Below are 144,179 nucleotides of genomic sequence, written 5' to 3' on the forward strand. Positions count from 1 at the left end.
TGGAGACGAATCACACAACAACACAACAGCACTGACTGAAAGGCCCAGTACAGCTATATAGGGCGCTGATTAGAAAAGATGCATCAGCTGAGTAGGAGGCCCAAAAGCAATTAACCCTAGGAGTACTGGAAGAGAATAAATGAAAGTTCAGTGAGCAGGGAAAGCAGGACAATGCCCTCGCCTGCCAGACACAGAAGGAGAGGATTGTGCCTGAATAGTGCACCTAACACTTGGTCTCCGTTGAAGAGCAAGAGAGTGAAATCGTAGAAAAGTTTGATTCTATAAGTCAATGGTATGAAGAAAAAGCAGCTGTTTTATGATAAATTAGAGAAATTTAAAATGAGCCTTCAGCAGGAATTTGAAGATATTCGTGTGGAGCTTGAAACAGAAGATGTGTGAACAGTGGCTTATTGGGGAGAAAACAATGTCTGCTAAATATGCAGAAGAACGGCTTAACAATCAGGCGCACGGAAATACAAGACTGGATTAGCACCGAGACAGATGCTGAAATGAGAACTCTGTTACGAGAAAAGCTCAAGAGCATGTTCCAACAACTGCTAGAAGGAATTAAGACCCTGTTGGAGCATCTTAAAAATGAGATACAAGCAGTAAAGCATGCCAAATATGGCTTAAGTGACCTGGGCACTGCAGGTGAACAGTTTATGAAAACTGGAAAAGTCTTGAGGGAAGAAATTGCCTCTGAAACCGATAGTAAAGACATTAAGAAGGCGAAGGCTGAGCAACAGATGGAGGGTGAGCAATCCTCTGACGCACAAGAGACCAAAGAGAAGGCACAAGGTGAGGCTGCTGAAGCTAAGAAAGCCACTAATGAAGCAGAGACTGAAAAAGAGGCCTTAGAGATTGCAGGTGAAGAAAAACATGTAAAAAAAAAGTTGAAGAGAGTAGCAAAACAGGTTCTGTAAAGGCAGACTCCATACAAGGAAGTGAGCATGAGAAAGTTGAGGTGGCAGCTAGTAAAGTGCCAAAGTGCCAGTTAAACAGATAGACCACCGAGCCTGGAGTTTTGACCCCGGAGCAAAAGTTGTGATAAGATCTACAGCCTTTATCAGAGGGGGGAAGGGGGGAATGTAGAAGGGCAGTACAAAGAATGGCCTGTAGGGGGCTATAGACAGGCATTCTTGTACCTGGAATCAGAGAAAAAACCTGTGGGTGTGGCAGGAAGTAAGATAAAAGTAGCAGTTCCTGTCACACTCAGGGGGAGAGAGAGAGAGAGAGAGAATATTAGGAACTTGGAGCCTGAGGTCCGACATGGACCAGTCTAGATCTGTCACAAGGCCTGACAGAGGAGGAAGCCATCTAGATGTCGCAGGTGGGGGATAGTGATGGAGACCCTGTGGGTTGTGAACCCTTAGTTCATTGTTCCACAAGTGTTTGCTGTGTATGAAATAAAAGCTGGCAGCCACCAGAATTTGAAGTCATCCAGGTCTTGTGAGCCTTTATGTACATGGTGCCTACCATCCTGAATGGAAAAGATGGTGATCCAGTAAGCGAGTAACCCAGAGGTTGCCACACTATATAAACCATCCTACTAAATCTAAGTAGACAACTGAGCAAAAATCAAAAGCAGTATTTATTTCCATTTGTTACTACAGAGTGGGACCTCCTTTGGCCTTTTATGACATCAGATACTCACGTGGCATACTTTCTACCTACGTCTGATACATGTCAACCAGCATTTTCCTCCATTCAACTTGCAAATGTCTGCAAGTTCTCTCAAAGAAGATGCATCGGTCCATATACAGTGGTGCAAAGTGCATTGTCACTGGACAGTTGAGCAATGAAAGAATATTCTATGGAGTTACGAATCATGCTACTCTATCTTCACATCAGATGGATGTACCTGGGTGTGGAGGATGCCTGGGGAACACCTTTTGTAAATGCACAGGCAGGACTGGCTCTACGGTAAATGGGTCCCTGTGCAGAATGAGGACTCCTTCAGATGGACGTATGCGTAATTGTGCATGCTTTTTTTCTATGCACCTCCCTTAGACTTCTGTGTGGACCACAAAAATAGAGCATTGTGCGTCTTTTTCCGCGCATGCAAAAAGGTGACATGTGAACGAACCCATTGATATCAATGGGTTCTATTCTCTATGTATTGCATGTGCAAATACGTGTGCAAATAAGTCTGACAGTAGAAGCCCTAAATATTCGGCACCCCCCACTCCTCCTCCTGAAGTTTAGGTAAAGTTTGCATCCATTTTGATTTGCTTCTCCACAAATTTTTTGCCCAAAATTTTAGTACACTTTGGTAAAGCTGTTCCTGTAATGGATATAAAATATACTAAGTAGTCATACATCTGAATGGCAGACGTTGGTCGAGCTGCTGGTTTTGGTGGATCTTCCCTTCACTCTTCTCTGCATTTAGTTTTATTGAAAGCAAATGCCCCAGACAACAAAACTGAAACTGGGAAGGATGTGGTTTGCTTCACAGCTTTGCTGGGTTCTGGCATATATCATAACTTGAGAAGATATGAGCTACCATATAATGGTGTAGAACCCAAGAGTCATGGTTTGTCTCATAGAGAAGGAATGGTTTATGACAAAATAGAGGTCGTGTAGTGGATGTGAAGGAGTCTTGTGGTGCATAGTTGACTCCTGAGTAGTGGTTTAGCACATCCCAGCACTAGAGATGAGCGAGCGTACTCGGATAAGCACTACTCGCTCGAGTAATTGGCTTTATCCGAGTATCGCTGAGCTCGGGGCTAAAGTTTCGGGTGCCGGCACGGAGCGGGGAGCTGCAGGGGAGAGCGGGGAGGAACAGAGGTAAGATCTTTCTCTCCTTCTCTCCCGCCTGCTCTCCCCTGCTCCCCGCTGCGACTCACCTGTCAGCCGCAGCGGCACCCGAATCTTTAGCCCCGAGCACAGCGATAATCGGATAAAGCCAATTACTCGAGCGAGTAGTGCTTATCCGAGTACGCTCGCTCATCTCTACCCAGCACCAAAGATGCCCATACACAGTAGAACAATATTGGTGGACTAGGCTCCTATATACATTATTGTTGGTGGATCTAACCTTATGTTTATGGACTTCCTGACTGTTCTCCGACTTCAACCTGAGTTCCATAAATGTTTATGGAGAGGTTGGAGGACAAAAATGTCAAGCTTGTATGTCCATTTGTTAGGAAGTCATAGACTATCATCGTTTCAGCAGTTATTAGTATGAGCCAAAAAGGTGATATGTATGTAGAAGGGAAGCAGATACTTATTGCCATGACTCTATCAACAAGTATGTAACTACTACACTGCAGTAGATCAGGTTACATGGTTTTCCTAGGGGGCTTACTCTTTTTCTGCCATTATACAACAGCGCTATATGCTGGCTAAAGCCAGTACTGCATGAGGTGACACGTTGGATAGACTCCAACAGCAGAGAGGCTGCCAATATACAGTAAGAGAACCCAGACGGATGTTTTCCAGCATCGAACCCATACAGCCTTAAATCGTAATGTCTTCAGAGGTCAGACAGTGGATTGGAAAGCGTTAATAATCACCTGAATTTACGCAGCACATATCCTGCTGCACTTTATATAATTTGATACTATGGGTTCTGACCCCACTGGGGCTCACAATTCTTAAATTCACCTTTTAGATCTCATGCAGATGAGCGATTTTGAACACTGTTTTACGTGCAGAAAATCAGCCGCAGAAATGGCAACCAGTAAAACCTATTGGTCTCAATGGGTTCCCTCACATGCAGCGTTTTTGCGCCCACATTTCCGTTGGGAAAAAAAATATAGGTGACATGCTCTATTTATGTACATGCACCTGAGACCTCATAGGACTCTTTGAAGCGCGCTAATTCGCACTTGTCCCAAATGAAATTGCGCACTGAATGAAGCGATTTTGCAGCGTTACTCGATAACACTAAGGATTAATTAGGCTGGTCGTCCTATTAATTAGGCTGCCTCAGCTGTTCAAACATGGCTAATATGAACAGGCCGAGCAGCGCAAAAAATTATAGTAAAGGAGTGTGGTTACGCTCGCGAGAGGACATGATAGTGCTCCATTCAGAGCGCAATTATGTCACGCTCGTCTGCAAGAGGCCTCGGCTTGTTTTTGAAGAGTAGAAGGAAAACCATGCAAATAGGGAGAGAACATACAAATGTCATGTAGATGCTGTCCTTGGTCAGTTTTCCACCCCAGTCCTCAGCATTGCAACAGTGCTAACCACTGAGCAACCATGCTGCCAAATTATTGCTGGAAGGAGGCTGTAGGTTGGGTTTGCCTTATAGATCATCTTCCAGAAATGGTCTCCAATCATATTTATTTTAGCTTAGATACAACCCCCAAAACACCATTTTGAACTGCAATAGGTTCAAGGGTTGATATTGCTTAGCATTCTTGTTGCAATCTCATTACATATGCTTAAAAACATGAGAAGAATTCAAGAACGAAGCCACTAACAGTGATATGAACAAGGCCTAAGATACAATATAAATCTGGTACATATCCCTTTAAATCAGTATCACATTCAATAACAGAGACAAAAAAAGCTTAATATTCATCCGAATTCATTAAAAATAAATCAACATAGCTTCCCTTGTTTGAAACCAGATATTTCCCTTGGTTCTTGTAGATATAAGAATTTGTAACTTCCTTGTCAGAAATGCCCTTTTTTTCTTGCCATGAGGCAAGGTTGCCATATAAATGGCTTTCTTTAAATATCTGCTATGTCACATAGATTATACAATCCCCTGCAGAGTGCTGCATCAATCCTCATCCCAAATTACATTTTCAGAAAAATTGATTCCAACACATTTGCTCGTGAAAAAACAGAAGGCTAATACAAAACGGAAAATGTCAGACAGCAATAAAGTATAAAATGTGATGGGAGCTGGGTGTAAAACTAATAGCACATTCTTCGTAATAAAAACTGTGATCAGAAAAGGAAGTCAATTTAGTTATGTATCCTTCAGGTATATTAACTCCTTGCAGCCATATAACCAAACCAACACATCATCCTCTGTAGTGGGAAACATTCTGCAAAGCAAACACTAAATAAGCATTAATGCCAAATTAATTAGAACCTAATGAAACCAGTAAAGACTCCCCCACCCCCTCCCAACATTAGGCTTTCAGTACATGTCATGTTAAGGGCGCCCACCCACTGGCGTTTGCGATTTCCGTGCGTGAAAAACGCAGCGTTTTCGGCGCGTTTTCCGCGGCGGTTTTTGCGGCGTTTTCGCGGCATTTTCGCGGCTTTTTCGCGCCATTTCCATTGACATTCATGGGTGCATTACGAGAAAAATAAGGACACATATGCAACTGACAGTTCCTATGTTAAAAAACGCAACGGACCGAAAAAAAAAACGCCAGTGGACAGGAACACATTCAAAACTAATTGCTCTTGAGAAAAAACGCAAAACGCAAAGGAAAAAAAAACGCCAGTGGGTGGGCGCCCTAAGGCTGCATTCCCACGAACGCATATCGGCTCGGTGTGAAAACCGAGCCGATATACGTCCTCCTCATGCGCAGGGGGGGTGGGGGGGAGGATGGAAGAGCCAGAAGCAGGACCTAAATTCCCGCCCCCTCTCCGCCCCTCTGCACTATTTGCAATGAAAGAAGGTGGGACGGGGCGGGGCTAAGTTCCGTGAATTAGCCTCGCCCCGTCCCGCCTCTCCCCATTGCAAATAGTGCAGAGGGGCGGAGAGGAGGCGGAGAGGGGGCGGGAGCTCAGTTCCTGCTCCTGGCTCTTCCATCCTCCCCCCCTGCAGATGAGGAGGACGTATATCGGCTCGGCGTGAAAACCGAGCCGATATACGTTCGTGGGAATGCAGCCCAAGGCTAAAATAATGGATGTCTTTGTAACCTCTTAATGGTTCCCCAATGTATCAACCTGAGGCCTCGTTCACAGGGGGCGTAGTTTTGGTGCAGAGTAGACGCATGAAAACATTGTATCTATTAGAACCAATGGTTTACTATAGAAGCGTTCAGATGAAGGCATTTTAGACGTGCAAAAAACTTGCACCTTCAAAAGATAGGACGTATCAGCCCTCTATCCCCACCCCTTCTTTCCTTGCTATGGGGATTCCCTGTGAGAAGCCCTTTAGCCCTGCCATCTCTCTCTAGCCCCCATAGCAGGGAGAGAGAGCGGGGCTATGGGTTAATCCCTCATAGCCCTGCCCTCTCTCTCCCTGCTATGGAGAAATTGCAAAGCCCTGCGGGGCTTCATCTTTCTTTCTTCCTGGAGCCACTGCGCTTTTTTTAAGCAACACGCTGCTCCAGTAAGTACGTTATTTTCACACGCATGAAGCTCGGGTTTTCTGCGCATGAGAAATTGCCCATTCACGCGATTTCTAGTGCAGTATAGGCATAATTTTTTCACGCGCCTATACTGCGCTTAAACCACGCTTGCGTGAACGAGGCCTGAGGTTTACAACAATCAAACCCCATCCTAAGGCCTCTTTCACACGAGCCACACAATAAAATTGTAACCATCTCTGCTGAAAATCGCATGAATTAATGATTTTCCGTAAACAAGTCCCAAGCTTAATTAGTGTTTCCTCATCCATTCACGGGCCGGGTGCGACGTTTTGCCAAAAAAATGCGCTGCTGATCAGAATTCCCCCTAATTACTTTCTAATGACCTAACTAGAGGCACCTATCATCTTTTCCCAGCGCTGCACGCAGCTAAACTCCCTCTCTTTTTTCAGCTCCCATAGGAGCACATGAAGCCTGCTGCGTTTTTTGGTCCAAACATAGGTCAAGACCGGCATTTTTCGACGGCAGGAAATTTCGGTCGCTAAAATCAGTCGCTATTTTTTTGGGTTTGATATTTTTGCGCACCAAAAAAATAGTTTGTCTGAATGAATCCATAGGAAACCATTGATTCTGATGGTCACGATTTTATTGCGCAGCTAACTTAGCCATGCAAAAACATTCATGTGAATGAGGCCTAATGTTGCAAGGGAAAATTGGAGCAGTTGCTTAACCAATCAGATTGAAAATCTCATTGTTTAGTAGCCTTTTTGAAGCTTTGATTAGTTGATATGCGCAAGGGACATTTTCCCCTTGCTCCTGTTGCACCCACAAATCTCCCCCAGAAGGTTTTATTACCTATTTTTTCATACAGCTCTTACAAACATGCCTGATTCTGAGAATCACTTATGAAGGACAGAGAGTGCACACATTTTTGAGACAGATCTAGGCCACGGTCACACAGGGCGGATTCCCGATGGAAATGTCGCGGTTTGGCCGCAGCGAAAAACCGCAACATTTCCGCCCGGAGAACCGCAGCTTCAAAACCCGGCCCGGCCGCTCGCTCTTCCACTGTGGCCGGCACTCCCATAGAGGAGAACGCGGCCGCAGAGGGAAAAAAAAATGAACATGCTGCGGTCGGCAAATCCGCGCCGCAGTGGTGGTTTCTGCCGGATTAGCCGCAGTGGATTTGCCGTCCCATGTGGACGAGATTTCTGAGAGATCTTGTCCACATGGCTGGCTAATCCCGGGATAAGCGGCTGCATGCGGATTTGCCACGGCGAAATTCCGCAGCAAATCCACCCCATGTGAACCCAGCCTAAAGGAGTTGTCCTATGGAAAATATTGTTTCTACTTCAATAAAGCCCTTAGCTATAAACAATTTTTGTATTTACACTTAATAAAAATAACTCTATGCCGAGATATTCCAGCACCAATGTTAGAATAGTGCCACCCGCTCTTACTATTGCAGAGCCTTTCTGGGTCCAATCCACCTCAGTACATGTCCCAAATTAGATTTGCAGCAAATCACACGTATTGAAAGTTATGTGCTTTTGTTTTTTTCGCTCACACTCATAGATACGTTTCGTGTTTTCCACGAGCGGAGGAAAAATCACAACATACTCTGTTTTGCTGCGGATGACCTCCATTGAAGTCAATGGAGGCCATCTGACCCGCAGCCCATACGCAATTAACATTGTGTATGGGCCGCAGTTACCAGTGTCATCGCTCAGCAACAGCGAGGAAAATACAAATAGTGAAAAAAAAATCTGTACTGTGCATGACTGACGGCAAGCCGCCATGATCATCCGCAGTGCAAAAATGATAGACAGGCGGGATCACCGGACAGCTTCACAGCCAGAATCCGCTATGGGATCCCGCATGCGGAATCCGACCCGGTCGTGTGAGCCCGGCCTTACTCCTTTATGATGCATTCAATTACATATTTTGCATTACTTAGGTATTTTTGGAACACACCTTCTAAGTTGCCATTAAAAATGACGTCTATCAAAAATATTAGCATTTTTTTTTATTTCCAACTGTGCATAAATTATCGTAGCGTCATGAAGACCTTGTGTATATGATGAAGACAAGTGCTTATGTGTTTACATAATTATTTATTAAATGTCCTAATCAAATAAAGCGTTGGGAAATTGATTCATAATAGCTATGACCTTCACAGCATGTCAGTAATAACGGATGATATGTCAAAGTGCTGACTCCTAAAGTGAAATATAATTACAGTACATTGGGTTAATATTAAAAATTACACTGCCTGAATAGAACGGTGGATTATTTCATATTAGGGTTGAAGTAATCAAGCATAGCAATTTTGCAAAAAGGATGACATTATGAAATATTAATTGAAGGTCATTTCATAAGGATTGCCTATATTTTTTATAAATCGCTCATTATATACTACTCAGATAGCAATTTTTAAGGTGGTTCAATAAAAGAATGCAGCATTCGTAGAATAGTCAACATATAGGGCCATATATCTCTGTTGATTGAATCGTTAAAATATATGCATTGAAGTAGGAAACTTGGTTATTTTTTTCAAATAAGCACACGCAACACTTTCATGCAGCAATCGTGTGTGTATATATATATATATATATATATATATATATATATATATATATATATAAAAAAGGTAGAACACATGAAGGTGGCAAGAAGAAAGATAAAGGGTGGCTTCACACGAGCGTGTGCGTACATAGGTGTGTACAGTGTGCGCACCCCTGTACGCTCAAAAACACACGTGTATGCAGGTCCGTGCATTGTTTCCAATGGAGCTGTGGCTGCTGCTGGCGGCTCCATAGAAGACAATGGTCTGCCGACACCCCAAAATAGTTTTTCAGGGAAGAGCTTTATTGTCCGCCACTGCCGTGTCCCCCACGGGGATAAAGAACACATCTGCCGCATGCGGCAGATATTTTCTTCATCCCCGCGGGGAAAAAAAGAATTCCCTGCTGCACCTGCCACATCTGTGACAGATGTGGTAAAGGAATTCTAAGTCCCCGCAGGGATGAAGAACATATGTGCCTTATGCGGTAGATGCTTTCTTCCTCTCTGCTGGGAATAAAGAATTCCCTGCTTCACCTGTCACAGATGTGACAGATGCGGCAAAGGAATTCTAAATCCCCGCGGGGAATAAAATATTCTCTACTGCAGCTGTCACAGATGACAGCTGCGGTAGCGGATCCAGCTGAGGGCACCCAGTAATAGTTTTTCAGGGAAGGGCTTAAGGTATAAGTAGTGTAAATATTAGCCCTTCCCTAAAAAGCAAGGAAAAGTGGTGTTAAAAATAAGAAAAAAAACATACTCACCTTCCTTTAGCTGCCAGGGCTCAGCCGTCTTCTCTCTGCGCTGTCCCTCACTCTTCAATGCAGTTCTTTGAGCAGGCAATGATTTAAAATCCCCGCCTGCTGAAAGAGCTGCTTCTGATTGGCTGAGGCGCTCAGCCAATCACAGGCAGCTCTCGCCTGTCATTCATTCAGCGAGAGCTGCCTGTGATTGGCTGAGGTGCTCAGCCAATTCAGAAGCAGCTGTCTGTGATTGGCTGAGCACCTCAGCCAATCACAGGCAGCTTTTGTTGAATGGATGAATGATAGGCGAGAGCTGCCTGTGATTGGCTGAGCACCTCAGCCAATCAGAAGCAGCTCTTTCAGCAGGCGGGGATTTTAAATCATTGCCTGCTCAAAGAACTGCTTTGAAGAGTCAGGGACAGCGCAGAGAGGACGCGGCTGAGCCCCGGCAGCTGCAGGAAGGCAAGTATGTTTTTTTTCTTATTTTTAACACCACTTTTCCTTGCTTTTTAGGGAAGGGCTAATATTTAAAGCCGTTCGCTGAAAAACAATTACTGGGTACCGGCAGCTAGATCCCCTACCACAGTTGTCATTTGTGACAACTGCGGTAGGAAATTTTTTATTCCCCATGGGGATTTAGAATTCCTTTGCCGCATCTGTCACATCTGTGACAGGTGCAGCAGGGAATTCATTATTCCCAGCGGGGTGTGAAGAAAACATCTGCCGCATAATTATGGGGTGACGGCAGACCATTGTCTTCAATGGAGCCGCTGGCAGCAGCCGCCGCTCTGTTGAAGACAATGCATGCATTCCCTATGGTGCACACATGTCCTATCTTTGCAGGTGCATGCCTGTAAAGCACAGACATGTGAACACACCATAGGGAATGCATTGGTTCTAATAGACATGTGCTTTTGTGCGCGTGCAGGCACGCACAAAAACACGCTCGTGTGAAGCCACCCAGAAAATCAGTTCCTGTCACACCTAGGAGAAATAAAGCTGGCTGCTAGCCAGAGAGGTAGTGAGAGATGCCGTGTCAGAGCTGGGAGCCTGAGGTGCAGTCCAGACTTCTTCTAGGCTTGTTGCTAGTCTGAAACAGGAGGACGCCCTCTAGACACCCAGTGGGGTTAGTGATGGGGGTCCTGCAGGTCATGAATCCTGGACTTTGTGATATACTGGAGTGCTGTTTATGTTTTGCTGTGCTGTGTGGAATAAATACTGTCACGCGACAGATTTAAAAGAATTCCAAGTCTCCTCAGCCATTTTCTATACATGTAGTGACCAATTCTGGACCGAGAGGTTGGCGCTCCGCATGCGAGTGACCACACTTGCCACAATATGCAATTATATAATAAAGCCTACAGGCATTTTTTGCACCCTACTTTGACCCCTTTGCAGGACCTTTGGTGGATGATTTTGGTATCATTAAATTCGTTAGATGTTCACCACCACCGTAAAATCATAACATTTGAGCTTGATTGATTCAGTGAGGTGTCAGGCCAGCTTTTATGGGAGCTGCTGGCTGATTGCGAGCCAACAGATAGGGCAAGACCTATCTTTTCCAACCACGTGTAAAAGCGCCAGGCCAGAATCCGCAGCTTATGTGCTATCTTTTCCAGCCGGCTGATTTTATGCGCCAGAAAATTGCCCATCTGAACACATGCATTAGAATCAAATGCTTTAGACGGATGTGATTTTCAGCCGACGTTTTATTGCGGCAAAATAGCCACGATAAAACGTTTGTGTCAATAAAGCCGTTGCTTCAGTCACTAACCGCCGGCGCCATTGAAAACATGTGAAAACCCCTGGATGCGAGGCGTTTTCACATAGAAGCAGACTGGCATCCTTGCAGGGCTGAAGGAATTCTCCGGCGCAGCTGTCACAGCCCCGGCAGGGGATCGCAATGTTCTACCATTGTTTTCAATGGGGAGAGGAGAGAGAGATATACACTCAGCTTTGCTTCATGCAGCTATATACACTCAGCTCTACTACATGCAGCAATATGCACTCAGCTCTGCTACATGCAGGTATATACACTCAGCTGTGTTACACATAGCTACATACACACTCAGCTCTGCTACACATAGCTACTGTAGCAGGGTGAGAGAAGTCAGGGATGGAAAGTATGTGTCACAGAGGTTGCTCAACTCGGTGATGTAGGCCTCGCATCCTCTCTCCAGTACAGGTTTTCACCTGAGCCAGGGAACCAGGTGGAGCTCAGGCATCTGCTAGATATAAAAGGAGTCAGTCTGCCTGTCTGTGTCTTTCTGTCTGTGTCTGTGAGTCTGTGTCTGTGAGTCTGTGTCTGTGAGTCTGTGTCTGTGAGTCTGTGTCTGTGAGTCTGTGAGTCTGTGTCTGTGAGTCTGTGTCTGTGTGTCTGTGTCTGTGAGTCTGTGTCTGTGAGTCTGTGTCTGTGAGCTTCAGACATGTGCACTGTGGAAGACTAAGACAGGAGTTTGTCTTCCCAGGAGGCTGATGAGGTCCCTGCTACTACTGACTAGAGGAAGCTACTCACAAGTCTACCAAGAGGTTGCTACCAAGGAGGCTCCACTTCAAGCTGGTGAAAGCTGCCTGAAACAGAACTACCACTGTTATATTGCTTATTGCTATGGATAAAAAGGATCTTCAGATGTTCACAGTACTTACTGCATTGAACTTGAAGGACTTTTGATTTCTTTCACTTTTACTGGGAAACCAGCTGTTTATGTTATAACCTCTCGTGTGAATAAACAAACACGAACGGACTTTTGTTGTTGCCTGGTGTTTAAACCCCCTGGAGCGTTACACTACATATACACTCAGCTCTGCTACATTTAGATATATACACTTAGCTCTTCTACACTCAGGTAAATACATTCAGCTCTGCTGCACACTGGTATATACACTCAGCTCTGCTACACGCAAATATATACACTCACCTCTGCTACACGAAGGCAAAAATAAACTCAGCTCCATTACACGTAGCTACATATACACTCAGCTCTGCTACACGCAGATATATACACTCACCTCTGCTACACGAAGGTAAATAAACTCAACTCCATTACACGTAGCTACATATACACTCAGCTCTGCTACACGCAGATATATACACTCACCTCTGCTACACGAAGGTAAATAAACTCAGCTCCATTACACGTAGCTACATATACACTCAGCTCTGCTACACACAGGTATATACACTCAGCTCTGCTACACACAGGTATATACACTCAGCTCTGCTACACGCAGTTAAATACACTCAGCTCTGCTACACGCAGGTAAATACACTCAGCTCTGCTACATGCAGGTAAATACACTGAGCTCTGCTACATGCAGGTAAATACACTCAGCTCTGCTGCATGCAGGTAAATACACTCAGCTCTGCTGCATGCAGCATGCAGGTAAATACACTCAGCTCTGCTACACACACGTATATACTTAGCTCTGCTACACACACGTATATACTCAGCTCTGCTGCATGCAGGTATATACACTCAGCTCTGCTACACACTGCTGTATACACTTAGCTCTGCTATATGCAGGTATATACACTAAGGTCTGCTACACGCAGGTAAATACATTCAGCTCTGCTACACATAGCTACATATAGACTCAGCTCTGCTACACGCAGGTATATACACTCAGTTCTGCAACACACCGATAAGTACACTGATCTCTACTACATGAAGCTATATACACTCAGCTCTGCTACATGCAGCTATATAGAATTCAATTTAAACTCACCACCCTCATCCTTCATAAAGATTATTATATCTTCATTCAGCTCTGCTACACACAGGTATATAATGGTCTACAGCTCAGTGACTGTATTCTCTCTTTATAGTAGATCCAATCTGTAGAGGATACCAGAGATACAATATATTACTGCAGGATACACCGAATATACTGGGGGCTCCACAGTAACATATACTATACTAAGTGGTGTAATATACAGACATGTAATATACACTAATTGCTATGTTCCCAAAACGTGGAAGACCACGCCATGGACAGTGAACAGTTCAAGCTGAATCCTCGGCTTGTTCGTGAAACATTTACAACCATTGCTCAATCAGGAGGCTGGAATCGGCACACGTGACGGGGCGGAGCTACGCGATGATGCGTAGAAGGGGTGGAGCCAGAACGCCGCTGCTGCCGAACAGACCCGAAGGCAGAAGACCCTTCTGCGCAAGCGCATCTAATCGGGCGATTAGACGCTGAAGTTAGACGGAGCCATGGAGACGGGGACGCCAGCGCAGGGAAGGTAAGTGAATAACTTCTGTATGGCTCATATTTAATGCACGATGTATATTACAAAGTGCATTAATATGGCCATACAGAAGTGCTGAACCCCACTTGCTTTCGCGAGACAACCCCTTTAACACTCCCTCAGAGAAAAAAAATCAGAAGGCATAAGGTCCAAGGAACATGGAGACCAAAGAAGATGTTCGTTATCGTCATGATATGCATGGCCAATCCATCTGTTTGGCAGTCGCTTATTAAGCTCACATCTGATTTTGTTGTGAAAGGGGATGCCCCATCCTGCTGGAAGATAAATCTTGGGATTTCCTGTTCTATCTGTGGCAGAAGCCATATCTGTATCATGAATAGTGGAGGTAACACTTGGAATATCGGCGCTACTGTTAAGACCACCAGACTTGAAGGAAGATACAGTTCTTTATTGGGCTATGTGTTTCTGAGCCACTAATAGATAGTAATATACATTGTGGAGTTTAAATTGCTGGGAAGAGCAGGAAATGCCCGGTGTTTGATGTCATGAGATCTCTACCAATCACCATCTTTAGAATGATAAGAAAAAGATCTTCATAATAGTGCACAAACTGACAAATTAAAGCAGTAGAACCATGAAACCTTTACAGCAATATCGTTTTTTTCCCATTCTTTGCTTTATGTTACTAATTCGTTCTTTTAATTTATTTTGCGTAATTAATTAGCATTTCTTATTTTTCTTTTTCTCTTGGCTTGTGCCCCTCGTTTGCATTAATATTTGTTTATTTATCTTTTCATTTTTTCTGTTTTATTATTACAATTTTTTTAAGGAGTCATTTGTCATCAGAGGTCCTTTGTGTGACTGTTTTTCATCTAGTCCCCAACTACTCAGTATCTGCTCATTGGTGACAATCTGCCTACAATAGGTTCTACTGTTAAGATTTTATCTGCCAATTTGTACACTATGCTAAAGATCTTTTAATTAGTGTAAAGATTTTATTAATCTATTTTATCTATTATTCTACAGATTCTGATTTTTACTCTTGTGTATTTACCCATGATTAGTATCAGTTGAACATTTTTAATAATATTTTTCCCATATGTTCTAAATTTTAGTTTGTGTATTAATATTGTTTTATTCATTTGGCCACATGCTGTTCTTATATAGGTATTTCTCTTCTTCATTGTAATTGTCCTCCTGATGCTGCCGCCCGGTGATTGGTAGAGATCCCTGCGACATCAGATGCCAGGCATTTCCCACTCCTCCAAGATATTACTAATATTGGCTCAGAAACGTGTAGTCCTATAAAGAATTGTATCTATATATATCTAAAGACGAAAGCCCTCACTGACTGACTCACTGACTAACTCACTGACTAAGGCCGCCTGCAGACGAGCGGGTCGGATCCGGCAGCGAGAATTCTCGCCGCGGCACCCGACCCGAGAGCCTGCAGGGACGAGCGCGTACTCACCCGCGCCTGGCGGCCCCAGCTCTTACATGTGCCGGCTGCGGCGCAGCCGGTGCATGCGCAGACCGGAGCCGGCGGCCGGGTGAGTGCGAGCCCCGCACAAAAATAGGACATGCCGCGGTTTGTTTGCCGCGCGAGATTTCGCGCGGCCAAACCGCGGCCGTCTGCATAGGAGTGCGTATTGTAATGCACTCCTATGCAAACTTTCAGTGGTGGAAATCCCGCTGGAAAAACCGCCTCAGGATTTCCGCCCGTGTGCAGGCAGCCTCACTCACTGACTCACTCACTGACTCGCCAAAAGTTCTCCAACTTCCCGATGCCGTAGAAACATAAATTTTGGCACAAGCATAGATTATCTCCAAAATAGGAAAAGTAATTGGGTCCCAACTCGATTATTCAATTCTAGCGCAAAAGAATTAGCGTCGAAATTTAACGTACGGAATCTAAATCTCTCACTTCCCAATGTCATAGAAACTTAAAACTTGGCACGGGCATTGAATATGTCATAAATAGGAAAAGTTAATAGGTCCCAACATGATTATTCAATTCTATGCGCAAAAGAATTAGCGTCCAAATTTTACGTACGGAATGTAATTTTCTCACTTTCCGGTGTCATAGAAACGTGAAATTTGGCACGAGCATTGATTATGTCATAAATAGGAAAAGCTAATGGGTCCCAACTCGATTATTCAATTCTATGTGCAAAAGAATTAGCGTCAAAATTTTACGTACGGAATGTATTTTTCTCACTTTCCGGTGTCATAGAAACGTGAAATTTGGCACGAGCATTATGTCATAAATAGGAAAAGCTAATGGGTCCCAACTCGATTATTCAATTCTATGTGCAAAAGAATTAGCGTCAAAATTTTACGTACGGAATGTATTTTTCTCACTTTCCGGTGTCATAGAAACGTGAAATTTGGCACGAGCATTGATTATGTCATAAATAGGAAAAGCTAATAGGTCCCAACTCAATTATTCAATTCTATGTGCAAAAGAATTAGCGTCCAAATTTTACGTACGGAATGTAATTTTCTCACTTTCCAGTGTCATAGAAACGTGAAATTTGGCACGAGCATTGATTATGTCATAAATAGGAAAAGCTAATGGGTCCCAACTCGATTGTTCAATTCTATGCGCAAAAGAATTAGCGTCAAAATTTTACATACAGAATGTATTTTTCTCACTTTCCGGTGTCATAGAAACGTGAAATTTGGAACGAGCATTGATTATGTCATAAATAGGAAAAGCTAATGGGTCCCAACTCGATTATTCAATTCGATGCGCAAAAGAATTAGCGTCCAAATTTTATGTGCGGAATGTATTTTTCTCACTTTCCGGTGTCATAGAAACGTGAAATTTGGTACAGGCATTGATTATGTCATAAATAGGAAAAGTTAATGGGTCCCAACTCGATTATTCAATTTTAGCGCAAAAGAACTAGCGTCCAAATTTTACGTACGGAATCTAATTCTCTCACTTCTTGGTGTCATAGAAACATGAAATTTGGAACGAGCATTGATTATGTCATAAGTAGGAAAAGGTAATGGGTCCCAACTCGATTATTCAATTCTAAGCACCAAAGAATTAGCGTCCAAATTTTACGTATGAAATCTAATTCTTTCACTTCCTGATGTCATTTTATATAAAGGAAATGTCGCATGGTTACCTCCACATGGTGTTTCCTTGGTAACGTAGAGAAGTATGCAAAATGGTGAACATATGTTTTTCCGGTATCTCTAAAGTAACCACGACTTCATAAGATTTTCCATATAAACACCAGTACCAAATTAACTCGGGCGAAGACGGGTATATCAGCTAGTCTTCTTATAAGCCTGACTTCTTCAAAGCATCACCAATCTACCCCGTGTTATCTCAACTTTTCTTGGTCTGTACCGGTTATAAACCCTGTGATATTCTTCTACATACCCTCAGAAATCTGCATGATGGAAGCACTGTTTTTATTCTTTTTATAGTGATATCTGTAGTGTCCAGGTACCAAACCCAGGATTGTTTCCTCGTGAAAAAAGATGGGAACCATACACTTTGCTACAGGTTACAGCGCAAAACACATTTACCTTGAGTGAGAGACGCATACGCTCCATGTAGACAGGTGGGTTTTCCCTTCACCCCCCAGGATTCTGACATTACGTTTGTTGCCCGAAAAGTGGAAGGCAGCTTCATCACTAAACACTAAAAGATTCCATGAAACCAGCGCTTTCCATTAGCGTTTGCATATTTTTGGAGAAAGAAAATTGCTTTGCTTTATCGTCTGGTTTCAGGGCCGGTGACAATTGTAGTCGGTAGGGATAAAATCTAACAATCTTCCACACAGTCGCCTGCGGGACGTCCAATTCTCTACTTGAACTGAGGGTGGATTTCTGAGGACTTTCTGCGAAACTTGCATGGACACTAAGCATGCTTCCTCTCCATGTTAAGTGGTGGAAGGCCAGATGATTTTCACTTACAGATGCAACCTTTTTCCTTAAAATTAGATTACCACTTATGAATTCTGCACCCACTGGGTGGATTTAACATCGTTAAATTCAGTTCTAGATGCTAAATCCTGATACCCTGGACACATCATCAAGGCTGCACCGACTGGCCAATTTTTGAGGGCTTGCAGAATTTGCTCTACAGAGATGGCATTCAATCGCCAAGTTGAGGAGTTAGAGTAGCGTTTTTTGAACAGGCGATACAGTAAATGCTCTATCAGAAGGGCTTCTATTAGAACCAAAAAGTATATATGGACCAATGTTTTGCAGTTAAAGGTAATGGAAGGGGATGCTGGTAAAACTTGTTTTGTTACAATGTTCCACTCTAGGTGGATAGAGATGTGTTCATCCATTAGGAGATACTGGCCGAAATTGTTGATGGATCCCATTTTAGAAACATTTTGCCAGCCTCTCCCACCATTGTCTCATGGAGATGGACCATCTAGTTAAAAGCTATCTACCCTCTAAGGATTTACAGCAAAAATTATTTGGACCTAAGTGGGGTGTATAGCATGCTCAAATATTGGGAGAGCTGGCGAGTTAGTTGAATTCTCTGGGAAGAATTGTTTCAAAATCACATGGCATATTACTTGATTAACCAAAAAGGTTATATATTATGCAACATGTCCATACCCTAAGACCTATCTAGGTATGACTATCTGTGAATTAAATGTTCATATACGAGAACAGGTGTGTGATATTAAGCATGCATGACATTGTGATAACATTGATAAACTAAAGCCTATTCCATGTAAATTTAAACTGTTCCATTCTCATGATTCTACTAAAAGTGCAAGGTATTAATCATGTTGCTCTTGGAATACGCGGGGGCAATTTAAGCAGATGTCTTTTACAGAAATAGTCCAAATGGATTTGGAAGCTCTATATTACACATCCAATGAGTCACATGGCTTTACAACATTTCTTTGACTATTGGCACCTCTTATGTAATGGTTTTTTGTCATATTTTTGTATTATGTTTTCTTTTTATACTAATCATGTTTATTCCTTGGTTTATGGGGACCATTTGGTGTTTTTTGGATTCTTGGTCACAATTCCATCTTGGATAAGAAGATTGTGGATCTTTGTCGGGGACTTTTACCTGTTTTGATTTTTGTGAAAAATTTGCCTGGGGTGAAGATATTGGAATCATTTAATATGGGCATATATGTATGGAATTGGTTACACTCACAATTCAAGAGATTGATGGATTAGGGCTTTAGATTGAGTCAGGAATGTATAGTATTATTTAGTTGACTGCTACTTATATATATTTTCTTTTTGGGGGGAGATATACGTATGGTACTATTTAATTTGTTGATATACAGTATATACATACACACATACATACACACACGCACAAATATACTATAATATACTATGTGTATGAGTGTATGTGTACTGGAGTATAATAATTTGGGGGGAAAAATATAGTTTTTCACTTCCTGTCTGCTTTAAATATGCTTAATCAAGGTATATTGCAGTCATTTCACTTTGCACTTTTTCATGTGCTTTGGTTATGTCTTTATTTTTAGATCATTTTCACTTCTATATTTTGTGATTTTAGTGATTTCTGTCAATTATTCATCTATTCTTTATTTTATGCAATGTATGTCTCATTTATATATATATATATTTTTGTGTGTGTGTGTATTAGTGATTCGCTCACTCACTTTATTTTCGGGTAATATTTTGGCACAACCATTCTTTAGGTACTAAATTGGAAAAATAAAGGGGTCACAACTTGATTATTCAATGCTAGATGCAAAAGTAAGTGGCCCCCATGTAATGTAGCTAATCTAATTCTCTAACCTCCCAGTGTCGTACAAACCTTTGTTTAGGCCCTAAATACGAAAAGTAAAGGTGTCACAACTTGATTATTTAATTCTAAGTGAAAAAATAAGTGAGCCCCCCCATGTAATGTAACTAATAACACACATCTGTACTACGCAAATGTGAAATTTGGCATGACCATTCTTTAGGTCCTAAATAGGAAAAGTATAGGGGCTGCAACTTGATTATGCAATTCTTAGCAAGAAAGTTAATACCCCCTATGTAATGTACCTAATCTAATTCTCTAACTTCCCGCTGTTGTACAAACTTTGAAATTTGGCACAACCATTCTTTAGGTCCTAAATATTAAAAGTAAAGGGGTCACAAATTTAATATTCTAAGTGTGAAAAACTGTGTGAAAATCTACGATACATGAGATAGTTCTTTTCTCAGAAACAATGAAGCCTAGGGAAATTATTTGTATACTGAGGAGAATCTACCTCACCTCTATGTGTATATACTGAGGAGAATCTAACGCTTCTCTGTGTGTGTATACTATGGAAAATATAACTAACTTCTATGTGTATATACTGAGGAGAATCTGCCTCACCTCTGTGTGCATATACTGAGGAAACTCGAACGCTCCTCTCTGTGTATATACTGAGGAGAATCAACCTCACCTTCACAGTATATACACACAGAAGTGACGTAGATTCTCTTCAGTATATAGACACAGAGCTCAGTTAGATTCTCCTCAGTATATACACATAGAGGTGAGGTAGATTCTCTTCAGTGTATGCATACAGAGGTTAGTTATATTCTTCTTAGTATATACACACAGAGGAGCATTAGATTCTTCTCAGTATATACACATAGAGATGAGGTAGATTCTCCTGAGTATACAAATCATTTCCCTAGGCTTCATGGTTTCTGAGAGAAGAACTCTCTCATATATTGCAGATTTTCACAGTTTTTCATGCCTTGGAATTGAATATTGAAGTTGCAACCCTTTTAGTTTTCCTATTAGGATGTAATAAATGGTCGTGGTAAATTTCAGGTTTGTATGACACCAGGAAGTTATATAACATAGGGGTGAACTTACTTTTGCACTAAGCATTGAATAATCAAGTTGTCACCCCTTTACTTTTCCTATTTAGGACCTAAAGAATGTTTGTGCCAAATTTCAAGTTTGCACGACACCAAGTTACATAACATAGGGGTGCACTTACTATTGCATTGAATAACCGCATTGTGACCTCTATACTTTACCTATTTAGGACCTAAGGAATGGTCGTGCCAAATTTTAAGTTTGTATGACACTGGGAAGTCAGAGAATTAGATTAGGTAAATTACATAGGGGTTCGCTTACTTTTGTAATTAGCATTGAATAATTAAGTTGTGATCCCTTTAATTTTCCTATACAGGACCTAAAGAATGGTCATGCCAAATTTCACGTTTGTACAACAACGGGAAGTTAAAGAATTAGACTAAGTACATTCACAGAATCTGTAATGACTGTGGATGTAGAACCACTGTGGGAGGTAAGATACTGGATGTATGAACCCCATATACAGAGAAAAACTAGGGAAAGTATCTTGCCCTGAACTAATAACCACGAGAGGGAAACTCCTGCCTATAAGCGGAGCACTCGTTCCAATAAAGATGACCCCCCAGTCTTCTCCTAGGCGCTGACTGACCCTGACAGGACAGGACACCTATAAAACAAACAGAACAATACCGGGGCATACAGGAACAAAGGAGGTACAAGCTGACAAGGATAAGCAGAGAAGCAGACTCACAAGGATAACAGGCAGCTGGATACATGAACGGAGGACACAGAACACGAGCAGAAAGCAAGGTAGCAGGGAAACTGCCGAAGCAGCGGCTAAACATGGAGTTATGGAAACGAATCACACAACAACACTACAGAACTGACTGGCCTAGGGTGGCTATATAGGAAGATAATTAGAAAAGGTGCATCAGAGCAGAAGGCCCAGAAGCAATTAACCCTAGGAGTGCTGGAAGAGAATAAATGCAAGTTCAGTGAACAGGGAGAGCAGAACGACGCCCTAGCCTGCCAGACATAGAAGCAGAGGATTGTGTCTGAACAGTGCACTAACAGAATCATAGCATGGTAGAGTTACAAGGGACCTCCAGAGTCATCGGGTACAACCCCCTGCTTAGTCCAGGATTCACTAAATCATCCTAGTCAGATATTTGTCCAGCCTTTGTTTGACACATTACATAGGGGTACACTTACTTTTGCAATTAGCATTGAATAATCAAGTTTTGACCCCTTTACTTTTCCTATTTAGGACCTAAAGAATAGTCGTGCCAAATTCAAGTTTGTACGACCCCCCCCGGAAGTTACAAGACATAGGGGTGCACTTACTTTTGCACTTTGCATTGAATAATCAAGTTGTGACCCCCTTACTTTTCCTATTTGGTATCTAAAGAATGGTTGTGCGAAATTTCACGTTTGTACAACACCGGGAAGTTAGAGAATGAATGGCGAGTCAGTCAGTCAGTGAGGGCTTTCGCCTTCATATATATAGATATATACACACGCACGCGTAGATTCTTAAAACCAAGGCTTGTGGTTCTTGGTGCAAGAGTTCAACTTGGGGCTCTGCTCTCACAAGTACTCCTCATGGCTGCCGGTTGTAGTCTCTTTAGAACTTTTTCCTGCATTGTTGGACCCTTTCAAAGTCATTGTCCAAGATTAAAAAACATGGCTGTTCTCACCTAGAAATTGTCCATGGCTTGTATCTGGCATAGCAACTCGGCAGTACTTAAAGGGGTTGTCCTGCAAAATGAAGTAAAGTTAAACACTTCTGTATGGCCATATACATGCACTTTGTAATATACATCGTGCATTAAATATTGGCCATACAGAAGTTATATACTTACCCCTCTATGTTAGCGTCCCCGTCTCCATGGCGCCGACCGAATCCTTCTCCTGGCTGGATTAGAAGCGCTTGCGCAGTCTGCCTCTTCTGTCCCGTTGAAGGGGCCGCTCCAGCGTGCTCCCACCGCACAGCTGGTCTACGCATGCGCAGACGACCTGTGCGGCGCGAGCACGATGGAGCGGCCCCTTCAACGGGACAGAAGAGGCAGACTGCGGAAGCGCGTCTAATCCAGCCAGGAGAAGGATTCGGTCAGCACCATGGAGACAGGGACGCCAACACAGGGGGGTAAGTATATAACTTCTGTATGGCCAATATTTAATGCACGATGCATATTGCAAAGTGCATGTATATGGCCATACAGAAGTGTTTACTTTTACTTCATTTTGCGGGACAACCCCTTTAAGTGAATTGCATTACCACACAATCTGGCAAAGCGTTGTTTTTAGAAGAATGCAGCCATGTTTTTATCATACTGAACATCCCCTTTAAGGAACCCATTCATGCATTATTGCTTGACTCTATAAATATCAGGGATAGAAACTTGAAGACATATGTTTTGTTCTACTCCCCTTTCCCTCCCAAAAAATAATGAAATGCAAATTTTATAACATGACGGTCTTAGATATACATAATAATATAGCTCTATATAATACAGTTACTGTACAATATATTAGTCAGATACGAATTGCATATAGTGATAGCAGTAACAGTGCAGTGATTACAAGCGCCTTGTTTTTTCTTCTCTATTCAGTTCTCGATGGCCATTATGACTTCCAGACACAATTCAATCCTCCCCATTCTGCCAGTACTCCAAATGTACGAAAGTACTGGCAATAGAAGCACTTACAGTGCTGAGGTGTGGGCGTTGTGTAGTGCCAGGTGAAGAGGGCCTCCGCTGGTCAAGTGCAACGGCTGGGAAGGCGAGTGTGTAGAGGTTCTTTGGGTGCCATGTCTCAGGAAGCGCTAGGAAGAGGCTCTGCTTGCAGAGTGACATAGGCAGTGGCATGGCTAACTCATCACTACCTAGAGCTTCAGCCCATTGGTATGGCTAATGGTGAGTCTTGCTAATACAGACATACCCCAAGAGACTTTAATGGTAAATACTTATGCACATAAAACTTCTCTGGTTTGTTTGTATCACAGTAAAGAAATGTTTTAGACCTTTAAAGTGGTAGGCATGTTGCGTTAATGAAATGGTGCAAATTTAAGGGGCTACCCTAAATGCCTAAATTGTTGCCATCGTGAGGGGCAATGAGTTGTGCCAAAACAGTTATGTGCACAAAAATGTGCACCAAATTTTAGGACGGGAGAACTAAGCATATTCAAAAGGACACTGACTCATTGGCTAAGGCTCCCTAAATAAAAAAGGCAATTTTGAGCTACGTCAGAGCAAGAACAGAGACTGTGAGAGTGCGTGAGCTGGGCTGAGGAATGTTGAGGAGCCTCAGAGAGAGACTGGTCACAGTAGGCAAGTACTATGCTAGACAGAGAAAGGAGACTGCAGTGTGGCTGTGTTATGCCCAGGACTGCGGGAGACAAGGGAGCCTGGAGGACCAAGCTGTGTGGGTGTCCGAAGGAGTTGGGCAGTGCTGGCACTGGATTCTAGAGGAGGAAATCAGCTGAGCCACCAATAATAAATACAGCAATCAGCATAAGGGACACGCTGCTGTTGTCATTTAGTCTCGAGCCGTATGAGATTAAGCTCTCTGTGCATCGGACACGTGAGTGAGGCCGGCCTCAGTATATAACGTGTATGTACACTATTTGGGACTGTGTTTAGGTAGTTTACAAGCCTGTGATAAAGCTGAGAACAGAGCCGTAGCAGTACTAAGCTGAAAAAGACTAATTTAACTTTCCACGTTTTACAGCAGGACGGTTTCCATTTCTCTGAGTGGGTTAATCCACAAACTAAATTGGCTTATGCTTTAAAAAGAGTCATAAACAAGGACATAGTTGGAAGATATAGGAAACTGTGGCAAGGAGCATTATCATTATCACCGTGATTATATGTGGCAGTTGTACATTGTATAGTTACCATCTTATATCAGTGTGTTCAAACTGATGAATTACATAGCATTATCTGCCTTTAACGTTTATTTCTGCGATTCCAATAAATACTGTTTGCTTTCGCTGTTACATTTGCCGCACCGTATCCTCGTTTTGGCATCACCTTACCACCACCGCACCGCAAATACCCTTAAAATTAGTTTTAATTCCAGGTTGTAAAGCAACAAGGCTGGAAAAACACCAAGGGGTGAATACTTCTGCAAACCACTTAATGTGGGGTAAAAACAGGTGACAGTGTGCAATCTTCAGAGTCTGTAGAAGGAGGTTAGAGCCTATTGATCCCAAGGCCCTTTTGCATGGGACAACTGCCGGACGCTTAAATGCCCGACTGCTGCCCCAGTGATGATCGCTCCTGTGCTTTCGCTCAGAGAATGGAGGTGGAGCAGATCTGGAATTCTAGCTGTCTGCCTGCCTCCATTTACAGTAAACAGGTAGTTGTTTATAGTTGAATGACTGCCTGTTTAAACGGGCAGATATAGCGTGAGACCAACGATGATTTTACGGTCTGCATGAAAGATCTAATCAACCATTTATCGTTAATCGTTCTTTCACTACATAGCTTTACATGGCATGATTGTCGTGCAGAAAGGTCGATCTAACGCTGTGCAAAAGGGCCTTTAGACCACTGTGTGATGCCTTCACTTGAAACCTACCTTAGCATCATTGGATAAAACTTGGCACGTTGGAATTAGCAACAAATGCTTCACAGCTTTATTTTTGATGTGCAGTAATGCTTTGAATTAGCGATGGCAGCTATGCCAGATCCTGACAAGCCCAATTAGCTTATAATGTGATGAATCAGGTTTCTGCCAGAGTTCTGGCACTTTTGACAACAGGAATACTGCTACAGATTACACTACTCTCGCAATCAAAAACATCAGAACCCTTGACAGACACCTTTAAGGGGTTTTCTGGGACTTTAATACTGTTGGCCTATTCTTAGGGGGTCTAGTAATTTTATAAGGGATTGTCCAGAAGTGATTAGTCTGTTTAAAGTTGCTGTGCCAAGTTATAAAGTTATCCCCTATCCACAAGATAGAGAATAACTATATAGTCGGTGAGGGTACAACCGCTGGGACCCCCTGTGGCTCCAAGAGTCCCAAAGGTCCCTGCAAGAATGAAGGAGGTTGCACATGTGCATGGTAGCTTCATATATTTCAATAGGCGTGGCGGAAATTTACAAGTGCTCAGCAAACTCCCTTGCTCTCCTGAAATGAATGGAACAGCAGCGTGCAACTATTCGCTCCATTCATGCAGAGACCTTCGGCACCCCCATTCTTGGGATTGATGAGGTCCTGTGGATAGGGGATAACTTTATCACTTGGCACAAACTTTTAATATAGGAAGAAATGTAAGTATGAAGTAAGGAATCGGTGAAGTCTAAAACATTGTATATAAAGCTAATATAAATAAAGTATTATCCTGAAGGTAAAACCAAGAGTAGAGTATTTATCAATCTCCATGACCCAATGCAGCCTGCCTACCATGCACAGCTAATTAGATCTCTACACAAGAAAAGCATCCAGCTTTGACCAGTCTCCTCTGAGTCATAAAGCGCAGGAAAACAAACAAGAAATGTAAATGTGTAAACATTCTGGCCTTTTTAATCAGATCATTGGAGATATGAGTAGTTGGAAATCTTGCCTTCATTCTTTCACAAAGGTCATCTCTTTAGCTAAAGTGGGCAAACAACCAAAATGATAAAAGCGAAGTTTCCTCTGCAGCTTTGGTGAACTTGGCACATTACAGTGAAATTAATCGCCATGCATATAGCACTATGCAGGTCGCCTCAAGCACAATAACATTTTAATTGCGAATTTAATCCAACATTATGCAGATTTTGTGTATATAGTGCATAAAGGGAAACAGTGCCATCTGCTGCAAGCCAGACGACCTGCCGGAAAATCCTACATGTATACATTTCTGCATACACCTTGTGAAGGACACCATTTGATTATGGACAATCATGGACTGAGTAATATATATATTAGTAATGTTTGAATTAAACACTACGCCACAAGTACGAATCTAGGTGAAAGGTTGCAGAAGTTTTCATTAAGATAACTAGAGCCATGGAATGTACTAGATAAACCATGTGACCGTGTGGTTTTGGAGATAAGATGTTGAGATAAGATAAGAACTTTAAGAACATTTACTGCGTTGCTTGGAACTCTGTCAAGAAAGCCAGAATGTATCCAATGATCGCAATTTAATGTCTAAAGTAACGAATTACATGTTGGATTGAAAACCGTCCAATCATGTTGTGACACCCCAATGTATGGGGGCTATGAATAAAGCTGCCCGATTCTGGTCAGGTAGGAATATTTTGCTGAAGCCATATCTGTGTGGGATCTGTTATTATGTTCCTCCGTCATATGATGGCATTACACCTTGCTTTCCCTCTTGTGGTTTTTTGCCGCAACCCACCTTTATTTAATATACTGTACCTGTGGTCGGACAACCTATGTGTACAAACCTGGTCAAACAAAGGTATTAAATTAATCTCAGATGTTTTAAGTGAGAGCGGAGTAGCTATGGAAACATTTAAATCTCTTCAGATAGAATTTGGCATTGCAGACAAGGAATTCTTAACATACTCCCAAATTCGTGGCCTCTTCCGCCTCTTGGAAGCTATATTTACCATCTTACTTATATAGCTTTATATTCGATCCCCCCACCATACAAATTAAAACTAATAACTATCTACGAAATATTTTGCGGAAATGGAGACCAGGAACCAAATCCCCAGAAAAAAATACATTTTTTAAATTGGGAGAAAGAGCTGAGCCAATCTTTCCCAATAGAACAATGGAACATGGCACACCAATGGGCTCTCAAGGCATCTTCCAGTGCATCTCTCTTAGAGGTTCACAACAAAGTGGCCACAAGATGGTATAGAACCCCAATCAGGCTAGCTGACTTGTTTGCCGAGGTATCTGACAAATGTTGGAGAGATTGCGGAGATCGGGGCTCGCTCCTCCATATTTTTGGGGGATGCCCTAACATACAAATTATGTGGAAGGAATATCTTCTTTTACTCAATAATATCACAGGAGTGAACATACCACCCAAACCCGAATTAGCAATTCTACTGCTAGGAATAAACGACATCCCAAGGGAAGTCAGAAAATTGGTAGCACATGGTCTTCTCTCTATCAAACTTTTAATAGCTAGAAATTGGAAAACAAACCGTGTCCCCTCATTAACCGATCTGACCCAACTTCTCTCAGTACATTGTATCTACGAAAAAATATTTGCATGCAGAAACGACAGAGTTAGTCAATTTATGGAAATGTGGGAACCATGGATAGTTTACTCCCAATTAGATAACTTTACACCTCATCAAATAAACACAAATAATACAGAGGCACAAGATTAACAGTACGAGTGGTCGCTACAAGAAAATTCTTGGTTCAACTATATATTTGCTTGGCTAGAGTTCTGGATTAACACCCTGTCATTCTACACCCCACACACACACACCCTCCCCCCCCCCCCCCCATCCTTAGTTGTACCTTTTTTTTCATATGCTTCAGTTCATATGTAGATTTAAAGAAAAATCGTAAAACTGCAATCACATCTCTGTATAATTAAAGTTAATAGTTTATGATAGTCTAATTGTTGAATGCAAGAAATAACATGTAAGGAAGAGAAATTACCAGATTGTTATGTAATGATGTGCAAAATGTTAATAAAAATTTACTGAACATTAATATACTGTACCTGTGTCGACTATAGTACATACATAGAGACTAATATACTTAAATATTCACTTTCATTGTCACCATAGGTCCCTAATTTCCATAGAAAGCCATTTTTTTGTTTGTTTCGCCAAGACATCTATGGCCATTCAATGGTTTTCTTACAACTAACCAAGACACAAAAATACTAGATACTGCTAATTTAATTACCATAATTAGTTTAAGTACTGCAACATACTTTTCAACATATGTATATTGTCAGGTACATGTACATCATGGGACGGGTTGACTTCAGGCATTCTGACAATTAGTTATGTACTTGTGGTGTACACTGTGATGCGCCCACATGACCACACTAAATTTCCTTATAGGTCTGCAAAACACAAAATATAACAATCTTAAAGGCTTAACTTAAAATGGGTTTAGTAGAAAAGAAACAATTCTCAATATACTTAGAGAAAGCTATCTGCCTGCCGGGCGATTTTTTAAATTTATGGTTACATGTTACAAAATACTATAACAAAACCAGCTATACTTATCCGTCCTCAGACCCGGAGATCTATCGACCCTCGGGGTTGGAAGTGTTTCTAAGATGCCATCCTGGAGAACCTCAAGGAAAATTGCTGAATAACTCCATGTCAGCATGGGTTTATGAGAGATCGCTCCTGTCAAACCAACCTGATCAGCTTCTATGAGGAGGTGAGTTCTAGACTGCACCAGGGAGAGTCATTGGATCTTGTGTATCTGAACTTTTCCAAAAGCGTTTGATACTTTGTGTATAAAATGAGAATAAAAGAAAGCAAGAAGGAATACATAGCTTATCTGGGACACACAATTAAAGTCGTGCAATCTAAACATGCTGACTGAGCGTGAACTAGCTAAGGATGATGTCGCCAGCTCATTCACTTGGGCAAACAAGAATCATTTGATTCTCATTGTGTGTAAAAGAGGCATAAAAGGTGGCCATACAAATGAGATGTATATTGGCTAAACCCACTGATTGAGACTGGAACAGATAATCATCTAATGTGTATCAACTCTCCTCTAAAAGCAAATGTACTCAGGAGATAAGGATTGGATAGTAAAAGCCCCTTTACACGGAGCAATGATCCTTCAAAAATCGCTCAATGACAGTTTGAGTGACGGCTTTGAGTGATTATTTTGCATAAACTATTAAGTAGCTACTCACCGGTGGTGATGAAAGTGAGGGCAGCAGGTCGCAGGACAGGTGACCAAGGTTACCTGTTCGGATTGCCCTCAGGAGCTTCCGATCTATGGGGTGTCCATAGTTGAGGTTATTGGTCATATTGCCGGAGACCACACTGGAGAAACAACGTAAGTGTCTTGCTCTTTCTAACTCTTCGATCCAACAGTTCTTCGGCTTCTCCCACCAAAACAGGAACACAGGATGGAATCTTTTCGCAATAGGAATGCTGCTCCCCTCAACTCCACAGGATAGGGAATACTTTTATGATTGGTGGAGGACCCACCACTGAGACCCCCACTGATCCTGAGAACAAGGGTCTTATGTCCCCCTCTTCTTGTCACTGAAGGGTCGCTTCTCCTATCTGCATTGATGTTACAGTGAATGGAGTACTGACAGCACATACGCATCCACCACTCCATTCATTTCAATGGGACTGGTAGAAATCGACAAGCACTTTATACTCAGCCATCTCCAGCAATCCCATTGAAAGTCAATGAAGTAGCACTGCTCACGTGCGACTGTCGCTCCAATTAATCTTCTTCTCACTGAAGGGGCAGGCAGTAAATCCCCAGTGAGGACAAGAGGGGACATGGGATCCCCATTCTCAGGACTGGTGGGGTCAGTGGTGGCCACTTTCAACATCTAAAGGCCCATTTACACGTAACAATTATCGCTCAAAATTCATTCAAACAACTGAAAATGAGCAATAAGTGTTATATGTAAACGCGGGCATTGTGCACTTTTCATCTGAACGATGAGTTTAAGGTGAGCTTAAAATCTGTTCAGCCACAGAGAGATAAAGTGTCTCTCAATAGACCACATGCTGGGATCTCCACGGGAGCCAGGAGATTACATTGTAATTTGCCAGGAGACACAAGGAGAACAATGCAGATGTGCGCACAGCAGGGTGTATGTTTAATAACTGCTCCTGGAGGCCTTTTACATGCAAATGAAAATGATAAAGTGTTAATGGACATTAATGGCCATTAACACTTTATGCAGAAAGATCGCTAAAACTTTCAATTGTAAATGGGCCTTTTGTGAGCACTACATGTCAGTCAATCAGCACTCACCACGAGGAAGGAGCTTCCTACCAGTGCAGGAAGAGATAAGTAGTGCCTACATAGCACCGCTTATCTCTGTATAATCATTGTGTACTTACATCAGAATGTGATGTTTCTATAAATGTTATTTACAGTCACATCAACACAAAGTATCTTATTGTCTCATATTATAAAATAACTTTTTCCCCAAACAAACAACCCTGCACTAGTAATCTATGATTAAATGATTTATGCAGTGAACCATGGCAGAATTGTAGTGTTATATATCCAGAAGATAAGGATGAGCTGTGGTATTACTTACTGGAGATTTTAATCATCAGCTGAGAATGGTCAGCACTAAACAACACTTTAATTCTCTCTCTTTCAGCAGCCACTTTAAAGCTCCGGAAACTTTTGGCTTCGGTGTGACACAGATTGGTAGTGACAAGGATTGCTCTGTTTAATTTCAGTGTGAGAACCAAGAAGCAAGAATCTCTCAGTAATTTTAGTTTTGTTCCAGAAATCACTTAAAAACTTATTGAAAAGTATTAAAGGTGTCAGCACTAAGACCATTACATGCCAGCTAGAATAAAAGCCTTCTTTTCATAGGAAAGGACCTGTTGTCTAGTCACCATTTTCATCTGTGCCAACTATTCAGCTTGTCAATGGCCTTCCTTTAAGAGTTGCTGCATCTCATTGACTTGTATAAAATTACTTCCCTTCTGTTGGAAATAAAAACACAGAATAATGTTGGTTCTTTTGCTGCTTTTTAATTGCTCGGTTAATAAAACTATATAGACGCCTTCATTTCCATTGAGATGGCCGTATTAACTCACTGTGGTAAGTCAATGCCGAGTAGAAAGGAACTCAATGTGAAAGCTGAATGAAACGGATTGGAGACCCGGTAGAAGTAGTAACATGAAACCGGCCTTATTCAAGGTTATAAAATAACTGTGGGTAAAGGTAATAAATAGATGCTGAAGTATAAGAAACCAGAGGAAAGGTATGAGGTATGTGAGAATCTTGGTGGCCACAGATTCTTACATTTTGCTACAATTTTAAGGATGTGATGGTGATAAATAGGTCTCGGTGTCATCTTATGCCTTGGAAATAGACTGATAATACTGGTGCAATACTTTTACTGCAGCATAGAGGGTACTAAGGAGCACATAAACTGACGGTGAAATTAAAGGAGCTGGACCAAAGCTGGAGATGAACTGACCATTGGATGTCCACCTATCATTCACAGACCTCATAGAAAGCGCAACAAAATTCATATTTTTGGATTGGAGCATCTGTTCAATATAGTAAAGGTACCATTATCATCATCATCAAGTCCAACATCTGACAATACAATTAGTCTATACTGCCAAAATAAGGTGGCAGACTAATTTTAAAGATGGTCATAATAGTTTAGCATGCCTACAATCTGCCTTCACGCGATTTATATGGGGAGGAAGACACAGCCGCATCAGCTACCGAACCTTCTCAAAACCTAAATCCGCAGGAGGGGCAGGACTTCCAGAACTTAAAGGGGTTGTCCCGTGAAACAAAGTGGGGGTATACACTTCTGTATGGCCATATTAATGCACTTTGTAATGTACATTTTGCATTAATTATGAGCCATACAGAAGTTATTCACTTACCTGTTCCGTTGCTAGCGTCCTCGTCTCCATGGTGCTGTCTAATTTTCAGCGTCTAATCTCCAGATTAGACGCGCTTGCGCAGTCCGGTCTTCTTCTTTTCTGAATGGGGCCGCTCATGCCGGAGAGCGGCTCCTCGTAGCTCCGCCCCGTCACGTGCCGATTCCAGCCAATCAGGAGGCTGGAATCGGCAATGGAACGCACAGAAGCCCTGCGGTCCACCGAGAGTGAAGATCCCGGCGGCCATCTTCGCAAGGTAAGTATGAAGTCACCGGAGCGCGGGGATTCGGGTAAGTACTACCCAGTTTTTTTTTTTTATCCCTGCATCGGGTTTGTCTCGCGCCGAACGGGGGGGCTATTGAAAAAAAAAAAACCCGTTTCGGCGCGGGACAACCCCTTTAAGCTTTACCACATGGCCTCTCTCTTTAGACTGCTCGACTGGCACTTCCACGGAAAGTCTAAACATTAGATTAAACTTGAGACAGACATGTTGGAACTTCTTTAAAATCGCTGCCTTGGATTTCGCCCTCAGCCAGACCCCACAACAATGTTAAACATTCCCTCTTCGCCCCTATTTCTGCTCACCACATGGGATAAGATCACTGCAATTAACATCTAAACCAGAAAAAAAAGGCCCTCTAACTCCCCTCTTTCATAATCCTGATTTTCCCCCAGGCCTTGCGGCTGAGGGGCTCATGGGGTGGTCTGAGTTGGAAGACACTAGAATGCTCCTGATTTTGAAAAGAAATAGGCTACCCTTCTTCACTGAATTTAAAAACCTGCACCCAGAAGTCTCACGCTCATGGTTCTCATACATGCAACTTTCACACTCAACACTAACATATCCACCTCTGCATTTACAGCCCCGCTGAATCCATTTGAGACTCTACTCACTAAAAGGTGGTCTCCAATCAGATGCCTCTCACAAACATATAGCTGGTTGATCGAGGGTCTATCCACTCAGGATCCGTCTAATGAGCACATGGGAAACTGAGCTCGCTACAACCATAACACCAGAAGAGTGGAGCAAAGCATTTCTACTGTCCCACAAGCTGCCCGTGGCCTGTAAAGCCCAGGAGAAGAATTATAAGATAACGACAAGGTGGTATCGATGCCCGTAACTGCTCCATTGTATATATCGTATATATCCATCTATCTCACCAAGCTGCTGGAGATGCGGCTTGGACACTGGAACCATGCTACACGTGTGGTGGGACTTAGACCAGCAGTCCCCAAAATGTGCTTTGCGGAGCCCTTGGGGCTCCGCGAGCGACAGTCAGGGGCTCCAGCTGAGAGTCTCCGTGGTAGCAAACCTATGGTATGTGTGCCAACGACTGCTCACCACTGTAGTGATTACCAGATGGGGTGCTGCAGCTACCCTTTGGCAATCATGCAGCAACACTGACCCTGGTGCACACTTTGATGTCAGTGTGCACCCAGGATGCTCCTCCCCTGAGTCCTCTTTTCCTTATTTCCGCAGGACAGGATAAGGGAGGATACATTCTGGGCTCTCACACTGAGGTCACTGCGAGAGTCACTATGACTACTGAGGTCACTGTGAGAGTAACTATTACTACTGAGGCCACTGTGGGAGTCACTATTACTACTGAGGCAATTGTGGGAGTCACTATTACTACTGAGGCCATTGTGGGAGTCACTATTACTACTGAGGCCATTGTGGGAGTCACTATTACTACTGAGGCCACTGTTGGAGTCACTACTACTACTGAGGCCACTGTGGGAGTCACTACTACTACTACTGAGGCCACTGTGGGAGTCACTACTACTGAAGTCAATGTGGGAGTCACTACTACTACTGACGCCACTGTGAGGTCACTATTACTACTGAGGCTACTGTGGGAGTCACTATTGCTATTGAGGCCACTGTGGGAGTCACTATTACTACTGAGGGCCACTGTGGGAGTCACTATTACTACTGAGGGCCACTGTGGGGGTCACTTTTACTACTGAGGTCACTGCGGCAGTCACTATTACTACTGAGGTCACTGCGGGGGTCACTATTACTACTGAGGTCACTGTGGGGGTCACTATTACTACTGGGATCACCAATATAGGGGTCACTATAACTACCAGGGCCACCAATAAAGGGGGTCACTATTACTACACAGGGCAGATTTGCGACACAATTTACAGTAGCTGTAGCAGTAAAGTAAATGAGATTTTGAAAAGCTCAACCACACGCAGCTGAAAAAGTCTGCATAAAACTTGTGTGGATATTGACATGTGGTGCGGGAATTAATTCCACTGCATGTTAATTTTAAATATAATGTTTATCAATAGCCCACCCATCGCTCCTTTTTTTTTTAAACAGCCCTGTTCTTTGTATAACGACGAAGGTAAAAATCATGTTGTGGTAAGCCACGCCCCTGATCCCTCCCCTGACCACACCCTCTGTCCTGCTTTGGGGTGCCACAAGAAACTTTTGCTTCAAAAAGGGCTCTATTGCTGAAAAAGTTTGGGAATCTCTGAATTAGACCATTCTGTAGAATAGTGTTCTCCACCTGCACAAAAGTTACCAGACAATCTATTACAGCATCCCCTTGCTTTGCCCTGCTCTCCATCCTCCCAGGATCTATCTGGTCAGTAAAGAAGGATCTCTAAACTGTGCTGTTATCCCCAGATATTAGCCACAAGCACCCACTACCCTTGAATGGATCCAGGAATTAAATGAGATTGTGACAACGGAAGGGTTAAGGTCTGAGGATTCAGACTTCCTAGAGAAATTTGTCGCAATATGGAGCCCTTGGTTAGAGTTTCAAAATACAGCGGATTTTCAGGCCTTGTTAAACTAAGGCAGTGGGGATACCTCATGATACCTCCCAATTCCATTGTCTGATATGTATCTGTAATTTATTTATAATTTTTTTTCTTTTTTAATTATTTTTTTATTCCTTTCCCTCCCCCACTCTCTTCTCTTTCTCCTTCTTATTTAGAGTTCAATCTAGTTACCGTGTTTCCCCGAAAGTAGGTCCTACCCCGATAGTAAGACCTACCGGGTTTTCAGGGGAGGCTTGAAATATAAGGCCTCTCCCCAAAATAGGACCTACCCTACATGCCCCCCTACCCCCAAAAAAATCTATATTCACCTGGTCCCGATAGTCCCTAGCGGCGCTGCGGCAAACATCAGAGTCCTCCCCGTATGCCATTTCAGCTTTGCTGGTGATGGGGCTTTGAATACCTCCCCTCCAGGAAAGCAAGCGCTGTGATTGGGTAATCGAGCACCAGCAGCCAATGACAGCGGGCGCTCAATGAGCCAATGACAGCCACTCAGTGATGTCACTCAATTAGCCAATCACAGCGCTTGCTTTGCTGGAGGTGGGGTATTCAAATCCCCATCACCAGCAAAGCTGAAATGGCAGACGGGGAGGATTTTGAAGTGTACCACAGCGCCTCCGGGGATCATCTGGACACCACTGATCAGGTGAGTAAAATGCCCCCCCCCCCCCCCCCGCTTCCCCCAAAAATAAGGCACCGTGTCTCTTTTGGGGCAAAAAATAGCATAAGACAGTGTCTTATTTTCGGGGAAACACAGTATGTTAAGATCTGGAACTAAGAAAGCACCTCCTTTTAGGATGTTAACATGGTTGCTTAGTTATCTCTCTTATACTACAGTAGAACCGATCCATAGATCAAGCAGCGTGAAAGTTAAAACTGCTGATTTCATAAGTGTTGGGGGATCTCTCCATCCTATAACAATATAATGTAAAAATTTAATGAACTATAAATTCAAAAGGAGAAATGTATAATATATGTTTTGAAATTAGATAAGAAAAGGTTAGGGTGACCGTTTTCATACATTTTTAGGGTCCTGCGAGACCTTTGTGCTATTGCTTATTTTATAATATTCGCAAAATTTTAATAAAAACTGACTAAACATACCGTGTTTCCCCCAAAATAATGTCTTATATGAATTTTTGCCTAAAAAGAGGCACAGTGTCTTATTTTCAGTGGGGTTGGGGGGGGTCTTATAATACTCACCTATTAGCTGACGTTTGGGTGCCTCGCACTGGTCTCAATCATTGCTGCAGGCTACCGTGTTTGGTTAATTGAGCGTTGCGTCAGTCAATCACAGCAGGCGCTTGATTAATCAATAACAGCAGCCTACAGCAATGATTGAGACCAGTGCGATGATGTCATTCAATGAATGGCTGTGATTGGTTAATCAAGTGCCGACTCTGAGCAGCTGACACGGTGCTTGATTGACCAATCAGAGCATTAGTTTGCTTGAAGCAGGGTATTCAAGCCCCCCTACCAGGAAGAAATGCTCTGTCGGTGTTCAGGAAAACTTGGCAGCCAGCATGAGGTGCCCGAGCGCTACCTACTTAGTGAGTATTGTTTTTATTTCATGTAGTCTATCAAGGGCTTATTTTCGGGGGAGGGATTATATTTTAAGCTCCTCCCCCTTCAAAAAAACGGGGTAGGTCTTATTACCGGGGTAGCTCTTATTATCAGAGAAACATGGTAATCGTTTTACCAATGTCTTACTGATCACAACAGCAGATAAACCTAATTGCATAAAAAGGCACTGCAGATAATTGATACAAAAGCTTAGTGGTTACTGATAACTCTTAAAGGGTACAGTAGACAGAGTGGTTGCAATTCACCCCATGTGCAAAGGTGGCTTGTGGGTTACTGGTAACTGAAAGGTTAGGACTAGAGTTGAGCGAACATACTCTGCCGAGCTTGATGCTCGTTCGAGTATTAGCGTACTCGATGGTGCTCGTTACTTGAACAAGCATCAAGCCGTGTTCGACCCCGCCCCAGTTTTTGGCTCCTCCCCGCTGTGACGTGCCTGTTTTAGCCCCTCCCCGCCGTGACGCAGCGCGGTCAATGCCAAATTTTTTGTCTGGCAGGCAGGGGAGAGAGAGAAACAAACCAAGAAAAAAAAAAAGCTCGGCACCCGGCGTCCCACATACAAAAATGCTCGAGTCTCCCATTGTAGTCAATGGGGTTCGTTAGTCATGCACAGCTCTCGAATTTTACGAAAAGCTCGACTCGAATAAGGCGGATCCGGGCATTTGGGTGCTCACTCATTTCTATTTAGGACACTTGAACATTCTGGAACCCAACAGACATACAGCCTTTTATACCAATCAACTTAAGGTCTAATTTAGATGGCAATATTCCAGTCCGTATTTAGTGTCAGTATGCGTTTGCCAAAACCAGGAGTGGAAGTTACAGAAGCAAAAACCATAAGGGCGGCTTCACATGAGCATATCCGCAACTGCACATGCCTCAGCACAACGTATTTGCGCAATGAACAAGGTAGATTTACGTGCATATTAGCGCATAGTACTGTACTTTTTGCATATGCAGGAGATGTTCACATGCGCAGACGACGACCCCCTTCCCGCTCTGATTTAAAAAAGGCTATTTAGGCTAAAAAGGTCCAGATCTGTTTTTCACTGAATTTCGCATTTGCACTCTTATTTGCGCACCTCTTATAGACTTCTATGGGGGCCTTTGCTGTGCAATACGCAGAAATATAGAGCAGGTCCTATTTTTTTGTGCATGTACAAAATGTGTGCACTAAAACGGTTTGTGAAATAACCCATTGACTTCAATGGGTTCTATTCTCTGCGCATTGTGCTTGTATATTTTAGAAGCGCAAAAACGCGCACAAATACGGTTGTCTAAAGCCACATTCTAACCAAGGTCAGGGAGGGTAATCTCAGCTTTCCAAATCCCACTGTCAGGGACCCATCTCACCATCACTTCCTTATATCACCATGAGCCACCTCCCTCTGGACTGTCCCAACTAGGTCTCAATCTAGGCCTCAGTCACAACACCTCTTCATAGTCCCCACTCCTTAGACCACGCTCCAGACCTAAATAACCACGCCACTTTTGAGGTCTTTACTGCAATCTGACTTTCACTGTAGCTATTTATTAGTCCTCGAGAAGAGGGATGTTCCTGAGCTCAGAAACAGAACCTAGCTATACCATCTTCAGGTCTGAGCACACCCACACTCTTGTTTCCTACAAGTTATCCATACCCCGCTTGACTTCCACTACCATGATAGATTTTCCAGAGCTAACTACTCAAGCTTGATTATTCACTCAACCCTTACTGCTTTAGTGGTGCATTGCTAATGTACTGCAAACCCCCCATCGCCACTGCCAGACTTCCTGCCCTCAGGAATATAGATTTTAGGGTAACCTATCATTTTGTTTAAGTTGTTCTCATTGAGGACAGCATAAAGTAGTAACAGACACACAGATTTTAATGATCTGTCACTAATGTGGTTTTGCAGAATTTACATATTGGTTTTGCAGCATGCGGTCCGATCAGGATTATTCATCATCCCTTTCTAACCCCACCTACCCATCATGATTGACAGTTTTCTCCCTAAACCTTAGTTCCTTGCAGAGTCCACGGTTCCACTGCAACTCTTATACTATGTGTGCACACAACAATTGTCGGAGATTACTCTCTTGGCTCCAAAAGTTAGCACCATTGGCAGAGGAAGTTTTACACAAATCCTCGAAAGCTCAAGTGAGTTGGGGAGCTCGACTTGTTCCCTACCCTCCAGGGTGGTCACCAGGAGCTCCCAGAATCACAGCAGATACCTTCCTTATGTAGCAGTAATGGAGTTACAGCTCCAGCAATTCTTAGCCCCAATCTTTGAGGAGGTAGTATTTCACAGCAGAGCTCAGAAATCCCAGAACTTCAGCACCTTAGCTTGCCCAGCAATACAGCAGAGTTGACCCATAAGTCAGCAGCAGACAGAAGGCTTCAGAATCACAACCTGCCCACTTTTATATCCTCCCAGTAAAGTCTACCAGAACCTTCCAGCAGCTTCCTTTTTCTCAGGCCATAGATTAACGTTGCTCATTCGCTTCTATTTAAGAGTTTCTTTCTTCATGCATCCAAAACTGGTACTGTAGTCTCTCATATCTCAAAAGTAGCAGAGAAAATCTGACTCCCTGTTACAGGACAATGCAGGATTTCATGCAGGACCATACAGTATATATGCCAAAATACTGCAACTTACAATGAAGAGAGGGTGCCACCTGAGAGAAAGTACTCACTTCATGGACAGTACATCTTTGCATCAGCTCCTGTTAAGGCAAATGGGTCAGATGCTATGTGTTACATTGTAGAGATGCGTATAGTGTTATAATACAATACCATACAATTATTGTAGTGATGAAAACAGAGATAGCTGGGCAACCTCAGGACAATCAACACTGGAATGGTGGAGTATTTATAAGACGGATTTGTTGCTATGCCCAGAACCTCTGAGGACAGATTGATTACTAAATTAATGAAGCGACACATTGCAAACCATTTTAGTATACATTGAAACAATATGAAAATCAACAATATTTCTCATCTGCAGGAGGCACATGATAGACAGTATACCATATAGATGGCTCTCAACCACATAGTCAATGTGCCTATGTCATATGCAGTCTGGCTGATCACCTGTTAAACTTGTAGTTGTATCCCGGATCTATAAAGTGCACCCAACAATATACCAGCTAGTACATTGGGCTCTAAATTCTCTTGGATTGTCTTCAGCCTGTTACCTCCCACAGGCAAGGTCTGTGCAAGCTTACATGACGAGACATCTCTTAATTTCACATTCTTTCTGATCATTCAAAAATGTTACAACTTAACTGCAACAAAGTTAGGTCTCACCACTCTTACACAAAGGTTAACGCCCCCTGCTGGTGTTTTTTAGGATGAAGTGTCTGATCTATAGCTGGGAGATCCATTTTTTCTGCCTTAATTCCTTTTGTGTCTTGATCAGCACACAACCCAACCCACAGCCAACAATCAAACTGCTATTCTTCCCAACCCTTATCCCCTTAACAACCGCCTCTACGCCTCGTGGTGGAGGCCAGTAAAGGGCTCTATTCTGATGCAATTGCCTTTTTATGATGCTGCATCAGAAGCCCGGCACTGGTCTCCAATGCCAGGGCGAGCGGGTGCTCGGCTGTTGGATAAGAGCCTGGTATTTGCTCAAGTAGCAGGGACCAGATAGACCTCTGATCTCTGCTGTTTAACTCTTTATATGCCTCAGACAATGTAGTCAAAGGCTGACAAAAGGAAGGGGCTCCCTCTCTCATCCAGTAGACCCCCAAGATGTCATGGCTGAGTCTCGATGGGTTCCTATAGGCTATAAAAATAGCCTTCAGGTCTGCCAGTTACGGTGGCCTATGAGGCTCAGCCTACGGCTGAGCTTCATAGGCATTATAACACACTGCTATATTAAAGTATAGCAGTGTATTATAAGAATGATAAAAAATGTTGATATATAAGTACTCTAGTAGGTCAAAAATAAAAATTAAAAAAAGTAAAACAAAACAAACAACATCAAAATCCCAAATTTAGGCCTAATGCCCACGGCCGGATTTTAGCGGCAGAAATCTGTGGCGATTCACCACAGCTCTTAGGTTATGTTCAACTTAATAGCTCAATGTACACGCTGCAGAATTCCACCGCGGAATCCCTCAGCGTGAAATTACCCGCAGCATGTTCTATTTGCCGTGGGTATATGCGCGGACCGCTTCTATTGTAGTCAATGGAAGCTGCCCGTCACGCTATACTTCCGCTGTAGCACAGCGGAAGTATAGCGTGAATACGCGCCCCACACACCACTGGCGTCATATGACGCAGTCGGCGGGTAATGTGACACCACCGGCGCGTCATATGACACTGCCGGTGCATCATGTGCTGTACTGTGCATGCATGCCGGAGCGTCATGTGGGACTTCACGCAGCGGATCCAGAGGCAAGTATGGGGTCTTTGGGGGGGCACCGTGACGGACCGTGCTGCGGTATTCTGCTTGCGGAGCCCGTCACGGCCGTGTGCATAAGGCCTTACCCTTTTACTGTGCAGAAAAAAACTAACAAAAAAAAAAACTGGTATTCATAATAGCTCAAAGGAAAACAGTAAGTACATACTTTAACCTGCACTGTGCAAATCTCTTTTTTTGCCTGCCTCGACTTACAAAAAACGGAATAGAAAGTGATCAAAACGTTGTATGAATCAACAAATTATACCATTAAAAAGTAGCACTCATTCTGCAAAGAAAACCTACACAGCACTGTTGACAAAATAAGGGTGCATTCAGACGACCGTATATCGACCGGCCGATATACGGCATCTCTCTCTGCAGGGGGTGGAGGCTGGAAGAGTCGGGAGCAGTGCTCTGAGCTTCTGCCCCCTCTCTGCCTCCTTTCCACCCCCTCTCCACCCCTCTGCACTATTTGCAATGAGAGGATGCGGAATGGGGGCGGGCTAAGTTCCAGGAATTAGCTCCGCCCCGTCCCGCATCTCCTCATTGAAAATAGTGCATGGGGTGGAGAGGGGGCAGAGAGGGGGCAGGAGTTCAGAGCACTGCTCCTGGCTCTTCCAGTCTCCTCCCTCTGCAGAGAGAGACGCCGTATATTGGCTGGGCGTAAAAACCCAGCCGATATACGGTCGTCTGAATGCACCCTAAGGGCCCATTCAGACGAACGTGTTTTCGCGCGCATATACGCGCGCACAAAACTGCACTCCTATATAAAACTATGGAGTTTCTATGAAGTGTTCACATGGCCGTGTTTTTAGTGCGTGCGAACGCACGCAGCAACGAATAAAGGACATGCGTACCAGTTTGCTCCGTACTGCGCTGCTCTTAACATTGGCTCCTATGGGACACGCTGCACGCGAGTCCGCTCGTGTGAACGACCCAATAGACAGCAATGTAAATTTTATTTTTTTTATGCTAAAGCTAAATGCTTTTGTGTCTTACCCTTTGCATAAAGCACTCCATGTTGTGTTCCGGATGTGTTTGGTTGTAAACACCAATAAACGATGTGCAGCCTGTTATATAAAGGAAGAAACTTAGTAATCCAAAGTTCGCTGGGGCGCGAAAAATCGTGTGTGTCACAACTATCAATACTTAAAATACTGGCGCCGTGTATATTGGCTGGGATGCTGATACAGCTCAAGGTATGAAGCGCATCTACAGGCTCTCCATGCAGCCAACATCACATTTGCTAACACGCATATGTAAAGCACGGACCTTCGTTCACGCGCATTTTTGCGCGCATATTCAAACGCGCGCATTAGCGCATACGCTCGTCTGAACGGGCCCTTAGAAAGATGTTAGAGGTCTTTAAATGCAACAGTAAAAAGAATGTTTTTTTTTTTTTTTTCTAAAGTGTGAAAACGTTGCCGAAAAAAACGTATATAAATTTGGTATTGGTGTAATCGTACCGGCCTGTGGAATTAATGCAACATATTATTTATAGTGCACACTGAATGCTGTTAGAAATACAAATAAAAGAACATCCTGGAAATGCAGATTTTGTTAATCTTGCCTCTAGAAAAAAATAGAATAAAAGGCGATCCAATGCTATATAGTCCCAAAAATGGAATGAATGAAGAATAGAGTTCATCTCACAAAATACAAGCTCATATAGAGACCAGTCAAAGAAAAAAAATAAAAATACTATGGCTCTTGGACTGCAGCAACACAAAAGGAAATCTTTTGTTAAAAAAGTGTTTTTTTGTGTACAAAAAAACAGCAAAACATAAAAAACTGTATAATCTTTGTATTGCCAGAATTGTGCAGACCCAAACAATAATGTTATCACATTACTTCTTTTGCATGCTAAGCACCGTAAAAATGAAATCCAAAAATCAAAATTGCGCATCCCCCCCCCCCCCCAATTCCCCTTAAAAAAGGTTATATGGTACATTATATGTACCTACAAATGATGCCATTAAGAAATACAACTTGTCCCACAAAAAAGAAGCCCCCATATGGTTATGTCCAAAGAAAAAGTAAAAAGCTATGGCTCCTGGAATACGATGATGAAAAAAACCTGAAGAATGACTTGGTCTTTAAGGTGCAAACAGACTTCATCACTAAGGAGTTAAGTTATGGATGAAAGAGAGCCCTTCACACGGGGGAGAAAATCGTGTGAGATTTGTGTGTTGCGAGACGCATGAATGTGAACCCCATTCTTTTGAATGCAGTCCATGTTTTGCCAAGTTGAAAGGCAACAAGTTCGGATACGGCTTTAACCCCTTAAGGACATGGTCTATTTTGGTGTTGAGGACCAAACGATTTTTGGTATTTTTTCATCTCCATTTTTCAAAAGCCATAACTTTTTTATTTTTCCGTCGACGCGGCCGTATAAGGGCTTGTTTTTTGCGTGGCGAACTGTAGTTTTTATTGGTACTATTTTTGGTTACATAGACTACATTGTAAGACTTTTTTTTTTTTTTTTTATGATCGTAGGGAGAGAAAACGCATCAATTCTGCCACAGATTTTTTGAGGTTTTTTATAGCGTTAATTCAAAGTCCTATAACTTTTTTATTTTTCCATGGACAGAGCTCTGTCAGGGCTTATTTTTTTGCCAGACGAGCTGTAGTTTTTATTGGTACCATTTTGGGGTACACACGTTTTTTGATCACTTTTATTGCGTTTATTGGGAGGTAAAACGCTAAAAATTTGCATTTTGCCTCAGTTTTTTAGCATTTTTTTTAACGCTTTTTGCCGTGCAGGATAATAAGCACGTTCAATGTATTGTACGCGTTGTTACGGACGTGTCAATACCAAATATGGTGGGATTTTTAATTTTTAAATTTTTTTTATGCTAATATGAGAAAAAGCATAAAAAAATGTTTTTTTTTACATTTTTATACTTTATTTTGATCTTATTTTTACAACATCTGTGTCCCGCTGAGGGACTTTTACTGCAGCACTGCAGATCGCTACGATAAGGCATGGCAGGACTTCTCTCCTGTTGCCATAGCAACCAGCCAGGCTCTCGCGATGTTATCGCGAGAGCCGTCTGGAGTCACAGAGGTATGTGAACCCTTTCCCTGCTGCGATCTACTTAGGGAAGGGGTTAAAAGTGTGTGGGGGGGGCGCATCGCAGATGCCCCCTGCTGTCGCAGTGGGATGCTGGCTACTAGTGACAGCCGACTCCCGCTGTGCGATAGCACGTACCCTTATGTCATGTGGAGGGAAGGGGTTAGAGAAGGACAGATAGGCTGAGGCAACTTAATTTCATTAACAAGGTGATAATCGAACACAATTGTATAAAATAGGTGCTAATTAAACTAAGTTACATGAAATAGGTGACATGTCAAACAAGACTTACTTCAGACAATGGGGACGTTAGCACAGGATTACCCAGGCCCAACAGGTCTTTACTGAGAGGTCCATAGTCCAGACAAGGATAATCTAATTATACAGTCATTATAGTTTATATTCGTGGCTACGAAGACACAACATGGCGGGCTGCAAATAGCCACTTTTATACATTTTCACCACAGTCGTACACGAGTGATCTTTTTTCCCGGCATCACATCGCAGCATGTCCTATCTTTGGACGTTCCCTCGCATCGCATCCCCATTGTTTCCAATGGGGCTGGAAAAGCATCGCACGGCGCGCAATGCAAGACTGAAAACAATGGGAAACACTCCGTCTCGGCTATGAGCCGCAGGATCACTACTTGCCTGAAGTGATGCGGTTTTAACTCAAGAACGCCTCGCATCCATGAGGACATCCCACTTGCTCGTGTGAAATGAGCCTAAATAAGGTTGTGTAAACCCCAGGGAGCACGAATGCGAATGCGTGTTTATAGCCCCACAGACTGTACCGCGGCTTCACATGACTGTATTTGCGCATGTTTTTGACATCAATGGGATCATTCTCATGAAAAAGAAGGACCTGCTCTTTCTGCGTGTTGCACAGCCGATGCCCCCGTAGAAGTCTGTAGTGGAAACCCAATATTTCTATATTTTGGACTGTGGGCCTTTGGTAGTGGACATTTGTGAATTTAACATTCTGTATAACCAAATGTCATGTTTGCCTTCTGTTCTTACATTTACGCAATATGCAATACTTCCTCTTATGAAACTTCTGTTCTCAAAACGCTGACAAGATAATATATAGTATAAACACGTTACATTTTCCATCTGTTTTGCAACTTTGGAAGACAGTATAACTCAGACATAGATAACCGCAGTCTGAAACAGCTACCGCAATAATTACCCAAGCAATTTTACTGGAAACGTATGCAAATAACATGGGAGGTTTGTGCAATTTATAGTTCATGATGTAACAGCCAATCATATCGAAGGAACCACACGTGGCTCCAAGACAACCCACTCATTTCATCCACCACCTGATGGCCAATCACAGATGACCGGAGGATGGAAGAATTGCAAGATGCTTATCCAATAATTAAACAATACGTTGTATCTATGTAATCTTTGACCTGCCCAGATGGGCGGATATGTTAAACTCTTAAAATAGGCTACACGCCCAACATTAAAGGAGAATTGAGGAAGCTATGCATGCTGAACCTGAGTCAGTGTGGAAACTTCTTATGCGCATTATCAATTCAGAATTAATATGGAGGGGTGTAAACATTCCAAATTGAGTAAGCCGTGGTTCCACAAAGGAAAGCCACGACAAGTCTATGGGAGGTGCGCAAATCCGCATGGGGATACGTGAACCACTGAACAAACCCGAGAGGAAAAGAACCCATCCGGACCTCATTAGACTAAATGGCCTTTTAATCCTCAGGAGTGTGACGTGCGCACGTCTGCACTGGCCCTGTGTGCGCCAAAAGTACGGTACTATGTGCAGACGCACGTGCAAATGTACCTCATCAACCTCCCTCATAGTGCAAATACATTGCGCTGGGGGAGCATTTTTGCGCATGCGGTTTTGTGAAGCCGCCCTCAATGGGTGATTTTGGTGCATGAATAACGCCAAATTAGGACAGGCTATCATTTTTTGTTTTACGCGCAACATCAGTCTTCAAAAAAAAACAAAAAAAAAACGCACGTCTGAATACACCGATTTAATTCAACGGGTCCATACAAAATATGACTGAATGATGGCTCCTTCACACAAGCGAATGCACATTAGCGCACGCCTCAGCACCGCATTTTTGCAGAATACGTGACGGCGTATTTTACAAGGCAGAGTTTTTAGTTCACGGGACACGACCACGCACCCATATAAATGTCTATTTAGCCTAATGAGTTCCAGATGTGTTCAGAATTGCGCAGCGTATTGTGCATACCATTGTGTGTACATTTACGCACTCCCACAGACTTCTATGGGGCCTTTTAGTGTACTAAATAGGGATGAGCGAGTATACTCACTAAGGCACTACTCGTCCGAGTAATGTGCCTTAGCCGAGTATCTCCCTGCTCGTCCCTAAAGATTCGGGAGCCGCCGCAGCTGACAGGTGAGTTGCGGCGGGCAGTGGGGCAGAGCGCGCGGGAGAGAGGGAGAGATCTGCCCTCCGTTCCTCCCTGCTCTCCCCCGCAGCTCCCAGCCCCACGGCGGCACCCGAATCTTTAAGGCCGAGCAGGGAGATACTCGGCTAAGGCACATTACTTGAGCGAGTAGTGCCTTAGCGAGTATACTCGCTCATCCCTAGTACTAAAGCATTTTTTTCATGTACGCAAAAAAAAAAAAAACAAGCAGGAACCCATTCAAAACAATGTGTTCAATTCTTTGCATACTGCACGAGCAAGTAGGCCCATGTGAATGAGCTGGTCAGATAAAAGTACTAATGACCCAACAGGCCTGCACTTGTGTGTAAATATCTTGCTGCACTCGTCTACATCTATGCTTTACTTGATATCTACCAGTAGAGGCCGCACTTGCCGTGCAATCCCTCTCAGGTTACTGCGCATGTGCACACTATAACCCAGTGCTACCACTAGAGGCCACATTCAACGCCTCTCTTCGTCCCTCCACTGTCCTTACAGTGCGCCGGCTCCAGCACTAGATGTCGCTCTTCTCTTAACTCACCGTTGAGCTGCCGCTGACTGGTCTCTCTTGCCTTCAGAAGCGGCACTTTCTCCCAGAATCCCCCGGTGTTTCCGGGTCAGGGGTCGCCGCAGCGGTTACGTTTGTTTTGGGTGATGAGCGGCGGCCGCTGGATATCATGGCCAACCTGCCGCCCGGAGATCCCAAGCTGGTGTCGCTGATCGTCAACCACCTGAAGAGCCAGGGGCTGTTCGACCAGTTCCGCAGAGACTGCCTGGCTGATGTGGACACGAAGGTGAGGAGGGCGAGGGGTGTAGTGGGGGCTGCCTCCTCCCTGTAGTGCTCAGTGTCAGGAGGCTGTGCTACAGGCTAGGTGTTATTGGTGGGGGGTGTTATGCGGACCCTCCGCTGGCAGCACTGTCTTCAGCAGACCATTCCCAGGACTGCCCTAGTTTACAGCGTATGTTATTTCCTCGCGGTGCGGTTGAAACCCTAACATGGAGGAGATCAGCGGCTTACAGACGCTTCCGCAGCTGCTTATCCTTAGGGCGGCGAGTGTAATTCGCTTTGTGTCGTCGCGCTGCGTGTGCAATGACCGTGTGCCGCCGATCGCTGCGCACTATCTTGTGTGTAATACATATAAGCCAGAGCGTGCCGCCATCTTTAAGGCGCAGGTATTTTGCACAATATGTGTGATCACATGGGAGCTTATGGCGGATTCTGCGCAAAACCCACCTGCGGAATACGCCGTCACCACACGCCCTTGTAATGGAGGGCCTACTCACACGGCGGTGCGTCCCGCAAACCGCGCACAGACCTGTTATAGCCCGCGAGGCGGAGCTCGGACCGAAAAGAAACTGCATGTCCTGTTTTTACAGGTGAGAGTAAGGCGGATCTTACGGTAAAGCGCTACGTGTATAACGACTGCACAGTCGGAGGGCAGCGATTTCGCTCTGGTCACGATGGCGTATCTCACGCACGCCATCCTGCGCAGCCTGACTGGCTTGTTTTAATTTACCATTGAGTTGCTTAATGGCATTGTGTATAAACGGCGCACATACGTAATATAACTGCGTATGTACAGCGCTTATTACGCGCCCGTAGAGAACCATAGGCTCAATCGCGCTCAATACGTGGTATAATAGAAGCTGCGGCGCTCTTTTAAGCGTGTTATACGCGATTAATATTGGCAGGTGTGAGAAGATCGATGAAAATCAATGTAGCTTCACGGACGGCACTCACCGCGTATCGTGTGCGTGTATTACGCTGTGCGCCCGCCCTAAGACGTGATGCGGAGCGTCCGTGCAGATCGGACCGCTGTCCATAGAGTTGCATCTGAGGTTCTCAGAACGTCTCCAGCCTCGGGGGCCCTTATACACGTATCGCTCAGGCCCCCGCCATCAGGGAGAATCTGAGCGGTTGTCGATGAGCCGGTGAGCGCTTCACACTGAGCGACAGACGACAGTTCATTCGGTGTTCTGTTTGTGTGCCTAGGGGGCGCCTTCACACCGGTGATCGTGATATCGCTGTGGTTAAAAAAAAAAAAAAAAAAAAAATTTTAAATCGCAGTTTTGTTCCTGAGACGTTGGAGTGTCAGCGATGCCTTTTCTTGCAAAAATATCGCTGCCACTTGCGACTTTCTTGCAGGATTTTGCTGCGTTTTTTTTTATCATGAAAGTCAGTAAAACTTTCTAATGTTAAAAACACATCGCGCAAAATCGCAAGTTTGTGATTAAAAAGCGGGCTCCATAGGGAAGCACCTAATGCAAAAAGATAGGATGGGCCACCATTTTTTTCCCCCTCGCAACATTACATGAGCGAACACTTCGCAGATGTAAAGGAAACTGTTGAAAATCATTGGTTTCACAATTCTGCGATCTTATTCACTCTCGCATTGCGCAATTTTATCACTAGTGTGAAAGCACCCTAAAAACTGATCATCCGTGTAAACTAGCAGCTGTTCATCTATGAAGGCCTGTTTACTGGGAATGGAGGCGGGATGGACCGATCCCTGGCCGCTCCGCCTCCATTCACACAGCGATGATGGTTCCTGTGTAAGAGCGTAGGATTGATCATCGCTGGGACGAGCTGCTGGACATCTGCGCCCGACAGATCATCTCATGTTAAATGGCCCTTGGAGCAGGCTTTCCATAATGACCAATCCGCAGCACACACACCACATCAAAACAGAGTGTCTGCAGCAGACATCACGCCTTCAGATGGAGGGGGGGAAAAGTGCTGCAGGTCTGCCTCAAAGGCTGCTTCAAAACATCACTGCCAAAAGTCCACAGCGTGATCAGATCCTTATGCGATATCCGGACTGGGTAGTGTTTGCTGCGGACACTCCACAGCAGATGCGCAGCGCTAATTCCACATCTGGTGTGTATTTTGATGCAGAATTTGGGGAAGAATTCACCCTTTCCTTTGACATTTATTTCACAGCAGATAAAGTGTATCCTCGCCCTAGGATAGGATATCATAGTGATTGATGGTGTGGAGCGTATTCTTGCCATAGGATGTGATATCACACGCTGACTGATAGTGGTTGGGGGTCTTGTAGCCTATACACCACAAGTGTTTTCTGCAGGTATCTGTGTGCAACACTTCAACCTACAGGATTTGGAAAAAAACATTGTAGTGTAAAGGCTGACTTACACAACAATTCTCACTCCAAGCCGTCTTCTGAGTGATGATCGTTGTGTCTCACTGCACTGACATTGTGCAGTTTTTGTTATGCCGTCGCTCAGTGTTGTCTTTCAGCGTGCTGAAAGATCAGCGATCAGTTATCAGGAATTAACAGCGGGATACAGATACTATTGTTTCAGCTGTATCCCACTCCCTGATGACAGGCGGGGTATGCAGAACACAGCTGTCTAGCTGTGTTCTGCATCCACCACACTCAGAGTGCACAGCTGTATACCAGCTGAGCGCTTCGTGAACAGCTGGATGCTGAAGACAAGCGGTCCAGCTGTGTTCTGCATCCTCCACTCGGAGCGCTCTGCTGTATAACAGCCGGTCGCTCTGAGCAGGGAACAGTTGGATGCAGAAGACAAGCAGCCCCGCTTGTCTTCTGCATCCCCCTCTCGGAGCACAAAGTGATCGCTAAATGTTTGAGCGATCACCTTGCGCTGTAAACGCACACAACGATTATCGCTTTGCGTGTAAACCAGGCTTTAATTGACCGGTGTTAAGGATTTTACACCAGAGCTAGATGTGACATGAAGATCATGTGACGATGCATAAAACCAATGTCTGTGTTGTCCGGCATGCAGCCTCCTGCAGCACCATTGTCAGAAGAAATACAAACATGTTGGATTTTTGTTCATACGTGGCAAAAAAAATTGTAAGGCTGGGTTCACACAGGGCGGATTTGCTGCGGAAATCCACCCGTGGCCGCTAATCTCGGGATTAGCCAGCCATGTGGACGAGATTTCTCAGAAATCTCGTCCACATGGGGCGGCCAATCTGCTGCGGTTAATCCGCCCAAAGCTGCGGCGCGGCTTTGCCGACCGCAGCATGTCCATTCTTTTTTCATTCCGCTGCGGCTGCGCTCTCCTCTCCGGCTGCAGTGGAAGAGCGAGCGGCCGGGCCGCTTCAAAGTTGCCGCGGGTTTTTCCGCGGCGCTTCCCCCGGCGGAAATCTCGCGGTTTTTGCTGCGGCCAAACCGCGAGATTTCCGACGGGAATCCGCCCAGTGTGATCCCAGCCTAAATGTTTTTGGTCACACAACAGGTGAGAAAATCACACGTCCTGTACAAACGTCAAGATACAGAAAAGGGAAATCTAAACAGACAAAGATCACAGAAAGCAGCCATATGCTTACTGATGTACTAATACAAGAGGGCGGGTAGAGGCACTACATCCCTCAGCATGCAGACAGCCAGACTACTATATGAAGGAGCCACTGCACAGGTGAAGGTACTGATGTGCAGCCACAGGTGTGGTTCACCTGTGAGGATGCGGAGCAGCCGCTGGATTGAAATATGGCGTCACTAATAGGTGGTGCACTACATGTACTCTGTGGCCTGACACCCTGTATATGCTTTATCTATGTGCAGGGATAAGTACTAAGCAGCCGCCCCCTCTGTATAAGGAGGTGTGTGAGTGGCTGCACATCAGCACCTTCACCTGTGCGATGGCTCCTCCATATAGCAGTCTGGCTGCCTGCATATCAAGGCATGGGTTGTTTGTAACTGCGCTCTTGTAAGTATACGGCCGCTTTCTGGATTTATTTTCTTGTACATTTGCGTATATGCGTCGGGGCCCGTGCTGACCGAACAGGCGCACAAACGTTAGATTTCTGTGCCTGTTCACGCGTTTTTACAGCGCCAGCCGGTGCACATAGAGGCGCCTATGGCCATGTGAAAGAGCCCTAAGGCTGCCTGCACACGTGTGCGGAATCCGGCCATGGCAGCAGCGATCTCTGCGTGTACCTGCTTCTCTTTTTCTTCACCTGCACTGCGGATGGTCCGCACCGCTCGTCGTCGGACATGCACAGTACAGATTTTCTTTTGAAACTCTTGCAATGTCAATTGTGGACACGCTGCATGTCGGACGGCTTCCATTGCCTTCATTGGAAGTTGTCCACGCAGAATCCACACAAAAATGTAGCATGCTGAGATTTTTTTATTTTTGTTTCCTCTGCGAGTGGAAACTGCAATTGGTTTCTGCTCATGTGCAGGAAGAATCGCTTTTCCAGAGCATGCTAAGGGCGGTATTTGCTGCAGATCCAGAGGTAGATGCCCACTCTTGATTCCGAAATGCAAATCCGCCCGTGTGCAGCCGGCCTAAGGGTGCGTTCACACATCGCTACGCATTTTACACAGCTGAAAAAATCCACGCCAGAGTGATGAAATCGGTGCTGAAAATATCTGCACCAAAACCCATTTGTGTGGATTAGCTGTAGATTTCACCCCTTTGTTTAAATTTAAATGGAAGAGATGAAATCTGGCGATCTGCACCGAAATCAACAACAAAATCTGCACCAAATGGTTTGGGCTTTGGTGAAGATTTGCTGCCAGCTTCTTCCAGCACTGATCTCACCCCTTCAAATCAACAGGGTGAAAGCTGCAACGAGATCTGCGTCCCACCCACCTGTGACCCTCCTGGAGTGTGCTGCCGAATTGGCTCCGATTTCCCCTTTTGGAAAACGTATCCCATGTCTGTCCCCTCCTAGTTTTATTTCCCTGTGCAGTAAGTGACCACAACCACCCCCCATGCCGGTGAGCGGGAGCTCTGGTCACAGTACCCCTCAATACTTGGACTCTCCTAGCTATATATCTTAATAATATTATTAGTTTTTGTTTTTTTAAAAATGCACAAACATTTTTTTATCATAGTTTTGGTGCGATTTAAGGCGTGAAATCTGTTGCAGATTTGCAGCAAATCGGTGGCGTGTGAAGGGACACTTAAAGGGATTATCCAGGTGTTGCACCCCATATACATGGAAATTGTAGGGTTATTACAAGAGGAGGCAATCAGGGATTCTAGGCCCATCCGTACGAGAAGGAGCTGTATGTGGCCCTGAGCCCTTATATGTATATTGCATCATAGCGGCTCACACTGAATGGCGTTTCTTTTCCCTTGCAGCCTGCATACCAAAATCTGAGACAGCGTGTTGATAATTTTGTCTCCAACCACTTGGCGAACCACACGTGGAGTCCTCATCTGAACAAGAACCAGCTGAGGAATAACATCCGGCAGCAGGTGCTCAAGTAAGTAAGACGAGGGAGATCCCGTGTACACCGCCGCTGCTGTGATCACAGTAGATACTGATCTAAGGTCACGTTATAAAACCGTTTGTGTGATTCCGGTTGTTAACTTGGCCAAAACGGATAATTGTCCGTTATACCTCCATCACAAGTTAAGCTACCACTGCCGGCTCTCCGCTCCCCGCTGAACTTCACTTCCTAGAGGGGAGTAAAACGAGCCAACGCTGGGTCATGTTAGCGCCGCAGCTGAAGGGAGCTGGAGATTGGCTGCATCGGTCACATGGTCCTTTTGTTGGGGACATGCTTGCTGGCTCCCTGCACTGGGATGGGAAGACCAGCAGGGAAAGGAGAGCCGGCAGAGGAGCGTGGAAGGAGGAGTATGAGCGCTGTTATTTAACAACTACAGACTGAAGTTTTTGTACAACACGGTGTCCCCGAATAACACCTGTTAAAGGGAATCTGTCACCCGGAACATACTGCCCAAACTGCAGGCATCCTGTTGTAAAGCAGGAGGAGCGGATTGTATATAGTTTTATGGGGAAAGAGTCAGTAGAACTTATATTCTATTCATTTATATCTCTGAGCTGAACAGTCCAATGGGCGGAGCTATCAGAGATTGATGTACAGTCATACCCAGATAGCTGTCAATCACTGATGGCACCATCTGCTTCCAGCCCTGTCCACACTGACAGAAGACCGGGCGATCTAGAAACCGCATAGATATAAGATTGCTGGCAGTTCAGGTCCTACATGATTGTTAAATCAATTACAGAGGTATTCTGCCATTTCTGGCCTCTCTGTAGGATACATCATAAATATCTGCTAGGGTTCCCAGAGGTCTGAGAGCGCACATACCTGGTTGTTCTCCTACTTTTCTCAGTTGGCAGCCACTTTACAATGCTGGACAGGTCGCAGGACTCTTCTTCTCCCAATACCTGGTGGGAGCCCACCTATCGGACATTTCTGATGTATGTTATGCATGTGCCATGATCATCTAGAAGGACCGTGGCACACTATAGAGAACGGCGCCTCTTTAGCTCCCATTCATTAGGGAAATGTGAAGACCGGCCAAAGACTGATGGTAAGTATATAACCTCTTCCACAGGAGTGACCCAACGCTCTGCTCAGTATTACAAGCCTTTCCTTCTAGGTTTCAATTGGGGTCTCATTACATGGACATCTAGTTGAGTCCAGACATAACCTCATCTGGCTCCCATTGGTTTGCTTCCATTTCAATGATGTGAAGGTTCAAGATCTGATTAAGATTGTGGTTTTTGTCTCTACTTTACGCTAGGTCTGGGATGCTGGAGTCCGGTATTGACCGCATTATATCCCAGGTTGTGGACCCAAAAATAAATCACACCTTCAGACCTCAAGTGGAAAAAGTCGTACAAGAATTTTTGGCCACGCTAAACAACAAAGAAGATGCAAATGCAAATCATGAACAAGCAGAAGAAAAGTCGGAGGCGTCTGTGTCTGTCACCGGTACTGAGGTTTTACTTGTTTTACATCATGGTTGAATGTGATGTGGCTGCGTGTTGTTCCCGCAGTGACAATGTAAAATGGCGCAGGTGCAGTACATAAAATCTTGCATGGCTGTTAAATATATCAAATTCTGGAATCTATTAAGAGAAGCATAGAGTCTAGATCACGTGAGGTCATTATCCCCCTCTACTCTCCCTTAGGCTAAATTCATATGGGCAAGTGCAATATCGGGCTGGGAAGCGCTGCCCAATATTGTGCTTGCCAACATGTGTTTTTCACGACCATGCGAGGCGTTTTTCATTCAAAAATATCTCGCATTGCTTCTGTGAAGTTGTGATCCTCAGGCACATGTTTCACCCGTGTTACAGGATCGCAAGAATTTTCCATTGATTTCAATGGGAAACATTGCATCACACTCACATGCACATCGAACGGCATGCGGGTACTTTGCAATGTCTTTTAAGGTCCCATTGAAAACAATAGGTGAGGCGTTCCGAGCGACCGTCAAAAGATAGAACATGCTGCGATTTTTATCCTCGCAGCATCGCTGGCAGAGAAAAAGAATCGCTCAAGTAGAATAAGTCCAATCATTGGAATGCACAAGACTCACGTGAAATTTTTGCATGTGAATGTTGCGTTGGTCAGACCTCATCTGGAATACTGGGTCCAGTTCTGGGCACCCCAACTTAACCCATTTAGGACCGGGTACTGTAAATATACGGCGCCTGGTCCTGGGCTTTAAGCCCAGCCGTATGTAAAATTAAGGCAGGGATTAAAGCCTCCTGCTTCTGCAATCAATCAGAAACATGACAGATTGTCAGCTGTTAGTAACAGCTGATAACCTGGAGAAGAAGTCAGGAGAGGTTTTTAACCCTTTCTGCCTTCTCCTTTCCTGAGTACACAGTGCTCAATGAGCTCTGCGTACCAAAAGTGGTAATATAACTTCCACTACGGGAGCCGGGGGGTCATGTGACCGTCGGGATTCTCTGGCTGTTTAAGGCAGTGCAGAAGCTGTCAAAGTTCCAGCTTCCGCTTGTGTCTCGACCACTGCCGGGCGACAAGTACTTCCGTCCATGTCAGTGGTCGGCACGTGACTCCTGGTGCACGACGTGTCAATCCTACGTCAACCGCGTCTAACCGCCGGATTCAACGGCGAGTGCGCATGTGCGCTGGGAAAGGGGGACTTATACGCACTCGCCATGGACTCCACAGGTTAGATGCGGCCGGCGTAGGAGTGAAGTGTCACGTGCCGACCACTGACCCGGGCGGAAGTACTTGCCGCCCGGCAGTGGTCGAGGCAGTTGCGGAGCTAGAACTTTGCCAGCTTCTGCACTGCCTTGTACAGCCTGCAGGACGGACATCGGAAGACGAGGAGGTGTCTGGTGAACGGCCTGGTGAGGTACAGGTGAGTATACAATTTTTTTTTTTTGCTGACAGAACCCCTTTAAAAGCGGTCTACAAATATCTGAAGGGCTGTCACAGTGCAGCGGGATCAGCCCTATTCTCATTTGCACAAGGAAAGACTAGAAGCAATGGGATGAAACTGAAAGGGAGGAGACACAGATTAGATATTAGAAAACACTGACAGTGAGGGTGATCAAGGAGTGGAACAGGTTACCACGGGAGGTGGCGAGTTCTGCCTCAATGAAAGTGTTCAAACAAAGGCTGGACAAATATCTGTCTGGGATGATTTAATGATCCGGTACTGAGCAGGGGGTTGGACCTGATGACCCTGGGAGTCCCTTCCAACTCTACCATTCTATGCTGGGGCTAATAGAGGGAATCCCAAGTGGAGGGCTGTTTTTTGTTGTTTTTTTTACTTTGATATGCCAGACAGAGTATAGACATGAGTTATCCTGATTGGACAACCCTTTTCAGACTAAATCTACATTAACCCCTTCCCGCTCCAGGGCGTACGTTTATGTCCTGGCAGCAGGGTACTTCCCGCAAAAGGGCGTAAACGTACGTCCTGGGGATAGCGCGAGATCACTTATGATATCGCGCTATTTCACAGCGGCAGCCGGCTGTCAGTCATAGCTGGCCTCCCGCTACAACAGCGGGGGAGCATCGGAGATGCGCGCCCCGCTGTTAACCCATTCCCTGCCAGCGATTTATGTAGATCGCGGCATGGGAGGGGTTCGCTCCCTCTGTGAAGCTGCCGGGCTATCGCGATATAATTGCAGAGAGCCTGGCCTGTTGCTATGGCAACAGGACGCCAGACACTGGCATCCTGTATTGCAATAGCCTGCAATCGCTGTATAAGCGATATGGCATGGCAGTAGCCCTGCCATGCCTTATCACAGCGATCATCAGTGCAGTGTTGTAAGCCCCTCAGGGGGACAAAAATTGTGTGTGTGTGTGTGTGTGTGTGTGTGTGTGTGTGTAAGTAAAAAAAAATCCCTTTTTTAATGCTTTTTCTCATATTGGCATAAAAAAAGATTTAAAAAAAAATTAAAACCCCACATATTTAGTATAACGTTGCATACAATAAGTTGCACATGCTTTTGAATGTGCACGAAAAAAGCGTTAAAAAAAGGCTAAAAAACTGAGGTAAAATGCTAATTTTTAGCACCCAGCTTGCCTCCCTAAGAACACAATAAAAGTGATCAAAAAAGCCGTATGTACCCCAAAATGGTACCAATTAAAAACTACAGCTCGTCTCTCAAAAAATAAGCCCTCACAGAGCTCCGTACATAGAAAAATAAAAAAGTTACAGGACTTTGAATGCAACGATATAGAAAAAAACATTTCCAAAAAAAGGGTTTTTATTGCAGAAAAGTGGAAAAACCTTAAAAAAAATATAAGAATTTTGGTATCGTTCTAACCGTACCGACCCGCAGAAAAAATGGAATGTCTCATTTATGCTGCATGATTAACACTGTAAAAAAAATTAAAAAATCTATGGCAGAATTGATGTGTTTTCTCTTCCTGTTATCATAAAAAAGTTTTACAATATAGTCTATCTACCCAAAAATGGCACCATCAAAAACTACAGTTCGCCACGCAAAAAACAAGCCCTTATTCGGCCGCGTCGACGGGAAAGTAAAAAAGTTATGACTTTTGAAAACTAGAAGAAAATCCGCCAAAAATCGTTGCGTCCTTAAACCCAAAATAGGCCATGTCATTAAGGGGTTAATTGTAATTTGCTGGAGTCTGACCCTAATGGAAGGGAATAGTCCCCATTCACTTTGTTATAGGGTACATCCTGCCATGTGTTAAGGCAGCAGAAATGCAGTCCTAAGCTCCCGCTCACGACCTGAATGGTTGCGAGTTCAATCCCCGCGTAGTTCAGGTAGCGGCTCAAGGTTTACTCAGCCTTCCATCTTTCCGAGGTCGATAAAATGAGTACCCAGCTTGGTGGGGGGTAATAAATAAATTACCTGAAAGCGCTGCGGAATAAGTTGGCGCTCATACAAATAACAAGATTTATTATTTTAATCATGCTGTCTCTGACAGCTGACACTCGCCCACAACAGCCTATCACGGCTGTGAAGCCTTGAAATGCCTCTATAGGCACTCAGGGATTTCGCGTGCCCTCCTGTGATGAGATGATCAGGGGGTGTTCGGTTATCTCGACAGCCTAGGGGCTCCTGAAGGCCCCCGGGCCTGCTGTGCATTTTTGCCTAGTAAGACGGGCCTGTGGCCTGACTTTGTTGCATACCAAATTTGAACTACTGTATTATTGCAGCTTATGGTATAAGCGACCAGTCTATCGGAACTTGAAGCCCCCTATGGGAATTTTTAAAAAGAAGTAAAAAAGTGGAAAACAAAGTTTATAATTATAAAAAATAAAGGATACTATAAGTATGATATCGCTGCATACGTAAAAGTCCGATCTATCAAAATAACACATTCATCCCACACAGTAAATGTCTGGGGAAAAAAAAACACCCCATAATTGCGCTTAAAGACATACTAAATACTCGCTCCCCAATGGTACAGCACAAATAAAAGCACATCGGCATGGCGTCACCCTGAGACATGTCTTTCAGCAACAGGCTTCATCTGGGAGTCGGCTGAAGGCTGTTGCTGATCTGCATGTCTGGGTTGGTGTTGTCCGCTGGACTTTTGTCTCTTGTAAGACTTATCACTGCTTTTGATGACTTTACCTATATTAGTAAAAACTGTATTTTCGATGACCTTGTGGCTATCGGCAGTCGTTTCTTCTGTAACTTATATTTGGTTTGGTAACAGATTTATTGTTTGTCCTGTATGTGTTTGCAGTAGTTTATTCCCGTTAGAGGTTGTTCCATCTCGGCAGGTTATTCCCTCTTCACAGGATGAGGGCTCAATGATACTGGCGTATTTGGCCTGCGTATTTTGCACATATTTTTCACACGTAATGGGGATTTAAGAGATGCAGCAAATATTCGTGTTATGTACTGCATATTACACATGAAACCTTTTGCGTAATACGCAGCCCTCATATGCCAGTATGAGTGAGCCCTAAGGGAAAATCTGCTGATCGGTCGGCTTCCAACCTTGGGATCCCTACTGACTCAAAAATAAATATTGCCCTTGGTTCATTCTTAAAGGGGTTGTCCCGCGCCGAAACGGTTTTTTTTTTTTTTTTTTCAAACCCCCCCCCCCCCCGTTCGGCGCGAGACAACCCCGATGCAGGGGTTAAAAAAGAACACCGGAGAGTGCTTACCTGAATCCCCGCGCTCCGGTGACTTCTTACTTACCTGCTGAAGATGGCCGCCGGGATCTTCTCCCTCGGTGGACCGCAGGGCTTCTGTGCGGTCCATTGCCGATTCCAGCCTCCTGATTGGCTGGAATCGGCACGTGACGGGGCGGAGCTACACGGAGCCGGCATCCTGCACGAGCGGCCCCATTGAGAAAAGAAGAAGAAGACCCAGACTGCGCAAGCGCGGCTAATTTGGCCATTAGACGGCGAAAATTAGTCGGCTCCATGGAAACGAGGACGCTAGCATCGGAGCAGGTAAGTGAAAAACTTCTTATAACTTCTGTATGGCTCATAATTAATGCACAATGTACATTACAAAGTGCATTAATATGGCCATACAGAAGTGTATAGACCCACTTGCTGCCGCGGGACAACCCCTTTAAGTTTTGACAGTGATAGCCACACAGGTAGCAGAATTCAAGTGTTTTGCAATATCTGGCAGTCCCATTGAAATTGTTGTGATCTCTTGGATCAGTGAGGGTCCTAGCAGTCAGACCCCCACGAACAGCAGATTAAGCCCTTTTCTTGTCCGTGTTATTGGAATCGGTGTTGCTGCTCATGCAGTGATATTACCAAGACCTTTTAGGACCTTGGGCGCAGACTTCTAATCACTCTATTGGTGGCTATACTTATAGGGATGGGCTCACAGGCTCTCTTCAGACTATCAGGGTGCCCCTTCAGGAAGGAGGTACTTCGTGGAGAATCCTCCAGGCGCTGCTCTGGTTGCCCTTTGCCTGTCCTCAGGTCTTTTTTTCTCTTTCCTCCTGATCTCCATATTCTCTCTCGCTTTGCCTGAGACCTGTGGTACTACTTCTCACAGCAGCGAGGACTAGTACCACCAGCGCAGGATAGGGTAGCTAGCTCCTTTATTCTTGTGCCCCTTCTGCAGTGCCCATGGCTGCAAGTGAATTAGACCCTAGCACCATGTCTGACCCCAAGGCAGAATGCTCCAGTCTATCAAGGTCTTGCAGTAAATAGTGATTGTTTCATGCTGGATCAGGTCAGCCATGCTGGAGGCATACCGTGCAGAGGGCAGAGATTCTCCCTTCTGTGTTACTGCACATTCGACCTGGGCTGTGGGCGCATCTTGAGTATCGCGTAATGGCGCTTCCGCCCTTCAGATCAGCAAAGCTCCTGGACCTCTTTGCACACATTTACAAAATTTTCCGAGGTTCACACTTTTGCATCCTCGGACGCCTCTCTTGGTCGGTGCATTTTGCAGACAGCCATATAACTACCCGCTTGTCGTCTTACATATTTTTCCCACCAATGACACAGACAACAAAAGTAGATTTTTGTACTTGATGTAAAATCTTTTTGTCATCTTATTAATTGGGGGGGCGGCCCTCATCCAGTTTTTTTTAACTTTCTATTTTGGGATTTGTTTGCTATCTCCCTCCTAGTTGGAGTGTTTTCCCTGGAGTTGCGCACGATTCTCCGCTATTGCGGTTTAATTCCTAATGTTTTATAAGTTACACTACGCATCGTTTTTCGTATCCTACTCTGGTGCTCCTACTACTTACATACAAACTGATACGCCTGGCGCTTGTAGGAGCTAACCATTTTTTTGCTTAGTGTCCGCCTCCTAGTGGCAGTAGTTATACCCACGGCACAAGCTGCGTCCCCGAGTGAACATGACAAGAAAAAGATATGACGGTAAATACAAATATCTAATTTTTACAAGGGATTACTCCCAACAGCCATCCCAGGGCTGATCAGTCCTTTGCTTTTAAGGCCCATTTACACCCAACGATTATTGCTCAAAATTTGTTGGAACGACCGAAAATGAGTGATAATTGTTGCGTGTAGATGCTACCATCGTACATTTTCTGTCTGAACGATGATTTTAACCTAATAAGGACCAAGCACAGTAAATCTATGGCTCTTGGTCCTGGGCTTTAATCCCAGCCAATAGTAAAAATACTGCGGGGATTAAAGCCTCTGCTTGTGCAATCAATCAGAAGCAGAAGGGGTGGTCCGTTGTTAGCAATAGCTAAGAACCCTCAAGAAGAAGGCAGGAGGAGTTTTTAACCCTTTCTGCCTTTTTCTTTCTTTAGTACATAGCGCTCTATGTACTTGAAAGTGGAAGTGAATGGAGGGAGAGCGGTCCGGGGGGGCATATTAACAACTTCCTCTGCACTTCTGCCACAAACACCAATCAGGTTGCTCGAATTGTGAATCAGCCAACCCAAACAACTAATCCGGTTGCTGGAAGCCAACCCAAACAACCAATCAGGTTGTGATTGTGGCAGAAGTGCGGAGGAAGTGGTTAATATGCGTCCGGGGATCATTTGGGCCCACCTGTCTCCATTCACAGTAAACAGGCAGTCGTTCATAAATGAACTGCCTGTTTTAAAGTGCCTGTTAAACTCCTTCCCGCTATAGCACATACAGTTACGTCTTGCGGGGTCGGGGTATGTATTAAGAGAGATTGCTGGACCTCTTTATACAGCGCGGACGCCGGCTGTTTATTGCAGCTGGCACCTGCAAGCAATAGCTGCAATCAGCCGTGCGGCTGATTGGCGCTATTAACCCTTTCAATGCCGCTGCCAATTCTGACACGTATGGCACCCCCGCAATGAGATTGCAGGGTGCCGTGGGGGTGTCATGGCAGCTGGGGGCCTTCTGAATGGCCCCAGGACTGTCTTAGCTGACTGCCTATCAAGCTATGCCCACGGGGTGGCTTGATAGACTGCCTACCCGATAGCAGTATTATTTAATGCTGTGGCATTAAGTATTACTGCAGGAGCGATAAAAGCATAGCTAGCTAGTTGTTGTGCCCTGTGATACTTAAAAAAAACAAAACTCTGTTTTGACATATTTATAATAAAATCTAAATAATTTAATTTAAAAAAAAAAACATATTTGGTATTGCTGCGTCCGTAAAAGTCCAATCTATTAAAGTAATGCATTATTTATCCCGCACGGTGAATGTTGTCTAAAAAAATAAATAAATAAAGAACGCCAGAAATGCACTTTTTTGGTCACTCTGTCTCTCAGAAAAAAATGCATTAAAAAGCGATCGAAAAGTCATATGTATTCAAAAATGGTACTGAGACAGACTGCAGGCTATCCCGCAAAAAATAAGCCCCCACACAACTATGTTGAGGGAAAAATTTAAAAAGTTATTGTGCGCAGAAGATGGCGGCAGAAAATAATAAAAAAAAAATTAAATGTCTTTGAAAAACAATAAAAGTAGTACAGCAAAAAAAACTATACAAGTTTGGTATCGCAGTAATTGTACAGACCCAACTTGCAGTTTGTGCGCCATAGAAACAAGACGCACCGAAAGATGGCGGAATGACATTTGTTTTATTTTACTCCACTTAGAATTTTTTTTTAAGTTTTTCAGTACCTTATATGGTACATTAAATAGTACCTCTGAAAAATATAACTCGTCCCGCAAAAAACAAGCCCTCACACAGCGACGTCGATGGATAAATGAAGGAGTTACGATTTTTTTAAAAAGGGGGAGGAAAAAATGAAAATGCGGGGGGAGGGAGGCGTGTCATTAAGGAGTTAAACAGCAGCCCAATGATGATTTTATGGTCTGTATAAAAGATCCAGTCAGCGATTCTATTGCCGATCTGTCTTTCGCGGTGTGCGTTCGCACTGCAAACTATCGTGCAAACCACTCCATTTAACGATCAACTTGCACAATAGTGGTGCGGTGTAAACGCGGCTCACCTATAGTATGCGTATGTTAGAGAATATATTCCTCAAAGGGTCTTTATAACTGCGATGCTAGAGATGAGACATCGATAAGTAATATTATAGTTGATTTAAGTATTCCTATTATGTGGGCATAAGAGATTAGAGTGAAGAGAAGATGTTTATGCTAAATGATTCAGGGCGTTACGAGATATAAGGGCACAGAAGCTTATCTATACTAGACAGAGACTCGCAGCCTAAGCCAGTCGACCTCATAGAGTTATCAAACTTCTCAAGAGTGGGATGATATGATGCAGCAAATGACACGGCTATAAGACGACCACCCTGGTTTCTGATGGGAACATCTGTGGATAGATAAGCCGCACCCTCGCTATCTCACTAATGCTCTAGTTGGATAAGAACGTACTGTTTTTCTATTGGTTGTAATGAAGCCGCTCCCGGCAAACCCATGCTTACTGCTTGGTATAAATACCCGCTGCTTGATGCATCCTCTGACTACACCAACTGTGTATGATTGTCTTGATTTCCGCAGCAGCTCCTGAATACTCTTATTCCCGCTAATTTGGCACAAGCAAGATATGCCGGATATATCACAACTAGAGATGAGCGAGCATACTCGGTAAGGCGATATACTCGAGAGACAGCATCGCCTTTTTCGGGTACCTGCTGGCTCGTCCCTGAAGATTCGGGGGGGTCGGGGGTGGTGCAGGGCAGCGAGGAGGAGAGTGAGAAAGATCCCTCTCTCTCTCTCCCGATTTCCCCCCGCGGCCCCCCCCCCCCCCCCCCCCCCCCCCCCCCCCGAATCTTCAGGGACAAGCCAGCAGGTACCCGAAAAAGGCGATGCTGTCTCGACTATATCGCCTTACTGAGTATGCTCGCTCATCTCTTATCACAAGCGATAACTTGCTGATAATTGAGAGATCAGTGTACTAAAAAATCGCATGAAGTTGACTTAAAAGAATGGACAGTCTCAAGAATTGTAGGTCTGAAACTTCCCAAGACTGGGACTTGCCCATTAAAGAGTGTCTTCAATTTCTGTATCAAAGTTATCAGAATTTTTGGATTCAAAAAATTGTATTGTGCCTTTATGACTGTTTGTGTAATTTTTATTTATTTTTTTCCCATTCTCCTCCTAAGGTTCTGCATCTATGGTTGGACCCAGCACCAGTGTTGCTAACGATGCCATGTCCATTTTGGAAACCATAAGTTCCTTGAATCAAGAAGCCACGGCTGCCTGGGCCTTGTCTGAGAACTCGAACCATAAAAGTACGGACAAGGTACCCAGGAAGCCTCCTCCACCGCAGAGCACTGATGTGTTCATAGAAGAGGCACTGGAGAATGACAAACCCCCTCCTGAAATCTCCAGTGAAAGTGTGGAGCCACTCATCAATGTAGAAGATATAAATGACATTACACCTCCAGCTGAGGACATTAAGAATTCAGTCAATGAAGCAATTAGCTCCACGCAAAGCAAAGACACTCCAAATGACATTGATGAACAGAGACCGAAATCTGTGGAGAGAGTAGAGAAGAAAATCGAGGTCAGCGAGAAACCAGACCGGAAGGAGGAGAAGAAAGAAATTAGGACAGAGAAAAGAAACGAGCACGTGAAGAGGAGTGATGACACCGCAAGGCAGAAGGAAGAGAAGTCCGGGAAGGAGAAGGAAGGCGACGCGGAACCTGCTAAACACAGTAATGCTGAAAAGAGTAGCAGCAAGCAGAAGGCTGCTGACTTTATGAAGGAAGGTAGGAGCTACTCACCCCTCGCACTATTATACATTACATACAGGGAAAATCAGACAATGCCTCATCTATAGAGATGAGCGAGCGTACTCGGAAAAGCACTACTCGCTCGAGTAATTTGCTTTATCCGAGTATTGCTGTGCTCGTCCCTGAAGATTCGGGTGCCGCTGCGGCTGACAGGTGAGTCACAGCGGGGAGCAGGGGAGAGCGGGCGGGAGAGAGGGAGAGAAAGATCTTACCTCCGTTCCTCCCCGCTCTCCCCTGCAGCTCCCCGCTCTGTGCCGGCACCCGAATCTTCAGGGACGAGCACAGCGATACTCAGATAAAGCCAATTACTCGAGCGAGTAGTGCTTTTCCGAGTACGCTCGCTCATCTCTACTCATCTATTAATATGTGGGTCTTCATTTATGAATGTTGTAACCTGAATTAAGGTGGGCAGTACTGCCTTGTGCATGGATAAGTAAATTGCTTCAAAGATGATTCCCCTAATTCTTGCCTGCTTTTGTCTCCTAAGTCCAATTATGTTTGTGGTCACCCAAAAAAATCAGTGCTATTACCTACAATAGAGAGTTTTTACACTAAACTGTAGATTCACTAGTAGCAGTCGCTACAGTAGACGTAATGCAGAATCAAACAGGTGGGAACTTGAAGAGCCGTGAATAAGAGGTGATCAAGGCTCATGAGGAGCTGAAACTAGTCATCTGGACCTGTGATTTTTACATGCACAGATTACAATAAAAGGAGTTTTTATTCACGGCACTTCAAGTTCCCACCTGTTTGATTCTGCATTACGTATAAATACCACCGGATCGAGTGGTTAATGAAGTATGTGAGTATACTCCTATATGTGAAATATATGCTGCAAGCTGAAGTGGATAAGACGAGGTGAGACTTTTTTTGTCGCTACAGTAGACACTGCACTGATTGAAGTGTTTGCAGGAAATGCTGTGTTTGTTGTGCTTCCTGTAGCCATCACTAGATGGCGCTTTCTGTATACATAGACTCAATAACACCGTATGCAGTAAGAATCCTTTAGTGGCAGCAGCATGTTCTTTTTCAACCCATGATGTTATAGAGCAGGAGGAGCCGAGCAGATTAATATATAGTTTTATGGGGAAAGATTCAGTAGGACTTGTATTTTATTCATTTGCATCTATGCACATCCCGAGCTGAACAGTCCAATGGGCGGAGCTATCAGTGATTGACAGCTGTGTATGACTGTACATATAGAAATGGCCATCAATCACTGATGGGACCGCCCATTGGACTGTCCAGCTGAGAATGAGCAGGGATACAAATGAATAAAATACAAGTTCTACTAAAACTATATATCAATCTGCTCAGCTCCTCATGCTCTATAATACGTCTGCAGTTTAGACCGAATGTTCAAGCTTACAGACTCCCTTAAAAAAAAATGTAAGTGGGGTCAAAAGGCGAAAAAATGGGGGAATGTGGGTGACCAAGAAAAGGCCTGGAATTGGTTATATTAAATAGTTCAGCTATACCGATTGTGTTTATTTTTTTAATTCAGATTTTGTGTGTGTGTGTGGGGGGGGGGGGGGTTAAACTTGTAATCCTTTTTATCTATTTTCTATTTTAAAAAAAAAATAGTAAACCTTTTATTCCCATTTTTATTTAGTCCCATTATGAGACTTTAAATTGTGATCACTTGATGATTTGTACTATATGCTGCCATATTTCTGTATTGCAGTACATAGCACTTTGCGGTGTTTCTAATTAAAGGGGTTGTCTCGCGAAAGCAAGTGGGGTATACACTTCTGTATGGCCATACTAATGCACTTTGTAATATACATCGTGCATTAAATATGAGCCATACAGAAGTTATTCACTTACCTTCCCTGCGCTGGCGTCCCCGTCTCCATGGCTCCGTCTAACTTCAGCGTCTAATCGCCCGATTAGACGCGCTTGCGCAGAAGAGTCTTCTGCCTTCGGGTCTGTCCGGCAGCAGCGGCGTTCTGGCTCCGCCCCCTTCTACGCGGCATCGCGTAGCTCCGCCCCGTCACGTGTGCCGATTCCAGCCAATCAGGAGGCTGCTTAGATGCTGCTACTAAACAGTTAAACGGCTGAGATCTGAGCTATCGCGATTGTTGCCAGCCGTACTCTGCTGGCCCCGTCCGGGTTTGATGTGGTTCCGGCTCCCAAGGCCACACGATGTATATACACATATTGCAGTCATTAAGGTGTTAAAGAATTATAAATGCGGTGATTAAAGAGTCAAACAATCACCAATAAGATGTTTTTGCACTTTTCTATGGCTTTCTAAAGTTGGGTTAATGTTGGAGGCTGCAACTGCTTTTTTCAGCCTGTGGAAGGGTCAGCTTGTCTGCCTGTGCCTAACCCTGTACAAGCTGTCGTGACATACAGGATCCCTTCAGAGTCAGACTATCAGTGTGCTGCTCCTCGGACACTAAGGTTTGCAAAGGGAGCCGATCTATTGTCTTCCTATTCACTGCTTAGAGCCCTGCCTGTGGAAGGACGATGCAAAACCTATAACGGGCATTTCATTTAGAATTACCTCATGCCATAAGAAAATCAAGGAAGCAGAGAAAAGTAAATGGCTTAAGGCATAAGTGTGTGGAGTGTGACCAAGTAAACTAGGAGAAGAGCGGTGCGGATTATAGTCATGGACTGGGCACACCGAGCTCTTCGCATAGTTTTGGCTGCTTTCCAGCTTATTTTCCCTGGAGTAGAGTCCCATTTCAGGAATTTTGTTAATTAGCATAAGACTGCTGTACATTATTTTTAGACTATACACATGCTGTGTAATAGATCATTATTATCCTCTGTTAGCGACGGCCCGAGGAAAGGAATATGCCTTTGTTTCTATAAAAGGTCAGCTTAAGTCAGATGCATTGTTCTCCTTTTATAATGAGAGCTGCATGCCATGAACATAACCTTCCGTGTCAATCATCAAAATGAAGGGCTGCTGTGTATGTTGTGACGACGGACTGAAGGCGTACTTGGATGGCAGAACATCGGCATGCCCACCATGTCATACCATGGTTTTCCTTGATAAAATTGGCTATTTGCCGGGAGCGGGAATCAAGGCGATCAGTCAAATGCCCCTCTGGTTGTTATACTACAAACAAGCTGTTACTATCACTGCTCTTCATTACAAGTCTTCAGTTCATTTGTCATGTTTTACAGAATGTGCCTTACCCGATTCTGACGTCGATGCTTTTTCGGATGTGACGGTCAGCTCTGTGCACACCAGTGACTTATCCTCATTTGAAGAAGACAGCGATGAAGAAGATGCTGTGTCGGATAGTACAGAAGAGGGCGAAATTACTTCTGATGGTAAATTCCAAAGTTGGAAATGAGCATTAGCTGTCATCTACTTTGTTTGCTAGCTGTGAATTGGCGCTGCAAAACTTTGTTCGCTTGACCAAGCAGTAACTTCCATTATTCTAGTTTGTCTTCATTACTATATCATTTTTACAATTGAATGTGCAGCTTAAAAAGGTAGTCTAGGAAGTTTATTAAGAAAAAAAATGGCCGCCACCTGCAGCCTTTGACAAATGTGTCTTAGAATGTAACTAAGAAGGTTTGATGAGACCCAGGAGAAAGGGAAAAGGGAGCGAGCCATGGACAGGAGGCGAAGCCAAACACCTACCTCTTTGTTCCTGTCAGGCTATCGCACCTCTTACTACATTGGGTACATCTTGTGCCATCCCTGCGCCAAAAATAGGAATCTATGCCAGTTACGAGCTGGCGTAGATTTCGGTTATAATTTCCGCCAGTTTCAGGTGTGAATTATAGAAACTGCGACCAGGGCTGCGGAGTCGGTAGGCCAAACCTCTTCATTCCTTTATATATGACTCCATGTTTTTAAGTGATAATTATAGCAGTACATTCCTACTGACTCCGACTCCTCCAAAATTGGACTCTGACAACGACTCCGACTCCACAGCTCTGACTGTGGCGGGCCATGGGTGGCCATACCTTCACTAAGTCCTGCCGCATTCTTAAATCACTTTTTCAAAGTGGCGAGAAAAGGTAAAGTCGCTAATTGGGAAACAAATATGGCGTGTGCCGAAACTTGTGACTTGTAGACGCCAGGAAGCTTGCATTAGTTGTTCGCTATATTCCCTCCCTAGTTCACTAGCTGGAGGCATGGGGTATTACATGTAAACATTTTATTTTAGATGAAGAGGAGAAAGTAGATCCAGAGAATAAAGCCAAATCGTCTGGTGAACACGGGGAAACCAAGACAAAAGGCACCCGGCATGCCTATGTCCATAAGCCATTCCTGTACTCTAAGTACTACAGCGATTCAGATGATGAACTGACCGTAGAGCAGCGCCGGCAATCTGTGGTGAGTTTGCTTGTAGTGCATAGAATATGTACTTTTTATATGCTTTTTTAGGAGAGCTTGCATCATCATCAACTTTCCCACCCTTCCAGTAGTCCTTTTGGATATACACTTTAAATTTGTTCTTATCTTGTTGTAAACCATAAATGAATTTCTCTGTATATAACATCAGGTAAAGGAGTATGAGAGGCTGAACCTATTTCATAGTGTCATACTAAGCATTTTTATACAGTGGTCCCATAAACCATGTGATTCACGGACCTAGTGCTGAATGTGATCATGTGACCCCTGTATAGAATAGTTCTCACCATGTGCTACCATGTATGGATTGACCCCTGGCTGTAATATATACATGTAAACACTTGCCTGCGGGAGTGTAGGAACCTTAACCCCTTAAGGATGCGGCCTTTTTTTTCCTTCCATTTTTAAAAGCTCATAACTTTTTTTTTTTTTTTTTTTTTTATTTATCCATCAACGTAGCTGTCTGAGGCTTGTTTTTTGTGGGACCAGATGTATTTTTCAATAGTATTATTGCTTTATTTATTTGTCTCCGCTGCTCTGCTCCCTAGTGCTGTGCAAGGAGAAGCCATTCTGTGTTACAGACGGCTTCTCCTCTTCACAGCACCTTTTCCCCACTGGACCCGATGCACTGTCAGGGTCTCGATGCATGAGGTTGTGACATGTAGTACTGTACACCCGATGTACTGATACCCTGACAGTGCGTCGGGTCTGGCAGTGAATGGGCTCTGTGAAGGGGAGAAGGCGTCTGCAGCGCAGAATGGCTTCTCCTTACACAGCGCTGGGAAATAGAGCAGCGGAGGCAGGAGGATATTAAAAGTAGCGCTTAGAGACAGGTGATGGGGGCACAGATGCAATTATGTCTAAAAAACACTAAAATATAAAGTGAGCTTTGTTAATAAACGGTTATATGGAAACAGCTGTGCCTGCACTAGAGAGAACAAAAAAAGACCATACGCTTCGGACAAGGGGTGAATAGCTCCATAAATAAAGATAAAGAACCACCACTTCAGTCAATTTCTGAAAACGCACTGAAAAAAATGAGAACAATGCCAGAATATTCTTTACTATGGTTACTGTTTTTATTTACTGCAATTGTAAATGATTTGTTTCATCTGTCTGTCCTGTTACTATTTTAATGCATGATATTCTTGTAGGCCAAGGAGAAGGAAGAGAGGCTGTTAAGAAGACAGTTGAAGAGGGAGAGACTGGAAGAAAAACGAAAACAGAAGGCTTTAGAGAGGGGCAAGGCTTCAAAAATGAAGAATCATGGTAAACCACATCATATACACATTCATTAGAACAGATCAATATATTGTGTGTGTTATCGATGGAGTATATTAATACTCCCCTGTCTCTGGGCAGTTTTACTCATAGTACTGTATTTTTTCCAGCCACCCTTTGAAAACATTGAATAGGTTAATTGGCTTCCAATGAAATTGATAATCGTGTGATTTTGAGAAATTAGACTATGAGCCTCTAATGTGTTCACACATTACATATACAATGCAGATGCTCCCTCCGAACTTGCAGGCAGTAAATCCTCGGCATATTGATGATTAATAGAGATGAGAGAGTATACTCGCTAAGGCTAACTACTCGAGTGAGTAGTGCCTTATCCGAGTATCTCCCCGCTCGTCTCTAAAGATTTGGCTGCCGGCGTGAGTGACAGGTGAGTTGCAGTGGTGAGCAGAGGGGAGAGAGGGAGAGAGAGATCTCCCCTCCGTTCCTCCCCGCTCTCCCCCGCCGCCGGCCCCCGAATCTTTAGAGACGAGCGGGGAGATACTCGGCTAAGGCACTACTCGCTCGAGTAGTTAGCCTTAGCGAGTATGCTCGCTCATCTCTAATGATTAACCATTCAGTCGTTGACGACTGGGTCACCCTATGGATCGTCTCTCGCCATTTTCATCTATCAATTACAGTTTATTTTAACTGGCAAATAGTCATGCCAATGTCCGCCATGATTGTATCTAAACTTCTTCTTTGTGAACCACTGACAAATCCCAGATACATATCCTTCTCCAGTCTATTTGTTTGCATGATGTGTCCAAAATAATAAGGCTTTTGTTTTGAAATCTTCGTTTTAGGAATGTTTTTGGCCTGACATGATCTAGTACATCCTTGTTAGTGATTCTCGCTATCCTTGGGATCCAACAGGTTCTTCTCCAGCACCATAATTCAAAAGCATCTAACTCCTCCTGTCATCCTTTTTCAGTGTCCGGCTTTCACAAGCATAGGTTGCAATGGGAAGAAATAATTGAATTTACTAGGCAGCACTTGTTTTTGAAACTAATGTCTTTACTCTTCCAGATCTTGTCCATGCCTAGCCAAGGCACACGACTCAGTGCTATTCATCGTTTAATTTCTGAACTGTATTCTCCATTGTCATTTATCTTGGACCCTAGGAGTATCTAATCTGGTTCAGCATCAGTCTCTTCGTTGCCAATTTTGATGGTGGTTTTAGCATTTCCAGCAGTCGTCACGATCTTTGTCTTTTTGATGTTTAAGAAGAGCCCTTCTAGCTCACTTCATTAACTGTTCCAGATCATCTTGACTTTCTGCGAGAAGGGTGGTGGTATCAGCATATCGCTGATTGTTTATGTTCTGCCCTGCTATTTTCACACCAATTTCTGACTTGGCCAAACTGATTTTCTTCATAACTGCCTCAGTGTACATGTTGGAAAGAAATGGTGACAGAATGCACCGCTGGTAGACTTCTTCTTTTTTGATTTTGAACCAGTCTTTGTCCCTGATTGGTGTTCTGACTGTTGCTTGCTGATTGATACATAGTGATCTTATGAGCTCCAATATGATGTGTTGGGACACCCATTTGTTAAAGGCAAATCCAGAGCGTCTCATGGTCTAGACAATTGAAAGCCATGGTTCAGTCCATAAAATGGAGTTAGAGGTCTTTTTCGTATTCTCTTGCTTTCTCCATGATTAGTCTCAGGTTTGAGAAATGATCACGATTGCCTCTGCCTTTTTGAAAACCAGTTTGCTCATCAGACATTTCGGATTCCATGATCGCTGCTAATTGTTTCTGAATAATCTTCAGCATTACAGAAGCATTTAACTAATGTCACTGGGGGACGTCGGTACCGCCCGACGTGCACAGCTGCAAGGTGTGAGACCTGTGCCTTATCCTGACTTTATCCTGTACATCTCTGGCTTTTTTTTTGTGGTGACGGATGTCTGGGACTGCTCTCTGACCACTGTTGAGCCCCTTGGACTGGAGATGACTCCTAATCTGCCGTGATAGAGCTAGCTACACTTAGGAACTCCATTTACAGCTTCTGACTGTTGCTTGACTGGGCTCCAGGGGCAACACCCTGCACTTTCATTGTTTGTCCTCAGGCCTCATGGAGTGCCTTCATAACTGCCTTCCGAATCCTGTCCTGATCTAAAAGGCACAGCGGTAGGATCGATGCGAGCCCTATGGGTCCCACACATCAATCTTTCTCCTGATAGCGTTAAAGAATTTGCTAGAGAAGAACCACAGAGTGCCTCTGATCACTCGGCCTCTACTAGCCGTGAGGTCTTGGCCTCGAACCCTACAACTGGCCCCTCTGAACCAGCTCTAATGCTGAGACAAATGTCTGACCAGCTCCTCTCTATCTAGTACTCCGCTGCTGCCCTCACAGGCTAAATAGGGGATGTTAAAGTGGATGTTGGGCCCCGTGCGTCAAGGTCTCCAAACCGGAGAGATCGTGTGATCAAGCACTCACAGCCATGGTACGCAAACTAGTCTAGAAAACGGAAGCATAGCGGCAGAACAGGATGACTTGAAGATCCGCACCAGGTGAAATAATCTCTGCATCATTGGACTCCCAGAGAGGCAGAGGCTGGAGGACTTGGTCAAACAATGGTTACATGATCTGTTTCCTGAAGGCTTATATTATGGAGGGAGCTCACTGGGTCCCAATGTGGCCTCCTATTCCGGGGGCTTCCCCTCGAGACCTCTACTGGTATAGTTAATTAATTTCCGAGACAGGGATGTGGTCCTGCAAGCCACCCATCAACACGGGAGAATCTGCTATGACAGTTTTGCATTCTCTATTTTCCTGCAGACCTCCAAAAACAAAGGGCATCCTTCATTTCATCTCTTGTAGCTTGTAATTAACTCCAACTATCCTATTCCATGGCCTACTTTAATCTGGTTAATGGAACGATTACCTATATTCTCATTGCTATACCGTATGTGTAGTAGATACACATGTTGGAAATGCACGTTTACGCCACTACAGGTACGAGAGTGGTCCGTGGTGAAGAGATCTGCCACCTCTCAGATAATATCTAGTTTTAAATACCTTCATATTAATATCTCCAGAGATCCTGTTTATAGCAATGACATGATTATTGCCCCATTAGTTCCTTATCTGCAAACTAAATTTAATGTCTGGGATGCCCTTCCTCCAACGGGAGCGGGGAGAATTTAGTTAAAATTATACGTTTTCAAATTCCTGTATGGTCTAGAACACATAGATACTGTCGTGGTTACTTCAGAGGGACAAAGGAATAAAATATGTATACACATAGAAGAGCGTTAGATTCTCCTCAGACCGATGTGCCTCTGCAGAATTTGCCACCCCTTCCATTCTCCTCACTTTTTACCCTTAAAGGGAATACCCCTTTTTATTCAAATTTCACCCCAAACTGGGGGTTGCAGCGCTTTCTTAGCCTTAAAGGCAAGGTATGCTCCATAACTGCAGTCCATGGCCGCTTCCTTATGTACTTTACAGCCTTTCAGTATATGCACATAGAGGTCAGTTAGATTCTCCTTAGTATATACACATAGAGGTGAGGTAGATTCTCATTAGTATATACACATAGAGGTCAGTTATATTCTCCTGAGTATATGCACATAGAGGTCAGCTAAATTGTTCTCAGTGTATTCACATAGAGGTCAGTTGGATTGTTCTCGGTGTATACACACAAAGGTCAGTTACATTCTCCTTAGTATATACACATAGAGGTGAGGTAGAGTCTCCTCAGTATATGCACACAGAGGTCAGTTAGATTGTTGTGCCACATTTCACGTTTTTACAACCTCGGGAAGTTAGATAGGGATGCACTTAATTTTGCAATTGGCATTGAATAATCGAATTGTGATCCCTTTACTTTTCCTATTCAGGACCTAAAGAATGGTTGTGCCAAATTTCATGCTTGCATGACAGCCGGAAGTTACATTACATAGGGTGCACTTAGTTTTGTAATTAGCATTAAGTAATCGAGTTGTGCCAACTTTAGCTTTCCTATTTAGGACCTAAAGAATGCTTGTGCCAAACTTCATGTTTGTACGACACTGGGAAGTTAGAGAATTAGATTAGGTACATTTACATAGTCAAAATTTTTGCACTTGGCATTGAATAATCGAGTTGTGACCCCTTTTACTTTTCCTATTTAGGACCTAAAAAATGGTCGTGCCAAATTTCATTTGTGCAAGACATCGGGATGGTAGAGAATTAGTGGCCAGTCAGTCAGGGCTTTCGCCGATAGATAGGTCTCATCAACAGCAAATAAGCTTATTTAACCACTGTATATATCATGCATCAGTGTTATCTTACCCCAAGTAGACTTTTTAAAATGAAGAGTTCCCACTCCTCAATGTCATCGATGTCCTACACCTAACGCAAATTTTAGCTATCTACTGTGGGGTTGCCCTGCGATTCATTCTTTTTGGGTGGAGGTCACTGACCTCCTTTTAGTCTTTTAATGGGTATGACACTTCCACACATTCCAGAGGTCTGTTTGTTGGGATTTCTAGATGAAGAATAGTGGTAACAGTATGCTCACATTTTCCTTAATGAGGTACTATTTATGGTTTGTGAAGCTATTACAATAAGATGGATGGATAGGTGATCTCTTACACTCTCCCAGAGGTGCAATATGGTTAATACAATACTTTCCTATGAAAGAATTGTATGTAAGAATAGAAAGTGTCCTGATAAACTCCATAAAACATAGGATACATGGTGCAACCCCCAGCCATGACCCATATGCAGAATGCATTCCAGTACTTAACCCCTTAACAATCTGCCAATACGCGTTTTGACGGCCTGTATTGGCGGGCTATGTATGAAGAGAGATTGTGCACCGGTCTTCATCCATACATCGCGGGCGCCAGCTATTTCTTACAGCCGACGCCCTCCGGGAACATCTCCAATAAGCCGCACAGTCCATCAGAGCTGTTAACTATTTAAATGCCGCTGTCAATTCCCCAAATGATGTACGGGACTCGCGTACAGCCGTGCGGGTGTCATGGCAGCTGTGTGCCTTCTGAAAGGCCCCAAGGCTGTCATGGCAGAATGCCTATCAAGCCATGCCAATGGGGTGGCTTGATAGACTTCCTGCTCGATCGTTGTATGCTGTAATGCTATGGCATTACATCAAACGGCAGAAGCGATCAATGCATCGCAAGTTGTTGTCCCCTCTGGGGACTAAAAAATAACAGTGATAAAGGTTTACTAATTATTGGGGGAAAAAAGTAATAAAAGTTAAAAGGAAAAAAAAACAACTTTTGCCATATTTATAATAAAAGAATCTAAATAATGAAACAAAAATACATATTTGGTATCGCTGCATCCATAAAAGTCCAATCCATGAAAGTAACACATTATTTACCCTGCATGATGATCGTCATCAGAGAAAAAAAAAGCTTTTTTTGGCCACCCTGTCTCTAAGAAAAAATGCAATAAAAAGCGATCAAAAAGTCTTGTGTATTCCACAATGGTACCAAGGCAAACTACCAGACATCCAGCAAAAAATGAGCCCTCGCACAACTATGTCGACTGAAAAAAAGGAAAAGGCTATTGTGCACAGAAGATGGCGGCAGAATATGTAGATAAAATTAAATATCTTTGAAAATAAATACATATAGTACAGCGAAAAAAAAACTATATCAGTTTTTGGTATCCTGTCATTTTTTTGCTGCAGTTTGTGCAACGCAGAATCAAGACGCACCGAAATATGGAAGTGGAATCCCCCCCCATTTCTCTCCACTTCAAATTTTTAAAAAAGTTTTTCTGTACATTATATGGTACATTAAATAGTACCATTGAAAAATACAACTGCGTCAATGGATAAATAAAGGAGTTACAATTTATTAAAAGCGGAAGGAAAAAAAGCTTGGGGTTAATAGACTTATTACAGCTTCCCTGTACAGACTAGTCTATATCGATTTAAACTGCATGTTGTTGTTGTTTATTTGATTGTGATTGCTATGTTCTCTTGGATTCCTATACTTTTATGCTTCTCTACCAACCATTACATATGTAAACTCATCTGTATTATGTTTTATGCTGTAACGGTTTAAGGCTGGGCTTACACGAGCGTGTCGATATAGCGTATTCTGCACGGAATACACTATACCTGTCTCTCATAGACGGTCATGTTACCGTTACACAAATTGAAATACGCTCTCAAGAAAAATCGCAGCATGTTCTATCTTGGTGCTTATTACGCGCCCATACACGCCAAGATAAAACTAGTGTTTGACACTAGTTCAGTCACTACATAGTCAAGTTATTAGTAGGGTCAGAGAAGGAAAATGTCACTACTGTGACTAAATCAGAAGAACGTGGGTGAAAAAAAGCACAAAAGTGAAGGGAGGACAAGGGTGGGGGTGCTATCTGGTGTAGTAAGTATAATCGATGCAAAGTCTGATATCTGATGGTCTTACCTGGTAGAGTTGTGCCAGAATGTGCACTACATAGATATACCTCAAAGCCACAGATGTAATAGGTCAGATATGAAGAGACGCTGCAAGCCTGTGTTAGTCCACCGGAAGGCCTTTCCTACAGCTTAAATAAGGTATCGTATGACAGCAAGTAAGATGCGATTAAAACGTTTCGAAAACTTAAAACTACACTAGACGTTCAACCCTAAAATGGAAATTGGGTAATCCTCCTTCTTCCCTGGGATTGAAACGCGTAATTTTATGCTTTTCGTTTTAAAAAAATGAGTTTTAATCACAAACTAGTCTGCTGTCTTAATTGTCGGTACTTTGAGAAGTAGAGCCTATACTAGTTAGATCTCTTACTGCCGCATTACTGCATTCACTATTGTTAAAATTTCATACATATAAACGCTGCTCAAAAAATAAGCCGGAGCGGAAATTGTCTCATCGACACAGGTTCGATTCCTATTATCTGCCGCAGTCTTATCGCCATGGAAAAAAACTGCAACCAGTCATACTTTTATAGTGTTGGCCATCCAACTGAAAGGCATTTCATGTAATACGTGGACAAACGTGGGCCATGGGGTGGGAGCTGCTCTTACGGCCACTTGCCTTTTTTTGCATATAGATGAGGGATCAAGCTGGGGAACCCCTTATTTAACATTCATCTAAGTAGGGTATACAGTATGTGTAGGGTTTGTTGGAATAGGACAAAATCTTTTAAGATATTGCAAAGTGATATTAACGTTAAAGCTAAACATGTGAGATGTATGTTTTGTTTTTTTAACTGTAGGAGGAACAAGTGCTACTGACAAACCTTCCAAAGGACTTAAGCCAAAATCTAGCAGCATAAAGGAAGTGCTCAAAGAACAAATGTTTTTAGAAAAAAAAGTTGCACTGAGCAGAAAAAAGAAGTGCGAAATCCGGTATGAATTCTGTTCGTTATAGCTCGTTTTCTCTGTGAACATTGGTTTTCATTAAACCCTTCCGGGAAGCTTTGCGTTCTGTTAGAGAATCACATCATTAGTGCTTACCTGATAGTCATTCCTTGTAGGTCCATAACGTTTGATCGCTGCCTTGTGCTTTAAGTTCACAGATTCATTGGTGATTTCTTAGAATGTATTGTAGGGAGCCTGTTCTCCCATATATTAATGAATTGATATGTCCTGCACCAGTATAGGTTAAATAAATGAAAGATTTTATCTCTTAAAATCCCGTATATAGTCCACTTTAGTTTCCTGACTGACTATTGTGGCATTTAACCATTTCTCTTGGCTTTTCTAGAACGGATTCTGCTAGCAGTCTGAAGTTAAAAAGTGACCTTCACGATGAAGATTCAAGGGATACCCAAAAGTCTAATGAGGTAGGTAATTTGAAAGAAGGATGTGTTTAAGTATGTTTGTGCATAAACTGATGAAATCGTAGACAAAAGGGGCAAAATCTTAAAGGGGTCTTGTCATAAAGACAGCTTTTGTAAATAAAGCCAATCTGGCAATAAAGGGGTCTGGCTTCAGAAGCAGTCAAGACGTTCTCAGGGAAAGGGGCAGCCAGCTAGACGTGACCCCTACATCGCCGCTAGAAATATTACATCATTACAATTTAAAGTGTAACTCAAATTCCATTTTTTTTTTAAGAAAAAGCCATTATATGTGTGTTTTGAGGTCTCTTTCAGTTTCCCCCCACTGCAGGCTCAGTTTCTAATTACCAGTAGTAGAATGTGCAGACTATTGGATATGTTCTCCAGCACTGCACCGCGTCTCTCAGCCCACAATACTGTGTTTGCATTTAATACGTTTCCTGGGTCCCATGTGCTCCAAATTAAAATTTTAGGATTAATCCTCTGCTGTTCCAGCCTGACTGCAGGAATATGTTGGCGCTATATAAATGAAGATTATTCTTGCTCTTTGTCCCTCAGATGCAGCAACAGAGTGCTTCTTACATTTTGATTAGGACGTTATATGGAAAAATTTTGTCAGGGCTGCCTTTGGGGTACTTGTGGGAGGTAGTGAAAGGCTGGGTTCAAGCCTATAAAAATGTAGGGTATCCAAAAAAGGAAACTCTCCCAGGAGTTTATTGCAGGAAATGAATCCCGAAGTCCACAAATCAATTCTTATCAAAAAAGAATGTGAATACCCATTTTTTTTTTTTTAAGTTGCTTTATACAAATCTTCATTTGCTTCACGGCTTATTTACACGAGCGTATATCGGCCGCCGTTTTCACGGCCTGCCGATATGTGCTACCATCTCATGCGTTGGATTCCAATGCATAAGCTCACATGGACATATTTCCACGGCATAAAAGCGCCCAGCCAGCCAATCTAGTGCCGGGCACTTTTACACCGGCCAGGAATGATCCTGGAACTAGCTTTCTGGCCGGTATATGTAAGCCGCTGCATAGACTCCTATGGGAGCCTATGATAGCTGCCGGAGAAGGGAGGTGGGAGGGAGTTTAGCAGCGTGACTGCTGAACGCTCACCCCCTTCCCTCCTCTCCGCCCCTTGCTGGCTGTTTGCAATAGGAGGGGCAGGGACGGAGCTAACTGCTAAGCTCCTGCCCCATCCCACCCCCTCCCATTGCTGGCTGCTGACAAGGGGCGGAGAAGAGGCGGGAGCTTAGCACACTAGCTGCTGCCCCGTCCTGCCTCCTCCCATTGCTGAGAGTTGGGAAGGGAAGAGGGAGACAGCTTAGCAGAGCTAAACGATCTCCCCCCGCCCAATGGCATTGTAGGCTCACCGTATATGTGCCTCGCCCGGGCCGTCTGAACGGGTGCACAAACGTTAGCTTTGTGCTACCTTCACACTTAGTGGAGTTGCTGTGATTTTACAATGTGGTTATTGGCTGCACAGGTTTTACAAGTAAAACCATTTTTTTTGCTTGTTTTGCATGTGAAAACCACAGGCCAATAACCACATTGTAAAACCCTGGCAATTCACAATTAAAGACATATAATTTTGCTATGCGGTGACTGATCACACAGCACATTGGCTGCATGTGAACCCAGCCTAATACGTACTAGAAGATATAATGATCAGCTGGAGATCTTTGTGTCTGCAGCTGCCTTATCATACAATCTCTCTAGAACTGAACTTGCAGTATGATCCCTCAGTGAGACTAAAATTTCCCTTGATTGTCATGTTTCATATTTTGTATTCTTCAGTGATTGCAGAGGTTGTGATCAATCACAATATGTTAGACAAATATAGGGGAAATTGGCATTTTTTTTCTTCAACTTTGAAACAAATCTAGTTTAATCTCTGTATACGCTATTGACTTAGGGGGAAAAAACTAAAGTATCAAGATAGGAACATTAAAACTTATTTCTGCCTGCAAAGTACTTTTACTGGTATTTGTTGACTACAGTAAAGTTTCTCTGCTACTGTACATTAATAGTTAAAGATATTGTGATTTTTATTCTTTTGGTTTTTTCTTTTGTAACGGAGGTTTTTTTTTTTTCTTACACAGTCATTGGAGAGATCTTCCTCATCCACAAGAGAAGCCAAGACTACTACTTCAAAGATTGACGCTAGCAAAGCCTCAAGAAAATTACTCGAATCCACAGAGTACAGTAAAAATGATTCCAGGGGAGAAAAAGAAATTAAGAAGAAAACTTTTTCAGAAAAAATACAAGACAGTGAAACCTCAGATACTCGGAAACATGTAGAAAAATTAGATTCTGCTTCAGAGGAATATCCAAAGTCTAAAAATGTAAGCAGATCTGAAAAGCATTCAAAAAAAGACAGTAATGATGGAGAATCACAGAATGCCAAGAGCATACCAAGAAAGGAACCCAAGTCTCATAAAAGCGAACGAGAAAGAACTTACTCAGAGGAACGTCCATCCTCAAAGCAAGAGGAGCGTTCGTCCTCCAAACACAGACAGAAAGCTGACAGTATACATAGACAAGCAACAGATGAGTTGGATTCTCAAAAATCTAAAAGATCTTTAAAGGATGAAGAACAGTTGGGTAAACACAGTCAAAGTAAATCAAGCTCTGAAGAGCGAACTGATCGGAAAAATAAGCAGAAGAGTGATATAAAGTCTTCAACGTCCAGCAAAGATGACAGATCATCTGATCATACAGGTAGTAAAAGGGAGAAACATCAGTCCACTGAAAAATCCAGACCTGAGAACAGGAATAAGCGACCAGCTAGCGATTCCAGACAACAAAAAGATCTTAAAAGGTCACACAGTTCCTCTGAGAAAAAATCCAAGTCTTCAGCTGATGATAAAAATGAAGCAGACTCTGCCAACTCTGATAACTCAAGGCAAGAAGAGAATGTTAAAGATCGAAAGAGAACACACAGCTCTTCAGAAGAGAAAGCTCATGCCAAAGCAAAGTTTAAGAGCAGCAATAAATCGCCTAAACAGAACGACCAAGAGGAGTTAAACCAAAAGAGTGAAAAAGAGAAGACACCGGTGGAAGGGTCGACAGAGAAATATCGAAAATCTAAATCTGAAGATAAAGAGGATGATCGAAAGGAAAATGCTGCTCAGAGTTCAAGCAGTGCAGCAAAAGATGCCGCCAGTCAAAAGTCCAAACATAGCGATAAATCAAAGGAAAGAGCTCGGCTGGACAGTAAAGATCGTGACACACTTAAGTCGGATAAGAAATACTCTGGAGAAATATCTAAACTAAAGCATGGTCATAAGGAAGAGAGGCGAAAGAGTGAAAGTGCCAAATTGGAAGAACGATCCTCTAAGTATCCAGAGGAAAAGAGAGTCCAAGACCGTTCAAGCAGCTCAGATCGAAAGTCAAGTAAGAAAACGGTTTCTGAGTACAGAGGTGAAAGTTCTAAAGGTAGTATTACTAAAAAAGGAATGAAATTGGAAAGTGAAAGCGATGCTCAAAGTCTTGCCATTGTCAGTGAGTCAAAAGACGTTGAACGACCTAGAGAGAGCAAAAAGCCTGGAAAAATACATGTGGAGAGCACGCAGAAGGCAAATGCTGAAGTTACGGAATCTGTAACTAATCTTGGTAACTCAAGCTCTCATTTCGTCGCTGAAGCTACTACCTCAAAGAAATCTTTTACACTCAAATCCAAGGCAAGACATGGAAGCCTTGACTCGAAGGAAAGCAGTGGTGCCTTTAAAAATATTGCAACTTCCTTACAAATTATAGCTACCAATGACAGCAATTCATCAACAGCACCATCTGTAGACAACAGTGAACGTAATAAAATGAACATGCCAAGTACACAAAACTCTGCAGCTGCTCAAAATGAGAATGATACAGTAACCCCTCTCAAGAAGTTAAAGAATTTCAGCTTTGAAATTTTTGGTAGGGCTTCCTTGCAACTTAGAGAGCCAGAAAATTCTCAGGGGCAAAGTGAATCTGCTTTAGAACCTAATATTGATAATTCCAGTTTGTCTCCTGATGAAGTATATTCTGAGATAACTGATTCCAATGATGGGGAGATTTCCACAAGTGACCTTGCTGAAGAGGATGGAAAATGCACAAAAGAGGCCGTCAAAAAGGAAAGTGCAAACGTACCGATCGATTCCGTGGAACTTGATAATTTAGTCACTGGGAATAATGTAGAAGCGGAAGCTTTTGCAATGGATATTGGTACATCCGAGGGGGGGAATTTCCAGAGATCTGTTGCAGTCGAAGATGGTGGTAGAGTTGTCCATAGAGATGCTTATTCTGTGAACGTGACTTGTGCAGAAACAAATGTAGTAAGTAGCATTGTGGGAGCCAGTCAGAGGCAGGCCAGTAGCAATATCTGTGTGCAGTCTGGGATTGATAATCAGAATGTAAAGGAAATCGAAAGTGAAGATGCCGCTACTTCTTCCAGCTCTGTTATAGAAACTACCAATGAATTAAGGCTGCTTGGTGAAGACGCTGCCACATCTTCCAATACCACATTAGATATTGGCATTGATAAAAGTTGCATTGAAATGGACACTGTAAACCTTGATAATAGCCGGGGCTATACTTCTTCAGCTTCTGCAGATGGTAATTTTGTGGAAGATGACGGAGATTTTACTATGTTATCTGAAAATAGCTTTGAAGATGCCACCACTACTTCAAGTACTGATAGAAACATGTACCATGAAAACAGAGAAAGTTCAGAAACGTGTTCACAAAGTACCAGTGATAATCTCCCAGAACAAGTTAGTATTATTACTTTTAAGCCTGCAACATCCAGTGCTAACCGAGAATCTACACAAAGTACTCAGGAGAATGCAGCCTCTTCTTCTAACAATGCTGAAGGTTCTCTTCCATCAAGAGAATTGCACAGTGATACCCACACAGCAACATCTTCTGACACCACATCTGAAAGCGAGGGTACTGAAAGTGCTGTTGCCCATATAGCAACATCTTCAGAAAGTTATTGTACACTTTCTATTTCTGAAAATATAACCACACAAGCGGCAACCTCTTCATTTGCTGCAGCAGAAATCGATGGAGGCCTTGGGATATCAGAAAGACACACGGCCACCTCTTCAAGTAGTGTGATCAATAGTAGTGGAGGGTTAAACTTTGAAGTCTCTATAGTCTCGTCTGAAATAGATGGTGAACATGTAGCTGCATCATCCAGTAATTTAACCGATAACGGTACAACTGATGATTCTTTAGAAAGGGAGAGCGACAATGCAGCGAGTTCTTCAAGTAGTCTGCCAACTATCTGCAGAAGCAACCATACATTTGGTAATGCCGAGGAGAGCAAAAATACACGAGCCACATCAAGCACAGAGCAAGATGGCATGAGTGACACATGTATAGACTTGATCTCTTCTGGAACTCCCAAAGAATATCCAGGGAACTCATCAGATCTTGCTATGGACAGTAGTACCGAACTATCCATTGGTAGAGACCTGTACTCTGGAAGCACTTCAAGATGTTCTAGTAGTGGAGGAGATAAGAGCAACAAGTATAAGAATCCAAGTAAGGAAAAAGATAATACAGCATCTTCAAGCAGTGGAGATCCTTCGGTTCGCACGCAGACTTTTACAGAAGAGGCAGCATCGTCCTCAAGCTCTTTCAGGCAAAGTAGTGCAAATCCGACCACATTAAACTCTGAAAACACAGACGGTACAGCATCTTCAAGCATTGCAATGAACCTCACAGCTGATCAGTTTGACAGATCATCTCCTGGAAATAGTACGGATACTACAGCAACTTCATCGAGCAACACAACTAGAAATACTGTTAGTTTACATCTGTATCCCAATACTCAACCCACAGCATCTTCAAGTGTTGCAATGGACAGCAGTACAGAAGAGGATTTACGCATGAGATGTGCTGTGGATATAGATAGAAGTTCAGGCACCGCAACGTCTTCTGATGTCTTGGACACATTATGTACAGAAGACGCAGTAAGAAATGATGAAGCACCTGCATCGTCAAGCACAATGGCTGTGGATAGGACTAAAGAGGATTTGGAAAGTGCTTTTGCAGATAAGACAAGTGAACAGACGGCTACATCTAGCGATATGATGGATAGCAGCATTGAAGATGACAAAACGTGCGCTGTTATTTCCAACAATGCTTATTCAACAGCATCCACAACCATTAGCAATGATTCTAGTGCAATTAAAGCTCATGATATTAATAGTGAAGCTACAGCTGCCACTTCAAGTAACGCTATGGAATCTTCTTTTGATAACGATAATAATGCCACATCATCAGATTACATCATGGGCAGTAGTTTAGAAGGAGACAGACAGGATTTGGGTCCATGCAAAAATGATGAAGCTGCCAGTTCTTCGAGCTTTAGTGATGGTGTAGTGCAAGAAATGCAAACGGAAGCATCCATAGACAGACCTGTTGATGATGCAACAACGTCTTCTAGCACAGGAAGACAGAATGCTATTGGGGAGAGAGATGGAACTATAGGGAATGAAACCAACTTTGAAACCCTAGAAATGCCAGTAGAATCTAGCTTTACAGATAACCACAGCCATACTACCATATCTGGTACTTCGGAAGAGGTTGCTGTTCATTTGTCAGGGGCAGATGCTAATGACGATTCGGGATGCTTTGAGGCAAACTCTGATGATGGAGAGAATGATGTTGGCTATGAAAAGGAGGATGCTGTGAGCAGTGCAAGTTCTGAAGAGCAAAAACATGTCTGTAGTTTATCAAGGCAGCTTGGAGATCGAGAAACCGATGGTGTGGTAACTAGTGCCAGTACTGGAGCTAGAGTGTCACCTGGTAATAGAGACAATTCTGAAGCTTATGGTCATGTTTCTTGTGCAGACAAAGTAGTCAGTTTCGACGCATGCAATATTATAGCTTATTGTCCTGTAGAAATGTCAGTTTCTCATACAAATGATCTTGATATAAATGAAGATCAGGAGTCTGAGGCTTCTGCTGACAACCGGGACGCTGAAGATCCTGAGAGAGCTGCTTCTGCGGAGAACACACAGTTCGAGGACCTTGCTGTTATAGTAACAGAGCATGAAGCTTCTAGACCGGTTAACCAGCCTGTATTGGAAGAAGGTGAAGGGGCTGTTACCAGTACAGGCATTTCTGAGGAAAATGATGGTCTAAAACCAGATAACAATGTATGCTGTGCCACAGAAGGCACAGAAAGTAGCAATATCATGGGTAGACCTGCAAGTATAGATTCCAGAGTTGCTACAGAAGATGATGAAAGTGCCATCACAAGTACTGGAGCTAAAGAAGATGAAGAAGAGGAAGAAGGCTTTGTCACAAGCACTGGAACTGGAAGTGAAGACTCTTCATTTTCAATCACTGTAGATCATAATTCCAGTAATTTAATGCATACTGCAGCAGTGCCAAAAAGTATTAGGCATAGCAGAATTGAAGAGCAGGCAGTGTCAGTGGCACAGGTTGAAGATGAGGCAATGGCATGGGTTGAGGAAAGGGCAGTGGCAGAGGCAATGGCACGGGTTGAGGAAAGGACAGAGGAAATGGCACGGATTGAGGAAAGGACAGAGGCAATGGCACGGATTGAGGAAAGGACAGAGGCAATGGCACGGATTGAGGAAAGGACAGAGGCAATGGCACGGATTGAGGAAAGGACAGAGGCAATGGCACGGATTGAGGAAAGGACAGAGGCAATGGCACGGATTGAGGAAAGGACAGAGGCAGCGGCACGGATTGAGGAAAGGACAGAGGCAGCAGTGGCACGGATTGAGGAAAGGACAGAGGCAGCAGTGGCACAGGTTGAGGAAAGGACAGAGGCAGCAGTGGCACAGGTTGAGGAAAGGACAGAGGCAGCAGTGGCACAGGTTGAGGAAAGGACAGAGGCAGCAGTGGCACAGGTTGAGGAAAGGACAGAGGCAGCAGTGGCACAGGTTGAGGAAAGGACAGAGGCAGCAGTGGCACAGGTTGAGGAGAGGACAGAGGCAGCAGTGGCACAGGTTGAGGAGAGGACAGAGGCAGCAGTGGCACAGGTTGAGGAGAGGACAGAGGCAGCAGTGGCACAGGTTGAGGAGAGGGCAGAGGCAGCAGTGGCACAGGTTGAGGAGAGGGCAGAGGCAGCAGTGGCACAGGTTGAGGAGAGGGCAGAGGCAGCAGTGGCACAGGTTGAGGAGAGGGCAGAGGCAGCAGTGGCACAGGTTGAGGAGAGGGCAGAGGCAGCAGTGGCACAGGTTGAGGAGAGGGCAGAGGCAGCAGTGGCACAGGTTGAGGAGAGGGCAGAGGCAGCAGTGGCACAGGTTGAGGAGAGGGCAGAGGCAGCAGTGGCACAGGTTGAGGAGAGGGCAGAGGCAGCAGAACAAGTTGATGAGGGTGCAGTGGCAGAGTTTGCAGAAGAGGCAGTGGAGGAGGAACAGATTGAGGAAGAGGCAGGTGCAGAGGAGCTTGTTAACGAAGAGGTATTGGCAGAGGTTGAAGAAAAGGTTGGTGAAGTACTTGAAAGTGTTATAAGCGTCAGTATCACACCAGTGATATTGAATAGATCTTCAGAAATTGAATGTATTCCTTGTCCTTCAGTGAAGAGTGTTATTCCTGATAATTGTGCCCCTGAGTCCTTAACACTTGATGCTGCAAAGGTTCCTGAGGAGCAATTTGATTTAAAGAAGGAGCATCAGTGCAGCACTGACTTGAATGCTAGTGTTTCAGGTGATTCTCGAGGTTCTCTTGCAGAGAGCTGTGGTGAAGTAGCTAACACCATTTTAGATGGTGGGACATTGCATTCTGATGTAGCACATCGCACGTTTGAAGAAAATATGGTTCCTACAGCTTTGTCAGAAGAGAGTTTGGAAGATGGCAAAGTGCTTGTTCCTTCTGCTGGCAGCAGTGAAGCTGCTCCCGTAACAGTGACTGCACAGGTATCCAACACAGAAAAAGCCTCAAACTCCAATGAAGATGTACCATCAGAACCCAGGCAGGGTAATATGTCTGACCATACAGTGACTGTTTCTGAGAAGTCCAACAACAAACATGAGTCTGAGGATACTCCCAAGACAAATGAAGACCATAAGAAAACAGAACTAGTCCACAACTCTACCTCAGCTGATGCCTCTGAAAACCAAATACCAATTCTTAGTTCAGGTAGGTTTTGTTTCTTGTGCTTGAATTTACATAGTGAGTTCTATGTAATACGATTGAATATCCACCTTGTGTGTAAAGGAAATGGTACAAAGTTGGTTGATACTTTTTCTGTCTACTGGTGGCAGCCATTAAGACACATTTCTAAGACAATTTGTTTTTGATTTTTTTGTTTACCTTTTGCCGAAGGGCAGTAGGGTCTCAATACGTTGGTATGTCTCCCCTTACTTCAATTGCCATTCGTTTTTCTTGAAGGATTAAGTTTTCTTTTCCTTAACCAGCTGTATGAGGGGCTGCTGATAAGTCTTTGGCTTTACCAAAGAAAATATTATGAAGTCGTGGATACTTCAGAGGAACCAAGGAATAAAATATGTATAGAGGAGTGTTAGATTCTCCTCAGACTGCATGTACCGATGTCCCTCTGCAGAATGTGCCACCGCTCCCACTCTCCTCACTTTTTACCTCTAAAGGTAACGCCTCTTTTTATTCAAATTTACCTTGAGACTGGAGGTTGCGGCCTCTTCCTGGCCTTAATCCCTTAGTGATGTCCCCATTGCCTTTTTTTTTGTCCCCGGTCACATGATAAAAAGTAACATACTATGTAAGTACGAATGAAGACAAAGTCCATCTAGTTCAGCCTGTTTATCCTTCTATGTTGTTGATTCAGAGGAAGGCAAAAAACCCCAAGAGGCAGGAGCCAATTAGCCCTTTTGGGGGAAAATTCCTTCCCGACTCTCTAATGGCAATCAGACTAATCCCTGGGTCAACCCCTAATAGTTCCTACCTGCCTGTATATCCGCATTAACAATTAACCTAATATTTATATCCTGTAATATCCTTCCCCTCCAGAAGACACCAAGTCCTCTTTTAAACTCGTCTATGGATTTTTCCATCGCCACATACTCAGGCAGAGAGTTCCACAGTCTCACTGCTCTTACAGTAAAGAACCCTTTTCTGTGTTGGCGATCATCTTCCTTAGGCCGGTCTCATACAACCGCATAAGGTTTTACGGATTCCACATGTGTTAGATCCGCGGTAATACTCACATTAGCGGGTTGGAATTACGTAATCCACTCGCAGAAAACAGGACGCAGCAGTTTCTATTTTACTGCAGATATCCATGACAGAGTCCATTTATCTCCATGGTCGCGGATATACCCGCAGCCCATACGTAACTACATTGTGTATGAGCTGCGGGCACCCACGTCATCTCTAAGCGACGGTGCGATAAATGCAAACAAAAAAAGATGTACTGTGCATGACCGCCTGTGAGAGTAGGCAGTTATGCGCAGTACATTACACAGCCGTACGCAGGGCCTCTGCCTGGCTCACAGCTGGGATTCGCTGCTGGTCTCTGCAAGCGGATTCTACATACGGCTGTGTGAGTCCGGCATTATTCAGATCGCTACCTGTAATACGTCATTTACAAGAAGCTCCGGGAACGCTCGCCGTCCTGCAGTTCCAGGAGCAACTTGTTGAGCGTCTTCTGTGTGAGACCGCCGCACCTCAGTGAGCTTATGAAGCCTCACAGAGCGCCTCTTTTTATACTCCGTACCTGCCGCTGAGATCAGGAAGTACCCCCCAAAAAAGCATGGGAGCAGGAAGAATACCCGGTTTCATTGCCCCATGCGCCCATCCCAACCAGGCCCCCGTAATTTCTTCTGTCTTCGGACATACCACACAGCTTACATTATTACTTTTATCGAGATTTAGGGAACGCCAAAAGTGGGGGGAGGGGGGTATTTTTAGGTAGCAATGGGGCCTCGAATTTATTCAGTTGTGCCCTGAAATCCAGTGGGTGTTCCCTCCATTATAGGCCTAGCCATGTGTCTTGTGACTTGATTTGGGCCACAATGGTTTTGTTTATAAACACGGGACAAACAGGGGGATCCATTTTGGGGTGCACGTCTTCATTCATATGTATGCTGTACAAAAAACCTGTTTTAAATTGACCCAATTGCCAAAAAAATGGAAATCGTAATTTTTTTCATACTGCTCTGTTTAGATTCATTCAAAAACTATCGGCTCAAAATACGCAGTAGACCCCTAAATTCGTTAAGGGGTCTAGTTTTCAAAATCTGAGGGGGGGGGGGGTTCTCTATCGTTTTGGCCACTGAAGGGCTCTACAAGTGGGCTATGGGGCATCAAATGCTTTTAAGCAAAATTTCTGTTCTGAAAGCCACTGGCTGCTCCTTTCATTTTGGGCCCCGTTGTGCATCCAGACAATCCAGACAGGATTGATGGCAATTCCCAGGATTAATCCTACTAATCAGCAAATAGTTACGTTATAGTTTCTTATGCAGTTCTCTTTTTTATAATCTTCTTTAGTGTCTTTAGAGGAAATGCATAAATAGTTTTCATAATTTCTTGTATTTTTTTTTCTTTACAGACTCTGAAAGTATACAGTTGGAGCAGGATGCTGAATCTCATGTGAGTAATCTGTGCATTTTGGAGTTTCAGTGATCTCAATAGTTGGTTCATATTTGCGTTTTGGCTGACTATCTAACATGACTGCAGAAATTGGGGAAAGAATTATCGGGCATGTAAGATTTCAACATATCTGATCCTTTTGCATGAGATAAGCTGCTGCTATAGAAATCTGGCTTTCCACTTTCCCCATTGAAAACACATGACTGCTCAATTGTACCAAGCATGCTTGTGTATGAAAAAGTCGGGGGAATAGCTGTTAGGTAAACAAGTGTTCAGCCCACAGCTATTGTTACTGTATAGGTAGCTACACAGCGTGCCTGCATCTCTAGATGACTTTTGGAATAAGTTGCCGTGTGAATACCTGAGGTATAACACTATTTCTGGCCATTATATGACTTGAGTTTATCACAAGTTTTCACCTTTGCTGACTACATCTCTAATTTTCAATTCCCTCTGAACTGGTGGGTGGAGCATGCTGCTATGTCTTCAAGTAGACAGAAAAAGCTGCAGATTCTGTTCTCTAATTCGCTTAAGGTCTTCCACACAAATAACACCATCTGGGAAGTCCACTAGAGAAGTATTGATTAGTCTAGATGTGATTCCAGTAGCTGTAAATCACTTACCAGTTAGCTGCAGCACTGTCTGCTAGTCTCTACTTCTGTCTCCCTCCTTCCCTCTCCATAGACTTCTATGGGCAGCATGTGACAACACTGTCCTCCACTTCCTGTTCTTCAACTTATTTCTGTTATTGGAGATGTTTATTACTTGACAATAAGCAGTGGACAGTAAATTAGGAGACCTCTAGTGGATCAGCACTGTAGAAAGTTTCTTCTCTTTATTAACCCAAAATGACAGAATTTTTTTGCTAATTACAACATTGACTATCGTATTAACACAGATTGTCTCAAAGTGCAGTGACCATTTATGTAGTTTAGAAGGTATCAGCCATTTATGCAGATCACTTTAGATTGATAGATCTGAATAGACAGAAATCTGTGCTTGTAAAAGCACCCTATGGTATTCCTCTATTGCCACCCATTTTCCATTTTTCCTATTGATAGCCCGCATCCTTATAGAGCTTTTCTTTGAATTCGCTACTGTTGACCTATCCTCGGGATTTCTGCCAATGAGCTGATACTCTAGCCTGCTGTCAGATCAGCCTAGCCGGACATTTGTCTGAAGATCAGAGCCAGAAGTGAAATAGAGCGCTTCGCTCCCATTGAAATCAGTGGGGGCGATGCCTTTTATTACACTTCCGTCTCGGCTGCTCTGACAGTGAGGATGGTGAGGATCCCAAGTGGCGGATCTCCGATGTTCAATATTGATGATCTATCCAGAGGAATATTTCGGAATGACCCCTTCTAAAATATTTGACCACTGCACCTATTTTTCAATTTAATGCTTTTAATATTTTAGGACCAGACCCATGATGACAAAGATGAATCTCTTTCAGCAAAGATGGATAGAACAGAAGAACCTGAAAGCGTTACAGAGCGAGAAGGTTAGTACAAACTCTGCTATGAAGACTACGGTGAGGTATTGAAGGACCTGTAAGTGCTATTTAGGATCGTAACTGGTATAAATCTAGTTTTGTGCTTGCTTCATAACACAGATAATGACCTTATCAAAAAAATTGATGATAAAGCTCGAAAAGAAAAGTGTGAAACGGAAAGAACTGAACCAGATCCAAAAACCGACAAAGTGGTAAGCCATTTTTACCTTTTTATAAACTCTTTATTTCCTGTATTTTACTACATGTGCTATGAGATTTATTTTTCTTCTATACTTTTAGGAATCTGAGTCTAAACCGCAACCTGAAAAGAGAAAGAGGGGCAGGCCCCCAAAGAGGCGTACTCTTTTAGCTTTGGCGGCAGCAGCGGCGGCGGCTGGTAAGTGTGCTCCACCTTGTCCGTTTATCCTGCTATGTTCTATTCACTGAGTGGTCCTCATGTGTTTGTGCTGTTCTGTCATAGAAGAAGCAGCCAAGAAGGAGTCTTCAGAAGCGCAGCACCCCCTAGATGTACGTATTGCAACTATAGTTTCATAAAATAGTCAATTCTGTTTGTGGTTCGTTTTTTTTTTTGTTTGTTTTTTTTCCTCTCGTCTGTGTCATTGGGAAACACACTGCAAGACAGACCTTTGGTATAACTGCTACCACTAGGAGGTGGATACTGAGTGCAAAAGAGTGTTAGTTCATTCCACCAGCTATGCTTCCCCTGCAGACACAGAGCTAAATCCGTTTTAGATTAGTGTCTGTAGGAGACAGACCTCCCTGCTCTGCAGGTCTTCTCTTTTGTTATTTTTCCTTTACTCCTTTAGGTCGGAATCGGGAATAAGTTGACTTCCCTGATTTGTCCCTAAATGAGGAGGGCAAACAGTGCTGTATCTGACACGCTGCTACTACCTCCTCCAAAAAGAAAAAGTGGAATAGAGCAGCCACAACGGATTCCCACTAGCCATGGGGTCACCTGACTGCTTCTGCCTCATCCAGCGTCCTCTCACCACTAAGTGACAGTAGCTGAAGGGGTGACCCTGCTGGTTCTCGGGGGAAACCCAAGTGAAGATGAGATGAGTAAATGGGATAAGATAAGTATGACGCCCACCTCGCCTTGGTTGTCTTTCACCCTCGACACATGCAGGTGGCCTCACTTCTTCCCTTCTACCTGCTCGAGGAGTTCCTGAGCTTCTTTGTTTCTCCTTCCACCCTCTGCTGCTACCCCAGGCTTTCACGCTCCAGGTAACATGGCTCTCCATTTGGTGCCCAACGCTCTCACTATATTGTATTTGGTGCCCTGCTCCCTAGTGAGATCTCCTAGGTCATCCTCAACCCCATCTTTGTGTTAACCCTTTCCAATCCACTGTCTGACGTCTAAAGATATTCTGATTGAAGGCTGTACAGCTCCGATGTCGGAAGATGTCCGGCAGGGTATTCCTACTGTAGATTACTGGCTGCTCTGCTGTCAAGGGCCTCTCCAGCGTGTTCCATACTGCAGTACTGGCACTAGCCTGCAGATGGCGCTATTGTATAATGGCAGAAAGAGAGACACCTAAGAAACACTGAATCCAAAATTGGATTGCAAAGGGTTAAGTTCCCTGACCAAGCTACGTGTGTTGTCAGCACCCAGGCTTTTGTATGTCCTGTGGCGCTGCACTCTGCTAACAGGAGAAAAGGGAGGTAGAGCCCTCCTCCCTACAATGCCACATGTTGCTCTAATCGGTCGGCTTCATTCCAGTGCCTCCGATCCCCTTTGCCGGTCGGGCTCCTGATTTAGGTCCTGGCTTTCAGGCCTTCACTAGCGGTGGGTACGGCTTCTGGTGGGAGGTGCTGTGTGGGGTCGCAGGACTTCCAGCGGGCGCACTGCTGGGGCTTCATAACTTACTAAGGCAGGAGTTACTACCCCAGTGGGTGCTTCCTTTTGTTGGACATTGTGGCTGCCAGGTTTATCAGTCCCAATCTTTTTGCCCACAGCGACACCTGCACGGATAGCTGTTCCTTAACATGGTCCCGGTCCCCTGCCACAAAGTGGACATTGGGGGCTCAAGAGCCTTATGTTTCCCATTTTTTGTGTTTACGGAGGCAGCAACACCAGGCTATAGCGGCACTCCAGACTCCTTTTCTGCGCTGGACGTAGGTAAGCTCTCTCCTTAGAACTTTCCCCATATCTTCCTCCATCAAGGTCTTGTGAAGCCCTCAAACAGGGTTTATTGCCTCATTCTCCCTTTTATGAAGGAGGAGTGGTGTCTTTACCAGTTGTTACATATAAAATAATTATGCAGTGTTTAAACGTTTCTGGTTCCCTTCCTTGCCCGTGTTTATAACACACTGGTACTCCTGATACCGCGGGGATTCTGATAATTGGCTAGGCTCTGTATTCGCCATATTACACTGAAGACTGGCGTAGCACTGCCTCATCTACACGGTCCATAAGGGGAATAAATATATTACTGCTGGACTCTGTACCAAACACGATTACACAGTGATATCAGGTAGTCTTTATCCCTCCAGGGAGGAATCTTCATATCTCTGCTGTCTGCACTGATTATGGGCATTGGCCATCCATATTATTGTCTTCCATGGGACAAATCACTGCCTCTGCTAGACTCTGACTTGCATTCTCGCACAATGCCGGCGAGCATCATTACCTTCTTGGATGAGATTATTATATGTTGCTTAACTCTGAATCCTAGGCATTTGGGCTACAGCTTTCCTCTCCTCTTTCCGGTGGAAGGGTGCATACACCGAGCGCACATTCACACTATTCTGCAGGAAGCATGAGTGCTGTCTTCCACAGTATATTTTTACTACAAGGCTACCCAGTTTTTGCTTAGTTGCCAACAGCTCATATTTCCTTCTGAGAAACCTGTTGGTCTGTCGCTGCATTGATTTAATTGATTTAATTAGCGTATTGAATTAATATATCGCATAACGTTGCTTGGAGGGGCGTTGTGCCGTGTTTGTTCTTCCCATTGGGTCCATATATCGCATAACGTTGCTTGGAGGGGCGTTGTGCCATGTTTGTTCTTCCCAAAGACAGAGTAGTCAGTTGTCGGCTGGTCGCCCCCTCTGGGCAGATTATGTACAGTCATTGACAACATCATTGTAACATTTTTTTTTCCTCCCGCGAGCAGATTATTACTGCACTTGAATCTGAGCACTCTGGGGATCACCGTGGCCCACGCCATGCAGCATGACAGCTGGGAGCTGAACTTTATATCCAAGCAAACTATTTCTGATAATATTGTACTTCTAGGCGGGTGTCCTCCAAATAGTACTTACTCAGGCTTCTCTGGGTACAAGGATAGAACATCCTCTATCCTTCTGTAGATCCGTTTGCTTGGTGTGATTTGCCCTCTCTTCCTACTCATCACATTCAGCAATCAGCACTTGTGTTAATCATTCACAGCATCCCTTTCAATAGAGGAGTGATTTCCTCTTCTGGCCACTGTATCGGATGCACCCACCCATTTATAGAGCATCGGAGAGCTGCTGTGCACGCATTATTCAGAGTTTTTAACAGGCATGTAGTTGCACATTCTGCACCCCCCACAACACCCTTTCTGTTTCTGCAAAGGCTGGTATTAGATTGCCTATTCCTGCATAATTCTCTTCGCTACAGATGCTTGTCGTTCTTGCACACTAATGTATGATCAAGGGATAACCTCTTCAGTCTCCTCATGAACGCTGTTATTAATCAAGTTTGCCACATTGAAGGTCACTGCAACATTGGCCTATGTAGGCAATCAAAGGAAGACACCCATATTGGGACAGCCAGGTCGAAGACTCAGACTCCAATGCTTTTTTACACTATCAGGCCTGCCCAGAGGGTGGACCATCGCCCCTTGAAAAGTCAAGAGCGAGGTTAATTTTCAGCATGGTTTTTAGCCATAATTTTGTTTTGCTTTTTTACTGCTGGCAAAGAGGGATGACGCCATACATTTCAATGGTTTGCCAGCACAGGGCATTTATCCTGCCTCCTATCCCATAGTGCTGTGCTCCTATCTTCTGGTGCTTGTAGAAAAGCAGGGGTACCGCGCTTACTGGTAGGTGCCCCTCCATTAGAATGCTAGACACTTCCTGGTCGACAGATGATGTGGCAAGTATTTTGGCTTTCCTTGTGATAAGGTCTTTTGCCCGGGCCTCACCCCTTTTTCTTCTCAGTTCTTTGAAGTGCATTTCCTTGAATTCTCAGCTGGGCCTACTAGTTACTCGGACCCATGAGCAATGGGATACTGATCATACTCGCTTTTTTATTTTCATTCACCCCCCTCTTGGAAACCGCTTTGGAATGTTCCAAGGTCTTACTGGGTTCTCCAATGACACGGACGAGTTACGGTAAGTAACAAAAATCCTATAACCAAATTACTGCGGCTGTATGAAAATTTGTTGTAATGAAAATGCTGGAGCAAATATTTGAACGGCTAAGTGTAGAGTTTTTTTTATTTTATTTATTTTTTTACTTTTTGTCCTTTTTATAGTAGATTACACCTGAAAGGGTTTTCCCATTTCAAGACAGGATATGTCATAAATGTCTGATAGACGCAAGTCCCACCTCCTGGGACCCACACCTATTTCCAGAACAGGGGTCCCCCTGGCTCGCTTCCACACCCACCAGTGGCTGGAAACATGGAAATAGCCAAACTTGAGTGTTCTATGTTTTTTCCATAACTGCCATAGAAGTAAGTGGGAATTACTGAAACAACATAGCAGTCAGTTTGATATTTCTGCAATTCCAGACACAACTGGCCACTGAGTTTGTTTCGTTGGTATGGAAATACCTATTTTTTAGGCCTTGTTCACCTTTACAACCAAGTTTTATTCATTGCCCCCATTTTTTGCATATGCAAATAGTCTTAATTATGAGTTTGCTATCATCCTGTGTCTACAGCTCCTGTGCAGGCCTAGTTGTCACCATGGTAATAGACTGCAGATAAGTCCTGTGTAGTCGGATTCTTATGTGTTTCGGCACATTAGCAAGAAGTAGGGAACAGATGAAATAAATATATAACTGCTGTCTCTGGCTGCACTTGGTTTGTTGTCTGTTGCCACAGAGACATACAGGTCTGCAGAGGTGCTGTAGACACATCATTTTTAGTTTCGACTTTTTTTTACCAAGTTACTTTATTTTCCATGCATTGGCATAATAAAAATGGCTGCAACGTTGTACACCGCTTTTAATAGTACAGATTCAAGGGAAACAAATGAGAATAGGCATGGAAAGATTATGCCAGGAGAAGCGACCACTTTCCATTCCTTTATTTATACTGTGCCACAAAAGCAGGGTATGCTGTAGTGTAATAAGAAAAGGGATAAAATAGCAATTTGTGCTAAAAACCTTCTGTGATTGCGACCTTTAAAAATCACGTTCTCTGCTACCTGCAGTTTTGTATGGGAGGATCGCAATAGGAAAATACAGAAACCACTTCTGCACTTATTAATTTATACTTTTTTTTTTCATTGTATAAACTTATTTATCTATTAACTATTCTTCACTCCCTTTTATTCTCATAATTTATTCTCATTGCTTTCTTGTTTCTTCAGGAAAAATCTACATCTGCAAATAATGACAATGGGAATAAAGGTATGTAACCTCATTGAGTGCTATGTGGCCTGGAAAGGAGAAGGCAGAAGCGGTTAAAAACAGCTTTTCCATTCTCCTCCAGGTCCTCAGCTGACTGCTTGATTGCAGAAGCTTTAATCCCATGCTGTATTTATACTATCGGCCAGGATTACTGCCCAGGACCAAGCGCCTGTAAATTTACCATGCTTGGTCCTTAAGGGGTTAAGCACTCCTGTCCCTACAGAGGTCAAGGGGCATCCTCCAGTAGTTTTGTGATGACTGGACGATGTGGAAGAGAAGTTAAACGAGCACGTGTTGGATGTGTGCGGGGTGCCCTGCGTACATTTGGCCATGTAGTGCTGTGGATCTGACCTGGATATTGCAAAGAAAGTTGCACAATGGTTCATTTAGCTCAACTGAATATCTATCCTTTAGGCTGTTTTCACTTTTTATCTTAAACATGACTAATGTTTCCTTTTCTTAGGTGCTCCTGGTCCGAAGAAAAGTGAAAGCGAAGTGAAACAATCAGAGGTAAGACACATTAATGTGTTTGTGTTAATGACAAAATAATGATGATGGACATGAATTCTAACGTGCTGTCATCTTTTAGGAGAACAGTTCAGACAAAACTCCAGAGCCTGTGTCCAGAAGAGGAAGGAAAAAAAAACGTTCACCAAGTTCTGAGACAGGTAAAAGATCCAAGTCTTTGTTTTTTTTTTTTCTGCAACTCCTAGTTGTCACCATGATGAGTACTTTTAGGAATCAAGCTGATCGCCATTGGGTCCGGCTTATGAAAACCCCATCAATCAGCTGCTATTGTCAGGGAAAGTATTGCTATTTATGTACATGTTGATCAGGCTGGGGTGCCAGAACTACTTAGCACCTCTGTGCTCTGGCTTATAGAGAAGAGGGAATCATGAGTCATGGACCCCTTATGATGCCCTGTGGTTGTCTTAGTGCAGCGACTCTACTAAGTATAGTCCTTGATACTACTTTGCTTGAATTTTCTGGTTTCACCTGTCTAATTTTCAGTCTTCTTTGAACTGGTAGGTGGAGACTGCTGGTATAATGTTTCCTATGCAATGCACACATAAATAATTGATTCTTCTCCTCATAACCATTTCTCATATACAGAGAAGCAGCAGAAGCATAGAATACACTACAGAGAAAAACTGAGCAGTTTTAATTTGATTCCCATGGCTGTTAGATAGTAAAAAAAAATCAGTTTAAACTGCAGCAGAATCTATTTGTTTCTCTGCTTTTCTTACATTCAGCTCCTGCTCCCTCCTCCCCATAGACTTCTATTGGCATCATGAAATGAAGCATTTTTTCCTTTGATTAGACAGACATATTACAAAGTTTATTTTATTCACCTATACTATGAATTTTGTTAAAAGTACTAAGAAGGGCCTTGGTAGTTTGGTGGGGTCCGACCTCTGGAACCTTTGATTAGCAGAATGAAGGGAATGAGCCACTATGCTTGTGTAAATGATGAAGAGGTGTACCTGGCAGCTTCATTCTGCTGATTTATTGGATCCTGGGGATGTTGCCCCCACATTCAAACTCTAATGGCTTATCCTTAGTTTAAGCCCTGGAAAACAATTCTAGTAAAATTGTCACTGCCATGATCTGATTTGTTGTATCTTGCTCTTCTCGACCATTTTTTTTTTTAGTATCTCTGCGATTCTTCTCGGCAAGAGAAACCAAGTAATCTTGTAGATATGATACCTTTTAATGACTAACAAAAAAAACATGATTTCATAGCGAGCTCTTGAACCCGAGTGGGGTCTTTCCTCAGGCATAATGGAATAGATTCGAAGACACATACACATGAAAAGGCACATACATGGTGTGATTAATTTGCACTTAAAACAATACCTGAACAGGATGAGGAGTAAATACTTAATTAGTTCACTGATAAGGGATGTGAAAGTTTTATGGTCCCTAAATTGGTATTAGAGGGTCACGAGGCCAGCGTGTTATCTCTGCTATAGATTTCTCATACTCCCCAGTCATGTATGAACCCTCTTGAAAAATGTAGGCCTTTGTTTAGGGTCAAAGATAGTTATAAACTTGTGCTCCCAAATATTTACATGACGTAAAGATTTGAAGATGCCTTTTAATATAGTAACTTGCATACGTTGTGTCCGTGACTAGAAAAATGCTCCGCCACAGGTAACTCTGTCTTCTGTTTAATCGTGTGGCGATGAGACCTCATCCTCGCTTTAAATTTTTGTCCTGTTTCTCCAACATAAAACCCCCCAACAGAACATTAACTATACCTGATCAGGTACATAACATCAGATGTGGAACATGTGAATGTCCCTGGGATCTTATAGTCCTGCTGTGTGTTGGGGATCCGTATCCTGTCCGCTGTCAGTACATGTGAGCAGGTCTTGCAGCTCCTCGCATTACAAATTTGGAAGTTGTTTGTAACACAGAAGGGGAGGGTCTGGGAATATGGTTTTCAGATGGTCATCCTTGTGTAAGGTATGATGGAGTTTGGTGGTTTTCCTTAGTACCTCTAGCTGTGGATTGTAGGTCACTACTAGAGGCACACGATTGTTTCTTTCCTTCTCCTTGTATTGGAGTAGTTGATTTCTGGGTATCCTGGTGGCTCTGGTGATTTGGTCATCAAATGAGCTTGGATGGTAGCCCCGATTTTTAAAAATGTCCTTCTAAGATTATATAAATGTTCCTCTCTGTCTTTTGGGTTGGAGCAGATCCGGTTGTATCTGATGGTCTGGCTGTAGACTATGGACTTTTTGATGTGTTTAGGATTCCGATGAGTTGCAGAGAAATAATTGTGTGTGAGGATGAATCTCGTGAGCTGTAACATCGGACCAGAGGCCACCCCATTGGCCTCAAGGTGTACTTGGCACGTGGTCCATCTTCGTGTGGCATGTTGGAATATAAGGATTCTCTATATGATATAATATAACATATTTACATTATTACTGCAGAATGTTCGGAACCAGAAAAAAAGCGCAAGAAGTCTGAAAGTATTGAGGAGGATGAAAGCGAGAGTGGAGAAGAGGAGGATAGTGAAGATGAGGAAGGCGGTCAACACGGAGCCACAACCCGAGCAGCTTCCCGTTTAGAAGCACAGAGGTATCAAAGCTAAATTCCCTCAATCACAGATGCCTGTCCAAAGATGACATCTAGATAATACATATTGTTGTCATGGTTTATAAAAAGTTCTAAACAAACTTATGTAATACTTCTGTGCAAATTGTAGGAAATTGCCGCACAAGCCAACAACTCGAGCAGCATCCAAGTTAAGCAGTCCTGAAAAAACTTCCTCAGCCCGGAGACGGCCTAAAGTAGTATCACCAGAATTAAAAGCTGGCAAGACGACAAAGAATCGGTGAGCGTCTGAAATTTGGTACCAAAGAAAATTTTTATTTGTATTGTTGCTGCATATCGTGTGGTTAAACCACATTACTGTACATGTGATTAGGTGATCTGAATGGGATCAGAGTCATGGAAGTGTAAGAGAACTAAAGTGGATGATTGTCCATTCTGAAGTGTATAGACCTGGAGTGACTGCTCAGTATAATGCTGCAAAAATGATAGGACAGCGCTTTACAGTATGAATGCATAATGACCCTGAACAAACCACGAAAGCAACCTAAGGCAAAGAAATTGATGAAGACTAAACTACTGAAGTTGCTGCTTCTTGGTGGGTCTCTTTGCTTTCAAAGTCCTGGTAAAGCATCTCAAGGGAGGAAACTCAATAATTCATGATGTTGAAGCGTTGCAGACTGGAAGCCCTCATTGACTGCATAGCAGTTGCATCCATGTATCAAAAACATAATCCTTAGAATTATTAGTTTATCCGCTTACTTTTCAGTATGTGAAAATAAAGGGACTATGAAAAAAAAGTGGGTGTCATTAACCCCTTGGTGACCAAGCCTGTTTACGCCTTAATGACCAGGCCAAATTTTGGAAATCTGGCATGTGTCACTTTAACATAGAATAACTCTGTAAAGGCTTTGCATACCCAAGTGGTTTTTTTGCCACATATTGTACTTCATTTAGGTGGTAAAAATAGACAATAGAATTTGTGTTTATTCAACGCACCAAAATTGGAAAAGTTTTGAAAAAAGTATAATTTTTTTACATTTTCAACTGCAATATGTAAAATATGTGAAAACATGCTGTACACATTTTTGATAAGATTTATATTTCCTTCTGTTTACTTTATTATGGAAGCACATTGGAAAAACTTTTAGTTTTTTTTTTTTGTTGGTTTTTTTCAAACTATTTAGGAAACGTACAAATTTAACATTACTTATTAACCTTTTGAGGAACATTTTCTACTCCTCCACCAAGCAGAGGCTCATATCTGTCAGGATGATGGATACCCCATTTTAAAAATACACCCCTTAATATATTCACTGCGGAGTGTCATGAGTATTTTGACCCCACATGTTTTGTTGTTTTTTTTTCAGGAGTTGATGCAATTTAGAGGAGTAAAGATAATTTTTTAAAAATATTTTTGCTAATATAGAATTTTAAAGACTGGATTTTTTTTCTACAGTGCACATGCAAATGAGGATTTGCACCCCAAAATGGATCCCCCTGTTTGTCTTGTGTTCAGAAACATACACATTGTTGCCCTAATCTTATCTCCATATGCACAACGGGGCCCAAATAAAAGGAGCAGCCGGTGGCTTTCAGAACAGACATTTTGCTTTAAGGTGTTTTAGGCCTCATTGCACACTTGTAGAGCCTTTGAGCTGCCAAAATAGAATCCCCACAGATGACCCATTTTGAAAACTAGACCCCTTAACAGATTCATCTAGGGGTGTACTGCGTATTTTGACCCCACAGTTTTTGAATGAATCAAAGCAAAGCAGAAGGAAAAGATGACTATTTTCTTTTTTTTGGCAATTGTGTCATTTTAAAAACGCTTTTTTTTTGTACGGCACACATATAAACGAGGACTTGTACCCCATAGTGGATACCACTGTTTTCCCTGTGTTCAGAATCATACCAATTGTAGCCCCAATCTGCTTACTGGACACATGGCTAGGCCTGTAATGGAGGGAACAGCCTTTGGCTTTCAGGGCACAACTGAAAAAATTCCAGGCCGCAAGGTGCCAAAACGATAGAATGCCCCACACAAGTGACCCCATTTTGAAATCTAAACCCCTTAGCTCATTTATGTAGGTGTATACTTAGCAATCTGACACCTTAGTTTTTTGAAAAAATTATTATAAAGCATGTGAAAAATAAATAAAACTTTAAATAAACATAAATAAAAATGTTTTTTCATAAATGTCACTTTCATGACCGTTTTCCTTTTGTTTCAAGCAGGAAAAACTAGGGAGACGCACCCTAAATTTTATAGCACTAGTTTTGTGTTCAGCAATACCCCCATTGTAGCCCCAATCTACTAATAGGAACCGTGGCTAGGCCTGTAATGGAGGGAATATCCATTGGCTTTCAGGGCAAAACTGAATGAATTCCAGGTCCCATTGCTCACTTGTGCAGGAAAAAAACCGGTTCCTTAAAAATATCTGATCCATGAGGGGAGGTGAAATTTAAACTTTTTTTTTTTTTTTTTTTTTTTTTAACTTTTACACAATCCCCATTATCCATAACAGTGATCACGTGACCAGGGACCACATACCGTGCCCCCCACCCACCCACCGTTTAATTTCCAGTCTCTGGGCTACCTTTAGCCTACATGACCAGCATGTTTTTATGGCCCTGTAGATTGAAGCTGACATCCAGGACGTGAAAACACGTATGGGTGGTCACTAAAGGGTTGAATTAATGCTGAAAGTCTACACTTCAATCATATATCTAAAGGCTTTGTTTCACATCCATAGTGTTGATGCCCCAAGACAAAATTATCAAAATCGTGTCACTGCCCAAATACTTCTGGACCCAACTGTAAATATAGCAAAAGTCATGACCTGTTAGCCGAAGCCCTCTGATCGGATGGTTGTCGGAGACTAAGCCATTATTATAATGCAAAACGTAAGGAACTTTTTAAAACCTTTTCTTAATATTTTTGTCAGGTCCACCCCACCACAACCAAGTGGAACAAAGAGGCGGAGGGAAGCCAGCCCACCCACACCGAGGGCTCGAGGTCAACAGACATCAGACGAAACGGCAGCTAAAAGAATAAAGCGCCAATAACCTGTATAAAATTCATGTTTTTTGTATTGTATTCTAATTTAATACTCCATGTAAAAAGTCAATTCTTGAAAAGGTGCTTAGACATGTAAATGAATCTACAATATTAGCATCATTTTATGGGACACGTGTTTTTTTCATATTTAGTTGTATGTAGAAGCCTCAGACATTTGGATTAACGGCTGTACAAAGAAGTCCCCCCTCAGTGTTCCTGCAATATAGTGTATAAATATGTAACATATGGGTTAAAAGATTATAAATAGTTCATTTCTCTTTCGTAATTCACCTCTCTTGCCTGTCTAGCATTATGTCATGGACCATCACCAGACTTCTTTGGTGTAAAATAAAGAATATATCTAATATATAATTGCAAATACAGCTGTTACATGTACTCTTGAGTGCCCCTTTGGTTCTCACATGTCGTAGAAGCAACACGCGGAATTTATTATTACATTGGAGGGGGAGAGGGTTTTTTAGGGGGTTGTTATGGATTAGAAAAAAGTGAAAAAACTTGAGCTGCAATACCAAATGCAACCCATGCGGAAGAGTGGTGCTGTTTAGAAAAAAAAATAGAGCCTTTTTCTAATCCTGGACAACTGAACCTTCAAATGGGACCTGTCAGATCCTTTGACAAGCTGCTTACTTCTCTATAGCCATGCACCAATTGACTCGATCACCAGTTTTAGGGGTTTTTTTTGTTTGTTTTTTTTTTTCAATCCCACCCCTCGCCCACAGTGGCCCTTTTTACACATGGAGCGCAACACTGGTCTGCCAAGTGAGCAGTATCCACTATTTGCTGCCAACCAAACATGTCATGAGCCATTGACACTATGTGGTAGCGATTATTTGACAGTAGACTAGCGAGAGCTTCACATGTAACAGGAGCCATTACAGTCGAAAGCAGGGGTGGGAGTCTAGAAGACAAATAAAAATGACGGAGTCAGTGAGGACGCAGCTGTAAAGGTATTCGGTCCGTCTCGTTGACAGGTTGTCTTTAAGCTAAGACCCCACCCCCCATCCAAGTGTCTATGGCTTATTACCAAATTGTCAGAACCAGAGGGTCATTTTAAGGTTGAGTAATGACTAAATTGTACTTATAAAGTGCAGTGACCAGTTTGGATTCACAGTTGCTCAGTCTGAAAAGTCTTGCTTCCTTCCAGAAACTGCTTCACTTTTAAGGCTGCCTTGTGTCCGGTATTGCAAGGCAGCCCCGATCATAAGAACGGAGCTGAGCTGTAATACTAAACGCAGCACAAGGATCCAAGACTCAAGCAAGCAGCAATGTTTTTCTAATCCCATACATCCCTTTTAAAGGGATTTTCCACATGATCGTATCCAACACATACCGGATCAAATTGGTTGGGATGGGATTGCTGAAGTCAATCAAGTTCGGAAAGCCTAGAAATGGCAACTTGTAATGCACATCATTGGTGGTCCCCGCTGCTGGACCCCACTTTGTGATGTGCGATTGACCGTTTAGATACGCTCATGAGGAACACCATTTGTTTGGTCAGTAATCTCCTTTTTGAAATAGTGTTTCTCAAGAATAGTTGAGGCATCTTCCACTGACCGGTTCTGGATTTCGCAAGGTTTACGCGAAATGACCGTCGTCTTAGTAACTGCATTGTAAATATACAGTGTTTATTGAAATATTAAAGGTTTTTTTTATTTAGTGGTTAGGTATTTTTGAACATCTAAAAGGAACCAATGCAACCAAATTTGCTTCTACTGAAAGCCCAAACTTTGAGTGCTACTTATTCCTTTTATTTCCTTTCAAATTGTACATATTTTTTGCCCTCCAATTGATACCTGTACAGTCAATGTTCTCTGGTACCAGATGAGCGTAGTTTTTGGGGCAACTACTCAATTTCAGTATTTTAATCTTTAAAGGAGGTTTCTAAAATCTAACGTTGATGGCATTTCCTAAGGTTGGTGGCGGAAGGGGGGGTGGGTGGGGGTTTAACCTCAGTGTGTGAATGGTGGATGTCCAACTGTTGGGACCGCCAGTGTTCAAAAGAATGAAGGGACAGCAACATTTGTCACAGTGCCACGACCCCGTTGTACTTTTACCATACTAAAGCCCCAGTCTTACATGGGTTCTAACTGGCATTGCTAGTTAGCTAGATTCAAGTAAATGGGGCAGAGCTGAAGTACCAAATACATCGTCTGGACTGGAGTGTTGCTACCTGTAAAAAGTGTAATGGTGAAATATCGTGGCTTGTTCATTTTGGTGATTTTTAGGGTCCCAATGGTTGGACTCCTGTTACATCTTGCAATTTGGCAAACGTAATAATTTAACGTTGTTTCAGCATTTTTTCTGTTGCCTTTTGTGTGTATTATTTATAACATATGATGTTGGGCTTTTTCTGTTTTGTTTTTTTTTGTACAGTTGATATTTTCTGTGAAAAAATAATTTCTTAAGGATTTGTCTTATGTTTTTTTACATAAATTATAGACTGGTTCCAAACTGAGTTGCTCTGAAATATTTATTTCTAATAGAAATGTAAGAGTGTTGAATGAAATCCTAGCTTGCTTGCAGCATACATCCAACCAAAAATGACAGTCTTGTGTGTGTAGCAACCGTCAACAGACTTTTTCATGTATGTTCAGCTGTTTGTGCTTCAGATAGGAATGACACAAGAACCGTCTTACAGCAACTTCCTGGCAGCCACATTTGCTCTGTAATCATCTGGAAAGAAATCTGTTGCGTTTACAAATCCCTTTAGTTCACGAAAGATCTTTCTTTGAAAGAATATCCCAAGAAAGGTCATTTGGCGGCTGTCATTGAACATATATGGCCAGTTTCAACAGCTGTAAAGGCCAACATGGATTACAAAGTGTAGAGCTGTGTCTGCACAACAATTGTGAATCAGGCGATTGGCTGATCAACACTTCTATCTAATGTGTATAACATAGTTTGTAAGGTCGAATGAAGACAATGTCCATCTAGTCCAGCCTGTTGATCCTCCTATGTTGTTGATCCAGAGGAAGGCAAAAAACCCCAAGAGCAGAAGCCGATTAGCCCTTTTGGGGGGGAACTTCCTTCCCGACTCCATAATGGCAATCAGACTAATCCCTGGATCAACCCCTAATAGTTCCTACCTGCCTGTATACCCAGATTAACAGTTAACCTAAGTTTTTGGCACCTTTGTACCCCTAGCAAGTAACCAATTTCACCAGAGAAAGACTGGATTAATTAAGGGAAGGCTATGGCCAAAGTGAGAGCTGCCAACTGTTAGAAGCACTGTACTGTAGTGGTGGTCTCAACCAGGGTACCCTCTCCCCTCTATGATTGCTGTATGCTATTGCTATAACAGAACTTCTATCTTATCAAGACAACGCCTTTAACATATATATGCTCCTTGGATGCTGATCACGCCTGTAATGAGCATCTTGCTACATGTGAAAAAGCATACAAGGACCGCAATAATGAGATTCATTTAATACAAACATAATTTAGACAGTATCTACATTTCTACAATGTGTACAAAAAACATTTTGCTGTTGAATCTTAATAGAAGTACACTGAGGCAGACTCGCGCATAGTCTAGGACCTACGTTTTAAAGGGAACCAAATTTGGTTGGTTACAATGCTGATTGTTCATAACGAGCTCCCTTCAGCTTTGTTGTTTACAGACCATCTGCGTTAATTTTGTTTCCCCAGTTGTCTCCATGACCGCACCAACTAAGATTGCCCAATTCATGAGGGCCTTAAAGCCCATTCTACCCGAGCTGTGTCTACTCCATGGGGAGAACAGGTCTTCGCTTCTGTTAATCAAATACGTACAGCGGCTGTGGAAAAAATTGCATACCTTTTACCAAACATTATAGGCTAAATGTTTGGATAAATGGAGACCTGGCCTTTAGACACACACAGTCCTTTCTACAGTAGGGTCTTCCTAATTTTGTTTCGTTGGTACTTCTCAGGTGGTGCTGTTATGGAGATGAGTGGGGGAAAAAAGACGAATTAGACTGTGGTAATCCTGTTTTATGGAAGTCCCCATGATAGTACCTAAATGTTCCCTCCCTTTTTTTTCTACAAACCTATGTAAACTGTAGATTTCTGTTCATTAAAAATCAGAGGTTTAAAGCAGACCCTCTACTGACTCCTCCTGATAGGACAGGTAAAACACCTTCTCAGCTGGTGCTCTTGTTGATTTCCAGGAAGCTGGATTACCGGTGAGTCTTAATTCATTTCTTTTTTTGTTCAAGCCGGTTCATGCATGGGGTATTGCCCGGCGATAGAAGCATATAGAGTCCAGGATCATTAAACACGTGCATCACACTTTTTGCAGGTTCCCATCCGGAAACCGCTCATTGATCTGTATGTCTACATTCTAGACCCTTAAAAGAGATGACAACATCCCAGACCACCAGTATATCCAGGTGTTAACTTTTTGGACAACACAGTCCTCTAGGAATTCATTTCCCAGCTTTCTCTATATCCTACAAGCACTGATCATCCATAGTTTCCATCGCTGACTCATCAGAGAATTACACTCTTTCCCAGTCTTTGGAACTCTAGTGCTTAAACTGCTTGGCCCAAGTGACATGTTTTGCCTTCATTTGTGGAGTCAAGAGTTGTTTGTTCTTGGATTGATAAATTGGTAACCTGTATCGCACAACCTCACAGTCCTGCACTTCAACTTGACACCAATTTATTCCATATGGAGCATCAAGAGTTAAAGCGATTTTTTTTTTTTTTTTTTTTTAAAGTAATCTGTTTATGCCTAGGGCTTCCTACCACAGCGCCCCTTTCTGTTCACGGATATGCCCTGACCCAAATCCAGTTGCTTATTTTTCTACCCAGGACACCATTAATTGATTTATGAATAATTTCCTACATATTTCAGACTGGGTCATTGAAGTATTTTGTAGTTCAATTTTACCATGTTTACGAAGTGAAATATCGCACTTTATGCCAATTTTTGCGAAAGCTCCAACAACTGAGCAACAATATTGTACAGTAGAGTACCAGAGAAGCCCCAACACTGAGGCAAACCCTATATATGAACAGTAGCATTTTACTGCCAAGATTCCATGGACAGACTATACTGTAAGCAACAATACCCGCAGTAGCACCCATACAATTCCAGTCAATAACATGTTTTTACAACAAAAATACAACTAAAACATTCTGGGCCTCATTTATCAAAAACTGTGTTTGTTTTTTTTGGTCCATAGCTACCATTCATAGCTCAGCCTTTATCTCTAAAACTGCTCTAATAAAAAAGCTGCAGTGCAATTGTTGCTCATAGCGGCCAAAAAGTTTTACTTTACTAGAGTTTTGATTTAAAAAAAGGCTCACTCAATAGCAGTACAAAGTTTAAGATAATGCTATTTATTTGGCCAGTTATATATGCTAGTAATTATTTGGAAATTCTAGTACCAGTGTTTCTGGTGGTACAATATGCCACACAGCTCTGCTACATCCACGTCTCACACACAGCTCTGCTACATACATTGTTCATCCCATACAACAGAGATCAGAAGCAGCACAGCACTGAAGATGTAGAACCTGTGATGACGTAACTGCCATGCTCCGCCCCTAATCACATAACGGTGATGCTCATCATGAGTGAATGACCTACATGCTCCACCCCTGATCACATGATCGGTTTTCATATATATAATCTTCAGTAAGTTTTAAACAGACTTTCACCATCTTTTTGCACTCCTCTCTGAGAGCAGCACAAGGTAGTGGCAGTCACTGATTGCAGTGATATGTCTGGTATCTGTGCAGTAATTTTTGAGAAACTTGCATTTTATCAGTGGCAGCACATACACAGAGGACTACTTAAAGTAGTCCTGAATTTTTCATGAGCTGCAGGGTAGCTACACCCCCATCCTTCCCGCCCTCCTGCCACTGATTGACAGCTGTCTGCTTATCACTGTGCATAGTGAGAGAGCTGCTAATCATTGGCTGGAGGCTGGCGTGGGTGTGGCTAGGCTGTAGCTCATAAATATACAGGACTAGTTCTGTGTGTGTCTGCTACTAATTAAATGCAAGTTTCTCAAACTATTGCACAACATACATTCAGCAGATGTATCACTGTCACTACCTTAATCCTTTCCAATCCACTGCCTGACGTCTAAAGATATTCTTATTGAAGGCTGTACAGCTTCGATGTCTGAAGATGTCCGGCAGAGTATTCTTACTGTAGATTACTGGCCGCTCTGTAATCGGGGGCCTCTCCAGCATGTTACATACTGCAGTACTGGCTGTAGCCAGCAGATGACGCCATTGTGAAATGGCAGAGAGAGAAAACCCACTAGGAAACCCTGAATCCAAAATTGGATTGCAAAGGGTTAAAGGGTTTTCAGTGAAGAATGCAACATGGTTACAGATTCCCTTTATGCATGACCACTGGGCTGACCACGATCCATCCATACTTTTTTTTTTTCCCCAAGGACCCAAAAAGTGGTATGATAAATGTAAGATAAATTCCAAACTTCATGTAAAATACAGAGGAATTCACAAGACTGTAGTCTAAAGTGAAGAAAATGGACAAATGATGTGGACCGATGAAAACAGAGGAATGCCTAGAATTGAAGGTATAAAAACTAGATGCTGCAATCAAAAAATATTTCTCAATATCCAATAATCTTCTGGTATTTCGATGTGATCGTAGGTTTTACATTTTTGCATTTTTCAAGGCGCTGTCCATAAGCATCTTGTATCTCCAATGTGCCCATACAGATAGTGTACCTATAAGTAGAGGAAGGGTTAGTAGAAAACTATTATAAAATAAGTGTCTCTTATAAATGTGTAGGGGTTTTTGTTACAGAAGCAGCTTTAATGTTGTCCATGGATTGCATCTGGTATTGCACATTCTCTGTCTTTATTTGAATGGCGCTGAGCGGCCATACCAGACACGGCTCATAGACAAGAGTGGCGCTGTTTAAAGGGAAAAGAAAGCAAGCAGATCTCTGTTTTTAATTTCATACTACTCTCTTAAAGGGGTCGTCTGAATTAAGTAAACTCCTGACCGTGCTCAGCAATCATGGCAGAGCTCTGTCATTGGCTGCTCAGCAGGTTTATGGGACGTCACAGCTGCCTGCAATCAGTGGAGACGAGAGCTGGTGGCAGAGGACAAATGGGAGAGGTGAGTAGCTGCTTGTTTTTTATTTTAATGCATGGTGAAACCTTTGACAGGGGTTTCCTTAATTCAGACAACCCCCTTTAAGGGACAGTAAATTCAGGGGGGGGGAAAGTGTCTAGATAGCTTGGAACGGCATTTCATTTAAACACGTAGCTGAAAGGCATCATAATACCCCCTGTAGTCTGATCAGCAGGAGCAATCTAACTGTTGAAAGCAAAGAAAGAAACAACTGTATAATATGGTAAGGTAAAGCCCCCTGGTGCAAGCTCCGAGTCATGACTGACTCCTAGGGTGATGGCACATCATGACGTTTTCTTGGCAGACTGGTTTTGCGAGGTGGTTTTCCATTACCTTTCCCATTTATCCTTTACTCCTCACCAAGCTGGGTGCTCATTTTACCAACCTCAGAAGGATGGAAGACCGAGTCAACCTTGAGCCGGCTACCTGAACCAAGCGGGGATTGAACCTGCAACCTTCAGGCCTCGGTCACACGGACGTTTTTTGGTCCGATTTGCAGACGCGCTTGCGATCTGCAGGTATATAGACCCAATGCATTGCAATGGGAGCTGGCGCATGTCCGTTTTTTATGCAGATGTGCGATAAATCATAGGACAACGATTCGCAGAACGCGCCTATGTGCGTTCTGTGCAAATCGGTGTTCTATATATGCGCTCAATGGGGCCGGCGGCAGCAGCAGCGCCGATCCCATTGAGAACATGTACTAAAGATCGTTCTCCTCTGCCACAGCTGTAACAGCTGTGGCAGAGAAGAACGATGTTCGCCTATTGAATTCAATGGAGCCTGAAAAGCATCCTGAAAATGTGTAAAAATAAAAAAAAAATGTATACTCACCTTTTTGCTGCAGCCTGCTCTATGGGCTGCCTCTGATTGGTCACAGCGCTTGCTGAATACTTGCTGAATACTACTGAAAGCAATTCAGGAGAAGAGCCGACTGAACGCGGCTGAGCCCCGGCAGCTACAGGGAGGTGAGTTTTTTTTTTTTTTTTTTTACAATTTTTTAGGATGGTTTTCAGAGAAGAGCTTATATTTGAAGCCCTTCCCAGAAACTTAACACAGCACTTGCCGGCAACCCATTATTTTCAATGGAGCCGGCTGTATTGCCGGCTCTATTGAATTCAATGGGAGAACATTGTTCAAAAGAATTGGGTTCATATTTGCGCTTAGAGATTAGGGAGAGTGCTTGCTGCTGCTGCTATAGGGAGAGTGTTAGTGTAGGATCCTGTCTACAAGAAACCCAACAGTCCTTCTTAGGGCCACATCTGACCGTGTGCATTACTGCTGTGGCTGCTGGGAGCAGTTTTGCACCAAAATTTTTTTTTTCATCTCGGGCTGTGCAGGCCATTACAGCTATAGTGTTCTAAGTCTGCAGTCTGTAATACAGAGTATAGGGAAAGTGGTGCTGAGACAGGGACAGTGGTAGTGTGGAATCCTGTCTACAAGAACCCCAACGGTCCTTCTTAGGGCTACCTCTGACCGTGTGAATTTTACAGGTTGTCTGGTGGGAGTTGTAGTGCTTAACTATTGCACATCTAGGCTTGTTTGCAGCCTTGCGTATATTTTTTTTCTGCCTGGAGTTAGCGTTACAATACCGCTGTCAGCCTCCAAATGTACGCCAATAATTCCATAATTTATTACACCGGTCTGTGTCTGCCGTGAACTTCATGCACAGCGTACGGCCACAGCCACTGATAGAGGGAAAGTCGTATACACGCTATATAGCCTGTATTCTTTTTCCAAAAAATAAAAAAAAGCTCCATCGTTGGGCTACCTCTGACCATCTGCATTTTACAGGTTGTCTGGTGGGAGTTGTAGTGCATCACTATTGCACAGCCAGACCTTTTTGCAGCCTTCCGTATAATTTTTTTCTGGCTGCAGTTTGCGTTACAATACCGCTGTCAGCCTCCAACTGTTCGCCAATAATTGCATAATTTTTACACCGCTCTGTGTCTGCCGTCAACTTCACGCACAGCGTACGGCCACAGCCACTGATAGAGGGAAAGTCATATACACGCTATATAGCCTGTATTGTTTTTCAAAAAATGTTTTTAAAAAGCTCCTTCTTAGGGCTACCTCTGACCATCTGCATTTTACAGCTTGTCTGGTGGGAGTTGTAGTGTATCACTATTGCACAGCTAGGCCTGTTTGCAGCCTTCTATATAATTTTTTTCTGCCTGGAGTTAGCGTTACAATACCGCTCTCAGCCTCAAACTGTACGCCAATAATTCCATAATTTCTTACACCGGTCTGTCTGCAGTGAACTTCATGCACAGTGTACGGCCACAGCCACTGATAGAGGGAAAGTCATATACATACTATATAGCCTATATTCTTTTTCAAAAAAGAAAAAAAAAAAACTCCATCGTTGGGCTACCTCTGACCGTTTGAAATTTACTGGGTGTCTGGTGGGAGTTGCAGTGCATCAGTATTGCACAGCTAGGCTTGTTTGCAACCTTCCGTATTTTTTGTTTCTGCCTGGAGTTAGCGTTACAATACCGCTGTCAGTGTGTACGTAAATAATTCCATAATTATTTACACCGCTCTGTGTCTGCTCTATTCGTAATCCACCATGCTGAGGGGTAGGGTTAGAGGACGTGGACACGAGTGAGGACGAGGACGCGGAGGTCCAAGTGAGGGTGTGGGCACAGGCCGAGTTCCTGGTCCAGGTGAATCGCAGCCGACTGCTGCGGGATTAAGAGAGAGGCAAGTTTCTGGGGTCCCCAGCTTCATATCACAATTTATGGGTCCACGTGGTAGACCTTTAGTACAAACAGAGCAGTGTGAGCAGGTCCTGTCGTGGATGGCAGAAAATGCATCCAGCGATGTATCGACCACCCAGTCTTCTACGCCGTCCACTGCTGCAACTCTGAATCCTCTCGCTGCTGCTCCTCCCTTCCAGCCTCCTCACTCCATTAAAAGTACACATTCTGATGAGCAGGCAGACTCCTAGGAACTGTTCTCGGGCCCCTGCCTTGATTGGAAAAAAAATGGTTCCTCTCCCACCGGAGGAGTTTGTCATGACCGATGCTCAACCTTTGGAAAGTTCCCGGGGTCCGGGGGATGACGCTGGGGACTTCCGGCAACTGTCTCAAGAGCTTTCAGTGGGTGAGGAGGACGATGATGATGAGACACAGTTGTCAATCAGTGAGGTAGTAGTAACGGCAGTAAGTCCGAGGGAGGAGCGCACAGAGGATTCGGAGGAAGAGCAGCTGGACGATGAGGTGACTGACCCCACCTGGTTCGCTAAGCCAACTGAGGACAGGTCTTGAGAGGGGGAGGCAAGTGCAGCAGCAGGACAGGTTGGAAGAGGTAGTGGGGTGGCCAGGGGTAGAGGCAGGGCCAGAGCGAAGAATCACCCAATTGTTTCCCAAAGCACCCCCTCGCGCCAAGCCACCATGCAGAGGCCTAGGTCTTCAAAGCTGTGGATGTTTTTCAGTGAGAGCGCGGACGACCGACGCACAGTGGTGTGCAACCTGTGTCGCGCCAAGATCAGCCAGGGAGCCAGCAGTACCAGCCTCACCACCACCAGCATGCGCAGGCATATGATGGCCAAGCACCCCCACAAGGTGGGTCGCATCACTGCCTCTCCCCCTGCACCCCAACCTGCCACTCAGATCCAACCCCCTCTCAGGACACAGGCACGAGCGCCTCCCGGACTGCACCCACACCTCCGCTGTCCTCGACCCCATCCAGCACTGTCTCGCAGCACAGCGTCCAGCTGTCGCTAGTGCAAGCGTTGGAGCGCAAGCGCAAATACGCTGCCACACACCCGCACGCTCAAGCTTTAAACGTGGATGTTGCCAAATTGATCAGCCTGGAGATGCTGCCGTACAGGCTTGTGGAAATGGAGGCTTTCAAAAACATGATGGTGGTGGCGGTCCCACGCTACTCGGTCCCCAGTCGCCACTATTTTTCCCGGTGTGCCGTCCCAGCCCTACACCAGCACGTCTCCCGCAACATCAATCGTGCCCTCAACAATGCGGTTACTGGGAAGGTCCACTTAACCATGGACACATGGACAAGTACTGGCGGGCAGGGCCACTATGTCTCCCTGACGGCACATTGGGTGAATTTGGTGGAGGCTGGGACAGAGTCAGAGCCTGGGACCGCACACGTCCTACGCACACCCTGAATAGCGGGTCCTTCCTCGGTTCTGGTATCTGCGGCGGTCTATGCCACCTTCTCTAAACCCTCCCCCTCCTCCTCCTACGAAACCTCTACCTCTCAATTAAGAAACGTGAGCAGCACGCACCAGCAGTCAGTGTGGCGCGGCAGCACAGCGGTGGGCAAGCGTCAGCAGGCCGTGCTAAAACTACTCAGCCTAGGTGACAAGAGGCACACAGCCCCCGAGCTGTTGCAGGGTCTGACAGAGCAGACCGACATCTGGCTTTCGCCGCTGAGCCTCCAACCAGGCATGGTCGTGTGTGACAACGGCCGTAACCTGGTGGTGGCTCTGCAGCTCGGCAGCCTCACACACGTGCCATGCCTGGCCCATGTCTTCAGTCTGGTGGTTCAGCGGTTTCTGAAAAACTACCCGCACTAATCTGACCTGCTCGGCAAGGTGCGCCGCGTCTGCGCACATTACCGCAAGTCTACCACGGACGCTGCCACCCTGATGCCCTGCAACATCGGTATAATCTGCCAGAGCTCCGGCTGCTGTGCGACGTGCCCACACGGTGGAATTCTACGCTCCACATGTTGGCCAGGCTGTATGAGCAGTGTAGAGCAATAGTGGAATACCAACTCCAACATGGGTGGCGTAGTCAGCCTCCCCAATTCTTTACCGAGGAGTGGGTCTGGATGGCAGACATCTGCCAGGTCCTCGGAAACTTTGAGGAGTCTACCCAGATGGTGAGCGGCGATGCTGCAATCATTAATGTCACCATTCCTCTGCTATGCCTGCTGAGAAGTTCGCTGCAAAGCATAAAGGCTGACACTTTGTGGTTGGAACAGGAGACGGGGGAAGAGAGTATGTCGCTTGATAGTCAGAGCACCCTGATGTCTATATCTCAGCGTGTTTTGGAGGAGGAGGAGGGGGGGAAGAGACAGCTGGGCCCACTGCAGAGGGTACCCATGCTGCTTGCATCTCATCTGTTCAGCGTGTATGGCCGGAGGAGGAGGATCCTGAAAGTGATCTTCCTAGTGAGGACAGTGATTTGTTGTGTACTGGTACCCTGGCACAGATGGCTGACTTCATGTTAGGCTGCCTTTCTCGTGACCCTCGCGTTAGACGCATTCTGGCAAACACGGATTACTGGGTGTACACAATGCTCGACCCACGGTATAAGGAGAACCTTTCCACTCTTATTCCCGAAGAGGAAAGGGGTTCGAGAGTGATGCAATACCACAGGGTCCTGGTGGACAAACTGATGGTAAACTTCCCATCTGACAACGCTAGCGGAAGAAAGCGCGGTTCTGAGGGCCAAGTAGCAGGGGAGGCGGGGAGATCAGGCAGCATGTTCAGTGCAGGCAGGGGGAATCATCATGGATAAGCGTACCCGCCTGTCAACTGGCAGTGCCGACATGCTTACACTCATAAAGATGAACAAAGCCTGGATTTCCCCAGACTTCTCTTCTCCACCGGCGGAGAGCAGCGGAACCTAAAGATTCTTTTCACTGCAACCGCTGATAAAAGCACTCTTCTGTATCACCAGGAAAACGGGGCATTTAGCTTTGTAAATCTGTCTCTGACATTAGTCCTCCTCCTGCTACTCCTCCTCCAGAAACAACATGTCATCGCACTGAACGGCTAATTTTTCTGCGGCCCAAAAGGCTCATCTACATCTACCAATGTTTTTACAATTTTTCAAAGTTTCAAAAGTATTATTGATACTTTAACATGAACCAATTTTTTCAACAGGGCTGCAGTCAGGCTCTATTACAAATTAAAGGGGTTGTCCCGCAAAATAAAGTAAGGTTAAACACTTCTGTATGGCCATATAAATGCACTTTGTAATATACATTGTGCATTAAATATTGGCCATACAGAAGTTATATACTTACCTAGAGGGGGTCCCCCCCCCCCCCCTGTGTTGGCGTCCCCGTCTCCCTGGCGCCGACCAAATCCTTCTCCTGGCTCGAGTAGACGCGCTTGCGCAGTCTGCCTCTTCTGTCCCGTTGAAGGGGCGGCTCCAGCGTGCTCACGCCGCACAGCTGGTCTGCTGTGTAAATAAAAATTACAGAATAAAACAACAATACATACATAGGAAAGAAAATAACACAACCAAAACCGTTGCCGTATGCGCCCTGTAAACCAAAACCATACATACTATATATCAAAACGTCCAAAACAAATAGAGGAACCTGATCCCATACTTTATTTTAGCATAAATATACTAAATAAAATAAATAACTATAAATGTTAAAAAAAAAAAAATTTTTAGCATCTCACCCCCAATAAAACTAAAAAACGGGAAAAAAAGTCATTGAAAAAGGTGTTTAAAAAAAATCGCCCTATATGTCACGGGGAAAAAACCCAGTGAAAATAATTTTGGTAGCTAAAGGAAACAAAATAGGGCAGTAAAACCGCCACATGGGTAAAATCCCTAAAAAGTGTTTGGTCCTTAAGGTACAAAACAGCTTGGTCCTTAAGGGGTTAATATAATTTTGGGTTCCCGATGCCCAAACTATATAAACTAAATATAATCACCGCCACTTTGGTCGGTTGATTCTGCGGTCCAGCAATGTGGGATCGGGCAGGTGACGTCACCCATAAACCTGTTTTCTTAGCATTTGTTTGTTGAATTGAGTTTGAACCTTCTTATAAGGACTGAAAACAAAATAATTCTAAGTACTGTTACCATGGTGACAGCAAACATTTGTGTTTGGATTTGCAGGCTCTAAAGTTAATTTTTACTTCCTTCTCACTTAGCCTTTGGAGAATGTTGTGAACGGTCCAAAAGAGAAGACAGCCATTGTTTGTGTTGGACTAATTGGAAAAAAACCAACAAGATACATTACAGAAAGGGTAATACACATAGTTGCTACTCCAACTGTATGTTCATGAAATTCTTGAGAGTTTTCTTGGACTGAAGCCCATAAAGCGCAAGGCCCAATGTCCACTTGCACGCACGGATTCCACTGCAGAATCCAGCTGTGCCCGCAGACATGGAGAGAAAAAAATATTTCCTCCATGACGGACGGATCTTCTTTTTTCAGCACGATGGATGTGTCCGGACGCCCCAGCGACATGCCGGACACATGCACAGTGCAATTTAAAAAAAATCTGTTTTCCCGTGGATCCGCAGCACGTCCACAGGGACAAGTGTGGCTGTGCCGCGGATCGGACGGCTTCCATTGAAGCAGGAAAATGGAGAATGCTGCGATTTTTTTTCCCGCACGTGCTATCTGCACGCCAGGAAAAAAAAAAAAAAAATCTCATCCGCATACTTTAAATTGTCTTGCAGATGCTAATGCATCCCTAAGGGTGCATTCAGACGACCGTATATGGGCTGGATTTTCACGCCCAGCCGATATACGGCATCTCTCTCTGCAGGGGGAGGAGGCTGGAAGAGACGGGAGCAGTGCTCTGAGCTCCCGCCCCCTCGCTGCCTCCTCTCCACCCCTCTGCACTATTTGCAATGAGAGTTGCGGGAATTAGCTCCGCCCTTGTCCCGCCTCTCCTCATTGAAAATAGTGCAGGGGGGTGGAGATAAGGCAGAGAGAGGGCGGGAGCTCAGAGCACTGCTCCCGACTCTTCCAGCCTCCTCCCCCTGCAGAGAGAGATGCCGTATATCGGCTAGGCGTGAAAATACAGCCGATATATGGTCGTCTGAATGCACCCTAAGGGCGGCTAGAGGTGCGGGTCTAAAGATGAAAAATCAATTGGTAAGTGAAAATAAGTATGAACATTCCAAACAGAGGAAGAACAAAAGCGCTACAGCTAAGTGCTATATTAATCCAAACCTAAGTGAGTGTGCGTGGCTGACATAACTGTACTGTGTTCTAAGTGTATCGTGTCATAACTGTAATTTGGGATTAGTGCTTTGCTGAGTATTTACATATTCTGTTTGCATTTGTTTGTGTTTTTTATCAAGTCACAGTAAAGGCCCATTTAGACAGGACGAGTGTCAGACAAACGATGACGGACACTCGTCCCCGCACATATTTGCTCTTGTGCGGGGACGTGTGTCCCCGTAGTATCCTATTTCCGGTAGTAGTGTACCTTGACGCCACCAGGAAGTAGTGCTGGAGAGAGCACTGACAGCCCGGTGACGCACGCAGTACCTTATTGGCTGTACAGAAGGCTCCCCTGCAGGTCCTGTAAGGACTGTGTGATGCTGCTGTCCCAGCTCCCGTGCAGTTGTTATCCTCCCCCGGTCATGCTATACGTCAGGCAGTCTCCCCGGGCGTCCCCAGAAGTGACCTCCGGCATGCAGCTATTACTGTGCCATGTGCCAGACTCCCCATCCTCAGGCTGCTCGTGCCCTTCGCCGCTGATCTGTTTTCTCCCGACCTCCGGCGCCAGGATGTCGCAGCTCCCCGTCAACAGTGCTCCTTCCCGCAAATGCTGTCTGTGTCCCCGGCTTCCCGGTCAGCCACAGAAGTACGTAGCGTGATGCATGTAAAGTTGGCCCAGGCTCCCCGGCTGCACGATGCTCGTCCCCTTCACCGCTGCTCCATTTTCTGGCGACCGTCGCCGGAAGAACATGCAGTCTATGCTCAGCCAGCGGCGGCATCACACTGCTGTCTGCCGGTTCCACGCTCCTGCTGCTCCTCGCTGTCCGTCTGCCTTCTGTCGCCAGCGTCTTCAGCCGTATCACAGATCCACATTCCCCTCATGCACCGGCGGCAGGAAACTTGCGTCCGGCACCTTCCCCACTGATGCTGCTCCCTGCTGTCCGCGGTTGGCCAAGGAAGATGGAAGGGGCATGGCTGGGTATCAGTGTAGTTTGACGCCACCTGCAAGAACCTTTGAAAAATGTGCCAATCGTCAGCTAGGGGTGTGACGGGCGTTCCTTCTGTCAAACCCCTAGCTTCTGGTGGCGTCAAAATACAATAATACCCTGGTTTCCCTCACTCCCAAAACATAGTGATCTGTTATTTTGCGTATGCTATGGAAATTGTATAAGGGATGGGAACTGATGTGAATGGTGTTAACTTCTGTACAGCTCTGTGCAATATGTTGGCACTATATAAAGCAACAGGAAATAATGAAGACCAGTCCTGCAATAATGAATACTGTGTCACTACTGCCATCTAGTGCAGTGAGGAGTTTCTGTTTGCACTTAGGAAGTACTTTGCTGCCAAGTTGTGAAAGCAAACTTTAATCTTCTAATGTGAGGATACTGTGTCTTCCCCTGGAACCCCCACAAACCTAGGAACAAGGTGCCCCTCAGTTTTGCATGTGCAGCCATTCTCCATAATATACAATACAAACTTGCTGGTATTTTTATCCAATGCAGTTATTAACCCCTTAAGGAAATGGGCGATTTTGGCACAAAAGGCGCAATAATTTTTTTGGGTGATTTTTACCTCCACTTTTCAAAAGCCATAACTTTATTTTTCCGTCGACATGGCCATATGCCATATAGTTTTTATTGGTACCATATAATGTATTGTAAAACATTTTTTTAAATTTATTTTTGGAGGTCAGAGAGAGAAAACACATCAATTCTGCCATTGTTTTTGTTTTGTTTTTTTTACAGCGTTAATCATGCAGCATAAATTACATGATACATTTTTTTCTGCATATTGGTACAATCATGATGATATTATTTTTATTAGGTAATTTTTTTTTTTTTTTAATTTTAGGTTTTTCCACTTTTGCACAATAAAAACCCTTTTTTGGAAATTATTTTTCTTCACATTGTTGCATTTAACAATGTGAGGGCTTGTTGTTTTGCGTGAAGAGCTGTAGTCTGTATTGGTACCATTTTGGGGTACAGATGGCTTTTTTGATCAGTTATTTTGCATTTTTTTGGGAGGCAAAATTGACAAAATAAGCATTTTCCCTCTGTTTTTTATGTTTCTTGCCGTGCAGGAAAAATAGTGTGTTCAATTTATTGTACAGGTTGTTACAGATACGATGATACCATACATTTGGCTTATTTTTAAAAAGATTTATAGGGAAAGTGCACAAAAAATTGGGTTTTTTTTGTTATTTATTTTGCATTTTTTAGTACTATTTTTCATGCTCCTGTAGGGGACTTAAACCATAAAAGCTCTGATCGCTATGATAATGCATTGCAGTACTTCGGTACTGCAATACATTATCACTCACAATAGCGATCTCAGGCCACGGCAGGCCCTGACACCAGTGTATGACATCCAGTTACCATGGCAACCCCCATCAGCCCTCTGTGATTACATCATTGAGTACTGATGATGTCAAAGAGGGAGTATACTTCCTCTGTGAACCCTTTACATACTGCAATGTACATTGATTGCGGAATGTAAGCGGTTAATAGTGGGGATCTATGTTCTCATTGATCCCTGCTGTTGCAGCAGGAGGCCGGCTATCAGTCACAGCCGGCTTCCACTGTGGGATGGTGTTGGCTCACTTTTTAAGCCCCCGCAGGACGTAAGTTTACATCCTGTTGTGTTAAGTACCCCCTAGTGGTGTATCGTCAGGGCTCGCAGGGGTCGCAATTGCGACCGAACTTCTGCCATATACAAAATGTACATTGAGTGCATTACAGGCCGATTGCATTGCTGGCCATATGATTGGTGTAGCAGACAGTGTGTGGTTGTGGGAGGAGAAGAGAGGGAGAGAAGAGGAGGGGAGGTGCGGTGGCGGCAGCCACAAGTCAGCGCTCGGAGAGAGGAGGGCTGTTGCTCGGGAAGCTGGCAGCCAATTACACGCTGCAGACTCCCATGGTGCGTGTTCCTCCCACTGAGAAACTGCAGTTGTGAATGGTCACAACTGCAGTCTATTAATGCACTGCCGGACAGCGACTACCAGGGGCTCCGACGAAGGGTCTAGGTCCCCCCTCTACTCACCTCTGAAGCGATGTCAGGAGAGGCTGTAAATGAAAGTCCTGGACCTGTGGTCGGCATAGCAACACAGATCCAATGTTATCCGGTCATGTCATCTGCGTTGCTATATACGTTATACCAGTTATACATATATAATCATATACAGGAGATCTCCAGGCTACACCAGCATGCTCCATATCCCTATATACAGGGATACAAGGGATATACATCTACTGTACATAGTGGTATGTACCATGCTAGTGTAACCTGGAGATCTCCCGTATATAATTATATGTGTACATTCTGTATATAGTTATATAGACCAGGCTCTATCCTTGGCACTCCCTGGCCCACTTTATATGAGCATGGTTGATATCACTATATACAGGATGTATAGCTTAAGGCCACCTGCAGACGGGCGAGTCGGATCCGGCGGGTAGAATCCTTGCCACCGAACCCAACCCGAGCGCCTGCAGGGACCAGCGGCTCCTGTCTGCAACTGCGCCGGCTGCCCGGCAAGCCGGCACATCAAACAGCCGGAGTCGGCGGGCGCGGGTGAGTGACATTTCTGTGCGGGGCTCGCGGAGCATGCCGCGACTTGTTTGCCGCGCGATATATACATCTAACAAACGGCTGATTGATTAACTGATGTTTTTCTATATTCTGTAGCAGATAAAATAAAAGGGGAATTTTTAGATATTTGTCAACGTTTGAAGGAACTTAACAATTTGGTGTAAACATGAGATTTAGAAATCTTATTCTCAAAACCCTATGAGGGAATTACGAACCCCAGTTCAAGACCTTCATATATTAGTCAGGGAGCAGCTGCAAGGATCTTTTTTTTACTCTAGAGGACCTTACATATTTATGCAGTACATGGCCAGCTCATTGACTTCAGAGAGAACTATGTAATGTCTCAAAGGTTATTTTCCCCCTACAGATAGGCCATCAATAGTTTTCAACTGGACAACTCATTTAAAGTATATGAACCCTCCTATGTAGTGATATACTGTAAAGATTATTTATAGTTTCGTAAAGTTTACTTTGCTGCTATAATGAACTGCCTCCGTCTGTCACCACTGCGCCAACACATACCAACAACTTCAGAATCAGTTATACATTTGACACGTTCTATTTGCAGAATGCCAGCGAGACATCAACACTGTAAAGTGATCTCTAATAGTCCTATAGTAACAGTTGGATAAGATGTGTGATCTTTCTGAAAAGAAAATCATAGCTGACACCCGAGACAGTAAGCTCATTATTTGTGCTTACTGGAAATTTGCTGGATTTATATTGTTAAACAGTAGAGATGAGCGAGCACCAAAATGCTCGAGTGCTCGTTACTCGAGTCAAACTTTCAGTGATGCTCGAGAGTTCGTTTCGAGTAACGAACCCCATTGAAGTCAATAGGTGACTCGAGCATTTTTGTATATTGCCAATGCTCGCTAAGGTTTTCATTGGTGAAAATCTGCAAAACCCAAGAAAATGCTGGAAACGACACAGATACGGATAGGGCAGGCGAGGGGCTACATGTTGGGCTGCATTTCAGGTTCCCAGGTCCCACTATTCAGCCACAATAGCGGCAAGAGTGAGACCCCCCCCTCCCCCTGCACTGTCAGCATAAAGATCGTTCTCCTCTGCCACAGCTGTAACAGCTGTGGCAGAGAAGAACGATGTTAGCCCATTGAATTCAATGGAGCCGGCAATACAGCCGGCTCCATTAAAAGCAATGGGCTGCCGGCGAGCGCGGGATGAATTTTCGGGAAGGGCTGAAAAATATAAGCCCTTCCCTGAAATTCATCCAGAAATGTGTAAAAACAAAAAAAAAATATACTCACCCGGTCCCGGCAGATGGAGTTCAGCCGCGGCCGGCGGCAGTTCTCCTGAACTGCTCTGAGTAGTATTCAGCAGCCGGGGATTTAAAACCCCCGCCTGCTGAATGAGCTGCCTCTGATTGGTCACAGCCTGACCAATCAGAGGCAGCTCTCACTCACACCCATTCATGAATTCATGAATGGGTGAGTGAGTGCTGCCTCTGATTGGTCCCTGCGCTGAGCCAATCAGGGGCAGCTCTCAGCTGTCATTCATGAATTCATGAATGGGTGTGAGTGAGAGCTGCCTCTGATTGGTCAAGCTGTGACCAATCAGAGGCAGCTCATTCAGCAGGCGGGGATTTTAAATCCCCGGCTGCTGAATACTACTCACAGCAGTTCAGGAGAACTGCTGCCGGCCGCGACTGAACTCCGTCTGCCGGGACCGGGTAAGTATATATTTTTTTTTTGTTTTTACAAATTTCTGGATGAATTTCAGGGAAGGGCTTATATTTTTAAGCCCTTCCCGAAAATTCATTCCGCGCTCGCCGGCAGCCCATTGCTTTCAATGGAGCCGGCTGTATTGCCGGCTCCACTGAATTCAATGGTCAGTGCTGCTTTAATCGAGACGAGTACCGCGTGGTGCTCGTCTCGAGTAACGAGCATCTTGAGCACCCTAATACTCGAACGAGCATCAAGCTCGGATGAGTATGCTCGCTCATCTCTATTAAACAGTTGAATTGTTCTGGATGAACCATATTGCTGTAAGGCCTTAGTCACACGGGCGTTTTTTCACGCGATTTGCGGATCGCATGACGGATGCGCATCCGCAAATCGCGTGACCGGTGCGCGCAAGTCGCCCGCAAATCGCCCGAAAATCTGCTCCTAGCCGCGTTTCATTAGAAACGGGCCGGAGCTGTCCAGCGCATTGCATTCAATGGAGATGGCAATAGAGTTGGCTCCATTTAAAGCAATGCGCTGCGGGCGAGCCCGAGATGAATTGTCGGGAAGGGCTTAAATATATAAGCCCTTCCCTGCAATTCATCCTAAAATGTGTAAAAATAAAAAATATATATATACTCACCTTCTCCCGGCAGCCGGAGCTCCGCGCGGCCATCCTGCAGTGGGTGTGAAGGGGGTGTGAGTCAGACCTGCCCCCTGATTGGCTCAGCGCTGAGCCAATCAGAGGCATGTCTCGCTCACACCCATTCATGAATTCATGAATGGATGTGAGTCAGACCTGCCCCTGATTGGCTCAGCGCTGAGAGGCAGCAGTCACTCACCCAATCATGAATTCATGAATGGATGTGTGAGTGAAACCTGCCTCTGATTGGTCAGGGCTGTGACCAATCAGAGGCAGATCATTCAGCAGGTGGGGATTTTAAAGCCCCGCCGGCTGAATAGTGCCGAGAAGCAGTTCAGGAGAACTGACAGCGGCCGCGGCAGAACTCCGGCTGCAGCGGAAAGGTGAGTATACAATTTTTTTTTATTTTAACACATTTTAGGATGAATTGCAGGGAAGGGCTTATATATTTAAGCCCTTCCCGACAATTCACCCCGCGCACGCCGGCAGCCCATTGCTTTCAATGGAGCGGCTGTATTGCCGGCTCCATTGAATTCAATGGGCAAACATCGTTCTTCTCTGTCACAGCTGTTACAGCTGTGGCAGAGAAGAATGATTTGTCTTCTATATGTTCTCAATGGGGTCGGCGCTGCTGCTGCCGGCCCCATTGAGCGCATATAGAGAAGAGAACAGGAATCGCAGATCGCAGATAGGTGCGATCTGCGATTTCTGTTCTATAATTTATCGGACGAGCGCATAAAAAGCGCTCATGTGTCCGATACCATTGCAAAGCAATGGTTTTATAAAATCGCCGGACGCATGCGCAAATCGCGGCTAAAAACGCCCATCTGACTAAGGCCTCAGACATCAAAATCTTCAGAGATTTCATGACATAAGTTTAGAGTGTTTGTTTGTTTTGATCTTTTACTTGATCACCTGATCCATTACCTGCAGTAGTTAAGCAACACACCACAAACTCCTCCCATGAATTATAAATATTGTGGACAGGTAAATGGGAAGGTACTGGACAAGGTGTATATCTTACCCAGGGTGAGGTAGGGATCCAGTCCAGAGCTTTCTTGTGGGTCCTAGTGTAGTGGCCCAGAACATCTATTCCTGGCCCCCTCCATAATTGTCATACATGCAATGTGTTGTGTTGGTGCACTGCACAGCTGCAGCAAGTGAAGAGATAAGTGTTTGCATGAGCCTGGAAGATGCTTGCAATGTATCAATTTGTTTTGTCACATGGTATGAGTGAAAATATAAATAGGAATGTGTAAGAGCGAGAAAGGGCCGATTCCTCTGGGTTCCTGAGACAGAGTGCCAGCCACATGAGGGTACCATTGAACCCTCATGTGGTGAAGAATGGTGGAAGAAGAGAGGTTCCCTGAGAGTGTATGTTCCAGAGATGAGAGAGGAGTGAGCCCCAATTAACGAAGAGAGAGAGCGTGAGCAAGAAGCAGGTACCACTTCGAAGGGCCAGTGCAGAGGTACTCTTTATTCATTCACCCATGACACCTGATATCCTTGTTCTCTATTTTATTGGGCATCCCTATCCTAGGGGTGTCCGGAAGAGGCCCAGCGCTGCTCTGGCCGAGGCTACATGTGTCCCTCCGGGAGGGAGCCTGATAAATGCCACCATTACAAGTGACCACTCTACCCTCCCAACTTCCCAACGAGTACCTTGTGTCTGGGGTCACCTTACGGGATGCTGTATCAGTGAGCTCAGCTGAAAACACTGAGCTCATTACTGGTTCTTAGAAAACTGCAAAGCCATGCAGTCAGAGTCTGGAAGTGAGTGCAACTACTGGAGGTTGCTGATTAACATTTGCTGCAAGCTAGTCTTGGGTGAGAAGAACCTAACATATAGCTGGCGTCTTGCCAAGTGACAGTTTATTTTGTATAATGCTTTGCACCAAACTCATGTGCCACCAGTGGCTGCTGTTTTCTTTGGGTCACCTTGTTATTACTGGAAATAAAGAAAATAAAGAGCGACTTGAACTGTTATCTGGACTAAGTGAGCCTCTGTGACTTTTCCACCCATCCCCCCCCACCCCCCCCCACCCCCCGTGTATATTATATATCTAAAATTTAAATAAAACTGCACTTTAAATAATGTGTTAGGGAATCACTAGGTCTACTAAATACTAGATTTAGGCCACCTTCAGACAGGCGGGTCGGATCCCGCTGTGAGAATTCTCGCAGCGGGATCCAACCTGCGCCCATGCAGATACCAGTGTGGGTCTCACCTGCTCCCGCGGCTCCGGCTCTGTGATGTGCCAGCCGGCACAGGTGCAGAGCGGAGTCGGCAGCTCTTCCCTGACATTTCTGTGCATGCCTCTGCGAGACCCGCACAGAAATAGAACATGCAGTGATTTGTTTTCCGCATGTGATTTCACGCGCCTGTCTGCCTAGGATTGCGTTTGGAATGCAATCCTATGGCAGCAGCCACGGGCGGAAATTCTGCAGGAAATCCCACCGCAGAATGTCCGCCCGTGTGCAGGGGGCCTTAGTGCACGGAACTGATTTTGCAGGGTTGCAGGGAGTCTTAAATTTCTCTTTGTGGCTTGCACCAGACACAGCCTCTTTTGTAACACTACAGTAGTATGAAGTCTGTTGACAGACTGCCATAAATTGTATCCTGACCTCTTCAGAAGGGATCTATAGGGCAAAAAATACAATAATTAGGGAACAATTCAGTTAACATTATAAGGAATTCCAGCAAATATTTGATAATAAAGAGGCATAATTGGGTACTTGTGCATCTTGTCTCCACCAAAACTAGGGGTGGAGACATAGGTTGGCCTGCCTTAGTGACAGGTGATTCCCCCAGCAGTGCATTGGCTGATGCAGGTAGGCTCTCCACCCACGTTACCCTCCTGCCTCCTGTAGGTGTTCCCCTGCCGGCTCCTGTGACTTTCCCTGTCGAACTACCACCAGTTTTCCTCCCATCTCCTGTAACTCATCATGGCGCTGTCTTTTGCGGCGTTTTGTGAGTATGGCCGGCGCTGTGCTCCTGTCCTCCTGCATCGCCGCTTACGCCGCTTACGCCGCTGTGAACAGCAGGAACAAGCATGCCCGCTCAGCTCAGCCACTGTAAGGGTGAATTCGCCGGTAGTAAATCGCCGTCTGAAGCTTTCCATAGCATTGCTATGGAAAGCGCCAGCCCCCTGTCCACGAGCGGATAATCATTGCGATTCTCCACTCGCCGACAGCAATTTGCTGCATGCTGCGAATCGCCGCGATTCCCCGCGGTCAGCCTATCTGTCAGATAGGCTTACCTGCAGAGATTCGTCTGCCGGCTCCTGCTCCTGGGCGGCTCCCGGGCAACCCCCGTGGACAGTGAGCCTAAGGCGCTGGCCTCCCTTCTGCCTTTGAGTCTGTGCTTGCTGGCAACCCCAGTTCTTACTGTCATCCTGCATCGGCACTTACGGCGGCCTCGCACTCACAATGGTTGTATGCATGCAATTGGTGCCGCAGAAGGTAGCGCCACTATCAACAGCAGGAACATACATACCCGATCAGCTCCGCTGCGGTCCCCCGCTGTCTGTGTTGTTGCCGGCCTCCCTTCTGCTCTTCATGCTGGGGGGGTGATATTCGGCCGTAATTGGTAACCCAGCCATGACAGGAGATGCTGCAGGAAACAGCCAATCTACTGCTGGGAGCGTCACCTACACCTTCCCCATCACTGTGGCTCGCCAACTCATGTCTCCACCCCTAGTTCCGGTGGAGAAAAGATGCACCAGTACTGGATAATTGTGCTAACCTCATTTACAGAGAGGGATAGGAAGATAGCACTATCTATGCCCATATAAGTTACAAGGAGAGACAAGGCAGCAGTACTGACTGTGCCTTTATCATCAGAAGGAGTTGTCCCTCAAAAAATATTATTTATACTTAAAGGTGTTTTCTGATATAGTTAAACATTGATGGCATTGCAGGGTGCCACACATATATATATAAAATAAATTAATACTTATCTTTCCATTGCCGTGCTACTACTCCATCACCACTCGCCATGCTCTGGTCTTCTGTTTACACGCGCTACAATGGTCATGTGGGTTGTTTGCATATATTGTAAACAACCAATGTAAAAACTAAATTTAGGGTTGTTTGCATATATTCACAGAGCAAGTTACACTGTTTAGTTAATGTTTAACTGCACTTCCAGTTGCCTATTAAAAATAAACTGCCAAATGTATACATAAGGAATAACAATATATTTGGTCCTTATATCCCCTATATGTGACATTTTTCACTAGATTTTCCTCTCTGCAGATCTCTCATTTTGAAATGTCCCTGAGCTGGTGGAAGGAGAGTGCGGTTATGCTGTCTTCTATACAATGCACAAGGAGAAAACTGATTCTGCTACCTAATGTTCTGTAGCTTACACAGAGAAATAATAGCAGCTTGGAGGACGTTACATTGCAGTACTGAGCAGTGTAGATGTGATTTTTAGTAGCTGTAAATTACTTATTATTAGCTGCAGCAACGCCTCTGTGTTAGTCTCTACCTCTGCAGCAGCCTCATTCTTCTCCCACTCTTCTCCAAAGACGTGTTGGGGTAGCATGAGACAACATCCACTCCCACTTCCTGTTCTCTGTCTTGGTATCTCTGTTACTGGAGGGTGGCCATCACTTAACAGGCAGAGCATAGCAAATTAGATGGAAGAGAGACCTCAAGTGTCAAAAGTTTTGTGGTGTTTATCAGCACAAAATCATAATTTTAGGTGAATAAAGCGATTTGCACATTTTCCAGTTATTATATTGTCTATCACTGCACATTGTCTCAAAAGCTCTGACCATTCATCAGGGTTGTCCAGGACTAACCCCTTCATGACGCGGCCCTTTTTTTTTTCCATTTTCGTTTTTTCATCCCCCCTTTAAAAAAATCATAACTCCTTTATTTATCCATCGACGTCACTGTATGAGGGCTTGTTTTTTGCGGGACGAGTTGTATTTTTCAATGGTGCTATTTAAAGTACCATATAATGTACTGAAAAACTTTTAAAAAATTCTAAGTGTAGTAAAATGAAGAAAAAAAAAAGACATTCCGCCATCTTTCAGTGCGTCAGTACGATTGCTACAATACCAAACTTGTATAGTTTTTTTTTACTATACTACTCTTTTTTTTTTCAAAGACATTTAATCTTTTTCAATTATTTTCTGCGGTCATCTTGTGCGCGCACTACCTTTTTATTTTTCCGTCGATGTAGTTCAGCGAGGGCTCATTTTTTGCGGAATGTCCTGTATTTTCCGTTAGTACTAATTCAGAATACATACGACTTTTTGATCGCTTTTTATTGCGTTTTTTTCTGGGAGACAGAGTGACTGAAAAAGTGCATTTCTGGCGTTCTTTATCTTTTTTTTTGGACGACGTTCACCGTGCGGAGTAAATAATGTGCTACTTTGATAGGTCGGAATTTTACGGACGCGGCGATATCAAATATGTATTTTTCTTTTACGATTTAGATTTTTTAATTACAGATATGGCAAAAGGGGGGTGATTTTACTTAAGTCCCCTGGTGGACTACAAAATGCGATGGTTTGATCGCTCCTGCAGTATGACATAATTACGTCATACTGCATTCTGACAGGCAGCCTATCAAGCCACCCCACGGGGATGGCTTGATAGGCAGTCTCTCAAGGCAGCCCTGGGGCCTTTCAGAAGGCCCCCGGCAGCGATGACACCTGCACGGCTCCCCCGATCTCACCGCGGGGGGGGGTGGGGGGCATACGGGACCCCCGAACATTGTTCGAGGGCTTTAAATGCCGCTGTCAGAATTAAACGTAAACGTAAATTAAACGTAAATGTACGTCCTGGAGTGGGAAGGGATTAAAGAAAAATGGCAATAGTAGGAAATTCCACTGCAATTCCTTGCAATTCCACTGCCACAACTCCGCTACTCTCTGTCAGTAATAGGTTACATCACCTCGATATGCATGACCTCTGCAACCAATAACTAGTGCACAGCTTCAAATAACTACATTATATGCATACTGAATGAGTGATAGGTAGTTCCCGTCTATCCCACACTCCAATTGATATACATAGGGAAATACTGTCTATTGTAAGAATTTCATGACTTAAATGGGTTTTCTGGGACCAGTTGGTGCTGATGTCACAGGTTCAGAATATGACGCCGTTTATAGAAGGGTTTTTCACCAGTCCAGCTGAACAATCAATGCTTTACTGAATGTACAATAATGAATAATATGGCAATAAGATACAACAGTATTATTTGGATACAATACGGTTTACTAATATTCTACCATACTATTTACTAATATTCTATTAAGTCTATAACTCTTTCCATACCCTACAAAGTGGTTCCTCAGCTCCCACATCTCTGACTATGCTGAACCTGCACTAGTACCGGTAGGCTTGAAACAGAGTCATCCCTGGCAGAGGTGTAACTTGAAGCTTCTGGGACCCAATGCAAAACCTGTAACAGGGCCCCCAACTATAATGGTTTATTCATAGTACTGGGCTCCCAATATGGAGGGGAGAGGCCTTATTGGCCGCCTAAGGCTCCTGGGCCCAGGTGCAACCGCATCCCCTGCATTCCCTATAGTTATGCCAGTAATCCCTGTTCATCCTGGTGTAAAGTTGTTATAGGTATGCCATGCCAGCAGTAAGACAGTTATTGTGTATTGGTTGGGCTAGTACTGTGATTAACAACTGTGCATATGGACTCTTGAACTTTATTAACAGACCTAGGATATTCCACACAAGTTACTGTATTCCTATCTGACAATTAATAAAGCGTTGATTGTTCAGCAATGGCGACTACTGTGCCATATGTTCATCAGATTGACATCAACTCAGAAAACCACCAATCTCCAAACCCACTGCCTGCGGTCCCTTATATAAAAACTGCTGAGTTACAACAGGACCCAGGAACAGGAGCAGCCTTTTATACCCGGCCTATCAGCCGGGCATAAATGGGCAGCTTACTCACTGTTAATCCACAGCCGAAAAGTTAGAATAAATATACACAGATATGTGAATGTCCTAACGAGACCATATATAAAATCCCGCAATATACTATTTCTGGTCACTACAATAACTTTTTTCAAAACTTCAAGAAGTCTTTTGTAAAAAAAAAAAAAGCCTCCTACCAACTTATTACTAAGAACTTATGCTGCCCAGAAAGAAAATCCTAGTGAATCTGTGATAAGTAAACGCTACTATGCAGAATTTTTGCTCAATCGGGGGTTGGGATAGGAACCATCTACCATATTTGCTGTAGCTTTTTTTTCTTGCAAATGTAGAAGTTTATTTTTAATAAAATTTCCCATTTCAATGGCAGAGTCGTTGTAGGATACATATTTAGTCAGCCGTAATGAGTCACAGATAGGTTTTTATTATGTTGGAAGGACTACACGGTCTTCAGGCCAAGATTCTGTAAGACGAAGCCAAGCGGCATTCTAATGGCAGTAGGGAGTAGTGAGCTGATCCTATCTTGGGCACCAGCCAAGATCTTGCTGAACTTGTTTAATATGAATTTGAGCTAGAAGTTTATTTTCACTAAGATTCATTTTTGTTTTATTTGTAGAAATTGAAAGGGTCATGAATAGAGATGAGCGAACGTGTTCTTAACGAACACTTACGCACCCAGACACCGGCTTATCCGAGGACTTCAGTGTCCGCGCGTAAGTATTCGGCCGGCGCCGGGCGGCGGGGGGAGGTGCGGCGGCGCGGGCGGCAGCAGCGGGGAACAGGGGGGAGCCCTCTCTCTCTCCCTCTCCCCCCCACTCCCCGCCGCACCCCCCCGCGCTGCCACGGCGACCCCCGAACTTTTTTCGCCCGAGCACGGAATTGCTCGCAAAGTTCGGTGCTCGGGTGAAAAGGGGCGGAGCCGAACACGTTCGCTCATCTCTAGTCATGAACTTTTGTGTCTGATAGAGATTTAGTGGACTGCGTAACAAGGCATGATAGTCTTCATAGACATTGTTTATGTGACTACCGGAGCTATTTCTTGATGTGTTACTCCACGTTTCCTCTAAAGAAAAACTTTGTCACTGGCCAAAAAAATCAGAGGGTACTAATATTAAAACAAGGCTTAAATTTGTCTACTCAAGAGGAGTATGCTCTGAAGCTAAGAGTAACAACCTGTTAGAATTGGCTGGCATTTGCTTTAAAGTTGGGTTGAGCTATTAAGGGAACACTCCTTGCTGGTTCTATAAATGCATACATTCAGATGTACAGGGGTGTGTGTCAACGAGATGAATGTCACAGAACAAGGTTGTAAGATGTTTGCTGGAACTACTGTTTTTTCAGCAAGCATAATGAAGGAATGTATGATTTTTGGTCATTTCATAGATATGATTTGTGCTTCTAGAGTTATTGTTTATACCAGTCATTCCAAGCGTTCATAAATACCCCACTTTAATTAATTACTCCAAAGTACCTCTGAAGCCAAGGTCATACAATGTATTGCACAGCACGGGAACTAAGGATCTCCAAATCAGAACTAACTGATATACTTGTAGTTTTCACAAAGATTTATTACAGAGTATTCCAAAGAATTCACTTTAAATGTCATTAGTTTAGAAATATCAGCTTCTCCAAACATATTTATCACAGTTGTCAACCTCCACATTTGTAACATGTCGATGAAAACGTTCTGTTCAAGCTTAGGTTTCATTCATACATATGGCTCTATATGACCTTTTGAGTGCAGTAATATGGCACTTCTACTGTACCTCTGTATGTCTTTAATTATAAGATTGTTGCATGTTCCATCAGACACCAAACAGATGTAATGATGCCAGGTCTGACTGGTGCTATTGGTGCACCAAGTAAGGCTTTCAGAGTATAAAAGCCTTCCAAAAGTATTGCTGAGCAGAGATGCCAGACAGAAATTTTACAAAAGTCCTATTTAAGGTGGGGTGAAATGCATTGAATCTCTCATGGAATTTTATTAGTTCTTGTACAATGTTGGTTCAGGTGATTTTGATGTCATCAATGTAGCGGACGTAGGCCAATGGTTTGTTGGGCAGGAGGCCAGAATGTCACTCTCCAGTTTTGCCATGAAAAGGGTGGCATATTGCCTTCCCTCCTATGTTACAGGCAACCTCCTAATTTGACGAACTTTATAATCAGGAGTGCATTGTCCTCTGAAACATAAAAAGGAACTTATCCCTGTAATGTAAGAAGCTGCAAGACCTGCTCACATGTACTGACCATGGACGGGATACAAATCCCCAACACACAGCAGGACTATAAGATCCCTGGCACATTCAAAAATTCCACATCTGATGTTCTGTACCTGATCCTGTGCAGGGAATGCCCTGTTGGTGAGCTTTATATTGGGGAAACAGGACAAAAATTGAGAGCCAGGATGAGATCTCATCACCACTCAATTAGAGAGGGAAAGACGGAATTACCTGTAGCAAAACATTTTTGTGGTCAAAGACACAGCATAGAGCAGATGAGAGTTATCATACTGAAGGGCAACTTCAAGTCACAGCGTCACAGAAGAATTTGGGAGTACAAATTTATGGCCATGTTTGATACCCTCAAGAATGGAATTAACCTCAGCCTGGGATTCTTGCATAAGTGGAGAATATAAAAGGTCTGAAGGAGGTCAAGAGGGATGTCCTCTTCCCAATCTATTTATTTATTTTACCTTCATAAAAATTCAGAGATTGACTTGTAAAAATGTTGCCATCCAATAGGTGGTGCTGCAGATGTATTGTTGCATCTCCTTCTATGTGCAGGTTGAAGGAGAGATAAGATACGTCATAAAACTGTCACATTCCTGAGCTTAGTCGACTGATTAAGTATTTATCTCTCAGCTCACTTTGTCTGAGTGTGAATATTTGTATTTAGATCAAGAGGGGTCTCCTCTCTTCATTTGTATATTATACATGTACCCCATCCAAACCAGTTTCATTTTAGCCTGATGAAGGGTCATTAGAAGACCCGAAAGCTCACTAAACCATCATGTAGTTTTGTTAGCCATTAAAAGGTATCATATCTACAAGGTTACTTGGTTTCTCTTACTGAGAACAATTGCACTTTACTCTACTAGCTAACACGGTACCAACCCCCTTTTTTTTCGTATTACAGAAGTAACACTGCATGTGTCTTTAGTCGGTGATGGCAGCATAAAACTCAGGATACAATGCAGCAGAAAAAGTAACTAAAGTGTAAAATATTTATTTAAGAACACAGAAATAAAAGTAAACAAGTAAATAGTAATAAATACAATGCAATTCATGAAATACAAATGTCTAACAATTAGACATTGAGCTCACTCACACGAGTGTAGGTCGCCTGTGTATTATGCATTACATATTTTTTATGCATGTAATACACAATGCTAAAAGCCCATTGATTTCTATTGGGCCACTCACACCTGCATTTCTTTTTTACACTTGCATATTACACGTGTGAAAAAAATGAAGTATGTCCTATATTGGTGCATATTACACACCAATATGGGCTATGAGGATTTAACATACACAGCATATAATAATAATAATCTTTATTTATATAGTGGCAACATATTCAACAGCGCTTACAAAGACAGGGGGGATACAGAAAGACAAAAATACAAAAACCACAATTACATGTAGCAATCAGTTGATGGAAACAGTAGGGGTGAGGGTCCTGCTCCAACGAGCTTACATACTACAAATAATGGGGTGATACAGAAGGTAAAAGGCTGGAGATGTGAACGATATAGAAAGGTGGAGAGTGAAGGATGCTATACATATAGACAATGGTTAGACATTAAGCCATGTGGTGGCTGAATCGGTGTGACTGCAGGGAGTGGTTGATTGCAGCTAGCAAGGATTGCAGTCAGTAGGACAGGGAGCATGTTATCAGGTGGAGTACAGAGGGGTTTGGTTCAGGAGACATAGTATGCCTCCCTGAAGAGGTGCGTTTTTAGAGCACGCCTAAGTTTTGTGTGTCCGGAATTGCTCGGATAGTTTGGGGTAGTGCGTTCCAGAGGACTCTTGCTGCTCTGGAGAAGACTTGGAGGTGGGAATGAGAGGTTCGACTTAAAGAGGCACTCAGTCTGATTTCATTAACAGAGTTGAGGGCGCGGGCTCGGTGGTGGATTGGGATGAGATGATATGCATATACGCATGTAGGATAGGCCATCAATATCTAGAAACTATATTGCTATGAGAGGAACCAGGTTGTCTTCAGTGGCAAATCCAGGTTAAGTTGGGGCACTGATGATGGCCGTATTCATGTCTGGAGACCTAGGGGAGAGAGCCTCAATCCTGCCTTTGCTATAGAGTGGCACACTGCCCCCTGCTGGTGTGATGGTCTGGGGGGTCGGTCACCCCTAGTAGTGGTACGAGGGACAGTGACAGTTCAGCAATATGTTCAGGACATCCTGCAGCAACATGTGTTCCTCTCATGGCAGGTCTTCCAAGAGGCACACACAAGGAGGTCACAGAAATGTCCCGACAACATTGCCCCACTTCCGTGGCTGTCCAATCACCAGATTTATCACCAGTAGAACATTTATGGGACCATCTGGGATGCCAACTTCGACATCCTGTGATTTTGCACAATCTATAGGCTCAGTTACAGCAAATGTACCATACGGAAGCTGTATGCCTCCATGTCCACCCAAATCGCATCTTGTATCCAAGCTAGAGGCAGTACAATAGGGTACTAGAGCCTCCATGCCCATCCGTATCACATCTTGTATCCAATCTAGAGGTGGTACAACAAAGTACTAGAGCCACCATGCCTGCATTTATCACATCTTGTATCCAAGCTAGAGGCAGTACAACAAAGTACTAGGGCCTCCATGCCTGTCCGTATCGCATCCTGTTTCCAAGCTAGAGGTGGTACAACAGTGTACTAGAGCTTCCATGCACATCCGTATCACATCTTGTATCCAAGCTAAAGGGGGTACAACAGGGTACTAGAGCCTCCATGCCTGCCCATATCACATGTTGTTTTCAAGCTAGAGGCGGTACAACAGGGTACTAAAGCCTCCATGCCCTCCTGTATCACATCTTGCATCCAAGCAAGAGGTGGTACAACAGAGTACTAGAGCCTCCATGGCCACTCGTATCACATCTTATATCTAAGCATTCACACTTGGCAAACTCAAGCACAAAAAACTTTCTTCGGCGGTGTTGCCATTTTTCTATAAACTGTAAACAAGAAGCAGCGCTGCGATGTGGCAGGAAATGGAACTTACTAGTATGTCATAAAAACTTTGAACCTTCTGATTTTCCATGATGTGCAGATTGTGTACCTGTCACATGTAGTTTGTTTATAATTATATCCCCAAATCTGTTTTAATAACCCTGTTTTAATACACAGTGTATATATATACACTACTGTTCAAAAGTTTGGGGTCACCCAAACAATTTTGTGTTTTCCATGAAAAGTCACACTTATTCACCACCATGCGTTGTGAAATGAATAGAAAATAGAGTCAAGACATTGACAAGGTTAGAAATAATGATTTGTATTTGAAATAACATTGTTTTTACATCAAACTTTGCTTTCGTCAAAGAATCCTCCTTTTGCAGCAATTACAGCATTGCACACCTTTGACATTCTAGCTGTTAATTTGTTGAGGTAAGCTTGTGAAATTGCACCCCACGCTTCTAGAAGCATCTCCCACAAGTTGGATTGGTTGGATGGGCACTTCTGGCGTACCATACGGTCAAGCTGCTCCCACAACAGCTCAATGGGGTTCAGATCTGGTGACTGCGCTGGCCACTCCATTACCGATAGAATACCAGCTGCCTGCTTCTGCTGTAAATAGTTCTTGCACAATTTGGAGGTGTGTTTAGGGTCATTGTCCTGTTGTAGGATGAAATTGGTTCCAATCAAGCGCTGTCCACTGGGTATGGCATGGCGTTGCAAAATGGAGTGATAGCCTTCCTTATTCAGAATCCCTTTTACCCTGTACAAATCTCCCACCTTACCAGCACCAAAGCAACCCCAGAGCATCACATTACCTCCACCATGCTTAACAGATGGCGTCAGGCATTCTTCCAGCATCTTTTCATTTGTTCTGCGTCTCACAAACGTTCTTCTTTGTGATCCAAACACCTCAAACTTGGATTCATCCGTCCACAACACTTTTTTCCAGTCTTCCTCTGTCCAATGTCTGTGTTCTTTTGCCCATCTTAATCTTTTTCTTTTATTGGCCAGTCTCAGATATGGCTTTTTCTTTGCCACTCTGCCCTGAAGCCCAAAATCCCGCAGCCGCCTCTTCACTGTAGATGTTGACACTGGTGTTTTGCGGGTACTATTTAATGAAGATGCCAGTTGGGTACCTGTGAGGCGTCTGTTTCTCAAACTAGAGACTCTAATGTGCTTATCTTCTTGCTTAGTTGTGCAACGCGGCCTCCCACTTCTTTTTCTACTCTGGTTAGAGCCTGTTTGTGCTGTCCTCTGAAGGGAGTAGTACACACCGTTGTAGGAAATCTTCAATTTCTTAGCAATTTCTCGCATGGAATAGCCTTCATTTCTATAAACAAGAATAGACTGTCGAGTTTCAGATGAAAGTTCTCTTTTTCTGGCCATTTTGAGCGTTTAATTGACCCCACAAATGTGATGCTCCAGAAACTCAATCTGCTCACAGGAAGGTCAGTTTTGTAGCTTCTGTAACGAGCTAGACTGTTTTCAGATGTGTGAACATGATTGCACAAGGGTTTTCTAATCATCAATTAGCCTTCTGAGCCAATGAGCAAACACATTGTACCATTAGAACACTGCAGTGATAGTTGCTGGAAATGGGCCTCTATTCACCTTTGTAGATATTGCACAAAAAACCAGACATTTGCAGCTAGAATAGTCATTTACCACATTGGCAATGTATAGAGTGCATTTGTTTAAAGTTAGGACTAGTTTAAAGTTATCTTCATTGAAACGTACAGTGCTTTTCCTTCAAAAATAAGGACATTTCAATGTGACCCCAAACTTTTGAACGGTAGTGTATATATATATATATATATATATATATAATGTATATGTATTGGTATTTTAACCCCTTACAAAAATATTGTATTACATGGTGGCCATTCAGCGGCTTTGTACTAGCTAAGAGAGGGGTCGCTATCAGGGAACGTCCATTTATGATATGCATATACCCTAATAGGGCATATCAATTGCGGTTGGCTTGATGAGATGAGCCCTTTAATGGTATTTGTTGACCAAATCTTGGCCCCATGTGATGCACTGTAATGTTTGCCCATATTAGCCTGCTCGTTATTGACATGAGAAGTAATGTTGAATAAATGAGCTGATGTTACTGCAATGTCTGGCTAACATCTAATGGCTTACATCCTGTCATGTCTCTCCAAGGCATCCCTTGAGGATTCCATTACATTGTACACTTAGCAGGTGCAGTTTGTTCAGCCTGGCTGTCAGGTTAGCCACCCCACCTACACTACATATTCTCATGTAGCTTTTATGGCTGCTCTCACATATTTGGGATTACTACCGTATATATACAACTATATATTCAACTATAAGACACAAGGCATAACAGGGTAATTCATAAATCTTGCATGATACAAAAGCAATGTGGGAATCAATTTATTTGCATTATGATTATTTTCAAATATAATAGTTTAACCGTAAAATACATTGAATGACAAGTTTATTGGAGACAACCAGCAAGTAGTGAGTAGGACCTACTTTAAACTTCAGAACCTCAGCAATTCGTCAAGGCATAGATTTCACTAGGGGTTTAAATCATATTGGTCCATGTGGACAGGAAGCTTCTTACAGTTGCTGCAAATTAGATGGAGGTACTACACAGCTGACAGGAAGGGTTCATCAACTCATGCTGCTTGCACCATGTTCTGACTCTCCCATCAGCATGATACAACAGAAATCTGGGTTTATCTGCCCAGGGGATGTTTTTCTACTGCCAATTTGTGAGCCTTTTTGCCCACTGGAATTTTGCCTGTTTCTCTTGGGGCTCTTTCACACAAGCATATATCGGCCCAGTTGTCACGGCCGGCCTATATACGCTACAATTTGATGCATTGGATTCCAATGCATCAGATTACATAGCCATATTCCTGTGACGTAAAAGCGGCTGGCCGGCCGAAATATCGCTGGGCGTTTTTACGTCGGGCCCAAAAGATAGTCCTGCAACTATCTTTTGGGCCGGAATACGTTGGCCGCTGCTTGGGCTCCTATGGGAGCCAATGACAGCAGCCGGAGAAGGGAGGTGGGAGGGAGTTTAGCAGCGTGACTGCTAAACTCCCTCCCTCTTCTCTCCTCCCCTCCGGCTGATTGCAATGGGAGGGGGTGAAGCTACACTCCCGCCCACTCCCCGCAGCCAGCAATGGGAGGAGGCGGGATGGGGCATCACCTAGCTCCACCCCTGTCCTGCCCCCTTTCATTGCAATCAGCTGGAGGGGAGGAGTGAGGAGGTGAGCCGGAGAGGGGGAGGGAAGGGCCAGGGGCAACAGCATGGCAGCGTCGGCATATATGCGCTGGGGCCCATGCCATCTGAACGGGCGCACAAACGTTAGATTTGTGCGCCCGCTCACGAGTTTCTACACCTCACATCGTAGCGTGTATTGGCCTGCCATGAAAATGGCGGCTGATATACGCTCATGGGAATAAAGCCTGAGGCAGCAATTGGAGTCAAACTGGTTATCAAAATACAAACGACCACTTGTCTGTCCGCGAGTCAGTTACATGCTCCGGCCCTGATCACATGATGGTGACCTCATCAAAGGTTCTTCATCCTAAGTGAGTGAGTTATGGTTCAAAATGTATTTATTCATTTTTCATTTTAACAAGAATATAGCATTATATCGTCAGGGGCCAGTAACTCTGGCCACGTTACAACATCAAATCAATTATGTATTTTGACAATAAACTGTTATTAACTACTATCTGTCTAGCTCTTGCTTGCAATCAATACAATACACCTAATAATAATCTGTAAACCATTTAGTATTATCAACTTGATATATAAGTAGTCTAATTTTCAATTAGGGCTCTAGTAAAGTCTAGAGTCGCGTAACAGATAAAGAGAAGACATAGTAAAGAGAATAGTATAGAAAAAGGGGGGGGGGAAGAATGAACGGGAAGAGAGGGGGGGAGGGGGGGGGGTTGACTGACCTGTCAATCCTTCCAATCCGATCTGCTCTGTTTGTCTCTAGTTAACTTTAAGTATGCTGGTCCTGGGGGCGGGGATTGTTCCACTTTGGACCCAGTTGGAGATCTCCACCGTATTTCGTTGCGTGGTCCAAGCACCCCATGTCGCTAGGTATTTGTTGAGACGTATTTCGTCTCTGGCACATAGTTCCTCCATGTACCCGATCTCGTCTAGTTTTTCTATCCACATCAACCTGGAGGGAGTCGATGACTCTCTCCACTTCAGTGGGATCACTTGTCTGGTCGCCAGTAGAAAGAACTTTAACAATGATCTCTTGGTCCTCGCCAGCGACCCCGGTATCATTGATAATAACGCCATTTCTGGTGTTAGCTGGATAGTTTCCCTGCTGATCCAGGAATATAGGGCTCCTATTTCTTGCCAGAGGGGACCGATCATTGTGCACGACCACCAGATGTGAGTGTATGTGCCCCTCTCCTTTTGGCATCTCCAGCAGGTGTCCGAGTACTGGGGGAAGATTCTGGCCAGCCTCTCTGGTGTTTTGTACCATCTCGTTAAGATCTTATAGTTGAGTTCTTGGTATTTGCTTGCTATATTCATTCTATGCGTTAGAATGTAGGCTTTCCTCCAATCCTCCTCGGCGGGTGAGTGGCCCAACTCCCTTGCCCATTCTCTTTCTAGTGCTATCCCACACCTTCCCGTTTCTGCCTCCATCATAAAGCTATAAAGGTTGGTGATTTTACTTTTTGCTTTAGAGTTGAGGATAAATTGTTTTTCAAACGTTGTGGGTGCTGACCCCACCGACTGGACATCTCCCAATGATCTGACATAGTGGCTCAATTGTAGGTACTGATACCATGCTCCGGCTGGGGGCCCCCGATCCCCCAAGATCCCTCTCAAGGTTTTTATGCCCCCCTCTATGATCATATCCCCCACTCTGGGTATATCTCCGGGGCGGTCCTCTGCTAACATATCTGTGAGGGGTGTACCCCTGAGAAATGTCGGTATATCCACATTGCCCACTAGTGGGGTTAAGGGACCTGGTTTCTTGATCAGGCCCATCCCGGAGGCTATTCCCAGCCACACTGAGATTAGTTCTTCTGTGAATGGCGATAGTCCCAATTTCTTGTGTTTCCCTTTACCAGGGATCCACACGAGGCCTGCACCTCTGTATGGGGCCGAGTCTTGTTCCATTATTACCCAGCGTTTTTGTGGCTTACTATTTAACAATTCTAGTATACGCCGGGTCAGAGTAGCTCTGTAATAGAGCGCCATATTTGGGATCCCCATACCTCCTCTATCTTTTGATCCTGTGAGGGCCTTCCAGCTGCGCCTAGGTTTCCTGCCTCCCCATATGAACCTCATCATCAGTTTCCTTATTCTGTTCATGTAGGTTCCCGGTAGACGAATAGGCACCGTCTGCAGCACATACAAAAACCTGGGGAGGATGTTCATCTTGATTGAACTAATTCTACCAAACCAAGAGAGGGGCGCGCTGCGCCACCTATCCAGGTCCTTTTCTAGTTTAACTATTAGCGGTTGGTAATTTTTTTGGAACAAGTCTTCTGTTTTAGGGGTAATATTTATGCCCAGATATTTAATTCCTTCCTTCTTCCATCTGAATGGGAAGGAGGCTTTCAGTGCCTCCTCTTCTATATCTGGGATACTGATATTTAGTATTTCTGACTTGTTCAGATTCACTTTAAAGTTGGATACTTGTCCAAATTTACGGAATTCGTCAAGGATGCAGGGCAAGGCCACCCTCGGATTCGAGAGGTATATTAATAAATCATCTGCATATAGCGCGACTTTTTGTTCGTTTTTTGCTACTTGTACCCCCCTGATGCTGGGGTTGGCCCTGAGTGCATTCGCCAGGGTCTCCATCACCAGTATATATAAGTACGGTGACAGGGGACAGCCCTGCCTCGTGCCGTTTCTGATCTGCACCTGCTGTGAGAGTCTGCCGTTCACCCTTATCCTCGCCGTCGGGTTGCTATATAGCGCTTTAATCCATCCCAGAAATCTGGGGCCTAGTCCTACTTGCTTTAGGGTCATCTCCAAGAACCCCCAGTCAACCCTATCGAACGCTTTTTCTGCGTCAATAGATAGCAAACATAATGGTGTACCAGACTCTACCGCTCTCGAGATCAGGGCCAAGGTCCTAACCGTATTGTCCCCTGCCTCCCTTCCCGGCACGAAGCCCACCTGGTCTGCATGTATTAAGTTGGGAATATGAGCTTTTAATCGATTCGCTATTAATTTGGCAAATAGTTTGGTGTCTATATTGAGTAAGGAAATTGGTCTGTAACTCCCACAACATGACGGGTCCTTACCCGGTTTAGGGAGGACCGTTATGATCGCCTGTAGGGCCTGTGCCGGGAAGGGGGTTGTCCTGGATACTGCGTTAAACGCTTCCAGCATCAGAGGGGCCAATTTCTCCATACAGATCTTGTAGAAGCGAGGGGTGAGACCGTCAGGTCCCGGGCTCTTTCCTATTTTTATTGTGGCAATTGATTCTTTTAATTCCTGGAGAGTGAAGTCCTCTTCCAGGGCCCCCGCCTCTTCACTCGTTATGTGGGCGGTGGAATTTTCGGACACGTATGTGTTCTTTGCTGCATCAGGGTTTCTATTGGAATCTCCCCTATCCCCTGCCAAATTATAGAGTTCTTGATAATATGCTTGGAAGCTTTCTAAAATTTCTGTATTATTGTGGACTATCCCCTTCCCGGGTTTGTGGACTTCAAATACGTATGTTTGTGATTCCCTGGGGTTAAGGGCCCTTGCTAACCCTTTACCACATTTGTTCCCTAGCTCGTAGTGTAGTCCCCTGTATTTATCCCTGCGGCATAATGACGCCTGATCCAGACTAAGTGAGTGAGTTACATGCTCCGCGCTCGATCACATGACGGTAACGTCGTCACAGATTCTGTAAGCACTTGGCTGCTGTCCAGCTAGATGTTCATTAGTATTCCATAGCAACTGAGGCCGCGGGCTTTGTAGGGGATGGCATACTAACAAACACCTACAGCAGCCATCACAAAGAAGATAAGTGTGCAGCAGCACTCAAAATAAAAACCCCAGCAGGGGGAGGTGAAAACAAGATGCCAGCCACTAAAACAAGAGTCCGAGCCTCCAGACTCCACAAGCAGTCCCAGAAAATGTTGAAAAAGTGGCAGCATGCAAAAGAATCATAAAATCAATATGATCTTTATTGTTCCATGATTATTCCATAAAAATGGGGTAGGCTACGTTTCAGCCCTAAAGAGGCCTGGGACCATCATGTGATAAGTCACCTGTGTGGGAGGAGTCCAGAGTCACATGACCAAGGGGTGATCAGTGTGTTTAGGACTTTGCTGTGCTGCTTTTGATCCCTGTTCTATGAAGAATGTATGTAGCAGAGCTGTATGTGATGTACATGTAGCAGTACTCTGTGTGTGTGACATGCATGTAGCAGAGCTGTGTGTGTGTGTGACGTGCATGTAGCAGAGCTGTGTGTGTGTGACGTGCATGTAGCAGAGCTGTGTGTGTGACATGCCTGTAGCAGAGCTGTGTGTGACGTGCATGTAGCAGAGCTGTGTGTGTGTGTGAGACGTGCATATAGCAGAGCTCTGTGTGTGTGTGAGACGTGCATGTAGCAGAGCGGTGTGTGTGTGACGTGCATGTAGCAGAGCTGTGTGGTGCATTGCGCCACCAGAAACATTAGTGCTATAATTTCCTAATAATTACTAGTCTGCTCTTATAGTCCACCCGTTCTAAGAAATTAGTAGGTATAAGTTGGTGCACCAGCGTTGTATTCATCTGCAACTTGCTTGATATGTTTATCAGAACAATTTGGTAAAATGAAAAACGTTTGGTACATTGTTAGCCAGTAGAGCAAAATCTGATTGTTCTCAGCAAGAGAAACCAAGTAATCTTGTAGATATGATACCTTTTAATGGCTAACAAAAACATCATGTATTTTTGTTAGTTATTAAAAGGCATCATATTTACAAGATTACTTGGTTTCTCTTACTGAGAACAATCACATTCAGAACAATTCTTGACATCCTATCAGTGACAAGTTGTTTATGTCCACAGGCTCCCCTTTCGCTGGATGTTTTCCCCCCATCAGACTCTTCTCAGTATATTCTGGACACAATTGCATGATAAAATCCCACAAGGTTGGCGATATGTTAAATCCTGGCCCTGGGTAGTCTAGTACTGAGGACCAGGCCTCAATTATGGCTTAAACACACAACAGTGATTTTGGATTGTTTTGTGGGCATGAAACACCATAATCTCGGTCATAAAATGTGACGAAACCAGAAACGCTATCTTTTCTCCTTAGGGAGAGCACCTAGACGGTGAGTGAGGAGACTCAAATGGCCATGCACACTCCTCTGGATAATATGCAAATAAGGGAGATGGAATAAAACCTCCCCAGTGCCACCTATTGGAAGGCAGCATTCCTTCAAGCCAAAGTCAGACTCTTTATACAAGCCTTGTAACAATGACTGGGAATTAAAAGCAAAGCCAAACTCCATGTACAGACAGCTGTTTCAGGGTTTTTGCCCTTCATCAGTGTAAATTAGGTGACAAAATGAAACCATTGATTTCAGTGGTTTCATTTTCACTAGTGTGATTATCGCACAATGTTGCTACACACAAGAAAAGACAGGGCTTGCCCTAGCTTTCTCACACATAGTTTTTATACATGCGAAAAAAGTGCAGGACCTATATTTCTGCTTTTTTTTACCACGTGCAATAGTGAAAAATTTAAATGGTTAAAAAAACATTTTTGACAGGTTCATGTGCAATGATGTTTAGTAGCGGCGTGTGTATTTGTGCATGCACCCTTCCGAAAAAGCCCTTAAAGTCCCTCAGATTGCTCAATTTTCCCATTGTAATGCGGATTCACGCTGAAACTGATCCACAGAACACTTGTTCACATGATTTTAT

The 144,179-nt window shown here is 43.9% G+C and overlaps 1 protein-coding gene across 4 annotated transcripts; it reads left to right on the plus strand.

The window, feature by feature from the left end:
- The first annotated feature begins 46,936 nt into the window (after positions 1 to 46,936).
- On the plus strand, positions 46,937 to 104,716 carry BOD1L1 (biorientation of chromosomes in cell division 1 like 1). Of its 4 annotated transcripts, none has more exons than XM_066573269.1 (22): positions 46,937 to 47,114; positions 52,408 to 52,532; positions 53,824 to 54,014; positions 63,511 to 64,119; positions 67,285 to 67,434; positions 68,283 to 68,452; positions 69,625 to 69,739; positions 76,936 to 77,068; positions 77,427 to 77,505; positions 79,605 to 85,784; positions 85,824 to 86,610; positions 88,997 to 89,037; positions 90,454 to 90,538; positions 90,650 to 90,741; positions 90,830 to 90,926; positions 91,011 to 91,057; positions 96,077 to 96,116; positions 96,580 to 96,626; positions 96,706 to 96,784; positions 99,059 to 99,206; positions 99,334 to 99,462; positions 102,128 to 104,716. In XM_066573269.1, the coding sequence occupies exons 1-22, from the start codon at positions 46,998 to 47,000 to the stop codon at positions 102,246 to 102,248; spliced, it is 9,582 nt and encodes a 3,193-aa protein (XP_066429366.1). In that variant the 5' UTR covers positions 46,937 to 46,997; the 3' UTR covers positions 102,249 to 104,716. The 4 variants fall into 4 exon arrangements, with proteins under 4 accessions (XP_066429366.1, XP_066429367.1, XP_066429368.1 ...); XM_066573270.1 differs by having other exon boundaries at positions 79,605 to 85,199; positions 85,263 to 86,610; XM_066573271.1 differs by having other exon boundaries at positions 79,605 to 85,169; positions 85,263 to 86,610.
- Positions 104,717 to 144,179: the final 39,463 nt, after the last annotated feature.

The sequence above is a fragment of the Eleutherodactylus coqui genome, chromosome 7, assembly GCF_035609145.1.
Source record: "Eleutherodactylus coqui strain aEleCoq1 chromosome 7, aEleCoq1.hap1, whole genome shotgun sequence".
In the NCBI taxonomy this organism is placed as follows: domain Eukaryota; kingdom Metazoa; phylum Chordata; class Amphibia; order Anura; family Eleutherodactylidae; genus Eleutherodactylus; species Eleutherodactylus coqui.

Coding starts and splice junctions, on each gene's coding strand:
- BOD1L1 (XM_066573268.1), top strand. CDS start 46,998: ATGGCCAACCTGCCGCCCGGAGATCCCAAGCTGGTGTCGCTGATCGTC. Junction 90,539..90,649: donor AAGCGTTACAGAGCGAGAAG/GTTAGTACAAAC, acceptor TTCATAACACAG/ATAATGACCTTATCAAAAAA. Junction 90,927..91,010: donor GGCAGCAGCGGCGGCGGCTG/GTAAGTGTGCTC, acceptor GTTCTGTCATAG/AAGAAGCAGCCAAGAAGGAG.